The sequence below is a fragment of the Heloderma suspectum genome, chromosome 1, assembly GCF_057233095.1.
Source record: "Heloderma suspectum isolate Gila_16-S chromosome 1, 16-S_ref, whole genome shotgun sequence".
Classification (NCBI taxonomy): domain Eukaryota; kingdom Metazoa; phylum Chordata; class Lepidosauria; order Squamata; family Helodermatidae; genus Heloderma; species Heloderma suspectum.
The window spans coordinates 286802784-286909979 of NC_139458.1; the positions used below are offsets into that span (position 1 = coordinate 286802784).

At 43.7% G+C, this 107196-nt stretch overlaps 3 protein-coding genes, 1 long non-coding RNA gene and 1 pseudogene across 11 annotated transcripts in view; all 5 read right to left on the minus strand.

Moving 5' to 3' along the window:
- Positions 1-21315: 21315 nt before the first annotated feature.
- LOC146359186 (glutathione S-transferase-like) lies at positions 21316-30237 on the minus strand. Of its 2 annotated transcripts, none has more exons than XM_084826813.1 (7): positions 30179-30237; positions 28020-28126; positions 27125-27176; positions 26516-26648; positions 24743-24884; positions 22743-22874; positions 21316-21679 (listed from the first exon to the last, which is right to left on the minus strand). In XM_084826813.1, the coding sequence occupies exons 2-7, from the start codon at positions 28104-28106 to the stop codon at positions 21560-21562; spliced, it is 666 nt and encodes a 221-aa protein (XP_084682939.1). In that variant the 5' UTR covers positions 28107-28126; positions 30179-30237; the 3' UTR covers positions 21316-21559. The 2 variants fall into 2 exon arrangements, with proteins under 2 accessions (XP_084682939.1, XP_084682938.1); XM_084826812.1 differs by lacking the exon at positions 30179-30237 and adding an exon at positions 29146-29186.
- A 3893-nt stretch (positions 30238-34130) lies between these two features.
- LOC146359187 (glutathione S-transferase A4-like) lies at positions 34131-48643 on the minus strand. Of its 2 annotated transcripts, XM_084826811.1 has the most exons (8): positions 48575-48643; positions 48325-48445; positions 43414-43520; positions 43079-43130; positions 39890-40022; positions 37403-37544; positions 34797-34928; positions 34131-34459 (listed from the first exon to the last, which is right to left on the minus strand). In XM_084826811.1, exons 3-8 carry the CDS (start codon positions 43498-43500, stop codon positions 34334-34336), a joined length of 672 nt encoding a protein of 223 aa, XP_084682937.1. In that variant the 5' UTR covers positions 43501-43520; positions 48325-48445; positions 48575-48643; the 3' UTR covers positions 34131-34333. The 2 variants fall into 2 exon arrangements, with proteins under 2 accessions (XP_084682937.1, XP_084682936.1); XM_084826810.1 differs by lacking the exon at positions 48325-48445.
- A 5077-nt stretch (positions 48644-53720) lies between these two features.
- LOC146359188 (uncharacterized) lies at positions 53721-59836 on the minus strand. The gene is made up of 4 exons (XR_014786588.1): positions 59467-59836; positions 57648-58095; positions 54486-54613; positions 53721-53901 (listed from the first exon to the last, which is right to left on the minus strand). It is a non-coding gene; the product is annotated as an uncharacterized LOC146359188 (long non-coding RNA).
- Positions 59837-65685: 5849 nt separating this feature from the next.
- On the minus strand, positions 65686-81532 carry LOC146359189 (glutathione S-transferase A4-like; annotated as a pseudogene).
- Positions 81533-92187: 10655 nt separating this feature from the next.
- Positions 92188-107196, minus strand: part of LOC146359190 (glutathione S-transferase 3-like) — a 25526-nt gene continuing 10517 nt past the window's right edge. For 3 of the 6 annotated variants that reach the window (XM_084826816.1, XM_084826818.1, XM_084826817.1), the window contains 6 exons: positions 102138-102189; positions 99251-99383; positions 98179-98320; positions 95888-96019; positions 93554-93597; positions 92194-93088 (listed from right to left, as the gene is read on the minus strand). In XM_084826816.1, the coding sequence (XP_084682942.1) occupies positions 92896-93088; positions 93554-93597; positions 95888-96019; positions 98179-98320; positions 99251-99383; positions 102138-102189 (696 nt within the window). In that variant the 3' untranslated portion in view covers positions 92194-92895. Of the gene's footprint in view, positions 93089-93553; positions 93598-95887; positions 96020-98178; positions 98321-99250; positions 99384-102137; positions 102190-107196 lie in introns of all 6 variants that reach the window. The other 3 variants (XM_084826819.1, XM_084826821.1, XM_084826820.1) reach the window with 1 other exon arrangement.

Below are 107196 nucleotides of genomic sequence, written 5' to 3' on the forward strand. Positions count from 1 at the left end.
AAATGTTCATAAATAAAAACTCAGTGTAGTATATTCTGATAATAAATACGTAAGGTTTTTTTAAAAAATGAACTGTGCTCACCGCCTTGTTTGTGGGTGTTCTTTTTAAAATGAAATCCTCCGTCTCCGTTTACTTTCAGCCAAAACACTTCCTCTTCCTAGGGGCTTCCCAAAAGAATGCTATCTTAGGTGTGCCTGAGCGATAAACTATTTGTTTAAAGCAACGCTGTTTTAAAGAAAGAACGAACCTTTTAAAATGACCATTCTGCTCCAGGATATGGGGGCAGCACAGGTAGGACACTTTCTTTCTGTGAACTTCCCTAAGCTACCTTCCAAACCAGTATCCGTTTCAAAGCTGCTCCCATTTCTCAGCACTGGAAATTACCTAGTAAGATGGGAAAGAAGAAGCCTCACTGCCCAGGCGTATGCATGCTTACTCAGGAGAAAGCCCCCCCCCCCCGTGGTCAATGGGACTAATTTCTCTCAAATATGTCTACATAGGTTGGTGGCATCAAGGCACATTGTTTCTCCTTGAAACCTCTCTAGCTGCATAGGTTATTGCCAACTACGATCATCACCTTTAGTTCTGGCAGAAAACCAGCAGTGAAAACTGTCCTCTGGCACTGACAGAGCAAGGATGGGAAAAATGTCACCTATTCATTCATTCATTCATCCATCCATTCCATTTCTATACTGCCCAATAGCCGAAGCTCCCTGACAGTTCCCAAAAAATAAAACCACAAAGTACACCATAAAACAATATAAAATATGAAAGCTTAAATCTACATTATAAAGGTACAACCAGAATAAAACCTAGCAGCAATGCAGAGATTTAAAATACAGATTTAAAACAGCAGAGCTAATGGACTAGAGTACTAAAATGCTGGGAAAAGAAAAGGTCTTTACCTGGCAGCAAATGGAGTACAACATAGGCACCAGCTGAATCTCTTTAGGGAGATCATTCCACAGCCAGGTGCCACAGCAGAAAAGACCCTCTTGCTGGTAGCCACGTGCCTCACTTTCTTTGGCAGGGGCTTCCATAGAAGGTCCCCTGAGGATGATCTTAGGGTCCGGGCAGGCACATATGGGAGGAGGCAATCTTTCAGATAATGTGGCCCCAAGCCGTTAAGGGCTTTGAATGTTAATACCAGCACCTTGAATCAGGCCCAGACATGGGCTCTCCTCACATCTGAGTTTTTAGGGTTAGGATCATTCTTCTTTAATCACGGCTTTTCATGGGAGCTTTAGATGATGCCACTGCTCTCCTGCTGCTATCTCACAACTTTCCTTCCCTCTTCCTGTGTTATCTGAGAACAGGGAAAACCTGGCATTTTCTGTGCTTGCGACTGAATCATCATTTCCCCCCTGTGTATTTCCCCATTAGCGTTTTGTCCTGCTTTGTGTGGGTGTGTGCTAGGGAGTGTTGAATAACGTTGTCAAGACAACAAATTGGTGGGAAGTGGGGGCAGGTCACTTACTGCGCTTCCAGTGACCGTTTCTGCCCCTTTCCCATCCCACTACGGGCTCCAGCACCACTCCCTCTCTCAAGGAGGAATTTAGAACCTCCTGGACCCCACTATGTAAATTCGGTACTGTTTAACCTTGGAACTTGCACCAAATGGGTCCGAAGCACCCCAGTGGGTAACCAGGCTAATCCCAACAGGTAAACATCACCACAGAACATCACTACAGACAAGATTGTAACTTGAAACCATATTTATGGTTTTATTGCTGAAAATTCAGGAGAAAGACAAAACAAAGAAGATAGCATGGTGGTTATATGAGTGTTAGAAATTCTCTCTCCAATTACAGGGAAAGAGAATGCAACAAAACCAGAAGATAAATCAAAAGAATTGCAATTGCCAAAGCTGCTACTATGAACTTGGCCAATAAGATAGTGGCTTGAGCTTGTAACATTGTTATCACTCCTCTTTCCAACTTACTCCTGTTTACTACTTGCAGTTCAAAGCTAAACGAAAACAATTCAACCCATGTGTTAACCTTCCCGTGGCCTCCTCCTGCTTCTTACTTGAATACAAAACTTATGCTGAAGCATTACTAAGTTCCTCTAGACATAGGAAGAGTAGAGGAAGGAGTTGGAGGGAACAGAAAACTCAAGACTTGGGAATAATTCCACTTGTCACCTCTGAAGATGGGATTCCTAATACCCTCCTCAGATATAACCTCCAAGTCTCAAGCTTAGAAAACACTCCAGTCCCATGCTCAGAAAACACTCGAAGTTTGGGAAAAGTTCCAAACTCAGAAATCATTCAAAGTCCCAAACTCAGAAATCATTCTAAGTGCCAAAGTCTAAGAGTCTAAAGAAGTCCATAGTTACCTAAGTCCGTGGGTCTGGTGGCACGGGAAAAAGAGGGAAGTGGAGCAGCAGCAGGAACAAAAAAACACCACAGGAGCTCCCATTCTCTGGGCTTTTATACCTCTACTCTGGTCAAAGGTGGGGCCCAAGGAACAATGAGACAATCAGCCTCCAATAGAAAATGGGGTGCACGTGGTTAGAGCATTTGCTCACCAATCAGAAACCAGGTGTCCCATCTATCTCCCATAATTTCATGTGTCTGGGGAATGTGTCTGGCACCATTACAAACAGGCTACTTTGAAATGTCCCAACATATGACCCAAAGTCTACCATCTGGGCATGCTATCTTGATTGACGAATTTCTCTTTGGTATATCTTCCTTGAACTCCCACTCATCTTTGGCCATTTTTGGTCATATCCGCCCAAACGCCTCCTCCTAGTTGTCACTCGTGCTCAGGGCTACACTTCCCCGCCCAACTAGCATCGAGTAGGGACATTCTCTTATCAGCAGGTGTACACCACAGGAAGTCAAAACAGTACTTTCCCTCCTCTCAGTAGGAATCTGAGCATGCTCAGTTCTGCTGTTCATCTCATTTAGACACTCTGCCAGCACATCGTGGCCTTCAGCAAGCTCTGTGAAGCCACTTGTAAAGACAGCTGCATTTTCCCCCCTTCTTCAAAGACAGTCCTGAAAAATCTGAGTCTCAGTTAGTGAAATAACATCATTTAGTATAGAATCAACTTCATGGTCTTCTCACCCAGGGGTCAAGAGTCTGGAATATAAAGCTGGTTATGAGTCTGGGGTCTTCTAGGGGCTTTTCTTGTAGGCCTCTCCCAGATTAAATCAGCCATTTTTATTCTTTGTTAAGCCTTTTCAGTACCAGATTAACAGTCCCCCACTTGATATTCTGATTATCCAGATATTTCAATATCTGATAAGCACAAATATCACTTCACTGCAAACTACATTAGTCACTGACGTACCACTATTGACCAGAACAAGGAACAAAAGTAATTCTACTCTATTATCTACTCTGTTTGTCTTACTGTGTTTGAACCTAATCAGCTATATGGACTTTGGCAATTTCTTCAATTGCTCTGGTGCGCATGAATAGCTGATTAACCCTTTTGTTAACCCAGTAAAAGACAACAGCTACAAACAGAATTTGCAAAAAGAGCACAACTATGATAGGATGGAACATCAGCTGAAGGAAAGCTGTGGCTTTAGGTGAATAGCCCATAAAAACATCCCACCAATGACTAACTGTCAAGGTTTGTCCTTGTTTACTTAAGGCTTGTAACTGTCCATTGTTATGCCAAAACTTAATATGTCCTGATTGGAGTCTAGATCTCAGTTCTTGCATGGCATCAGTAACCATTTTCTCCATTCTTATCAAATTTTCCAATCCAGTCCAGTTTAATCCCATATCAATATTCCATGTTGGAAATTCCTCATGATATATCATCTGGCGTCTTTCATAGGCTGAAATCCTGAAAACTTGATCACACACAGTAACTTCAGTAACATTACATCTACAACTTTCAGTTGGCCCATAATCTGCAGTGGAAGTTCCCCAATATACTTCTGGGCACATAGTTACCACACACATGCAACCTTGTCCAATATCATACACACAAGTGTCATTACGGGCTCATTTTTGCCATTCACACACTGCAGAACTATTGTTTGCATTACAACCTTCTTCAGACCATGTAAATGTTGGACAAACTCACTGATTCCTTTTCCATTGGTCACAATGTCCTTCTAATCTGACTAACATATTATTTTTAGTAATCCATTTTGCTACAAAGTGGGGTTCCCACATGGAATTACCTACAATTCTGAGAATTGTTACTGTAGGTAAAACCCATTGTTCTTGGGGTGCTGGTTCAACAATCATACGCATTTGCAATGTTCCCCTTAAGTAGTGCTTATTCCAATCAAATGAATCAATTTTATACCACCCAAGCTTTCTGCTGTCCCATAACTATGTATTATCCCAGAACTCCTCAGGAAGTAAACTATTCCCCAAAAGACTTACAGCTTGTTCAACCTTTTGAATTGCATATAATTGTATTGTAGCACATGCCAAAGCTATCCCGGTTTCATTCTCCAATCTTAGAACCTGTGACAGTGAAAAATTCATATGCTGTCCTAGCAATTGCCATGCATGCCATTGTACCTGAACTGTTTTTTCCATTTCATCCTGCAAGATTCCAAAGTTACGTGTTAATGGAGTCTGATATCTTCCAAGTATCTATCCCAATTGTGATAATTTGTTAGCCGTAACTTCAATATGATATGAATTTAGGATACCTGCCCCAGTTCCCATACCTCCCAGAATAGTGCCTAATAAATCCCGTTTCCTTCTGTGGTGAATCTTGTTTGTAGCTTGATTTCACCATCCCTTAAATATAGGATCAGCTGAATGTTTGCACTGTGGGTGGATTCTAGTTACATTCACATTATGGAAATACAATAATACAGTGTCTTGGGAGATTCTAGGGGCTTCCAAAATTCTTTGTTTTAACTCTGTTTTGTTAAACTGGGCTATATGAGGAACATGTTTAAATATAGGAGACACTGGAGCCTTCAAATAAAAATATGTCCACATATACAGTACACAAAGTGAAAGATTGCAAGTCATGTCTTTACCTTCTACTTTTACCTGAAAATTATCTTTCCCATGAGTGATTGTTGTCCATGTTAAGCTATTATTAACTCACTGTTGTTCAATAGGACTTGTACTGGTCCATTTTTCCAAGGCCTTGTTCCACATTTGTACTGTGAAACCTAATGTGGATGGTAAGCGTAGACTACATGTATACATAATGAATTGGAATGTTATATTACTTTTCTCTCCATTTATGATATGTTTATCACCATCTTTTGTCTACCATATGCATCCCACTGGATCTGATATCTGCACAGTCATTATAGGACTTCGTGTTGTATTGTGGCTATTTACCCACTTCCAGGTCATGTCAGTGTGCTTCACTAATATCAAGATAAGCCATGTGTTCTGGTGCTTACATACATCATCTTTTTGATGTTCCAAAGATGGGTTACATGTCATAATCATAATCAGGCTCAAGATCTGCAGGAGCAAGAATATTACTCAAAAGAACACAACATACAAGCTGCCATACATTCTTTTGCAAGCTCTGGAACTCCATGATTAAACACAGACTCTTCACGAATAATTTTTTTACATCAAAATGTAGATACCTGCAGCAAAAGATAAGGGGAAAACAAGGGAGGGACAACAAAATATGGGTCTTTACGGACCTCAGTTCTCATACTCACTCTCATTATTAAATAGCCCATGGAAAGATGTCACCCTCATTCACTTCCTCATCTTCAGGAGCTATCAAGTCCCAAAGCAGGCAATCCATGTCCAGTGTATAGTATTCAACATATTTAATGGAAGGGTCTGTCTTGGTGTTTCACCACGTTGTTGCATAATCTCCCTATATTTGCAATGGTATCCCTCAAACTATTACAGTGGGAACATTCATTCCATCCTTACTTATCCCAATAAAGCCCTATAGGTCCTTTCCATGCGGTTTCTATCACCTCACCCAAATGTGGTCCAGCCTCTTCTTTAAGGGGTTCTAACCCACTGGTACCACTTATTTTTAATACCTTAACAACAGCTGCTGAAGCAGCCATTTCTTAAAGAGTAGGTATGGTACATTGGGGACCATCTGTCAGACATAATTGACCATCTATCTGTGCGCATCTTCTCATTTGTATCTGGAACATTTGATATCTCAATAACCCTGTCTTTAATACTCGGAAAACCTGATGTGACTGTGGTGTTCTTCTCCATTTTCTATGGCCTCTACGTGGGGGCCCAAAAATGAATTTCCGTCTTCCTGGTTCATACCAAAAGATGACATTATCACTGTGTAAGCCATGGTGACATCCCAGCACTAGGCCCCACCGAGTCCTCAAAGTAGTGATGCAGGTCACAGGCTTTCCTTTACCATAGTTACTCCATGAACAGAATGCATGGAGATTCGAAAACCTGATACTCCCAGAGGGTTGTTTTGACATTGTACCCAGGAATATTCAATCATATATGAATAACCCTTAAGCCCTATTTCTTCCCATGTCCTGGGACGGGATTGCTCAGGCTGCTGCAAATAATACCGACATAAGGAAGAAAGGGTCCTTGCACTGTTTGGTGGGATTCCTAAATACTCTTCCACCTGTTGATGGCTTGATATGTGTTCCCTTGAATCATGTATCACCTGCACATCATGTGCTATTTGGGTCTCCATGCTTTTGGGTCTCCCTAGGAATAAATAATTTTATCTGATCAGAATGCCTCCAGACCTTGCCTTCTGGAGTCTTGATCAGCACAGATATAGGGTTGGCCACACACTTAATTTGGAATGGCCCTATCCATTTTGGCCTCAATTTTTTCCCATGGACGAATCTCTTAAGCATCACTAAATCCCCCTCTCACCATTTATACCGCACATCTCCAATCTGATCATCCCTTTTCCTTTGTTTATTTTCTTCCTACCAGGTAGTCTGCAATGTTTGTACTACCTCTGCCATCCATCTCTCCCTTCTAACCCACTCCGGATAATACAATTCCAGGGTGTATAGAAATTCAGGTGTCCGCATAGCCCATCCTGTCATCAGTTCAAAGGGGGTATACAGAGTACCTGTCAATCTCAAAGCCCTTAGGGTCATTAAAATCATAGGGAGATGCTCATCCCATTCTCTACCTTCCCCAATAAGTTGCTTTGTTAATGCTTCCTTGATTGTTTTGTTGCATCTCTCTACCTGCCCTGCACTTTGTGGGTGATATGGAATATGCCACTTTTGTTGAATGCCCATTAAAATCATCAATGCCTTCATTACCTGTCCCACAAATGCTGGCCTGTTACCACTATCAGTAACTAAAGGTATACCCCATTTACTTATAACCTGTTCCCAAAGCATCCTGGCTGTAGTTAGAGCAGTACAGTCCTTAGTAGCAATTGCCTCCACCCACCGAGAAAATGAATCTACAATCACCAGTACATATTGCTTCCCGCTGCTTGTTTTCCTTAAAGGTCCAATATGATCCAACTGTACTTTAATCCATGGTCCTGAACTATCTGGTTGATGTCTCCTCACCTTCTCAGGTTGTGTCTTAGGGTTCACCTGGGCTCATACCACACATCCTTTACACCATGTTTCTATTTGGGTTCTCATGCGAGGCCACCATGCCATGGCTTTTACTTGGTTCAGTGTTCCAGCCCCTCCAAAATGACCTTTCTCATGCACATACTTAATCAACTGTTCTCTATATGTTTTTGGAGGGAACCACCTGACCTGACCTGCCTGTCTAGCTACCATTAAGTTATGTTCTATTCCTATATCCCATATGCCACCTACCCCCTGTTGGTTCGTTCCTATCAAGATCAACTCATCTGGAGTATACTGATCCCTTCCAGTCCCAGCCTGGGATCGTGTAATCACCATAATCTGTTGTTCAGAAGCCCTCTTTGCTTCTTTATCAACTAAATCATTATAATACGATTCTATGGTGGTTTTCTTTCCATGTGCTAGAGTATGAGTGACAAAGGTAGGGGCTTTCCTTTGTCTACACAGTAAAATGACTTTAGACCATACATCCCAATATGCAATATCATGCTGTCCTTCTTCCCAAACAGGTGCCCAAATAAGCAAACCCTGTACTGTCCACATGGAATCAGAACAAATAACTATCCCTACATGAGGCAATGTGTTCTGAAGAGCCATCAGGATTGCAGATACCTCACAGCCCTGGGCAGACATTCCCATCAACCGCTGCTGTAGGACTTGTTGAGGATATATACAAATAGCAGCTGCTCCACATATCCGTTGCCCCTGGACTACATGTGCTGAGCCATCCATAAACCAAAGAAAGTCACCTTGCAACACATGGTCCAATAAGGGGCCTGCTTCCTGTACTGGCAATGATCCTTTCCTTTGATCTGGCACAGGACATATATGTGAAGTCCCCTTTATTACCAAGGTGTATGGCAACATCATCTCTCTCTTTCCTGGTGCCACCACAACTTTCCGATTCTGCAATAACAATGTCCATTTTGCCAGTCTATAATCACTCACATGCATGTCATTAGTATTTCCTTGGATTATCATTCTTGTGGGGTTATAGGTGGTCAAAACAATCACAGTGGTTTGACCGATTATATATTTCCATTTCTTCAAAGCCCAAACCACAGCAAGAATCTCTTTTTCACGTACACTAAAAGGCATCTCAGTCCTGCCCAGTTGTCGTGAGGCATATGCAATGGGAACCTTTTTTTCCCAACCTTTCCTGCAACAATACAGCTCCTATACTACCTGGGTGCTGTGCAATACCTACATAAAAGGCTCTACCAGCTTCTGGATAAGCTAAAGCAGGTGCCTGCAATACAGCTTGTTTTAATTGAACAAAGGCCTTCTGGCACTCGGGAGTCTAATCCCAATCCCTATTATTTATTTATTTTATTTAACAACTACTCTCCCAGTCCCATTCAAAACACTTTAAATCATCTCCACTGGCATCCAACGCAGGTCCTCCAACAATGGAGCAAATTGTCTTTTGTGCCCGTAAAGCTCCCTTCAGCTTATCTGAGCCATGCATGAAGCATGATTCTCCTCACACCTCTGGGCACTCTGCTGTTTCCTCAACTGCTGTGTCACAACCTTAATGGCACTTTCTAGGTCTGCATTCCTCGAATGCTTCTAGTTGCACTTCCAGCTGATTACAGCTAGATCCCAACAGGTCTACCTGTTCCCTCAGTCTCTCTTTCTCTGTGACTAAGCTCAAGTTCTAAATTACTGCTTGCTTTAATTCCCTCTCAAAACATTCACACTTTCTCATAGTCCCCTGCCTTGCTTATCAAAGCTAGCCTCGCCTGATCTCATTCCTCAGTTACCTGTGCCAATCCAATAGTCATAAGCCAAAAACATGCATTCAGTTCCTTCATACTACCTGGCTTCACCTTTTCCTCCTCCACATACTGGTCAAGCAACTTACTCACAGTATCCTCTTCAAACAGTACAGGAAGGGGGGCTTTCCCCCAATGGTTAGATCCTGTATGTTCACAAATATGTACCAATTTGGACTTCACTGCTATTGGAAGCTTCTTTTTACCAATTAAGATATCAGTCAGAGGGACTTTAGAGTCCTTCCCCATATTCTCTGGTGTCAATTTCTTAGCATGAAACAACCTTTTCAATAAACACACTAGACATTCCCTCTGCGTTTGATGTGATAAGCCATGAAGGGCAAGGGTCAAGCAGACAGGTGGTTGACCAGACTTGGCCAAGCATCTTGTCTGCATTCTTGGCCCTCAATAACCGCTAGTCAGTGGCTAGATGGCCATAGGATTCATTGGTTTCTGGGAACCGACCTCAGAGCCCATTCTCCGAGGTCAGTTCCCTGAGAACCCCCCCCCCGCTGCCTCACAGGCAGCTTGGGATGGCCCCGCACTCCATGCTTGGAAGAGGAGCATGGAGAGGTGAAAACAGGGCATTATGGGGGGCATTCCAGGGCGGGGAAGGCAGAAATGCTGGTACGACACATCCTATGTGTCACTTCCTCCGCTCCGCCTTCCCGTGGCTAGACAGCCAAAATTGGCTGTCTAGCTGCAAATGCAGGGCGGCTGAAGTATGGAGGGGATGATCCCCTCTGTGCTTCTCCTGCCCTGCATTGGATAGGTGGTAGCCTCTGAGTTTGGAGGTGGCCACCTATCCCCATAGGATTGCGCCCTTCGGCTACAATCCAGTACCTGGAAGGAAGTCCCCATTGAATGTAATTAACTTTCCTTCCAAGTCTTTTCTGACATGTATTGGGCTGTGCAGTAAAGCCCACAATCAAAAGAGTTCCAAATAGGGATGTTAGAGAATTCCACCACGGATCCCAGGGGGGCTGAATTCCAGTGAATTCGGCCCCCTGGAATCCGTGGCGAAACAAAGCCCCCCACCCCTCCACCCCGCGAAAGCCCCGTGAAACAGAGCCTACCTGGCTGCGGCTGCGGCTGCAGTGGCTCCGGCTGCTGCCGGGCTGGTGCGGACGCAAATGGCGTCCTGAGTAGGGGATTCCATTTGTGTCCCTGCTTTAGCCGTGATAGGTTACGTAAATATTTATATAGCCTATCACGGGCTACCATAGGGACGCAAATGGCGTCCCCTACTCAGGACGCCATTTGCGTCCGCACCAGCCTGGCAGCAGCTGGAGGCCCCGCTGCGGGTTGGCCCGGCCGGCGGCTCCGTGGCCTGGCCACAGAGCAGAGCCAGCTGGGCAGGATTCCGGGGGGGAGGAACGGATCGCCTCCCCCCCCATCGAGGATTCTGGGGAGAGGAACGGATCGCCTCCCCCCACCTGCAGAACCCGGCAGAGCCAGGTAAGCGAGGTTTCGTACACCCCTAGTTCCAAAGTACAGGGGTGATTCAGTAGACATTGTTTACTTGGACTTCCAATAGGCCTTTGACAAAGTCAGAACTTCGCAAACGTAGCGGCCATAGGATAAGAGGAGGGATCCTCCTACCGGTCAGTAACTGGTTAAACAGAAAACAAAGAGTAGGAATGAATACTCATTTCTCACAATGGGGAGATATAAACAATGGGGTTCCCCAAGGAACTGTATTAGGACTGGTACTTTTTAATTTGTTCATAACTTCTTAGAAATGAATAGTTACGGGTTAGCATTGAGGTGGCTAGGTTTGCTGCTTATACCAAATTATTTAGGATGGTTAAAACAAAATGGCATTGCAAAGAGCTCCAAAAGGATTTCTCCAAACTGGGTGAATGGGCATCAAAATGGCAAATGCGGTTCAATGTGAGCAAGTGTAAAGTGATGTGTGTTGGGGCAAAAAATCCCAACTTAAATATAAGCTGATGGCATCCATGCTGGTTGTGATTGACCAAGAAAGACATGTGGGATTCTGGTGGATAGCTTGACGAAAATGTCAATCCAGTGTGCAGCTGCTGTGAAAAAGGCAAAATCCATATTGGGCACAATTAAAGCTTTTCTACATGGGGCATTTGTTGTGCACTCATCCGTCCCTACTCATGGTTGCTTACAGTTTCTTTAGACAAGGTTGTGATCCTCCAGTTTCACTTTTGTCTGTAAACAAAAACTTTTTGTGAGTTTTTTAGAGCAGGGAAAATTGGGTATTATTTATGATGGTGAAAGAAAGCCTGATTTTCTCTTGTGTATTTGCATCAGTCTGCTATTGAGCTAGTGTGGTGTAGTGGTTAGAGAGTTGGAATGGGAGTCAGTTGATCCGGGTTCTAGTCCCCCCTCGGCCATGGAAGCTCACTAGGTGACTTTGGGCCAGTCACAGACTCTCAGCCCTACCTACTTCACTGGGTTGTTGTTGTGAGGATAAAATGGAGAGGAGAATTATGTACACTGCCTTGGGTTGCTTAAGGAGGAAAAAAGTGGGATATAAATGTAATAAATAAATAAATAAACATCTCAGTGCCACCTAGAGTTTATGTAGCAGAAAAGCAGGAAAGGAAATGCTCTTTGTGTAGAGCTCAGATCTCAGTTCTGTGATGATACCTAAAGTAGATGCAGCAGATTAACAGCCTTGTGTAGAAAAGCCTTAGAAAAGGAACTGAAAATAAAACTGCCAATATCATAAAGCCCTTATGCAAATCTGTGCTGTGACTACACTTAGAAAACTGTACAGTTTTGGTCACCACAGCTCAAAAAAGATATTATATTGCTGGAAAAGGTGCATAAAAGGGAATCTTATAGAAGTAACAGGTTCAAAGTTTATTGTACTAGCCAAAGGCCATGACAAATACATCAAAGAAAAAGAATATACAGAAGTACAAAAATTCAACATTATGAAATAATACAGATGAATTTTGAGTTACCATGGGCAAACTCAGCTTTAACTTAACATTCTGAATCTCCAAAGCAGTTTATGGCAATTTTGTCTAATTCTCTCCTTCTAATATTTTTTGCTGCCAAGGCAAAGAGAGCCACATTTATGTGTCTCTATCCTCATAGGATTGCACCCTTAATATTGAAAGAAACAGAACAGATCAAAGGAAGTGCATCTTCACACAGAGCATAGTCAAGCTATGGAACTTGCTACCACAAGATGTAGTGATAGCTGACAACTTGGACAGCTTTAAAAGGGGTATTAGCCAAAGGCCGTATTAGCCTAATTCACAGAGGATAAGGCTAGCAATGGATACTAGTCATGATGGCTATATTACTTCCAATATCAGAGGCAGTACACCAGTTGCTGGGGAACATGAGTGTGTGGGTGTGTGTGTGTGGGGGTGCCATTGTGCATGTATCCTGCTTGTGGGCTTCCAAGACTCATTGGCTACTGAATGCTGGTTTAGATAGGAGTTTGGTCTGATCCAGCATGGCTCTTCTTATGTTCTTATATGTTCTTCTGTGCAATAAGCAAAGCATCTAACAGTGCTTGTCTACTCCAAAATAAGGCACGCTGAGTTCAAGGGCACTTACTCCCAATGTGAGATTAGGATTGCAGCCTGAGGAGATGATCCATAGAAAATAGCATTTTTCCTATTGATGTTACAATAAACCCACATTTTGGTAGGTTTACACTGGCATGATGACAAAGGTTTATTTAGTATGTTACATTCCTGCAAATAAATGACTTATCACGTAGACGGAACTGTCACGGTTTAAAGTGGTCTCCAGATACAAATTATCCCCATCTCTTTCCAAAATCAATAGCAAAGTCTGCATTTGTTCAACTGTTAAATGTTAACCCAGCTGTTAAAAGCTGCTTAGTCATAGTCCCTCTGTCTTCAATGCCAGAGAAATTGCAGCTTCAGCCAGCCTCCCACCTCTCTGGACTAATATACCTATATGATACAAGCATTCCAAGCGTATGTTTGGTCCAAAGTGAGATAAGGATCAGCTCTTTTCACAGGCAAGTTCTCTGCAGCATCAGGGCAGAGAGCAAGCAGTGAAACCGTGGGTCTCCTGAGAGATTCAAGTATCTCTCGCTCGCTCTCGCTCTCTGCAAAGCAGTGCAGGGTGTGTGTGTGTGTGTGTGTGTGGCTTTGTTGCTGTCAGCTGTTTACATGGGGGTCGCCATCTTCTTCGTCCTCCCCAGCCAGCTCCACACTTGATTTGAGCCTTTTCTAGCCTGGCCAAGAAAACTCTCCTCCCAGCCCAGGTCAACAGGCAGACATGCAGGAGGAGGGCAAGGGCAATTGTGATTTTCCTGCTTCACCCAAAGGCTTCTTTCCAGGCTGTGATTATAGCAGAACTGCACATTTACACACAGCCATTAAAGCAGGTTTACATTTAAACACTGGTGTGTGTATATTGCAGGATAAAGATCCAAAACGGCTGGATGTGCATTGGGGGTTGACAGTGTCATGTAAATGACCTGCAAACTTCCGTGAGTGACCAATCACAAGCTCATGATAAATGCCTTGTGTAAAGACAGCCATGGACTGCAGTGAGAGGGAAGGCGGGGGACAAGTGAGCATTCAGTTTCTCATTTGGAAGTCTTAAAAAGGGCCTGTTGGTCAGTAGAGTGTTCTGTTGGAGAGTTGTTGTAAGAATGAAATGGGACTGACCAAGGCCCTCGGTTTTATTTTATTCTTTGTAGCCTGCTGGCAAGCCTAATGCAACAGAGGCTACTGCCTGCCCGACACTTTTTAATGTTCTGGATTGGCTGTGGAGGGGGCAGATCTGAGGCCAGATTTAACCCAGGGGTCTCCAGTTACTGAATCCGTAAGTACAGTCGGTAGTGGTATATTTCAGCATGACTTTTGCAATACGTTAATCATTTAACTAGAACATCAATAGATGGAGTTTGAACCACTTGATAGCGGCAGGTCTTGCATTTAGGGTTGCCAGCTTTTGAACCTGCCAGTATAGCGGTGCCTTTAACAGCAACCTGATGTGCAGCCCTTAGTCAATGGTAGTGCTTGTCTCTGTGCTCTGAAAAGCATCACCAGCTGATTTCTGCAAATCAAGCTGCTGCTTTTGGACAGTGTGCACTGCGCAAAGCCAGGGACTCAACCGGTGCTGGGAGAAGCAGCCACTCCTCCCAGCACTGGTAGAGTCATATGACACCCCCATGGGGACAGTGCATACTGCATGAAGCCAAGGACTTGGTCGATGCTGGGAGGAGTGGCCCAGCACCACCTCCATGGGGACAGCAAACACTGCCCGAAGCCAGGGACCCCAGGGCCAGCGGAGTCCCTTTCTCCATGCTGAGAGAGACACAGAACTCTTTGCCTCTCTCAGCAAGGAGAAAAGCAAATGGAAGGGGGGGGGGTGGATGTCATCAGTAGGCGTGCCCAGTGACCTCATCCAGCCCACAGAGGCCCAGTGGGTGGCAAATCCCCCCCCCAAATATTTCTCTCCCCTGCAGTAAATCTTTCAGTAAGAAAATCTGGAGGAAATATTTCATTTTTGAATGATTTTTGTAAAAGAGGCGATAGATAGATAGATAGATAGATAGATAGATAGATAGATAGATAGATAGATGCAGATAAACTAATTAGAGGGAACACATTCTACTCCCACAGATTTATGTTTTGGCCAGAACTATCCATTTGGTAAGATTAACCTTTTACATGAAAGCTAAGATGTTTTGTATAATTGTTAAGATAGGAAAGAAGAAGCCTCACTGCCCAGGCGTATGCATGCCTACGCATAAGTAAGCCCGCCCACCCCTGTGGTCGACAGGACTAATTTTTCTCAAATAGGTGTACATAGGCTGACAGCCTCAAGGCACGTTCTTGCTCTTTGAAACTTCTCTATCCACAGAGATTATTGCCAATTAGGATCATCACCTTTACTTCTGGTGGAAAATCAGCAGCAAAAGCTGTCCTCCAACATTGACAGAGCAATCACCTGTTGAATTTTTGGCTGCAGTGCAGCTATAGTGCAGGAGTCCTTTCAGAAAAAGGACACCCCTAAACCTCACCTTCTTCATCTTTAGTTAATAATGTAAGCTTGTGTTGAAGCAACCACAGGCTTTTTCTTGCAGTTCTTGGCTAATAAATGATTCAAATCAATTATCCATGTAGCTTGTCTTACTTATTTGATGCCTCTGATGTATAACAAATCCCAGAATGGTGGATCTTATTTATTTCATCCATCCATTTCTCTGCTCCTTTTTTCCCCAGCCACTTTTCATATACCTGGAAGACAGGCACTCTAGTGATTTTGCTTCCACATTTACAGTTACTTGCCAACCACTCAATTCACCTGTCTGCCTGCTTTCTGGACTTCCTTGAAGCTTTCAAGCCATGTCTTTACCAAGACTTCTGCTTCCAGATTCTCTGTGGGTGTAAGATTGGCCCCTTCACACGTTTTTTTTCCCCCAGGGCTTTTTCTTTCTCTGCCTTTCTAAATGTTCCATTATGCAACCACTAGGTAGTGCTGTGGTGTAGTGGAATTGCACAACTACACAAGAGTTCTATGGCATTATAGAAGCCATTCGGAAAAAATACCAAACTTTCCCTGTTAAGAAAAAAAACTGTGATAATGGTCAAAAAGCACTGGAGAGGCCCTGGAGGAGGAGGATGTCACATAAAGGACCACAAACTACTGTGAATGAGCAATCATGAGCGCACAATAAAAGCCTCATGTAGAAAGGCTCTCTGCTTGAGAAATTCCTCTTTCTGCTTTCTTTCTCAATTAGTTTTCATCCTTCTTACATCACTTTGGTCTTTTCAGATTTTACTTTTCTACTCTCTAAAATCCTTCTTCACCTGTGTCTATACTGCGAGCAAGCAAAATGCAAAGAACGGCACACTACCAAGTTATACAATCTTTTTCACTCTCTTTTTTTCAGCCAGCACTTATGCAGCAGTAAAACACACTCTGCTGTCATTTTCTTCCAAACTTCGTGTTAATTCGCACCCACCGGATTAATATTTCAGCTTTCATTTCTTGTCTGTTCACTTTGTTCCTTTCCATATCCTACCAGGCTACTTATCAGAGGCAGTATGCCTATTGTTGGGAACCAGTTGTTGGGAAACATGGACTGGAGGGTGTTGTTGCATTCATGTCCTCCCTGTGCATTTCCCGTGGGCAGCTGGTTGATCGCTGTGTGAACAGAATGCTGAACTAGATGGACTTTGGTCTGATCCATCACGGGTCTTCTTATGTTTTTACTTTCTAAAATCCCCCATTATCTCCTTTCCCCCATCTCTACTGCAAGTAAAGGGCATTTGAATTATGTTCGATGTGTATTCAACTGCATAAAAATACAAATGGGCATGTTTGCTTAACTACCTCATTTTAAACTACTTCCAGATGGCAGAGTGTCTAAATAAACTCACCATGTATTTTACTACTTAACTCTAGATCTGACTCCAGTTCAAGGGTCTAAGTAAAGAACATTCCCTGGGGACTCTCCCACTGGAAAGTTCAACTCCTGTGGCTGAGCAAATTAAGCCAGTTTTGTCTGACCAGTCCACAAATATGTGAAATCTGCCTCTTTCACCCAGCCTAGTACAGGGAGGGGAGGAGGAAATCTCTTCAGTGTCAGTGGTCAGCGTAGCCTTCTCACATTCCAGAGGCATGGCTGTGCTATTCTGTTACACAGTAAAAGCAAAGAGAGCGTCATGGCACCTGAAATTACTACTTGATTTGTTGTGGCATAATCTTTTGTGGGCTAGTGCCCACTTCATCAGAAGCATTTAGTGTTATCCTCAGTTGGCAAGTAGATAGATAGATGGATGGAGTCAGGTAGACAGAATTATACACACACACACACACACACACACACACACACACACTGTAGGGTGGCCAGGTATCCTACTTTACCGAGTACAGTCCTTTGTTTAAAGGACTGTCAGAGAAGGGTCCTCTATTTGAATGGTGTCCGCTATTTAAAGGGCTGTCTGGTGCAAGTCTTGGTGAAAGATAAAGAACCTTAGGACAGGAGAGCAGGGGCCTTGAATTTACCCATCAACACTATCTGGACTAGGGATGTCAGAGAATTTCTCCACGAATCTCCGGGAGGCCGAATACCAACGCATTCGGCCCCCCGAAATTGGTGGAGAAACAGTCCGCCCCCCCCCCCCCCGGGATGGGACTTACCTTCAGCGAATGTCCCTGGCGGCGGCGGCTCCTGGCAGCGGTGAGGCGGCGGCGGCCGGTCTTCTGACCGGCTGCCGCCGCTGCCATTTCCAAGTAAAAAAAAAAACAAACAAACGTGATAGGCTACGTAAAGATTTATGGAGCCTATCACAGCTAGATTTTCAAAAAACACCGTGATAGGCTACGTAAATGTTTACGTAGCCTATCACGGCTGACTTTGGGGGGGGGGAAGCGCGTATGCAAATGGCGGCGCCCATGGGCGCCGCCATTTGCATTCCTTATTTTGGCACGGGTAGTCTACGTAAATATTTACATAGACTACCCGTGCCAAAATAAGGAACGCAAATGGCGGCTCCCATGGGCACCGCCATTTGCATCCCGGCAGGAGATGAGGTTCGCGGCCGGAGAGGCGGGGCACTCCCCCCCGGCCAGAATTTCGGCGGGGAGGGATGGGGCGCCTCCCCCCTGGCCAGAATTTTGGCGGGGAGGGACGGGGCGCCTCCCCCCCGCCCAGAATTTCGGGGGGAGAAACGGAGCGCCTCCCCCCCACCGCAAACCAAGCTTCGGGATCAGGTAAGTGACTTTTGTCCATCCCTAATCTGGACATCAGATTTAGCTGGCATACAGGATCTATTGAAATTACAGTCATTATGTCTAAATTTGTATATATCCATATAAGTTTGCACATGCAAGATTTATGCAAACCAGTATCCTCCTCTGTCCTCTTTTTTGGGTGATGTGTAACTGGCCAACCTATACACTATTGGTACAGAGAGAGAAAATGTAAACTGTGTGGCCAGAAGGTCGTGAAATGCTGTTTGCATTTGGCACAAACTGTACCTCTTGTATTTGTTTATGATTTTTTCCCTCTATGCCTGTGCGTGTGCGTGTGTATGTGCGTGTGTATGTGTGTGTGTGTGTGTGTAGACCCCTATTCAGGCATTTGTGGCGGTGTTAGCTTAACATTCAAGGGTGGAAAGTGAAGATGAGAGCACTAGCTCCATCACCAGCCTCCATCACCAACATTGTAGCCCTACACAAGCTGGAGGGTGCCTGTCTGCAGTGGCAGGCTCTCCTAATTATTAGGCTTCCTGTGTGACTTGGAGCCCTGGTTTTCCAGCGTTCCAACTCATGTGGGGCCCCTATGTGAGCATAGAAGGCTCCCTACTGCAGACACAAACTCTTTAACTTAGGGATGCAGAGCCTCTTTCATCCCGAGGGCTGAATTCCATTTTGGAGATACTCTCAGGGGTCACATTCCAGTGGAGGACCAGGCCAAAGGGGGGGAGGGACCAAAAGACCAGCATAATTTACTTAAACCTCTTACTGCCAGTAATTAGCTTTAGGCTTAAGGATTTGGCCCCCAGGCCTGAGAACCTACAACCCTGCTCTAACATGTGGAGGGTGACGAGGACAGTGACGAAGGGGTTGGTGGAGGTGACATGGTCTTCTTCCTCAAGTATTAGGTAAACACTGCCTCAATCACCCAAATCGGGCTTATATATAACTGCCAACTACAGATGACACTTCATGCAGCTGATGAAATCGGATTTAGTCCATGCAAATGTATTGCACAATACATCTGTTAGTCTGTAAGCAGGGCCGGCTCCAGGTTTTTGTGAGTCCCTGGGCAAGACACCCTCTATGGGCCCCCTCCCTCAGTGAGGCTACCTTCTCACCACCATTGTCACCAGCTGCTATTGCTCCTCCTCCTTTTCCTCATCACTGCTGCCACTTGCTTGCTTGATAGGCAGAGTGGCAGTGAGCAAGTTGGCAGTGGCATCTACTGCTCCTCCTTGTCACCATCACCATTGTTGTCTGCGCCAGAGCACAAGGCAGGTGAACAAGCTGGTTGCATGGAGAGGAGAAAGTCCAGGGATCTCTTGTCAGTGGTCCCCTGCTGAGGTGTGGGCCCTTGACAGGTGCCCAACAATGCCTACCTTTGACGCTAGTCCTGTTTTTAAGGTGCCACTGCACTGGTATGCAAATAGTTGTCCTCTTGTTTTTGAAATTCATGAATGGCCACCTTATACCCACTTAGAGACACCCTGCCTACTTTGAGGGCAGGTTGCCAATTCCATAGAAAAGATCCATTTGATTAGCCATGCCCAAATGGTTGGGTTGGGTCACTTTTTGTGCACAGGGTAATGATTATCCCCCCCCCCACAGTTTGCCATATAATCATATTATATTTGATATTAAAGGCCCGTGATCGCCTGGATGTAAGCAAGCACAAGCCTTTCAGAGAAGACTTTACCACATGCTGATGTTCTTATTGTCTATAATCAAAGTTTACTTGAGAATACTGTTTGCTCAAGCTATTTAGTTTTCTATCAACTTTCTGTGAATGTATTTTCTGTCACCTTGGCATGCCTGAGCAGAACCTTGGAGCAGTTAAGATTACCCAGACTCCTCCCTCTTTTGTTAAGGAGATTAGTTTTAACAAAGGCTAAGGAAAGGTCAAGAGCCTCCTTCAAGAAGAGGGCATGTTTTACTTCTACCACCTCCTCCCCTCTTTGGGCATGAGGATCCTCAAGGTGTGCGTCTGAGAAGAAGCTGGCCATTTGGGGGGGGGAAGGCTGAGTTAGGGGGTTGTGTCTTGAGCTCTGTAACAGCATTTCGAGGGGCTGGCTTTCTCCCTAGAGATCTGATGTGAGAAACAGTAAACCTTGGGGCATCTGTTGTGGCATTAATGCTGTAAAGCTCCACCTTAAGCTCAACCTATATAATTGTAAATAACCTAAATAACACTAACCTTGTTCCAAGGAAACCAAACCTTGAATGAATGCTGGAACCCCTGAAATTTCACCATTCAGAAAACTGGGGTGCACATAGCATTATTCAAATTCTTCTTGCAAAAGCTGTGGCAATACAGAAACCAAAAAGCTTTCTTGTGATTGTGCTTCAACCAAAAGAAGTGTTTTAGGACAATATTAAATGGGACAGTTACCATGAAACCATTCCTTCCCTTGTTGAAGTAGTGAGGAGGACCCTTCTAGCATATATTCAAGTTGTATGGGTAGCATCTGAGGGCACATGAGGTAGCTACTTTGCTGATGCTAAGCAAGCAGGGTCTTGTCAGTGCCTGGATGGGAGACTTCCTGGGAACCTCATCTATGCCACCTTAAGTTTCTTCATGGAACTAAGGCAGGAAATACATACAGTAAAGGAATAAAATGTGGATAGATATTTCCAGCCTCTTAACTTCCTGGCATGGGAAGCTCAGGTGTCTCCTTCTTTGTTGTCCTTCCAGTGGCAGGCAAAGACACTTTTATTCAGCCAGGCCTTTGGCATGCAAGCTGCCTTGTTGCTGAAGGTTTCTTTTAACTTGGTGGGTAATATGTATTTAAGTTGAATTGTTTTTCACTGACTCCTATGAATGCATCTATGTAACTTTAATATATAACCTGAAAACTGACATACTAAAAATCAGGATACGAACAAACACAAAAATGTGTCAAATTCATTCACTGTTTCTCATCTGCAATGAGTTGATTTAATTAAGCCTGACAGAGCTTTATCTGAACCACCACAAGATTATGTCTGTGTGGTTGTCTGTGTGGTTGTCTGCATATGTCATAGGTATCTTTTCACTGGGTTGGGTACAGATGTAGCCATACTTAAATTAGACCCATTGAAATCAGGAGAATTTAAGCTAGTCATGACTAACTTGAGTCTACTCTGAGTATGATTAAACCTGGATCCAACTGATAAGGAAATACTCATAGGTGGCTGTGTCAGGATCTTAGACTGTGAAAATGTGACATTTCCTGGCAGGGAGTACATTAATAGACTTGACTTTGCTTGCCTCTAACCTAGTGGGACCACAATGGCTTTTCCCATCACCTCCATGCAGGTCACCACCAGGAAGTAGTGTTTGTCAACGTGGTCATGGTAGGTCAGACGTATTACACACAAGCCAAATAAATACTGAATGAAAATACAAGTGCTGTAGAACGTTTTATTTCATTTTAGTCGAGTGGCACACAGTATTGTCACCATTTCCTCATCAGAAACCTCTTCATTTGACTTCCCATTGTGCTTATGTCAATTTATTCTGGAACTTGTGCCTGAATGGCTGTTGTAGTCCCTTACAAGAATTTAAAATAAATGCCCTGTCTCAGTTTTGCCTATAACTATGATAATGCATTAGCCATGATCGTCAGCTGCAATTCAGTGGAAAACTTTCATTGCTGCTGCTATAGTTTCCTCATCAGGTGGTGGTTTTCTCTGACTACCAGGCTGCAGAAATTTTTTAATTGTAGGGATGTTGCTTATTCTTGCTTTAAATGCCTAAAAAGATAAATGGAAAGACATTGTAAAACAGGAATGGAGTACTTTTAGCGCAAGAAAAAATGGCATCCTTGAACACTCTTTTGTCATCTGAACAATGCAAGGATATGACAACAATGGTCAATAATGAAACTGCTTGTGAAAAAAATATATACCTAAAACCGATTTAAAGAATGCTTCCATGAAAATGGAGGTCACCATGTGAACCCCACTGCAAGCTTGTAACCATAAGTACGTAACATGCCGTTTATTTATTAATTATTTATGTCTATACTGTCCAATAGCCAGAGCTCTCAGTTAATTCACGAATGCCTTATCCATGAATCCAGGCCTCATACGCACTTTAGCTATTGTGCATTAGTCCTTCAGGTCACCATTCAGCGACAACGGTGTGATATCCAGACATAGGGCAGTATCCAACAGTGTCATTCCACAAACTCAAATAGCCCTGGAGGAGCTCCGCCGAACCTTTGTGCTGCACAACTGGTTGCTTGTTACACTTGCATAACCCATTGTCCAAATGGTTGTGCAACTGCTTGCACAAAAGGTTGCACATGAGTAATGTACAACCAGTTCTGCAACCATGTTTGTGCAAGCATAACTTTAGTTGGATTCTCCTCTTGTGCATAGTTTGGAAACTAGTTCCGCTTGTAGAATACCATTTGCACTAGTGGAATGACACAGTTGGATACTGCCCACAAATGTGATAGCTGGGCCATAGATAACGGATTTAGAAGGTGCACAATTTCTTGCACAATGTCACATAACGTGTCCCACTATCTCCCACTAAAATTCAGCAGAAAACCACTGCAAGCTAAATTTGGCCTTTCTGAGGCTCTGTAGTGGTTTGCTACCGAACTTTGGTGGCAAACTGCCAATTCTTTTGCCTCCACCATGCTGCCAAATTCACCAGTGGGGCCCCCACAAGAGGACAGGAGTGCATGCAGCCCCATGTTGCCCACCCATGATCTAGCAGCTAATGAGAACTTGCTGGATCCAGTGAGCTTTAGCATCACTGTGCTGTCTTTTCATGTTGGAGGACTTACCAAGAGTACTTGCTTACCTTTAGAAGAGGGAATTTAGAAAGAATATCAGCCTTCAACTCTTCTGACATTAAAATGGTTTCAAGCAATTGAACATCTGCTCTGCTGAGCTGGTTTCCAACCAGAAAGTCTTGTCCGTGATCTTTGAGGACCTAAGAGCAGAACATACAAAATTGAGGAGATGTATTTAGAGCACTTCCAAAAGTCATCCACCTGAAGAACAGTGCATCACTACATGGGGACGATTTGTATTAGTGTTGATGCAGGAATTCAGACATGAGTTTGAGAAGCTATTTCTCAATTTTCAACATAATGAAAATGCAACGCTATGCCAAGGGAGTGGTCCAGAACCGGGAAGATCAGAGATCTAAACTGCGCAGGGAGCTTCCACAAGGAGAGCAAACTCCCTCCTGCAGATGTTCACCAGCACAATCAGGGCCAGCATCAAGATTAGGTATGGTGGGCACTTGCCCAGAGGCCACACCCCAGCAGAGGCCCACTGACAAGAACCCTCTGGAGTTGTTCCTCTTCTTCATCCTTGCAACCTGCTTGTTCACCTGCCTCTCACTCTGGCCCAGACAATGGTGGCGGCGACGAGGAGCAGCAGCAGATGCCACCGCCTACTTGCTCACCGGCTCTCTGCCTATCAAACAGGAAGCAGGGGGTATCAATGATGAGAAACAAGAGAAGCAATAGCAGCTGTTGACAACAGCACTGAGAAGGTGGACTCACCGAGGAAGGGGGCCCATTGAGGGTCTCTTGCGCAAGGGCCCCCAAACCCTAGAGCCAACACTGGGCACTGTGAAGGAACAGAGGGGGCTGGCCAAAGAGCTCAACCTTACTACCCCTTCACGTGATGGTACTCTTGAGTGTGTGTGTGGGGGTGCCAAATAGGGCTCTTGCATAGCACCATTGTGCCTTTCAAAGGTTATTTTTGGATCAAACAGATACTAGGATGAGTTTACTGCAAATCATATGCATTGCTGTGAAAAGGTTGAAAGTATTAGTTCATTAAATATTGCAACAGTAAGCAAGGAGGTCAATGTTCTCCTTGTCCACAGCATTTTGGAGCTACTGTTCTCGCTGATATTGTAGCCTTTCCCGATAAGGAAACCCCCAGAACAAAATGTATGCTACCCAAGGCCAGTCAGGATATTTTGGCATCTTGGGTAAAAAATCGAACAAGCACTTCTCCCCACCCTGGCAGAAAAAATACAATAGTAAATCAGCTTTCTCTTGCAGTGGGCATTTCTGCTGTGTCTCTGCATTGCGAGAGTTGAAACACGCCAATGGAGAAAGACAGAAGAATTACTCTCCCTCTGAGGAGGGTTGCTTCTCTGCATGCTTCACTTGCTCATCTTCTTTCAGTCAAAAGGGGATGCTAAGATCATGGGCTTTTGAGGAAACCTGATCGGTGTCATTCTTGCTCCTAGGGGTCCTCCACAACAGGCTTTTATCCTGTGATTGAAATTGCTTCTTCACGGAAGCTTGCAGGCTCTTTACATGACACAGTGATCATCCCAGGCTTCTCCTGCACTAAATGCCCTTTGTTCCATTTTTAAATAGATCTCAGATAATGACCTATCAAATTACCCCGTTGTGTCCCACTTCAGTTCCCTCCATCAAAAGAGTTAAAGTGGCAAGAAGATAATGGAAGACTCAGCTACCGGGGAGAAGGAGGGGGAGAAGGGGTAGGGGAAAAGGAAGTGTGTGTAACGTGAGTCAGTTGTGATCCTGCATTTAAAACAGAAGCAGAAAGCCCCATTTTAAATACAGGATTTTCAGCTGGTGTAGAGATCAGCTGAAAAGGTTTTAATTGAAGAGCAGAGTGCTACTTTGGTTTTATTTCAGGAAAAGGGGTGCTCTAGCTATCAGCCCTTAGGAAAGCACAGGATTAAAGGAAATGATTTCTGATCGATCAAAGAGTCTTACTGACAGTTACAAATTGCCAACTGTAGTTGAGCATACACATCCCTTGTCTAATCACGGCAGTAAGTGCAGATCCCTTTTTGCCTCATACCTTTTCGAAGACTGGGAAATATCTGGTTGTGGCTTTTTCAAGGATTGTTGCCAACTCCTTCTCCTTTGCGTCAGCTGGTTTGAAGGGCAGCCCCATGATGAGCTCATTCAGATCCATTGTACTTTCACAATACATATCAATGCTGAAAAGAAGAGAATGGTCTCATGACTCATAGCCAGTTAGCATGTAGCACATATTGAGACCTGGGCACTATACAGGAGTGTTTCCTTTTGTGCTACATAAGCTCTAAGTGGCACTCTGGTATAGCGGAATAGTGCAAGTACACAAGCGAAAAAATGATTTCTTCCACTTTCACAATTCAATGCCACATTTTTCCTTCTCTAAAAAAATTTGCCAAAAGTGCTGGTTAGAGACAGAAGTGAAACCGGAGGGTCACAACACGGTCTAAAAACCCGCATAAAGAACTGTGAGTGGGGAATGATGTGTGCGCAATGCCTCATGTAGAAAAGCACTCAAAGCGTTGAAAGCATTTCACATACATGTATGACATACAGAATCATTACAACAACCCTGTAAAGTAGATCACCATGGGATAAATCCAACATTGTGCAAGCGGACTTCTGCTTGTGCAGCAAGATTTCCCCGACCTCCTCCCCCTTGCAGCCTCTCACATGCCCACAAATCTGCTCCAGAGGGTTCCCCAGCCCTCTGGATTTGGGACCATACAGATTTTGGGGGTGTAAGGAGAAGGGGAAAATCCATTCTGCCAGGTTTCTGTGCTGCTGGCAGACAGTTAATGTTGGACACTACCCCATTAGCTGTTGTCCTTCTGTTAAAGATCATTCAGAGTTCAATCATGAAAATTAGTCACACATATCTAGAGTGGGCCATAATTGCTAGCTGCAAGTAGTCCTGAGCTGTGCAGGGCTTTCCAGATGAATGTTCCTTTCCTGGAAGATTTCGCTAGTCTTTGCTAGTGCTTTATCCTTGCTAGCTTCAGCAGCAAATGATATCCATTCCAAAATAATGGAACGTGGAGAAGCCATCCCTTAATATCTCACAAGCCAGTGTGCACTAGCTCTGTACATTTGAAAATGAAATGAATTTAAGACAAAGAAAAATAAAACAATTGGGAAGGGGGAATTGTATTGTAGTGTCATAGGCAACATATGATAAATGTGCATGAAATGTGAGACACCCCTGCAGAAAAACAGGTACAGTAATCCTGTCACTGGGAAAGGACAATTTTTCTTGGAAACAGCCATTTCTCCCATAATGGAGATGTTTCCTGGGACAACATCATTTGACTGATTCCCAGAAGTAACACATTGGCAAGAAAGATCCTTATCCTCATGGATATGCATACAACAAAAATCCTACATATGTCTACTCAGAAGTGGAGTTCAGTGGGGCTTACTCCCAGGTAAGTGTGTATAAGATTGCAGCCTTATTTGCTATGCTCTCTTTTCAATGAAACATAACCTCGAAAGAAAAAACAACTATATTAAAAAAGCAAGTAGGAGAAGCAAAAGAAAACCTTGGAAAAGGAGCATTAAACTCCAGTGACTCAGGATTAAATGAGTGAAGGCCATGGGCTATATAGAAACCACACTGATTTCTAAAGAACCAGTCTACATGAACTTTATCGTGATTAAATATTGCTCCACCCTGAACTTATTTGTCCTAGCTAGCAATGAGCTGAACTATGCTGACTCATAGCAGATCATATGATAAACTGCAGATTTCTTCTCGTATCTTGTATAGTAATCAGAAATATGCATTTAGTCACCAGACTTAGAAATGTTACAGTACAATGCTCTCTGCTTGGAGTCCTTCCCGTAGAGATTATATTTTGCTGCAATGTAGTTGAGAATAGCTCGGCTCTGCACCATCTTCATTCCATCAATCTCCACCATGGGCACTTGCTGAAAGAGTAGGTATCCATCTTGTGAAAAGAAGATGAAAAGAAAGGTGACAAATCAATTTATTTACCTTCCCAATTTCCATGATCAGGAATTTGAGGGAACACTGCACAAGGCATGCTTTAGATCCTTTCTTGTACACGGTGGTTTTAAGCTTTTTCCTCAGATCCAAAGACAAGGGGCATTTTTGCAGAAATGTAATACATGTGTATGGTGAATACACTGGAAGAATGTATTCCTGTATTATTTAAATTTGAAATTTGAAACTATGTCTGCTCCACAGCTAAAAAAAACACTTGCCCTAGGAAATACAGTGTTGAGTGTCATAGGTATAAGGATTCTGTGTACAACTGGGAAATTGCCTTCTCTTTCAAAGCATACAGAATAACTAAATGACAACTGTGCATTCACAGAATAAATAAATATAATTCTGAATCCTATATACATATACTCACAATCCCCAAAACAGACATCTAAAACATTCAGGTGTCATACTCACCCTTCCTTAACTTTTCCAGCTCTTCTTTTGATTGAATGAATTGTTCTTCAAACTAGCAAACAAAAGAGGCAAAAGAGGTCAAGGATCTCATGAGAAAACATGATGACAAGCCCCTAATTAATCTCCCTTCTCATGTGGGACTCTTGAGAAAATGTGCTACAAAGAGCAAGAGGTGGTGCATGTGTTCGGTAACATGTCGACCAATCTGAAAATAAAATTCCACTGCAAATTCCCCATAATCAAATGTTCAGGGGAAAAGTGATATAAAATACAGTTTTGTGTCTCAGAACTAAGGTAGAAAACAGTTTGTGTCCTAATTAAGTATATTTCCCTCCTCCCTCAGTCAAGGCTGGCCGGATTATTTTGGCACCTAAGGCAGAAAATCCGACAAGTGCATCTTCCTGTAAGTAAACATACAAATCCCCCCCCCCCAGTTATATCCCTCCTTTCCTCCAAGGAGCTCAAGGCAACGTACATCGTTCTCCCTCCTCCATTTCATCTTTGCACCCTGTGAGGTAGGTTAGGCTGAGAGATGATGACTGGCCAAGGTCACCCAATGCAATGAACTTCATGGCTGAGTGGGGATTTGAATCTGGGTCTCCCTTGTCCTAGTCCAATACTCTGACCAATACACCACACTGGCTCTCATTAAATAACTATCAATTTGCTGCCCTTTCCTAACAGCCAAAATCAGCTGCCTGAGGCGGCTGCTTTGCTCTGCCTAATGGGCGGCCCAGCCCCTGAAGCAGGGGTGTAATGAAAAGTGGACACATTGGTGTGAACTTATAACCTTCCAAACGTGAGGTATGGGAATTATCCACACATCAAAATAAGCCACAGCCTCAAATGGATTTTCAGATAAATATGATTGATTATAAACATTTTGAAGACAAACCTCAACCCCAGCTGTAGCAAAAAGCCACCTGATGGTTTCCATTCGGCCTCTTGCATTGAAGTATATAAGCTTTGGTTTCCCAGCCATGTTTCCAAGTGTTTGAATACCTGTTATGATAAGTACAGATCATTTTTCAGAGAAACAAGGTGTAGGAAAGCCACGACAAGCAGAGCAGGACTATCTTTCAAAATGCTCCTTTGTTATTTGATATTAAGGGCTGCTTGCTTGTTTTTTTTAAACCCACACACCTCCATTTCATAATCACAAGTCATGAGCAGATATGGCATTTAGTGCACAGATAATGTAGTAAGCAAAGAATAAAAATACAGGAATATTTAGTCCCATTTGATGTCCACGGCCCTTGTTCACAGAGCAGCAAAATAGTGTTTCTTCCCCACCGCTCATCAGATGCTTCTTCTCTCTTGACATTATTTCTGATTACCTCATAAAGATGCTCTCTTCTGTCAACCAATTTGTCCAGATCTCTACTATCTGCAAAGTTCCAGTTTAGTACAAATCAATAGACATGCCTGCTCCCTGAAACCAAAACTTTCAGATGTTTTCCTTGCCTCTTTCCAGCCTTTGTTTTATCTCTGCTTCACTGGGCCAAAACAAAAATTACTTTAAATGTGTATCTAGCAGCTATGTCTTTTTTCCATTTTTACTCAAGCATAGGTGCAAGACCCCCTCCAGATCAGGAACCTAGAGTGGTGGGAGTAGACTTTAAAGATTTTACACTACAATAAAAATGAAAACAAAAAAAAGCTGCTAGACACACATTTTAAGTAATGTCTGTTTTAGCCCACAGGGAGCAGCTGGTTATCACTTATTTCATTCATTCATTCTATTTCTATACTGCCCTATAACCAAAGCTCTCTGGGGGATTCACAAAAATTAAAAAAACATTAAAATACATGAAGTATAATTTGTTATATTTCTATCCTTTTCCTATATTTCTATCCTTTTCTTCCAAGGTCGCATACATAATCCTCCTCTCCATTTTATCCTCACAACAACCCTGTGAGGTAGGTTAGGCTGAGAGTCAGTGACTGGCCAAAGTCACCCAGGGAGCTTCGTGGTTGAGTGGGGATTTAAACCCTGGTCTCTCTGGACCTTGAACACTAACCTGCTGGAACTCCTGAACGAGAGCGAGTTCTTCTCCAGCATAAGACTGAACTTGTGCGGCCTCAAGTTATAAAACCATGAGGCTCCGCCTTTGCAGAGGAGAGAACAGCCCATCTGGAGGAGAAACTCTCTATAGCAAGGCGGGGGGGACTGCTCTGCTCTGCTTTTGTGTGGGTGCCTTTTCACCCACCGCGCAGCTGACTCAGGCTGACCACAGCGAGGAAGGCTCTCTCCCGGCCGTGCCATGATGCAACTCACTGTGGCAGAAGTCTGTGCAGCTGCGTTTGGGGCAAGCATCCACCTTCATGTTTTTGGTGTAATCAACTCGATACATCCCCTTGCATCAGCGGGCAGGTGACAGCTGCAGCAGCTGGAGCATATGGGCAAAGGCCTAATACACAGAACTGCCCTATTGGGAGCACCCACCTTCGAGGTGAGGGGTTCCGGTGGGTAGATCGCTTGGATTCTTTATTTTTAGCCCGCCTTTCTGCCCAGAAATGGTGCTCAAGGCAGCTAACAATAAAATCCGGATTAAAAACAGAACCTTAATTAAAACATAACATCAAGACAGATACATTAAGAGCGCCAGCCCCAATGAAAGGAATAAACTGCCCCAGCCAATTAAAAACCCCTTTCGCTGCTTCCGCAAGTTTCTATGCCAAAGACCTGCCTGAATAAAAACGTCCTTGCCTGCGGCGACACGGGCCGAACTAGCATCCCCCGGCGGTGCAAAACCTAATTTACTGTGGCATGCAAAATTGCAGGTTCTGGTTTGGGTCCGGGAGGGCTAAGGACGAGCAAAGGGCTGGATGCTCCCGGCTAACCAGGGTCAGCCCTGGTTAGTGCTTGGATGGGGCTCTGCCTGGGAATCAGGCTTCCTGCACTGAGCAGGGGTTGGACTCGATGGTCTTGGAAGCCCCTCCCAACCTTATGAGGCTACGTCTAAACTAGACAGTACTTTTCTCATGAAGCTGCTAAGGTACACCCTGAGCGGCGAGGACCGTCTGCTTGCACTAGCCCGTGATTGTGCTCACCTTAGATCTTGCTCGCTCTCCGGACGGTTCCCCGCGTTGCTTTCGTTGTTGGGTTGTGCGGCGGCGCCCGACTTCCGCGGCTGCTCTGTAAAGACCGTGGAGGCTTTGTGTGGCGGGGGGGGGGGGGCGCTCCTGACGCGAAAGAGCAGCCCGCGTACTTATTCCAGCTGCCCCATCCCCAACACGCCGGCAAAACAAGGGTCTACAGAGACATTGCTCGCCGGCAAACTCTTACATGATAATGCAAAAGAAATGGCAAGTAGAAGTAGTAAGACCCCAGCTATCCCCCTCCAACACACACACACACACACACACACACACAGTCATCCTCCAACACACACACACACACACAGTCACACACACGCACACACACTTAGGGCGCCGTTTGATGCATATTTAGACAGAAAAAAGTCCTACAACAGCTGGCTGAGGAATGCTGAGAGTTGCAGGACTTTTTTTTCTGTCTAAATATACATCAAATTGTGCCTTTAGTTTGAATTCTTTGTTCTCTGAATAATTTCAACATTATTGCATGAAACCTAGGAAGAAAACTGACATCACAGGAATATTGGGGCACCTTATATCATCTCATTTGTAAGACACCTAGATGCCTTTCTCAGAAAAAGACTCAAATTTAATAATAATAATAATCTCATACTGTGCTGTGTAAATTGCATAAGTATTTATTACATAAATACTTACATCTGAGTAGACATATATGATTCTAACAAAATTATGTATAGATCATAGAACAGTAGGGTTGGAAGGGGCCTGTAAGACCACCAGGTCCAACCCCCTGTTCAATGCAGGAATCTAAGTCAAAGCATCCCTGACAGATGGCTGTCCAGCCTCATCTTGAATGCCTCCAGTGTGGGAGAGCCCACCACCTCCCTACGTAACTGGTTCCATTGTCGTATTGCTCTAACAGTCAGGAAGTTTTTCCTGATGTTCAGCCGGAATCTGGCTTCCTGTCACTTGAGCCCATTATTCCGTGTCCTGCACTCCGGGATGATCGAGAAGAGATCCTGGCCTTCCTCTCTGGAACCTGAAGAGCACTATCATATCTCCCCTCAGTCTTCTCTTCTCAAGGCTAAACATGCCCAGTTCTTTCAGTCTCTCCTCACAGGGCTTTGTTTCCAGTCCCCTGAGCATCTTCGTTGCCCTCCTCTGAACCCTGTCCAGTTTGTCTGCATCGTTCCTAAAGTGTGGTGCCCAGAACTGGACACAGTACTCCAGATGAGGCCTAGCCAGTGCTGAGTAGAGGGGAACTAGTACTTCCCAGGATTTGGAAGCTATACTTTTATTAATGAAGTCCAAAATAGCATTTGCCTCTTTTGCAGCCACATCACATTGTTGGCTCATATTCAGCTTGTGATCTACAACAATTCCAAGATCCTTCTCACTTGTAGCATTGTTGAGCCAAATACCCCCATCTTGTAACTGTGCACTTGGTTTCTTTTTCCTAGGTGCAGAACTTGGCATTTATCCCTATTAAATTTCATTCTGTTGTTTTCAGCCCAGCGTTCCAACCTATCAAGATCACTTTGAATTTTGTTTCTGTCTTCCAGGGTATTAACTATCCCACTCAATTCTGTGTCATCTACAAATCTGATAAGCATTCCCTGCACCTCCTCATCCAAGTTGTTAATAAAAATGTTGAAGAACATTGGGCCCAGGAGTGAGCCCTGCAGATAAGCAACTATTATTTATTTGAAGTGGTCTTGGTTGGTCTGCCTACTTTTTAGTTTCCTCAAACTTGTACAGTTTGTATCAGCTTCCCCTTCCTGGTGCTCTCCAGATGCTTTGCACTACAGCCCCCGGTATTCCTGACCATTGGCCATGCTTTCTAGGGCTGATGGGAGTTGAAGTACAAAACATCTGGAGGGCACCACATCGGGGAAGGCTGTTTTACATACTACAGCATAAGAAGTTATTAAGTTGTCACTTATATTCTAATGTTTTCACACACACACACACACACACACATCATGTTTCATTTAAGAATGTAGTGTTTATTCACACAACAAGGTATTCAAAGTGTGTATGTGTCGGGGTGGGCGGGGCGTACGGGCATGTAGGAGCAAGTATCTTAACTTATTTCCTGGGCAGAGAATGTAAGTGTTTTCCAGAGAGCAAGGTCTCTGTGGAGCTTTTTTTGTCTGCGTGTTGGGAATAGGGGTCGGAAAATAAGTATGTACCTAGGTAGGTGTTTTGCGTTACTGTAGCACACAGAGTTCAAAGGAGAAATGGGAATTGAAGAAAACTCACACCTTTTCCTTGCCCCTTTTACCAATTAACTCCATAATGCAAGACATTTTGCAATAATGTTGGCTGTCTTCAAAAATAACTATTTCACAGTTGAATGGGAAACCTTTTGCCTTTCAGAAAACAAAAAAACAAAACAAAAAATAGATCAAAAGCATACACAAACAAGGAAGATCACATGCCTTCAAATAATCAGATGGATTATACTCCTGAACATGCAAGTGAATATTGGTATCTACACGTGAAGAGCAGTGGTTCTAATGCTGCAGTTTAGGGACTGTATCCCCACAATGAGTGGTGTTTTTCCAGAACAACATCTACTTTTGCCTTTTGTGCGAGTGACTTTTCACCTATAGCACAGCCAGGTTTCAAGTTCTCACGCATATGGTGTGATGCAACTCAGTCTAGCAGAAGTCCGTGCAGCTGTATTTAGGGCAAATGTTTCTGGCATAATCAACCCATAAATCTCCTTGTATCAGTGGGCAGATGACGGCTGCAGGTGTACCCCCAAGTGGTGCGGGCCGTCTGTTTGCCATAGCCAGCGATTGTCCTCACCTCTTGCTACTGAAGCACGCATCTTTCGAAGAATCATGTAGTGGGAGATGCATGTGGCTCAGGGAAAAAGCATTTTGTGTAGTGGGCCCTTGTGGACTTACCTGGCTGTGGCAGCAGGCACTAGTAGACATAGCATTGCTCTGAGCAGCAGTGGGGATCTAGAAGCCATTTTCATTTCCCACGGAGCAGCGCTACGTCGGGATCATTGCAGGAAATTAAAACTGCAGCTAGACTAAGCTGCTCAGCACGGCTCAGAATACTGGGAATGGGGGAAAAAGGGCTTCCCGGGACAAGCATCAGCTGTGGGACCTGCTGGGGTCCCAGCACCTGCCCAAGGATGCCAGATGCTGGTGCCAGTCAGCCCCGGCCACTTGTGTGTAACAGCCCCAACTGTCTTGCTTAAGCTGCTACAAAAGCAGCTTTGTATCACAACTGGTAGCACCAAACACCGAGCAACTTAAATTAATGTACTGAGAAGTTTGGAGGATAGAGGTAGTTAAGAAAGAAGAACCTAGCAAGGCTTGTATGATGACATTGTAAAAATGGACTGCTCTTGTTTGACTATGTTTGCTCTGGTTTCACAGCAGGTGAAGATATCCTGTTCCTGAAGCTGGGGCGAGGCTTCCAGTTCCAATGTAACTGGAGGGATTTTTATCCTTACGGAAAGTGGTAGGAGCTGCACAATTAGAACTAAAATAGGTGTTTGTTTGAATCGTTCTTTCCACATGCATTCACCATTGCGCAGAGAGGACTCCATGCTTTGCATGCATGCAGGTGGCCACATGTTCAACCCATGGGTTGAATCCAATACTGCCTATCTGCCATCAGAACAGATTTTCCACTCCCATGCCCCCCTACGTTTCTCCAGTTGGGGGGGGCAGGCAAGGGGCTGCAGAAAGCAAGGGGAAGTCTGCACAGCATTGAATTTCACCCCATGATATCTCCAGTTAAATTATCTCAGCACAGCTGGAAAGACCTTGGCCCGAGTCCTTGAAGCACTGCCGCCAATTAGAGCTGACAGCACTGGGCTAGATGAACCAAGAACTCGGGTTCCCTCGCCCTGTTCAAAAAGTATAAAGGAATGAATAAGCTTGCCATTTTGCAAAAGAAAAGGCAACATACTTTGTTTTGTTGTTGTTGTTTTACTTTATATGGAATATTTTAATGCAAGAACTTAATGCCCTTTAAAACAATGTAACGCCAAAAAAAGAGCAATGTTTGCTCAACATTCTACATTGTTGTTGATTTTAATCCAGGGAGGGAATCATTTCATTTCATTTCATTGCCTACTGATTTGCAATATTTGCATTCTGGCAAGCAGCCTTGATACTATTCTTAATCAGCCTTGAAAACTTTCAGCACAGTTGCTACATATGCATCGTCAGGAGGTGGTTTCCTTTGGCTTCCAGGTTGCAGGAACTTCTTAATGGTGGGAAGGTTGCTCGTTGTTGCTTTGAAAGCCTACGGCATAATAATAAGGAGGAGGAAGGGGAGGATAATGATAATAAACAGAATTGTTTCTTGAGTCTAGACTAAAGTCCTTTTAAATAATCTTTTAAAATACAATTTAAAGAACTGCTTAGAAAGGAACTGCTCCAAAATAAACCAGCCACCAAAAGGTGAGACTTTTTTTGTCATGTAAAAGATTAGCTATCTTGTGTTATCTGTAGGGTGTGGTTGTCACTTCCCCATAGCTGTATCCAATTCTATGAATCTGAGTGGTTTAATGCCTAAGCCTGAACCAGCACAAATATAATGGGAGTGGGAGTCTGCACCATGCAGCCCACTAACAAATTACCTGTAGTTGAGGGAATGGTGCAAGCACATCATTGTTTTTCTCCTCTACCATTAAAATGGCTTCAAGCAGTTGTACATCTGCCCAGCTGAAGTGATTGCCAACAAGAAACTCTTGCCCATGCTGTTTCAGAGCCTAAAAAATTAAGAAGAATGCTATTTATCTGGGTAAAAATAGATATTGACTAAATTCTTAGAAAGCGGGCAGATTCTTCTCTTCTCATAACCTGCTAGCTACATTTCTCTTAGGGTACAATCCTATGCATGTTTAGATAGAAAGTCCTACAAGACCCAGTTGTAGGACTTTTTTCTGTCTAAACATGCATAGGATTGTGCTATTAATGGTTTATTGGTTTATATTGGCCAGCTAGGGCATTCCCTATATGAAGAGAATATATCCATACACATCAAACGTTGAAAACTGGAGAATGAAATATAGAAAGCAGCAAGAGAAGAAGTCAGTCTCCTTGGACATCCCGTCTCTGGAATGATAGTCATGTCAGTGTTACTTAAACAAAAGAAATTTAAAGATCAGTTGGACAAGCAACTTAACAACTGGATTTTATTACAAATGCTGAAAGGCCAAACACCCAAAGCCTGGCCCAATGAGCTTCTGCCAACACTGTCTTCCTAGAACAGGGGTAGGCAACATGGTGCCTGTGGGCACCAATGTGCCCCCCAGACGCCATCCTTGGAGCCCATTGAGGTGCCTTGCTCCTCCCAGTTTTTATTTTAAAATATTTTTGTATTTTCATACTGGCAGCTGGGATGGCTTCAAAGCGAAGTGGGAGCCTCTAGCTGCTGCCGTCGCAATTTCCCATGAATGCCTCTGGGAAGGTGACTTGTCCTTTGTGACTAGCCAGGCCCACCCACAGCAGCCATTTTATGGTTGTGCCCAGGACAGTTTCTCAAATTTCCAAATGTGTCCATGGGTGCCAAAGGGTACCTATACCTGTCCTAGAGTGTAGCTATCAGGAATGATTTCTCTGAGGAGGCATTTCAGTGCAAATTTTAGTGTGACTAAGAAATGTTGGTAAACTGCCTTCAAAGTAAACTATTAGCAAAATGCCTGTCATCATGATGGGTGGGATACGTGTGGGCAAGATATGCGAAACCCTCTGGGGTGGCGTGCTCATCTGACTCGCTGGTCCCCAGTCAATGAGACCAAGCCAAGCCACCTAGTGTCAGTGTGGTATATGATAGGTTTTGCCCTTATCCAGTTGCAGCTCTTTAGTTTTCCTTATAGGGATTGACTTGTGTGAGAAAAAGTAAAGAATTGCCCTTGGGAATAGATCTGTTCCCTGCTACTGGTGGAGACTGCAGATGGTGACAACCAAGCCTTCTCCTATCTGCACAGCCCCATCTCTTCATCTGCATAGCCTCATCCCAAGTCCTGTTTCTTGGCCACACAGTCCTGTGATGGAACATTGGCAACATCTTTTTATATGGACAAGTAGGACTTGCCAGAAAATGTTGCCATGTAGAGTGCTTCTGTTCAGTGTTCCAGTCAGTCAGCTGTGTCCTCCTCCAGGATACTCCATTCCATTCCCACTGGCTTTCCATTTTCCCTCCAACATTCAGTCATCCATCTGAGGCCACTGCAAACATTTGGTCCTCATTGTGCTGTTTTTGACATCTCTCCTTCCCCTTAGGATTTTCCCCCTAAAGATTTTGTGCACTTCTGCAAACCTTGGGGTTCTCCTGGGCATGCTGAGACTGCCCTTATGAGTGTGGGTGGTGTCACCTGGGCTACATAAATACTGGTACTAGAAGAATTGAAATCACTATTAGTATAAAGGGAGGGGCAGATGGATATATGATGTTGTGTTTAGTAGAATGGCCATAGATTTGTGGTCAATGTTTAGAAGCCCTTCCTGCTCAGATCTGAATTCCTGAAAGGACAGATTTAATACCTTCCCCTGGATCTATGTAGCCTCCATCCCCAGCTACTCAACACTTATATCTAGTGATGATGTTCAAAAACAGTCCATCTTCAATTTGATAACAAAGTTAGAAAAGCCACCACAGGAGAATTTTGCGGTGGAGGGTGAGGGTATGATGACTGTTGAGTGGAATGCCCTGCCCAGGCAGAGGCATGGCAAGATAATATCCTGTCTCACTCTATACGTCAGAAGAGTTTCAGGACACTGTAAAACCCACCTGGTGTTTTTAGGGCACAATCCAGGGAGCCTGGTGGCTCCAATGTCAGTGGGGCTGTGAATACACTTGGGGTTTCAGTTAGAACCACTCAGAACTCTAAAGAAGCTAGCCAAGGTAGCCCCAAAATGGGCTCAGCACCTTGGATAGCTCCTTCAGAGTTCTGGCTGGTTCTAACTGAAACCCAGAGCAGATTCACACAGACATCAGAGCCAGCATTCTGCATTGACAATCCTATGCAGGTTTAGACAGAAAAAAGCCCTACAACTCCCAGCGTGCCCCACTGAGGCACACTGGGAGTTGTAGGACTTTTTTCTGTCTAAACATGCATAGGATTGCACCCTTAAGGAGCTAATAAAAACATTCCTCCCGATTAGATATCTATTCTAAGGCCTGTGCCATTTGTCCAAAGTAATGTGTACTTGATAATAGAAGGTATAATTGGCAACATACCTTTTCAAAGACCGGAAAATACCTGGTTGTGGCCTTCTCGATGATTGAAGCAAGCTGCTTTTCCTTTTGCTCAGGTGGAGAGAATGGATACATCAGTATCATTCCCATCAGGTCCATTGTTCCTTCCACATAAATGTCAATTCTGTGTGGATGAAACGTCACCTTTTAAATGGAAACTTATTAAGAATGCATGTATTTTCTTAAAGAGAAAGGATACATTTGAACATACATTAAATTAAGCTTAGCTGAAATTAGTCCTTAAACAACAAGAGGAAGGCCTACAGCTCATAATAGACAGTGGGCTTCTTCACACAGAGCTTTTATCCTGCTTTTGAGATTGCTCAGTCAACGGAGGTTTGGGAGCCGTTTAGATGACATTGTCAACCTCCAGGGCATCTCCCACACTAAATGACCTTTATTCCGTTTTTTTAAAGATTGGAGATAATGAGCTATCTAATTACCGTGCTCGAGTTCCCTCGTAAAAAAAGGAGATGCTGGTGTAGGCTGGTGTAGAGATGCTCAGAGATAATGCGTAAGGGAACCAGGTCTTTCTAATTCCTTTTCCAGTATCTTGAAGGAATCTTATATCTTGTTCCCTGCTAAAGCACCAGCTTTTATCATTGCCCTTTGGTTTATTATCCATTGAACTTTTCAGTATTTGGTGCAAATGACAAGTCTCTTATCATCTGTTCAATCGACATTAATGTCATTGCTTCTGTGGTGTTCTATCCTCACCAGAGTAACATGACTATGCCTCATGGCTGGGGCAGCTGCTACTACAACAATACCTGATGGCCGCTCCTGCACTGGCACTAAAAGTGGGCACAAGAATGCCAGCTGTGCCCTCACTCTGGTCTTCAGAGCAAATGTTTAGGAATATCTGTTCTACACACACACACACACACACACACACACACCTTTGCTATGCCACAGAAATGACTAAGACTCTTCCTTCCCCCTTCACATCTAATTCTGTTCTTCATGAATATACAGCAAAACCAAACTGTTCCAGTTCTGCTTAGATGTAGTCTCTTGTATGGTACTGCACAGAACTGGCACTGAAGAGGAGTATCTGTGCTTTCATTTTACCAGGGTAGAATTTGTACATGAGATGCCCAAGAGAGTTATCAGTAGTCACTGGTACACTAGAGCTGGGGTCTCCAACATGGTGCCCATGGCTACCAGTATACCCACAGATGCCTCTCTTGGCACTCACCTCTCCTGATTTTTATTTTATTTCTTAAGATTCTTTTTAATTAAAAATGATTTTTTAAAACTGGGACGCAGGCCTGTTGCAAAGTGAAGGGCTGCCCTCCAGCATCATCTTCATTTCATTTTGGCAGAGGGGATTGTGTCTTGGAGCTCAGCCCCCACCTCTGCCTTGTACTTAGGTTCATGGGCAACTTACTTTTCTTTTAGTCTCACTAGTTTGCCATCTGGGAAATAAATATTTTCCGACCAGCCCTGCCTACTATGGTAGCCATTTTATGAATGGGCAAGCCCACCCCATGGTAGCTATTTTGTGAGAAGTTTGCGGGTCCTTTGCATGATGTTGTAAACCTCAAGGACATCTCCTGAGGTTTTTCCCAGTTATCCCGCCTTAAGAAAGAGTGGACATAAGCTGGAATATAAAGATAACCCGCCATGTCTGCAGAGTGTAATGCCAGCGTATTGCAATAATTCTGCCACTAGATGGTGCTGTTCCATTGGAAAACATAGAAAGCCTCCACAAGGCTGCTGAGAAAGGGCATTTTCAATTCCAAGTCATGTTTAAAGGAGCCCATCCTAATCGCGCCACAGAAACGGAAATAAAATGCTTTGGTAGGACTGTGGGATTTCCCCTTAATGTAGAGACACTCTCTCTCAAAATTCCAGATGTGAATTTCAGATGTGAATGTGAACACCAGCCCAAAAAGGTTGGGGATCCCCACGCTAGAGAATCAGGCAGGCACTAGTAAACACTGATATTGGCAATGGCAAAAATGCAGTTAGCGTGACTGTATAGTTTGGCCAAGAGACAGAACTGAACATTTCTAGGTGGAATTAGTTGATCCTGAGAGCACACCCTTAGCAGTGGGGGAACTGCACAAATAACTTCCAATGTGCCCTACTTATATTTACTACAAATATTACAAGGACATCACAAGCATCCAGCCTGTCTCATCCAAAGGAAGGCAAACCTGTTAATTCTACTGCCAGTAAAAGTGGATAAGGTTGCCCACTTAAAAGTCAGGAGCACATAACAACAGGATGCTAATGAGTGACATAGGATGAGCAATAACATTCACATGCATATACTAGGGATTTTAGGACTATTTTTGACATCAAACTAGAAGCCAGAATGTTCTAGGATCTCTGTAACAGGCAGCTGCTTCTCTTTCATAGTCAAGGTATATTTGGGTGCATGTGTGAATGAATGCTATAGCACTATAACAGAGTCTTCTAATAGAGGTCTCAAGTATAGTAAAAAGAATCATGATACAGTACTGTGCTCTTTCTTTCAGGTCCTTCCCATGGAGATTATATTTCCCTGCTATGTAGTTAAGAATGGCCTTGGTCTGGACTAACTTCAGTCCATCCATCTCCACTAATGGGACTTGATCAAACAGCAAGTAGCCATCTTTAGGAAAGAGAAGCAAAACATAAAGTTACTGATCAGTCGTATGCCATGATATGATAGTTTGTGAGATAAAGGAAATATGGCCAGATTCAGCCATAGTTAAGCACTTCTAAGTTAGCAACTGGCCTTACCTTCTGCCAAAAGGCAACTAGGCAAGTAGCCTGAATAGCAAATCTACTATCATTAAAATTCAAAATGAATTTTAAGCCGTGCACCTCATGTCTTACAAATAGACTGGAAACACTTCAAGAGTCAGGGGAGAGTTGAGTTGCTTCTTTTCTTATGAAGAATTATGGTAGTGTTTTCAATGTCCACCGCTGTTTTACAGTGCTTATATTATTAATCTTTATTCCCCTCAAATAAATAGGAAACTGTTGCTGATGCAGCCAGAAATTTGCTCAAAACCACCCAATGGCTGCATTCACACATAAGGATATGCCAGGATTTCTGGCTTATCCTTGCATACTGTGAACAAGCAGCATGTTGGTGTACACAGCCCATTTGCTCCTGTGTTGCTCCTCTCTTCATGCAAGTGGGTAAAACTAGGGTTTGTTGTTGGCTTATGAATCTTATCTTGTTAGGGACCAACAAACCAGGATTCCCTGTTTGGACGTCATGATAACTATCCCTTCCTGGCTAGTTTTACCTGCTCATGCAAAGGGAGAAGCAAAGCAAAAGTGACCAGGCTGGGAGCTCTTTCACAGTAAGCCAGGATAAGCCAGGAATTGTGGGTTATCATTATGTTCGAGTGGGACTATTCATTAATTCACTAATTAAGCCATTAATTCGTAGAATCTGAGCCAAACATATAATTCATGGAATGAGCTCTAATGCCTTTCCTACCTCTCCCGGATGGCTTTTTCTTAAGATCATAAAACAATGATTTTCCTGAAGCAATCCATGAAGCTGAAGTCAGCAGAAACAGGAGCATCCCCTACCATTACTGCTTAGCATTTCATTCTCTGTTTCTCTCACTAGTATCAGCAACCTCTTGTGGTCCCAAGTAGGAAGGGGTCAGAAGGACTGCCCAGAAGAATCAGAAAATGTTGCTAAGCAAAATGTCAGGCATTGTTTTAAATATGACTCATAACCCCAGCCTCCCATCAGGTTTACAGCAGCATTCTTAGAATCAACCACACCTTTTAATGTATACAAATTTGTACAAGCTCAGGCTGTTTGAATAACACAGGGCCTGGAGCCATCTTATAATCTGCCATGCACCAATTATGTCAAGCAAAATATATTGAAGTAATATTGTTCAAGAAAGGTGTGTTATAATGGTGTAATCCACAGCCCATTTACTCAAATAAAGTGGCTTTAGAGTAACAGCTTGTCGATTGTGGCCTTGGTCTAGAGCAGGGGTAGGCAACATGGTGCAGATGGATGCAGTGTAGCCCCAGGCACCATCCTTGGTGCCCACCAAGGCACCCTACACCTCCCAATTCTTATTTAAAATATTAGTATTTCCTTACTGGCAGCTGGGATCCCTTCAGAGTGAAGTGGGAGCCTCTAGCAGCTGCCATCTTCAGGAATGCCTCTGGGAAGGTGACTTGTCCTTTGTGACTCGCCATGCCCACCTGTGGCAGCCATTTTATGGGTGTGCCCAGGACAGTTTCTCCAATTTCCAACTAAGCCTATGGGTCCCAAAAGTTGCACACCCCTGGTCTAGAGCAGGGGTGCACAACCTTTTCAGCCCCAAGGGCCACATGTGGTGTCTGCTAGGGTGCCGGGGGCTGCACAGGCGCACCCTCGCACATACATGCGCACATACACGCATTCACATATTCACACACTCCTATACATGATGCATGTATCCACTCAATCACACACACACTCATGCACAGACATATTTAAAGCCCACCCACCCTGGCCTGATCACTCTTTTCCCACCATTATCAGTGGCCAAAAAGCAGTGATCCAGGCATTGTTGGGGTAGTCAGGAGATGACGCAGCAGCTCCTCCCCGCCGCAGCCCCCCTGAGCCGACCGTTGCTTTACTGCTGCTGCTAGTGTTCTTAGCAAGAGGCGCTGTTGAGCATTTCTTGCTCTATGCGCATGCATGGATGTTTTTTGTATGACGCGGAAGGCTGAAGGAAGGCAGGATAAAACATGTTCAAAACAAAGTAACAAGTAAATTGTACTTGTTTGTACAATTTACTTGTTACTTTGTTTTGAACATGTTTTACATTTTTTTGAACATGTTTTGAACATGTTTTACATGTTTTTTGAACATGTACACTCCTTCTGATATAGTTTTTACATTCACATTTTAGCCGTGGAATGTTTATTTTTTTAAAAAGTGTCTTTTGTGACATATGTGAGTATGCCCTTGGGTGGTAATAAATTATACTTTTTTCTCAGATAGTGGGTTTGAAAGAGGCTCTGCATGCAGAGTTATCGCACTTTAACCTGTAGTAAAAATGCTCTGCAGATTTCCATGATGTCAAAAACCCAAAAAACCTTTTTGACCAAAGGCAGCAGTGAGGCAAAAGAAATGTGCATGCACACTGTGAGGAGTGACACCTTCCCTCAAACCACTTTCAGCTCTCTTAAAAACTGTCTATATCCAGCCTAAGAGTTCAGTCGTGTGTATCTAACTGAAGTACAAATAGTGACTGTGTGGGGCCAGGCCGTCACCTCTGTGCATCCCTCTCTATGAAATATCTGTTGGAAAAGCTCTCGTGCACCCTATTCCCGAGGTGCTCAGAATACGGAAAATAAGCCCTGTCAGATGCAAGGGAGCAGCATGCAGCAATCGTTTTAGCTGCCCACATACCTTCACAGAAACCTGAAGACATCATGTTAAATATATTTTAAAAACTGACTCAATTGAGAGGTGTGAGGAATATGTCATCTGGAAAAGCAGTCAAATCCCACTAATCTGTTCAAGAATAACCTTGTAGATAATTTACACGTTTTACTAAATCTAAGCAAACAGCAACATGTAGAAAAGCTATTTATAAGTTGGATTTGTACTTGTTCTCACGAGGGTTTAACTACAATTATGTGAAAACTGATCTTAGCTATATGATACAGTGCTGATCAAAACTAGTTCACCTTTTATTAATTTCAAATACTGTTCTCTTGTTTCCAAAAATGCTTCTTCAAACTGGAAAAAAACAAAAGATGACAAGTTATTTTTATTCCTATATTTTATTTATTTATTACATTTCTGTACCGCCCAATAGCCAAAGCTCTCTGGGCGGTTATGCATGTTCCTTTCATTGCCTAGGTTTATTGCATGGATAATAGTGTAGATGCATGGTTAAGAACATGAGCTGTGGGTTGTGAAATCTCCAGTTCAAAGCTCAGGGTAATCAAGAACACTTATTTGATAACCAATCTGGTGCCATTTGATTTCTAAAACAAATTAAAAAGAAAAAGCAGCAAACCTCAACTCCAGCTGCTGCTAACAACCACCGTATGGATTCCATTCGTCCTCTGCCTTTAAAGTAAGTAAGTTTGGGTTTCCCAGACATATTTCCAAGTTGATGGTTTCCTGATAAAGATATTGCAGTGGAGAAAAAATAATAATGTAATATAAACCACCATTAAACAAATTAAATTGATTTTGCTAAACAGTTTGATTGAATGAGGAAAAACTCCAATAAATAAAAATGGAGAATATAGCAAGAGAGCTAGCAGGCTGCACGTTCTTCTTGTTGCAATATCCTTCTGGGATGGGCAACTAGTGGTGCTCCAGATGTTTTAGCCTACAACGATCCCTCACCGTTAGCTATGCTGGCTAGGGCTGATGGGAGTTGTAGGCTAAAACAGCTGGACGGCCACAAGTTGCTCATCCCTGAGTAGGACTGCCAGATTTCGAAAGACTGCAATCCCAGGAACACCAGGATAAGCTAGACTGGCCATATATGAATTGTCAAAAAAGAGGAAATGCGCCCGCCAAAAAGAGGACAAAAGAAGACAGTTATGTGCATAAAATTAGCATATACTAATGCATATGTATAGATGCAAATTTAGAATTAATTATTATAATTTGAATAAAAATACACTATATTTCTCCATAGTGGAGAAGGCTGTGACCAGGTGACCTGTGTGCCTGGCTGTTCAGTCTGCTTGTTGATGGGCAACAGTTCTTTTAGCTGGGATTGGACAGGGTAGCCCTTCAGTTAGAGGACACCTTCAAACAGAGGACTGTCCTCTGTAAAAGAAATGTCCAGACATGTGCCTAGCCTCTACCTGGCCTCGGACGCTTACCTCCTTCCTTGTTTCTCTGGCACTGCCATGAGGAGTTGGAAGCTTTTGCTTCCATCTGATTTATTAATGACAGTTTGCTGCATTGTCCAAATCTAACAAACTATGGTTAAACTAAACTATGGTTTGTTTGAAAGAAGCCATGCCACAGAATGATAACTGATTAAAAAAGCCTGGTATGCCAGCAAATATATAGAACCTGCTAGAATTCTATGGATTAGGCCTTAACAGCTATTCTATAATGGATAATGTTGGGCCACCATAATCCTAGGCCAAGTTCAGACATGATGATCTCAGGCTGATAAACTATTTTTTATTGTAACCTTCCCCTATCTGATGCCCTCCAGATGTTTTGACTACAACTCCCAGCATCTCTGACCATTGGCCATACTGGCTGGGGCTGATGGGGGTTGCAATCCAAAACATCTGGAGGGCACATGTTGGGGAAGCCTTGAGAGTGAGGTTGTGGGCCTCCTCACCCCTCTCCTCTTCTCCTCACACACCCAGCTTCACCACTTGTATTCTGCCTTATTAAAATAGTTTCCTGTGACGTCTGAACTGGGAAACTGTGGTTTAAAGACTGCCTATAAGCATGATTTGAAACCAGGATGGTTGTTTGCCTGAGACTGTTATGTTTGAGCCAGGCCATCATGCTCTTAATGGCAATGCCTAATACAAAGTGAGATCCTGGCTTGGAGAGCAAAAAGAGCAGCAGTGTGGGAAGTATTATAAACTAAGCAACCAGATACTGATTCAGTCACAGGTATTAGTAGCCAAAGGGTGGATGAAAACTTGATCTAAACCCAATGCCAAGATTTACATTGTCCTCAGAATTGGAGGGATTAGATGCTGCTATGAGTTCATCAGTCTGTAAACATATCACAGCCCAGAAGTTCTGGGCAGTGCTTATTTTAAGACTGGAGATAAATCCACCACATATTGAATGTAGTTGTAAGAGACAAACAAAATGAAGAGATCTCCTGTAGGACAAAATTGTGTCTTTGAATTCACATCTTGAAGTTCTGTCAAATATTATATATATATGTATGTATGTATGTATGTATGTATGTATATATATTTAAGGTCTTCGTTTCCTTTTACCTAGCAAGATAGATAAGCTTTTCAACAGAGGAGCATCAGGATTGGGGATGGGTGATCCCCACATCACACTTCCAGTGATAGTTTTAAAAGGGTGCAATGTGCAATGTGCTGTTAACAGTGGTGTTCAATGTATCAAAGCAACATAAAGCAGGTATTTAATTAGGCAAACAGGCGCAGTTTGGATCTTGTATGAGACATAAATGCAGTGCATGCTACTAACTCTTACACAGAAATGAGAAGATGAGCAGCAGAGCTCTATGAGTACAGCTTTGCTTTTGGAGTCCGTTTTCTGTGGTTAAACAGTAGTAGCTTCTCAATATCAAAACAGGAAACTGATGCCATCTGTGCTTCGCTTCTACATACCGAACTACATGCAGTACATATTGTGCAATCTACATTGCACTGAATCACATGGTAAGGGCCCATTGATTGAAATGATTCCACGTTACAACCGCAGCGGGTAACTGCAGAATATTTACTACCTACTGGAAGAGCTACTTTGTGAATGTGTACACAATCAAGAAGAAAAAAATTGCCATCAACCTGGCATTTAGTGTAGAATCCTAAGAAGTCAAGTCCATTTTGAGATACAGTGTTTACATGAAAGGTTGGCTCTATACCCTAACTTTTAAATGATTTGAATCTGAATTATTTTATCGAAAATGCACAAGTAATTTGAGATTGGCAGCTGAAGGCAGTGGAATGTTACAGTGGGCCTTCTTTTGTATTTTATCAGGGAAAGAAAAGTCAGGATGAGATTCTCAGCAAGGGCTCAAGCCTGCTCTTGGATATAGCCATGACTAACTGCAAAGCAGCAGCATTTGTAAAGAGCACTTGTGCCTAGTTTTTAATATTTCATAATGGGCTGGATCCAGGCATACAGAGTGGCCGCATTGGAATCAATGAGGCTTATGTTATTCATGACTAACTTGAGTCCTAATGATTTAAATGGATCAGCTCTACGTATGACTAAATCTGGATCCAGCCCAATAACTACTGTAGTGACATTATTAGCAAAGGTCAAACGGTCGTCTTATTTATTTATTTATTTATTTATTGTATATCCTGCTTTTCCATCAAAAATGGCGCTCAAGGCAGATTTGTGCCTTTGACATGTGTACCTAATATACCCATTTCAATGTTTTTAAGCATAGGCTGCAATCCTATACACATTTATTTGGGAGTAAATCCCATTGAACCCAGTAGAACTTACTTATGAATAAACATGTATAGCATTGCACTGTCCATGTATAGAACCAGCAAGCTGTCCAAGTACAGGAAGCTGCCTGATGCCAGAAAAGGCTGTCTACCTTATCTGGTATAGGGGTGGGAAAATCATGCAATTTTTTAGTTCAACTAAATTCTTAGAAAATCACTTCAAAGCTCATTTCAGTTCACTTTTGTTTTCAGTCTGTTTACTGGCATGTTTGAATAGGAAAAGTGCACATTTCTGTGCATATTTTTAAAAACTGTGTGTATTTTCCCTCCCATTAACTAAAGCATGAAAATGCATAATTTTTGAAAAGTGTGTGTTTCAAAGTGCTTTAAAAATGCATGTTTTGAATGCAATCACAAGTTCAGGAATTTGCAAATATTTTGGGAGAACGTGTGCTTCCATTTGTGATGGGGGTTGGAAGCTGAGTAAATCAAGTGATCTGCAAACTGAAACAAAATGATGGTACATCCCTAACCCAGTATTGTCTATCTTGACTGACAGTAGCTTTCCAGGGCGTTCTCAATCAAAATAAGCTTCTTTATTTCCCTTTACCTATTTAGGCACTCCTGAGGAATATTCACACAGAGTCTGAAATATGGGTGCAATCCCACCTGCTCTCCCTAAATGGTGCTCCTAGCCTCCGCTTTGCTATTTGGTATGTGCGCTAAAGGCAGATGTCACTTGCAAATGTTCATATTTTCATGCAAAATGTTACTCCTCAAAAGGGACCACTCAGATATGTTGTCCACCTCGAATCACTTGTACTGTCTGATAGGCTATCACTTTAAATGCACACGTTCCACTTTTGTATCATCTCAACACACACTACAGTGGTTAGAATACACAGAAAATCATCTGTTTCTTCCTTTATAGTGCGAGACATTTTAAGTGTTTTTAAACCATAATACTGGGAGAAAGCCCCCCCCCTTTTGATGAGTTGTACAAACAGCCAATCAACAGATGGCACTGAATACATAAACAGGCCCAGAATTTAGGGCGTTTTGTAGCAAATAAAAATGAGGCAGGTGCGGAGTAATATTGACACTGTGAGCTAGATGGAAAAGCCAACTTTTTTGAATATTTACAGCACGATCCCATGCATGCTTACTTGGGCGTCAATCCCATTATGCTCTGTCATGCTTACTTCCAGGAAAGTATGCCTACAGTGTTAGTCCTACTTAGGGTAGACCCATTGAAAGGAATCAGACTTAAGTTAGACTACCATTCAGTGCAATCCTATATATGTCTACTCAGAAGTAAGTCCCATTGACTTCAAAGGTACATAGTGCTAGAAAAGTGTGCTTAAGGACCGCAGTCTTAGGCTGCACCCATATGCCTACTTATCTGGGCGCATGCCCTATTGAACTCAGTGACACTTATTCCTGCCTAGAAACGCAAGGGATTGCACTGTTGGTCTTTGCTTACTCCCCTGCAAAAGGGATTGTGATACATTCCTCACCAGCATTTTTTCATCCATGACATTCTTCAATTAGATAACCCCAACAACAGCAAATAAAATTATGTACCATACAGAAAACCAGATTAAATCCCACCCCACTTTCTCACAGTAGAAGAGAAGGTCCTTTGATCTGGTGCTGCAGTCCAAAGCAAAGAACGCCAGTCTAAACTCCACTTCATGCGAAACACATAGCAAGCCACTTCTGGCTTACTAATGAACTGTACTTCTGCCCTCCCGCTTTCCTCCCCGCCACCCCGCTTGGTGCTTTCACTATGCCCTGGCTCAGGAACTGCATGCCTTATTCCCACTCACCTGGTTTTAATAGATTAAAATGTAATTATATAAATGTAACTATTTAATAGATTAAAATTTAATTATTATATCTCTCTGTTCTCCGGTCAAAGTCTGCAAGCAAACCACAAGGACTGTAAACCTGCAAGCAAAATAAAATATGTTTCTGTTGCTGCCAACAGTTTTATTAATATTTAACCCAGTAACCCCTCAGGAGCGAATTTAAAACAGCTTAAAGTTGAAAGTGTTGCTTAGCTTCATATTTACTCACCTCCTGGCTCCTGCAAACACAGGTGCTGATTTCTTTCAGCACTAGGAAAGTCTCCCTTCAAAGTTCTGCAAAGCAGGAAGCTGCACTTACTCTGGGGAAGTCTCCTCCTACTGTCTCGCCCTCCAAGAAAAAAAGGAATCTGCCTGCTTCAGTGAACGTCACAAAAGGGTTTTTTTAAAATGTTTTTTCCCATATGGCATTTATTGTTTTTTAAATGTAGTTTCCCCATAAAATACACTCAAAACAGGATTAATAAAACAGCTTAGGCTGATATACCAACAACTATCCCATGTGGCCCCTTCATGGATCACTGCCTTGTTGTGGCAAAAGGGCTTGCGTAACTCAGTGAAGCCATAAGCTATGCCGTGCAGGGCCACCCAAGACGGACAGGTCATGGTGGAGAGTTCTGACAAAATGTGGTCCACTGGAGAAGGAAATGGCAACCAACTCCAGTATTCCTGCCAAAAAAAACCCATGGAACGTATCACAAGGCTAAAAGAGATGACGCCGGAAGATGAGCCCCTCAGGCCGGAAGGTGTCCAATATACTACTGGGGAAGAGCAGAGGGAATTTCCAAGTAGCGCCAGAAATAGTGAAGCGGCTGGGCCAAAGCCAAAAGGACACTCAGCTGTGGATGTGTCTGGTGGTGAAAAGAAAATCCGATGCTGTAAAGAACAATATTGTTTAGGAACCTGGAATGTCAGATCAATGAATCAAGGTAAGCTGGAGGTGGTCAAACCTCCAATAGAGATGGCAAGATTGAACATCGACATCTTGGGAATCAGTGAACTAAAATGGACAAGCATGGGCGAATTTAATTCAGGTGACCATTATATCTACTACTGTGGGCAAGAATCCCTTAGAAGAAATGGAGTAGCACTCATAGTCAACAAAAGGGTGGGAAAAGCAGTACTCGGGTACAATCTCAAAAACGACAGAATGATCTCAGTCCGAATCCAAGGCAAACCATTCAACATCACAGTAATTCAAGTCTATGCCCCAACCGCTGATGCCGAAGAAGCTGAGGTTGATTGGTTCTATGAAGACCTACAACACCTTCTAGAACTAACACACAAAAAAGATGTCTTCTTCATCATAGGGGATTGGAATGCTAAAGTAGGAAGTCAAGAAATCACCAGGATAACAGGCAAGCATGGCCTTGGTGCACAAAATGAAGGAGGACAAAGGCTAACAGAGTTTTGCCAAGAGAACATGCTGATCATAGCAAACACTCTTTTCCAACAGCACAAGAGACGACTCTACACATGGACATCACCAGATGGTCAGTATCGAAAACAGATTGATTATGTACTTTGCAGCCAAAGATGGAGAAGCTCTATACAGTCAGTAAAAACAAGACCTGGAGCTGGCTCTGGCTCTGGCTCAGATCATGAGCTTCTTATCACAAAATTCCGGCTTAAATTGAAGAATGTAGGGAAAACCACTAAACCATTCAGGTATGACCTAAATCATATCCCTTATGAATATACAGTGGAGGTGAGCAATAGATTTCAGGGATTAGACCTGATAGACAGAGTGCCTGAGGAACTATGGACGGAGGTCCGTAACATTGTTCAGGAGGCAGCAACTCAATCCATCCCAAAGAAAAAGAAATGCAAGAAAGCAAAGTGGCTGTCTGAGGAGGCTTTACAAGTAGCTGAGGAAAGAAGGGAAGCGAAAAGCAAGGGAGAAAGGGGAAGATATATCCAACTGAATGCAGAGTTCCAGAGAATAGCAAGGAGAGGCAAGAAGGCCTTCTTAAATGAACAATGCAAAGAAATCGAGGAAAACAATAGAATGGGAAAGACTAGAGATCTCTTCAAGAAAATCGGAGATCTCAAGGGAACATTTTATGTAAAGACAGGCATGATCAAGGACAAAGAAGGCAGGGACCTAACAGAAGCAGATGAGATTAAGAAGAGGTGGAAATAATACACAGAAGAACTATACAGGAAAGATCTGAATGTCCCTGATAGCCATGATAGTGCAGTCACTGAACTTGAGCCGGACATCCTAGAGGGTGAAGTCAAGTGGGCCTTAGGAAGCATTACTAACAACAAAGCTGGTGGAGATAACAGTTTTCCAGCTGAGCTATTTAAAATCCTAAAAGATGATGCTGTTAAAGTGCTGCACTCAATATGACAACAAATTTGGAACACTCAGCAATGGCCACAAGACTGGAAAAGGTCAGTTTACATTCCAATTCCAAAGAAGGACAATGCCAAAGAGTGTTCAAACTACCGTACAATTGTGCTCATTTCACATGAAATTTCAGTATGTGAACCGAGAACTACTGGAAGTACAAGCTGGGTTTTGAAGAGGCAGAGGAACTAGAGATCAAATCACCAACATTCGCTGGATCATGGAGAAAGCAAGAGAATTCCAGAAAAAACATCTATTTCTGCTTCATTGACAACACTAAAGCCTTGGATTGTGTGGATCACAACAAACTGTGGCAAATTCTGAAAGAGATGGGCATACCAGACCACCTTACCTGTCTCCTGAGAAACCTGTACGAGGGTCAAGAAGCAACAGTAAGAACCGGACATGGAACAACCAATTGGTTCAAAATTAGGAAAGGAGTACAACAAGGCTGTATATTGTCACCCTGCTTATTTAATTTATATGCAGAGTACATCTTGAGAAACGCCGGGTTGGATGAATCACAGGTCGGAATTAAGATTGCCAGGAAAATTATCAACAACCTCAGATACACAAACGATACCACCCTAAAGGCAGAAAGCGAAGAGGGTCTAAAGAGCCTCTTGTTGAGAGTGCAAAAGCTGGTTTGAAACTCAACATTAAAAAAACGAAGATCATGGCATCTGGCCCCATCACTTCCTGGCATATAGAAGGGGAAGAAATGGAAGCAGTGACAGATTTTATTTTCTTAGGCTCCAAGATCACCGCAGACGGTGACTGTAGCCATGAAATTAAAAGACGCTTGCTCCTTGGGAGGAAAGGTATGGCAAACCTAGACAGCATAGTAAGAAGCAGAGACATCACCTTGCCGACAAAGGTTTGTATAATCACAGCTATGGTTTTCCCAGTAGTAATGTATGGCTGTGAGAGCTGGACTATAAGGAAGGCTGAGCGCCGAAGAATCAATGCTTTCGAACTGTGGTGCTGGAGAAGACTCTTACGAGTCCCCTGGACTGCACGGAGGTCAAATCAGTAAATCCTAAAGGCAATCAACCCTGAGTGCTCATTGGAAGGACAGATACTGAAGCTGAAGCTCAAATATTTTGGCCACCTAATGCGAAGAGAAAACTCTCTGGAAAAGACCCTGATGCTGGGAAAGACTGAAGGCAAAAGGAGAAGGGGACAGCAGAGGATGAGATGGCTAGATAGCATCACCGATGCAATGAATATGGACTTGAGCACACTCTGGGAGAGAGCGCAGGACAGGAAGGCCTGGCGTGCTATGGTCCATGGGGTCACGAAGGGTCAGACACGACTGAACGACTGAACAACAACAACAACAAATCCCATCTGGACAGAGTTAGCCTGGCTGCAGTTATCCACACCCTAGTAACCTCCCGTTTGGATTACTGCAATGTGTTATATATAGGGATGCCTTTGAAAACAGTCTGGAAACTTCAGCTGGGCTAGATTGAGCTTGGTTTCTCACCAAGGAGGCCGTTGGGACTTCCTCCTCCTGATTATTTTATCTCTTGACTTCTATTGCACCTTTTATTGTGCGTGGCAACTGAGAGGAGAAATTAAAAGGGGGAAGAAACCGCACTGTGAGATGCTTTCAATCTAAATTAGACTGAAAGTAGGACTCTGAAAGCAGTAGCTTGATGACAGACTGAGAGGGAGGTGGCTGGATTTGGGAAGGCAGCAACAGGAAACAATGCAAAAGGGATGCTGGTCTCTGTTAAGGTTGGCATAATCTGAAAAGCAGTTCATGTTTTGCAGTAACAAAAGAGAAAAGATAGACTAGTCCTCTAAGTGTAAGCAGAACAATAATGGAAAGTTGCTATGGAGAAACTCAAAGTTTAGTTGTCCTCAGGGAAGAGTAAGGGTCCCTAATTATTGCTCTCTACATTGTCAAACTGGATTTATAAGCGCTGCTGGAATATAGAATTATGATGCAGCTCCCTAGCTCTCTCTTTCTCTCCTAGGTCACCAGCTGCACCTGGAAGACAGCCTCTAAAGATGACCTCAGTTCATAGGCAAGTTGTTATGGGAACAGATGTCCTTCAGACACCTGTGTCCTAAGCCATATCGGTCTTCCTGTTTCCTGGATATCATTTGGAGGTGTACTAAGTGAGGTCTATATGGGGCTGCATCATCTGAAAGCGTTCCTTGTGCAACAGGTCTGCATTCAGGCTTCTGAAGACTGTGCAAAGCATGGTGACCTCCATGAGTCCATAACAGGAATCCTTTGGATTACCCGATAACCCAGGTTAAGATTTTAAACTTTAACGTCTATGGACTGCTGCAGCCAAAGTTAACTCCCACATGCTAAAATGAACAGAAAAGAACAGGCCAGTCTGCAAGGACGATTCATGCAGTGCAAACCTGAGTTCAACCATCTGGTCAACTGAATTAAGCACCACCATCACGCTCTTTCCCCTCCCTCCCAGTCCCTTTCCTTGTGTCTCCTGTCTGTTTAGATTGTGAGCCTGAGGGCAGGGACTATCTGATTGCTGATTTTTGTAAGCCACTCTGGGAGTCTTTTGACTGAAGAGTGGGATATAAATGCTTTGAATAAATAAATCTACAGTAGTGCTTTTTATGGTTACTGAAGTGCACTGATAACTGTTGGGGCAAATTAGGCATTCCGTTTACCACTTTTCTAGTGTTGTTTCCCACTTTTTATTCCATATTATCCAAAACACTGCAACAGATGTCACTGTGTGTACTGCAAGGTATAACTGCGCAGGAGGGCTATGGCATCACCATGGTGGGAGCGTATTGATATGACATGAGCTGTAGATCTGGCCCTGGTCTAAAACTGGGCAGTGAGATTGTTAATGGGGACTGGCCAATATGACCATATTAAGCCAGTGCTTTAGGATCTGCACTGGCTGCCAGTCCATTTCCAGACCAAATTCAAAGTGCTGGTGTTGCACAAAATGCTAGTTTTGCCCCCTGGAGGCTAGTCCAATTTGCCCCAAAGAGGAGAGTCAACTTCAGGCTGGGTCCAACTCGATTTTATTGTTCGCAAACAGTTCGACAAAGGAGCTCACACTCAAAAGCAGAGTTGACCCTGGGCAACCCCCGCGCTACAGTTTTATCACTTAGCTTGCATTCCTCAGCCAGCGTGTTACTTTTGATTGGTTGCCAGCAGTTTGCCTGTCTACCTTATCTTAGGGTTACTGTCCACTAGGGATGTACGAAAGTCACTTACCTGGTCTCGCAGCTTGCTTCGCGGTGGGGGGGAGGTGCTTCGCTGCTCCCCCCGAAGTTCAGGCTGGGGGCGGGAGGCTTCCCGCCTCGCCTGGCCGAAATTCAGGCCGGGGGGGAGGCTTCCCGCCTCGCCCGGCTGAAATTCAGGCCGGGGAGAAGCCTGAATTCCCCGGCCGCGAACTTCAAAAGAAAAAGAAAAAAAAAACGCCCCTGTAATAGGCTACGTAACGATTAACGTAGCCTATCACGGCTAGATCTGCAAAGTCAGCCATGATAGGCTACATTAATCGTCACGTAGCCTATCACGGGTGACTTTGAAAAAAAAAAAAAAAGCGTGTATGCAAATGGCGGCCCCCATAGGGAGCCGCCATTCGCGTTCCTTATTTGGTCCCTGTAGACTACATAAAGATTTACGTAGACTACGGCGAAAATAAGGGCAACGCAAATAGCGTTGGGATGGGGGAAAATTTCTCCCCGAACAACCTTCGGAGGACTGAATGTGTTGGCACTCAGCCCCCTGAAGTTTCGGGGAGAAATTCTCCCCCATCCCTACTGTCCGCTCATTCCAGGAATGAGCAGCTCTTACAATACTACGTGCTGCTTAAGACACATACAATGGCTTTTAGGTTACATTTTTACTACAATTCCCCCCTCAAAAGGCTTTTCTCAAATTTATACTCTCTTTGGTCCAGCGGTGGACTACGCACTTAAAGGCGCAAACTATTATCGCTGTGGCATTGACGGTTTTCTCTAAACAGCAAGTGAGGCCTAGGACACCTTTGTTCTAGCTACTAGAATGTTGACAACAAAAACACATTTTTTTTGAACTTTTGGAACTCAATTTTGTTCCATTCATCAGGAACCCTTGAAACGAGAGTGCCCTCTTTCTGTAGAGCTACCCGAGTTTTTCTAATTAAGGCAGGCAACAAAGTAAATTTTCTGACAGTTGATGGGTGTTTGTAATATACAGCAAAATTATCTCTATTCTGCTTAAACATAAGCTCAACATGCCTCTTAAACTGTTCTTTGTTGTTGTTTTACTTGAGTGGGGAGTGTTGAGGCAACTAAACTTAAGAAGGAGAGAATAATGCGCATGAGTAAGAGTTAGGAGAAAGCTCTCTCATGAACAAATACTTGAGTCCCTCCAGGGGTTCATTATTCCAACGGCTGCCTTCAGGTGGGTCAGCTTCCGGTGTGACCCTCTCTGGTGCAGGTGATGCCTTTATTGTGTGATGAATCCACTTCTTCCCTTTAGCAACTTTTATAGCAATGGGAGTGGTTAGTAGGATCTGAAGCGGACCCTTCCGCTTCTCGGTAGGTAGTTCATTTTTCTAGGACTGGATTAGCACCCAATCACCAGGATTGAGATTATACACTGGAGCGTCTAAAGTCCAGGATTGGTGAGGTTTCACAAACCTGTGAAAACAAAACAGACTGCAAGGCAGTAACATAATCTTGAATCTTAAAACTCTTACTTCTAAATTTACATTTAAGCTGTCAGCCATAGGTAATATCCAAGGTGGGCGCTTATATAACATTTAAAGGGTGTTAATTTAATCCTTCCCTTGGGGGTGCACCGTACTCGAGTCAAGGTGATTGGCAAGGCCTGTGGCCTTTCAACTTAATTTTTAAACAAATTCTAGTGAGCATTGTCTTTAAGGTGCGGTTCATCTTCTCAACTTGACTTGTGGATTGAGGTTTCCAAGGGGGGTGTAGCTTCTAGTTAGTTTGTTATGCCTGGGCCACTACTTGCATCACTCGTCCAATGAAATGGGGCCCCTGATTTGATTCACTCTCTTTAGGTAACAAGAGCCTAGGGATTACTTTTTAACAGGATCTTGGCTACTGTCTGTGCGGTGCAGTCAATTGGTTTTATCATTACTAGCAGGTACCCATAGCCATGAGTCTGGGGCAACTCTGAAAAGTCAATTTGAAATCTCTGAAAAGGATAGTAAGCCCATGGATGACTTTTCATTTGAGCTGGGGGCTCAAACATTTTTGAATCATTTTTGAGGCACAAAGGGCAGTTAACCACTGCTCTCAGGTTGGGGTGTTAAAGGGGGATGATCCCTTTATTAGCTAACCATAATTTTTGTACTTCTCAATGAGCGGCTTCAAGCCTGCACAGGTGGCTTTCTTCAGAGGATACTGCCTCACGCACACAGGGCTCTCCCTTTTTAAAGAAGATTTTAGCTTGCAGTTTTATTAACAAGTCCCGCCCCAAGAGGGCAACCGGGCATGCAGATGAAACTACAAAGGCATGTTCCAGTATGTTATTTCCAGTCTTCGTGAGGAGGGGCTTACACACGGGCAATTTAGTTTTTTTCTCTTTAATTCCTTTTACAGTTACATGCTTTCCACTTTCTCTCGCCGGGGGAGGGCTTCACAGGGATCATAGAAAATGTGGCTCCAGTATCTACTAGGGCCTCACAGTCCTTGCCACCAACCCTTACTTTTACCTTGGGATTCTCCAGAGCGTTTGTTCGTAGGGTGGTGGCCTTTCAGCTAGACTCCCCCCCAGCCCCGGAGAACCCTGCCCGCGTTTGGCAGCCTTCAGGGTGAGTCTCTTTTCTCTTTCAACTCTGGACAATCTTTCTTCCAATGTCTCTTCTCTCGGCAATATGCACATTTATTGAGGCCCGGTTGGCCCTTCCCTTTTTCGCCCCCCACCTCTGGTCGCTTTTGTGCTCTCAAGCCACGGTTTATATTTCCGCCCATGGTGGCTGCCAGCATTGCCTTTTCCTTTTTTCAGGAATGGCACTCTTTTCATGTGCACCATAGCTACTTCCTTTGGCTTTATCAAAGCATCTAAAAATTTCATGATCTGGGGTCTGATACGGCTAAAGCAGGTGGTGATATTAAAGCTTGCTTCAATTTAAGAAAAGCCTTTTTAAATTTTAATTGTCCACTTCTAGTGGGTAATATTTTTGTCAAAGCTTCATACGGGGGCTTTGCCCCTTTTTATGGCTGCTATAGCCCCCCTCTTGTAACAGGCACACTTATCTTTTGGCTTGCCTGTTCTGCAGGTCATATTTCAAACTCTCTGTGCCATGCACCAGCTTTAACTCTTTGTCTTCTCTGCAAGTTGGGCTGTTTGCCATTGCTTCGACAGAAACTCACTTGCTTAGACCTTCTTACTAATTTCAACGACACACATTTGGGATAAGCTGTCTTTCTTCTTTAAGCCTTTTTGTCTGCTACTTTCTTCCGCCTTCTTTTATACTTTTTTCATATCATTAAAATCTAACACCATGACTGGAAAACATTTGTTTTGTATCGTAGGGCATGGTGGAGCAGATCTAACAATTATACTGCTCCTCTAACTGCATGGTCAGGGCCCATCAAAATCAAGGGAAGGGCATTCTCATACATGCAAAGAGTTCCAAGCCACCATTTTTGCATCGGCAACTCCATACTGCATGAGTTTTGGCAGAGTGTCAGGTTTGCCTTTGAGCAAATGGAATGTCAGAACAGTTCAGATTTTGAGAAAGAGCTGGAACACGTGGGGCAGGAACTTTCTCAGGCTTCAGAAACACAGCTGGGCTTAGAGGTATCACAGGAGAGTGGGGGGGATCTTTCCCTCTCACCTCTTAAGTTAAGAGAATTTGCTGCCCCCCTTTTTAAAGGGAAACTAACTTTCGTAGTTTCTCTTTGAACTTTTTGAAGGCTGTTTCCTTTGCAGTCTGTGAATCTCTAGTAATTTGTATCTGTATGCTTCATTAGGGTAAATGAAATCAAAGCCTTGGAAATCATAGAATCATAGAATAGTAGGGTTGGAAGGGGCTTACAAGGCCATCAAGTCTAACCCCGTGCTCACTGCAGGAATCCAAGTCAGAGCATCCCTGACAGATGGCTGTCCAGCCTCGTCTTGAACGCCTCCAGTGTGGGAGAGCCCACCACCTCCCTAGGTAGTGGGTTCCATTGTCATATTGCTTTAACAGTTAGGACGTTTCTCCTGATGTTCAGCCGGAATCCAGCTTCCTGTGACTTGAGCCCATTATTCCGGGTTGCACTCTGGGATGATCGAGAAGAGATCCTGGCCTTCTTCTCTGTGACGACCTTCCAAGTACTTGAAGAGCGCTATCCTATCTCCCCTCAGTCTTCTCTTCTCAAGACTAAATATACCCAGTTATTTCAGTCAAATGCAGCTTTTTATCTGAGTGCTGAAATCACAAATCAAACTGTACACTGAGCTGATCACAAACAAACACACAATCTACAACAACGGGAGTTTAAGGCTATGACAAGCCTCACAGTACTTTTTAAGGCAAGTCTTTAACTGTCCAAAGTTCTAGCCCATGTGCAGAGTGCCTCTAACAAAGAAGGCTTTGGGCCATAAAGAAGGGATGTTTTTAACAAAAGCTCTCTGTCTCTTCATCAGTTCGAATGGGGAAGGTGTAACCTTACACCTCTTCTAGATTCCTCCACAGATAAGAACAGAGCAGTGCTGCTCAGCTTTCCAGCTGTGATGCTTTTCTTGTTTTTTTACAAATCTCACTCTTTTGTCAGGTCCTCACACATACCTTCCAGCCTCTCTGCTTGCTAAGGCTAAACCAGCCGTGGTGAGGGGGGGTTAAATAACTCCCCCTTGGCTCTGCTCTGAGCAGGCTGACAGAGATAAGCTTACACAGACCCTGATATTTTAAGAACTTGCTCTGTCTTTGTTTCTTGATTTTGCCACAGTCTTTAAGACTTCAGACAAATCTCTTTCTTCAGAAGTTGCAACTTTTTCAACTGCTTTTGCTTCTTCTAACAAACTTGGATACGGTGGCAGACAAACTGTCTCTGGAGGGTCCCCTCCCTCCCCCAGCAACCTCTCCTCCCAACCTAACAGACCGAATAAGATGGGGGGGGAGCTCAGGACACCTTGGGCAGGGTCTCCCAATCTTCAAGCTCCTTCCGTGGGGCTTGAATCAGGGAGGACAGGGGCTTTGGGCTTTACCTCGGAGCATACCATCATGACTTTACAATATTGAACTTTATATTCAACCTTTTCTCGCCTTCAGTGGATTTTGGTCTGCGCTTATCCAAATGCCGATAACCTCACTTTCCCTGAGGCAAATCTATCTCACTACTTGATTCAGACAGCACCCGGGGTCTCTTGCCCCTGCGGTCCTTTGCTAGTAACACATTTACACATCTGTAACTAAGGGGGATTCTTTCCGCACCAATTCAACCAACAATCAATATAGGCGAATTGATCCCATTGCCCATTATTCACCACATTTTTATATACAGCATTTACAAGATTTACATCAAAGGATCCTATGTCTGGCCAACTAATTCCAAATGCTGGCCAGTCCAGTTGGCAAAAGAAGGTCAATTTACCCTTGGCCATCTTAATTCTAAAATCTCTTTGGAACTTCCTAAAGTTCTTGAGCATGCATTCCAGTGGGGTTGCAGAGTTTTCTTAACGGGAGCTACCCGACCCCATTGTGCCTACCTCTATTCAAAACCATACACGGAGCCTGACAAACCTCAGAGGCTCCAAAGGCAACTCAAACAGAAAGACACAAGGGAAATCAAATACTTACTCTGCCCAGCACCCTGGTGCCGCCTCTTCGGACCCGTTCAGCCTGGTTGACTCAATCAATGGAGTCCACGCCTTTAACCTCCTGGGTGTCCCGACCCCCATTCTCTTGTGCCGTGGCAGACCTCAAAGGCAGTCCGGCGCACCCCACAGGCACCTTCGCCGGTTCTGTCGTTTGACCCCAGGGTGGTCCAAGGGACTCCTGCTGACTCGCCAGATTGTTGCACAAAATGCTAGTTTCGCCCCCTGGAGGCTAGTCCAATCTGCCCCAAAGAGGAGAGTCAACTTCAGGCTGGGTCCAACTCGATTTTATTGTTTGCAAACAGTTTGACAAAGGAGCTCACGCTCAAAAGCAGAGTCGACCCTGGGCAACCCCCGCGCTACAGTTTTATCACTTAGCTTGCATTCCTCAGCCAGCGTGTTACTTTTGATTGGTTGCCAGTGGTTTGCCTGGCTACCTTATCTTAGGGTTACTGTCCGCTCATTCCAGGCATGAGCAGCTCTTACAATACTACGTGCTGCTTAAGACACATACAATGGCTTTTAGGTTACATTTTTACTACACTGGTATTAACTTAGTGAAGCCCAAAACGGCTTGGGGCCTGGTCACCTGAAGGATTATCTCCTTCCATATAAACCTGCACATTTTCATGGGTTCATAGAATCATAGAATACAAGGGTTGGAAGGGGCCTTCAAGGCCATCGAGTCCAACCCCCTGCTCAGTGCAGGAATCCAATTCAGAGCATCCCTGACAGGTGGCTGTCCAGCCTCATCTCGAATGCCTCCAGTGTGGGGGAGCCCGCCACCACCTTAGGTAATTGGTTCCATTGTCATATTGCTCTAACAGTCAGGAAGTTTCTCCTGATGTTCAACCGGAATCTGGCTTCCTGTCACTTGAGCCCATCATTCCGTGTCCTGCAGTCTGGGATGATCGAGAAGAGATCCTGGCCTTCCTCTCTGGGACAACCTTGCAAGTACTCAAAGAGCACTATCCTATCTCCCCTCAGTCTTCTCTTCTCAAGGCTAAACATGCCCAGTTCTTTCAGTCTCTCCTCATAGGGCTTTGTTTCCAGTCCCCTGATCATCTTCGTTGCCCTCCTCTGAACCCTCTCCAGCTTGTCTGCATCCTTCTTAAAGTGTGGTGCCCAGAACTGGACACAGTACTCCAGATGAGGCCTCACCAGTGCTGAGTAGAGGGGAACTAGTAGTTTATTATATAATTGCAGTCATTTCTTGATGATATAAAGCTGCAATCCTATACACACTTCTAGTGCCGGCTCCAGGCTTCTGCGGGCCCTTGGGCGAAACACTCTCACTGGGCCCCCTCCCTCAGCGAGTCCACCTTCTCAGCACCATTGTCACCAGCTGCTACTGCTCCTCCTCTTTCTCATCATTGCTGCCACTTGCTTGCTTGACAGGCAGAGAGCCAGTGAGCAAGCAGGCCGTGGCATCTCCTGCTCCTCACCATCACAGTTGTCTGGGCCATAGCAAGAGGCAGGTGAACAAACAGGTTGCAATGGTGAAGAGGAGGAGCAACTCCAGGGGACTCTTATCAGTGGGTCCCTGCTGAGGTCTGGGTCCTTGGCAGTTGCCTAACCATGCCTATCATGGGTGCCATCCCTGCACACTTCCATGAGAGCATGTCTCCTTGAGCTCAACAGGATTCACATCTGAGCAGACATGTATAGGACTGCACTGTTGCACCAGCTTCATGGAATCCCAGCTTGTTTCCAAGTCCAATTCTAAGTGCTGCTTACCACTTTTTAAACGCCATAGGTGTCTTGAGACAAAGTGAATGGGAAAGGACTGCCTCTTCCCAAATGATCTGGCACCATCCATTCAGATACCCCTGCTCGGTTCCCGCCACTGGCAAAAGGGTGGCCATGTGTAGGGCACTCATGTGTCCAAAAAGCCAGATGAGGCTTTTTATCATGCTATCACCCGGCCTCATTCATGGAATTTATCCGGGGGTTCAGATGGCATCCATCCATAACCTTCCCATGTCTTCTCACCACTTCTGGCAGCATTTTTCTTAACACAAAAAAGCCATTAAGGGGGAAAAGATGGAATAGCTGCAAAGTGCCTTCTAATGGGTAGCATGAAGGGCCCTCCAGCTGGAAGCACCTCTATTTGAGAGGGTCCTCTGTATGAAGGGCTGCCCTGTTCATATCCAGTTTAAAGATTCAGAACTCTAAGAAGGGAGCATTCAGCAAGCACCTGGGCAGCAGACTGAGCGGCCACACTGGCCACCTGGGCTGAATCTACACATAGCAGTTATACCGTTATAACTATTGGTGCCCATTGGTGTCATGTGTACCAATAGTTATGATAACGGTATAACTGCTATGTGTAGATTTAGCCCTGCTTACAGTATTCTCCACTAGGGCGAGTTGTACTATATTTCTACTTAAATAGTTGTTGTTTATTCGGTCAGTCGCTTCCGACTCTTCATGACTTCATGGACCAGCCCATGCTAGAGCTTCCTGTCGACCGTCGCCACCCCCAGCTCCCCCAAGGTCGAGTCCGTCACCTCCAGAACACCATCATCCATCTTGCCCTTGGTCGGCCCCTCTTCCTTTGGCCTTCCACTTTCCCTAGCATCAGCATCTTCTCCAGGGTATCCTGTCTTCTCGTTATGTGGCCAAAGTACTTCAGTTTTGCCTTTAATATTCCCTCAGGTGAGCAGTCTGGCTTGATTTCCTGGAGTATGGACTGGTTTGATCTTCTTGCAGTCCAAGGCACTCTCAGAATTTTCCTCCAGCACCACAGTTCAAAAGCATCTATCTTCCTTCGCTCAGCCTTCCTTACGGTCCAGCTCTCGCAGCCATAGGTTACTACAGGGAATACCATTGCTTTAACTATGTTAAACTTTGTTGTCAGTGTGATGTCTCTGCTCTTAACTATTTTATCAAGATTTGCCATTGCTGTCCACCCAAGAAGTAAACGTCTTCTGATTTCCTGGCTGCAGTCAGTGTCTGCAGTAAACTTTGCGCCTAGAAAGACAAAGTCTGTCACTGCCTCCATGTTTTCTCCCTCTATTTGCCAGTTATCAATCGAGCTGGTTGCCATAATCTTGGTTTTTTTTTAGGTTTAACTGCAACTCAGCTTTTGCACTTTCTTCTTTCACCTTCGTCATGAGGTTCCTCAGCTCCTCCTCGCTTTCAGCCATCAAAGTGGTATCATCTGCATATCTGAGATTGTTAATGTTTCTTCCAGCGATTTTAACTCCAGCCTTGGCTTCATCAAGCCCAGCACGTTGCATGATGTGTTCTGCGTACAGGTTGAATAGGTAGGGTGAGAGTATACAACCCTGCCGTACTCCTTTCCCAATCCTAAACCAGTCCGTTGATCCGTGGTCTGTTCTTACCGTTGCTACTTGGTCATTATACAGATTCCTCAGGAGGCAGACAAGATGACTTAGTATCCCCATACCACCAAGAACTTGCCACAATTTGTTATGATCCACACAGTCAAAGGCGTTAGAACAGTCAATAAAACAGAAATAGATGTTTTTCTGAAACTCCCTGGCTTTCTCCATTATCCAGCGGATATTGGCAATTTGGTCTCTAGTTCCTCTGCCTTTTCTAAACCCAGCTTGTACATCTGGCAATTCTCGTTCCAGGAATTGCTGGAGTCTACTTGCAAGAACTTGAGCGTTACCTTACTGGCATGTGAAATAAGTGCCACTGTTCGATAGTTTGAACATTCTTTGGTGCTTCCCTTTTTTGGTATGGGGATATAAGTTGATTTTTTCCAATCTGTTGGCTATTCTTGTGTTTTCCAAATTTGCTGGCATATGGCATGCATCACCTTGACGGCATCATCTTGCAAGATTTTAAACAGCTCAGCTGGGATACCGTCATCTCCTGCTGCCTTGTTATTGGCAATGCTTCTTAAGGCCCATTCGACCTCACTCTTCAGGATGTCTGGCTCTAGCTCACTGACCACACCATCAAATCTATCCCCAATATTATTATCCTTCCTATACAGATCTTCCATATATTCTTGCCACCTTTTCTTGATCTCTTCTGCTTCTCTTAGGTCCTTGCCATCTTTGTTTTTGATCATACCCATTTTTGCCTGGAATTTACCTCCGATGTCTCTAATTTTCTGGAACAGGTCTCTTGTCCTTCCTATTCTGTTATCTTCTTCCACTTCCGCGTATTGCTTGTTTAAAAATAATTCCTTATCTCTTCTGGCTAACCTCTGGAATTTTGCATTTAATTGGGCATATCTCCCCCTATCACCGTTACCTTTTGCTTTCCTTCTTTCTTGGGCTGCTTCCAGTGTCTCAGCAGACAGCCATCTTGCCTTCTTGGTTTTCTTTTTCTTTGGGACGTTTTTTGTTGCCGCCTCCTGAACAATGTTGCGAACTTCTGTCCGTAGTACTTCCGGGACCCTATCTACTAAATCTAGTCCCTTAAATCTATTCTTCACCTCCACTGCATATTCATGAGGAATATTAGTGAGCTCATATCTAACTGATCTGTGGGTCTTCCCTATTCTCTTTAGTCTGATTCTAAATTGTGCAATAAGAAGTTCGTGATCTGAACTACAATCAGCTCCAAGTCTTGTTTTTATCGACTGCATAGATGTCTGCCACCTTTGGCTACAAAGGATGTAGTCAATCTGATTTCAGTGTTGACCGTCTGGAGAAGTCCATGTATAAAGTCGTCTCTTAGGTTGTTGGAAGAGGGTGTTTTTGTTATGCACAGTGAGTTGTCTTGGCAAAATTCTATCAGCCTATGTCCTGCTTCATTTTGTTCTCCCAGACCATGCTTGCCTGTAATTCCAGGTGTCGTTTGACTACCCACCTTAGCATTCCAGTCTCCTATAATGAAAATAACATATTTTTATGGCATACTATCCAGTAGGTGCTGCAGATCCTCATAGAACTGATCTGCTTCTGCTTTTTCAGCATCTGTGGTTGGGGCATATATTTGGATCACTGTGATGTTAAATGGCTTACCCTGAATTCGAATTGAGATCATTCTGTCATTTTTTGGATTGTATCCAAGCACTGCTTTAGCCACTTTATTATTAATTATGAATGCTACTCCATTTCTTCTGTGGTCCTCTTGTCCACAGTAGTAGATCTGGTGGTCATTTGATGTGAAGTGGCCCATTCCACTCCATTTCAGTACGCTGACACCCAAAATGTCTATATTTAATCTTGACATCTCCCCAATAACCACATCCAATTTGCCCTGGCTCATAGATCTTACATTCCAGGTTCCTGTGGTGTGTTGATCTTTAGAACATCGGATTCGTCATTCACCACCAGCACCATCGGCTGCTAGCCGTCCTTTCGGCTTTGAGCTAGCTGCGTCATCACATCTGGGGCTAGTTGAACTTATCCTCTGTTCCTCCCCAGTAGCATTTTGACCATTTTCCGACCTGGGAGTCCCATCTTCCAATGGTATACTGACATATCTCTGGTTGTACTGATCCATTTAGTTTTCATGGCAAGAATACTGGGGTGGGTTGCCGTTTCCTTCCCCAGGGATCGTATTTAGTCTGACCTCTCTGCCATGACCTTCCTGTCTTGGGTGACCCTTCACGGTTTAGCTCATGATGTCATTGAGGTGCTCAAGCTCCAGCACCACGACAAAGTAACGATCTCCTTTGCTGAAGACTTAAATAGTAGTAATTACTTTTCAGTTTGCACCGACACACATCAATTAGCATGTGCACATTTTAACCACATCTGTATCTTTTTATGTCCTTTTTGCATGGTGTGTTTCCTCTTTTTTGACAAACTGTAAATGGCCACTTTAGTTATGTTGTCAGTACTCTGGACAGTGTTCTCTCCGTGGCAGCTGGGCTTTGGAAATCCTTGCCTCAAAAGGTCCCCTAAAAACAGTACTGTTTCATTGGAGCTTTAACTGGAGTAAGCAGATGTTTCTATTCCCTGTTATACTCATGCTTATGTTTCCCTCAGCTGCGTGATTTTGTAATTTTGGGTGTTATTACAGTACTTTTATAGTGCTTTAAAAAAATGGAATTGAATCTGTTATCATATTGTTGTCAGCTGCCTTGAAATTTATTTGGAGTAGAAAGCAAGGGAAGGGATAAACGTTTAGAACAAAGTAAGTGTTTATTATTAATAGTATATTGTGGAATGCTACATTCCATCAATGCTAAAGGGCATTTAAACAGACACAGGTAAGGACAGCCCATTTGCAGACAGGGTTTTAACACTGCACAACATGCTCCCGGTTTTTATTTCCTATTGAAAACTCGATTTACTGTTGCTACAAATTTTTCATCAGGTGGAGGCTTCCTTTGGCTGCCAGGCTGCAGGAACATCTTAACTGTGGGAACTTCACACATTCTTGCTTTAAAAGCCTAAAATGGGAAATGTTACAAAGCGTTCACAGCGAGAAAGTTAAGTCTACAACCAAAACATGAAACTTAAAAGTTACAAAGCTAAATGGATTCTAAATCGGGGTAGATGTCATGGCTGTATCCTGAGCAATGTAGGATGGAATCCAATGTCTCTCTCTCTTCTCCTCATTTGCAGCCTGCAAAAAAATCTTCTCTGAAGGGTCTCCTGACCCCCTGGAGAAGAGTTTGAGGGTGTGTAGGGGGCTACAGAATGGAGGCAGACTTGCTCCACTCCCAGTTTTGCTGAAAGAAGCAGTTCTGTCAGCAAAACTACATCACTGGATTTCACCCATGGGGTGTGTGTGCGTGTGTGTGTGTGAGAGAGAGAGGTTTTTTGATTGCAGTCCCAGCCACCACTTGTCTGTTCGTAAGAGCCTCATCATACGAGGCTTTTTATTTCGCAATTTACCGGGGCTTCTGTTTCCACATTCTAAGCAAGAGAAAAATCAGCTCTTTACACAGGCAAGTTCTCTGCAGTCTCGGGGCAGAGAGCGAGCCGTGAATCAGTGGGTCTCCCAAGGGATTCAAGTCTCTCTCCCTCTGCGCAAAGCAGCACAGGTATGTGTGTATCTTCATTGTTGTCAGCTTTTACATGGGGGGGGGCACCGTCATCTTCTTCCTCCCCGGCCAGCTCCGCACTCACTTTGAGCCTCCCCTAACCTGGCCAAGAAAACTATCCTTCCAACCCAGGTCAACTGGGGGGCGGGGAGGCGGGGGGAAGAAGGGCAATTGTGATTTTCCAGCTAGCCCAATGGCTTCTTTGTCCCAGGCTGTGGTTATAGCAGAACCACACATTTACACACTGCCATTAAATCGGTTTACATTTAAATAGTAGATTATCTCCGAGGGGGTGGGGGGGTGCGGGATAAGGATAAAAAACAGCTGGATGTGCTCAGGAGGTTGACAGCATCATGTAAATGACCTGCAAACATTCTTGAGTGACTAATGATGAGTGCACGATAAATGCCTCGTGTAAAGACAGCCTGAGTTTTCTGGAGGGAAACCATCATGGTAAAACCAGTGTAGACAATACCTAACTAATTCACATCCCCACAATAACCCTGAGCAAACTCACTGCTGATCTAACTGGGAATTCCAGAATTAGGATATGGGTTCCCTTCACAGTTAATTTTTCTTCTTTTTCCATAGTAAAAAAAAACATTAAGGCTTCATAGATATTTTGAGGTACAAGGAAGACATCCTGGGAAATTATTCCCTCAGGAATACAGGAGCTTTATTCCCCTTGGTGGTTTAAAGGGGTGAGTTAATGGGTTCTGAAGGCCAAGCTACAGAGCAGATGTGTGTAAAATCAGACATATGAGACTATGATTAGGAGTGGGGCAATGGCGAGAAGGGCTGTTTCACCTCTGGGTATTTTTCTGCACGAAAAGGCCCATAGGGAACATGGAATAGGCACTTCTGAACAGAACATCAGCCAGAGGTGAAGGGGCTAAGCAACTGCTTCAGCCCTCTACTGTTCTTCTGCTCCCAGTCACATCCTCCCATGGCTGATTTTCATTCTAAAAACACAACAACATCAAGAAACTGTAACACCTGCGCCTTTGTTCACCATCAGCTTGTAAGGCAGCGATCTTAAGAGACAAAGATATGGGTTTAGAATAGTTTGCTGCAGATGTTGTGGCTTTCAATGCAATCTTAAGCTGGAAATTCTAGCTTTCAGTAGAGAGCTTTTGTGCTTGCTAAACATGCTTCCCTGTTCTCAGAGGTGTCACCTTCTCACTGGCAGTATTCGAGAAATTTTGACAACAGGACTTCTAATCACCGCTGCTGAAGGTTTATTTGAAGGGTGGGGACCCTTTTTCAGTCCGAGGATTGAATTCCAATCTGGAAAAGTCTTGGGGGCCATACTCCATTTATGGAGGGGGGGGCAAAGACAGAGTGGGCAGCAAAGACAGAGTTGACCAGGATAAAATACTATTCTTACTGATTTTATACCTACTCACAAGTAGGCAGAGCAAGCATCTGAATGTTTACTCAGAAGTAAGTAGGGCTGAATCACTCCACAACTTTCTCCCTAGGCCCTGCCTCCTATCTTTGGCAGGGAAAAGCTGTTATCTCCAGTTAGTACTTGATGAGAAAGGACAGCTTTCCCCTGCTGAGCACTGAGAAAGGGAGCCATTTCAGTGCTCAGCAAGGAAAAGTGTTTATATCCTATCAGCTGCTGATTGGAGATAAGATAATTTTCCTGCTGGGACTGGGAGACAGGGCAGGGCCTGAGGAAGACGGTGGCAGGCCAGATTGGCAATAATATAAACCAGGCACAGGAACCCTATGGCACATGCATTGTTATTCAGCTAACTCTTTTACATGAAGTAAAGGAAACTAAGAGAGAATAGCAGACTCCTTCTCTTCTGCCATTAATATGGTCTCAGTCAGTTGGACATCAGCCCAGGTCAGCTGGTTGCCAAGAAGAAAATGTTGCCCATTGTCTTTTAAAACCTATGGAATAAAAGTGTATCACTTGCAAACAGATCCAATTATTTATTCATTCATTTCCTTACTACATATATTGTCCTCTTTTCTGCTAAAGCCCTCAAGGATGTTTACAGTTTAAAATAATGGCTTAGCATTAAAGAGACATGATACAAAATAAAAACAAATGGGGAAGGAAGAAGAAAATAAGCAAATGTAGGTACAGATTATTTTGTGCCATTACATAATATATTTTTGTGACAACTACATGGAATAGTCATTACAGAGATCAATTCTGGGAGGGGAAGGGTCAAATGACAGCTTGCCCCACCAAGTTGATACAGGGAGGGTAAGTATATCTTTAAAGTATTCTAATGGCATATAACTACTGTAGCCTATGCTAAATGCAACATGCATTCACTCAAAACAAGTTTTCAGCCCTCTCTGAAGCAAAGTTATTCATTCATTTTAAAAAATGCATATGCTGCCTTTCAGGATACAACCCTCCAAATGTGGCTTACATAAAAACCATAATACACAATGTATCCATTAAACCACAATATAACCAGCAGCAGTTAAAGCAATGCAGAGCACCACATATTAAAAAGCCACTTGAAATAGGAAAAAGTTTTTTCAGGGTCTGTTTAAAACCCAGTAGAGTGGGGAGCAATACGTATCTCCCTGGAGAGGGAATTCCACATGCAAGGGGCCATTACCAAAAAGGCCTTATCTCTTGTACCTGTCATTCTAATAGATCTCAATGGCAGACCCATATACAGGGTCTCTGAGGCTAGTTTTAAGGACTGGGCAGGTTTATATAGATGCAGGTGGTCCTGCAAATAACCTTTAAAGGTTATTGCCAGCACTTTAAACTGGGCCCAGAAACAAATAGGCAGCCACTGAAAATAGTACAGTGTAGGTGTTAAATGCTCCCACCACTTGGCCCACCAGCATCTGAGCACCTGCGTTCTGTGCCGGGAAAAGTTTCCAAACCAACCATCCTTCTCCCCACAAAATGAACTGTTCTGCCTCTAACTAAGTACCTGTTTGGTCAATCGCCGGTCCATGTGAAAATGCTACTGTCCAGTGCCAAAAGCACCACTGTGCATAGCCTTTTCTTCCCAATATACTTTGAGATAAGGGAGCATGGTGTCTGCTGGTTGCATTCCTTCTCGCTTTGTGGCTCATTCAATAATTAAGCTAAGATTCTTTTCCTGTTGTTCTGGAGGTAACTTGTGATGAACCCTGATCATTCCCATCAGGTCTCTTGTTCCTTCCACATATACATCAACCCCAAATAACCTACTTAAACTTAATATGACCAGCTCAATAAGTAGTTAATTGGTCACACATTAGGGAATACCTTAGTAATATACACAACCCTAGCTGCTTTCTTCTCTGTAGTCCAGGGGTCAACAACATACAGGCCCCAGTGCCCTCCTCACTGAGGCCCTCACTGCCCCTTGCCGACACCCAAATCCAGCGAAGTGCTAAAAGGGTCAAAAAGAGCTTGCAACCCAGCTAATTTTGAACCTTTTGACATTAGTTTGTAGCTCACAACAGAAACAATGTGCATGGCCATTTAGGGGTTCACCACACAACCCTTTTTATTTTGCAATTTATCAGGTCTTCTGTTTCCGCATTCTAAGCAAGATAAAGATCAGCTCTTTACACAGGGAAGTTCTCTGCAGCCTTCGGGGCAGAGAATGAGTGGTGAATCAGTAGGTCTCCTGAGGGATTCAAGTATCGCTTGCGGGCGTGTGTGTGTGTGTGTGGGGGCTTTGTTGCTGTCAGCTTTTTATGGGGGGGCGCCACCCCCGCCACCATCATCTCCTCCACTGCCAGTTCCATGCTCACTTTGAGCCTCTTCTAGCCCAGCCAAGAAAACTCTCCTCCCAGCCCAGATCAACAGGCAGACACACGGGGTGTGTGTGTGTGTGTGTGTGTGTGTGTGTAATTGTGATTTTCCTGCTCCGTCTGATGACTTCTGCCAACGATGGAACTACACATTTACACACAGCCATTAAAATGGATTTATATTTAAATAGTGGATTATCTCAAGGTGTTGTTGTTTTGCAGGATAAAGATCAAAAACAGCTGGATGTGCCTTGGAGGTTGATGACATCATGTAACTGACTCACAAACCGCTGTGACTGACCACTCTGTCTGGAGTGCACTATAAATGCCTCATGAGACAGCCTTAAAGGGGGCTCACCATCCTACCATTAAGTCCAAGGTCTAAAATTACCTAGCTGCACCACTGCTTTTTCAGAAGTAGGATCCCATTTCTGCAGTATCCTGCTCAGTGCTGATTAACTACTACATTATTCCTAGATAGAGCCCTAATTGCTTTATTAGGTCTATTTGGACAGAAATGTTCTACATCTGCATGTAAAATGGATATGAATACAATTACAGTGCTCTCTCCTTCAGTGCTTTGCAGCCAAATAGTTGAGAATGGCTCAGGTTTGCACTAGCCTCATCCCATCAGTTTCAACCATAGGCACTTGCTGAAAGAGCAGAGATCCATCTGTGGAAAAAGAAACAGCATGTCAAACCTCTCAAGTGGCTGCACCACATTCCATACACTGGACAGAGGGAGCATTTTTAAAAAGAAGCTTCATGGGCTAAACCTCCTATTTGGAGATAATATTTGTAGCACTGCTTCTAATGGCAGAAACAGAATCAATGCATGTGAGTGCTGGTTCAATGTCCCCTGCCCCTTACATATAAGCACGTAAGGAGGAGGAGCAGGTATATATATCCATCAGTTCATGCTAAAAGTACTGTGTTGCAGCTGAAGTTTTAAAAGTTGTGATGAATCGGAGCTTGAAAAAAATGGGGTGACAGAGAAACTGGGGCCGTGTTTCCATGACAGCGGAAGGAGAAACTATTGGAGGAGTACCAGATTTTTTTTTTTTAAAGGAATCGGCTTTGCTGTGAGCAGGGTTCCATCCATGAGCAGATTCTCTGGACCAGTAAAAATCACTTCACAGAACATACTTCTGTGTGTGTGTGTGTGTGTGGAGTGAATGTCATCTGACTGGCAGGGGCTGCTCAACCAGTAAGAGAGGCTTCCCATCTCCCTCCCCCTCTTTCTCCTTTCCCCTGAAAGTCCAGATGCACCTGCATTTCAGGAGCAAGCCTCATTGAGCACAATGGGAGTTGCTTCTGAGTAGACACACACATGCTTGTGCTGGGAAAGTGAGAGAGGGAGGGGGAACACAAAGAGGAAACCAGTCTCCATTTTAACCCACAGGATCTCATTGACCACAATGGGAGCTACTTCTGAGGAGACAGTAATGGGTTCATTGTGGGAAAGAGTGCAGTAAACACAAAGGGAGAAACCAGCCCCCATTGTAACCCACAGGATATCTATACCGAAGCTGTGAAGTACTTAATTCCTAAGGCAATGACTCGGAGCCTTGAGATCCCACTTAATCACACTTAAGGAATTGTGTTTTAAAATGTGCCATTTCAATTGAGGGGGAATCTCTGTAAGTTCTGATGTGGGCATTCAAAGGCAAGCCTCATTCAGCACAATGGCAGTTACTTCTGAAGAGACACTACTGGGGTTGTTGTGGGAAAGTGATGGAAACCACCCCCCATTTTAACCCACAGGATCTCTACAAGGGAGCTGTGGTTACTTCCTAAAGCAATGAATTGGAGCCTCGAGATTGTGGTTAATTGCACTTAAGGAATTGGGCTTCAAAATGTGCATGTCATTTGTGGGGGCTTCTCTGTTATTTCTGTGGTCATTCAGAGGGCAAGCCTCATTCACCACAATGAGAGGGAACACCCCTTGACTGGGGTCACAGTGAAAGGCTCACCCCTGGGCAGGGCCAGCATACCCAAGGTCAGTGCAGGGGTTGGGGCACACAGCAACTATACCGGGGAGAACCCGACAAAGAAAGGAATCGGACTTTAAGCAGTGTCAGGAAATCCGGTTTTTCCCTGATAAGCTTTGGGGTGGCTGCTGGATGGCCACAACTGTCAGGGTGGAGACCGAGCCGATAGAGCTCCAGAGCAGTTCTGATTCTGAGGAGGATCATCAATCCGTGAGAGAGGAGCCAGCTCATCCCCACAGGCACAGCAGCTGGCAGAGATTCCTCCTGCCGGCATTCCTGAGATAGATAGTGATCCTAGCAGTGAGAAAGTGTGGGAGGGGGGCTTGCTGGATGCTCGAGGCAGACACAAAGAGCGACGAGTGATGGAGGGCACGGAAAGGAGACATAGCGCCCATTTGGCGCGCACGCAGCAGCCACATCCCGTGGATCCAAGGGAAAGAGGGAGGATCTCTCCCTAGCCCATAAGTTCAGGGTCTTCACGTGACTCTCCTTCAAACGGGGATCAACTGCCTACTCGGCGCAAAGGCCACTCTGCTGTACCTTGCTTAGTCACTGGTAAATAGCATCTGAAAGAGTCATTAAGTTGGAAAAGGATTAAAGCCTTGAAAAGAATCCTTTCGTCTGTGTCTTGTGTTGGCTCTACTGAAAGAGGCCGCTAGGGCGCTCCTGACAACAACGTCATGTATCCCTAACAACCTCAACATGTGGCCAGCTCAGAGTAAATCGCTGGTGGAGACACCCCCCAGGACAGTTCGGAATGCCTGAGCAAATGGTATCAGTAGCGGAGAAAATGGCTTGAGATCAGGACTGCACTAAGAATGCATCTGGTGCTCCCTTGTGGCTGAGAAGGGAAGCTTCACTGGGAAGGTAAAACTGTTGGTCTGCCTGCAAGGGTTTGCTCAGCCATTTCAATTGAGGAGGCAGATCTTCATGCTGAGAAAGAGTCTCCTTTGCCCTGCTGCAATGAATCCAACAGGAGAACTCGCAACAAAAGTCTGTATGCCACTCTTAATCTGTTGCCTTACCTCTGAGTAAGTTTTCATATTGCTCTCGTGTTTCCAACAATTCTTCTTCCAACTGAAAAGGGACAGGAATATCATGAGTTGTGTGTGTGTTTTTAAACTCCAAAACAAAGAGTACTGAGGCATCTAGACGACTAATAAAATTAGTATGGCATAAACTTTTACATGCCAGAGCCTACACCCTCAACAATCTACCCCCTTAAGGGGGTAGATTTATGTATCCTAAGAGCAGAGAGAAGAAAACCTTTATTATTTTTTTTCTTAAAAAAGGGGACCAAAGTTCCAGCAACAGAAGAGCTAGCAGTACTATACAGAGCACAGACGGATTAATATGTATCAGGAATGTTGAACACGTAAAGATATTTGATTGATATGGGGTTTTAATTCATGTGAAGGGCAGCGTGGTCTTTTTCTGGGTCCTGGAACACCAAATTGTTCCTTGCTCCGTACTGTTTTTATTGTAATTGGAATTGTTTTTAATGCAGAAGGTGTCCAATATATTACTGAGGAAGAGCAAAGGGTATTTCCAAGTAGCGCCAGAAAGAGTGAAGTGGCTGGGCCAAAGCCGAAAAGACACTCAGCTGTGGATGTGTCTGGTGGTGAAAAGAAAATCCGATGCTGTAAAGAACAATATTGTTTAGGAACCTGGAATGTAAGATCAATGAATCAAGGTAAGGTGGACATGGTCAAACATGAGATGGCAAGATTGAACATTGACATCTTGGGAATCAGCGAACTCAAATGGACAGGCATGGGCGAATTTAATTCAGGTGACCATTATATCTACTACTGTGGGCAAGAATCCCTTAGAAGAAATGGAGTAGCACTCATACTCAATCAAAGGGTGGGAAAAGCAGTACTGGGGTACAATCTCAAAAACGATAGAATGATCTCAGTACGAATCCAAGGCAAACCATTCAACATCACAGTAATTCAAGTCTATGCCCCAACCACTGAGGCCGAAGAAGCTGAGGTTGATAAGTTCTATGAAGACCTACAACACCTTCTAGAACTAACACCAAAAAAAGATGTCCTCTTCATCATAGGGGATTGGAATGCTAAAGTAGGAAGTCAAGACATAACCGGGATAACAGGCAAGCATGGCCTTGGTGTACAAAATGAAGCAGGACAAAGGCTAATAGAGTTTTGCCAAGAGAACACGATCATCATAGCAAACACTCTTTTCCAACAGCACAAGAGACGACTCTACACATGGACATCACCAGATGGTCAATATCGAAATCAGATTGATTATGTCCTTTGCAGCCAAAGATGGAGAAGCTCTATACAGTCAGTAAAAACAAGACCTGGAGCTGACTGTGGCTCAGATCATGAGCTTCTTATTGCAAAATTTCGGCTTAAATTGAAGAATGTAGGGAAAACCACTAAACCATTCAGGTATGACCTAAATCATATCCCTTATGAATATACAGTGGAGGTGAGGAATAGATTTCAGGGATTAGACCTGATAGACAGAGTGCCTGAGGAACTGTGGACGGAGGTCTGTAACATTGTTCAGGAGGCAGCAACTCAATCCATCCCAAAGAAAAAGAAATGCAAGAAAGCAAAGTGGCTGCTGATGAGGCTTTACAAGTAGCTGAGGAAAGAAGGGAAGTGAAAAGCAAGGGAGAAAGGGGAAGATATATCCAACTGAATGCAGAGTTCCAGAGAATAGCAAGGAGAGGCAAGAAGGCCTTCTTCAATGAACAATGCAAAGAAATCGAGGAAAACAATAGAATGGGAAAGACTAGAGATCTTTTCAAGAAAATCAGATATCTCAAGGGAACGTTTTGTGCAAAGATGGGCATGATAAAGGACAAAGAAGGCAGGGACCTAACAGAAGCAGATGAGATTAAGAAGAGGTGGAAAGAATACACATAAGAACTATATAGGAAAGATCTTCATGTCCCTGATAGCCATGATAGTGCGGTCACTGAACTTGAGCCAGACATCCTCGCGAGTGAAGTCAAGTGGGCCTTAGGAAGCATTACTAACTACAAAGCTGGTGGAGACGACAGTATTCCAGCTGCTCTATTTAAAATCCTAAAAGATGATGCTGTTAAAGTGCTGCACTCAATATGCCAACAAATTTCGAACACTCAGCAGTGGCCACAAGACTGGAAAAGGTCAGTTAGTTTACATTCCAATTCCAAAGAAGGGCAATGCCAAAGAGTGTTCAAACTGCCGTACAATTGCGCTCATTTCACATGCCAGCAAGGTTATGCTCAAAATCCTACAAGCTAGGCTTCAGCAGTATGTGAACGGAGAACTACCGGAAGTGCAAGCTGGGTTCCGAAGAGGCAGAGGAACTAGGATCAAATCGCCAACATTTGCTGGATCATAGAGAAAGCAAGAGAATTCCAGAAAAATGTCTATTTCTGCTTCATTGACTACGCTAAAGCCTTTGATTGTATGGCAATCACAATCAAACAAACTGTGGCAAATTCTTTAAAGAGATGGGAGTACCAGACCACCTTACCTGTCTCCTGAGAAACCTGTACGAGGGTCAAGAAGCAACAGTAAGAACCGGACATGGAACAACCGATTGGTTCAAAATTGGGAAAGGAGTACGACAAGGCTGTATATTGTCGCCCTGCTTATTTAACTTATATGCAGATTACATCATGAGAAACGCCGGGTTGGATGAATCACAGGTCAGAATTAAGATTGCGGGGAGAATTATCAACAACCTCAGATACGCAGACGATACCACCCTAATGGCAGAAAGCGAAGAGGACCTAAAGAGCCTCTTGTTGAGGGTGAAAGTGGAGAGTGCAAAAGCTGGTTTGAAACACAACATTAAAAAAACTAAGATTATGGCATCTGGCCCCGTCACTTCCTGGCATATAGAAGGGGAAGAAATGGAAACAGTGACAGATTTTACTTTCTTGGGCTCCAAGATCACTGCAGATGGTGACTGTAGGCATGAAATTAAAAGACGCTTGCTCCTTGGGAGGAAAGCTATGGCAAACCTAGACAGCATAGGAAGAAGCAGAGACATCACCTTGCCGACAAAGGTCCGCATAATCAAAGCTATGGTTTTCCCAGTAGTAATGTATGGCTGTGAGAGCTGGACTCTAAGGAAGGCTGAGCGCCGAAGGATCAATGCTTTCGAACTGTGGTGCTGGAGAAGATTCTTACGAGTCCCCTGGACTGCAAGGAGGTCAGATCAGTCAATCCTAAAGGAAATCAACCCTGAGTGCTCATTGGAAGGATAGGTACTGAAGCTGAAGCTCAAATATTTTGGCCACCAAATGTGAAGAGAAAAGTTACTGGAAAAGACCCTGATGCTGGGAAAGATTGAAGGCAAAAGGAAAAGGGGACAGCAGAGGATGAGATGGCTAGATAGCACCACCAATGCAATGAATATGAACTTGAGCACACTCCGGGAGAGAGCAGAGGACAGGAAGGCCTGGCATGCTATGGTCCATGGGGTGACGAAGAGTCGGACATGACTTAACGACTGAACAACAACAACAACATATAAATCACAAATAAATAAAAATAAAATATTACTCCATTAAGGGAGCAATCCTATGGCCGCTACACAGTGGCTAGACAGCCATAAGATTTCTGGTTTTCCAGGAACCAACCTCGGAGCCTGTGCTCCAAGGTTGGTTCCTGGAAAACTGACCTCTCCCCACTTCCATGCTGCTAATTCCATGCTCTGCGCTCACAAGAGGAACACAGAGCGGCTGAAAAGGAGTGTTTCCGGAGGGTGTTCCAGGGTGGCGAGGGTGGAAATGCCAGTACAACACATCCAATGTGTCGTACAGCAGCCTCCTCCCCTGCTGCGCCTTCCTGCAGCTAGACAGCTACAATCGGTTGTCTAGCCGAAAATGCAGGGCAGGAGAAGCGCGGAGGGAATGATCCCTCCGTGCTTCTCCTGCCCTGCACTGGATAGGCGGTCGCCTCCAAGTTCAGAGGCGGCTGCCTATCTGAATAGGATTGAACCCTAAGGGCTAGTCAGCGGCTAGATAGCCATAGGATAGTTCTGTTCCCTGAGAACCGACCTCCACCCCCTCCTGCGCTGCCTTGTAGGCAGTGCTGAACGGCCTCGCGCTCCGTGCTTGGAAGAGGAACGCAGAGCAGCAAAAATGGGGTGTTGCTGGGGACGTGTCAGGGCAGGGAACTCATCCTATGTGTTGTCCAGCTGCTCTTCCCGCTCTCCGAGGTCCCACAGCAAGACAGCCGAGATCAGCTGTCTAGCCACAAATGCACGGTGTCTGAAGCATGGAGGGGACAATCTCCTCTGCGTTGGATAGGCAGCCGCCCCCGAGTTCAGAGGCGGCTGCCTATCCCAATAGGATTGTGCCCCAAGTGGTGATACTTTAGAATAAGGAATAGGATACATTTTACTCATCAAATAGTAAGAGACTGTACAGTTACCATACTGTGCATGGGTAGTGCTTAAGCTTTACATCTTATATCCTGTTCACATGCTGGCTTAAGTGGCATGTGGTTACAGAGCATGTGGGCAATGCTTGCCCCTGGGTATGTGCATCATGTGATCTGCTCTAACCATGTAGGCAGAATGCATAGATATTACCAGAACTGTAGTTGTGTAAATCAGGACTTAGAGTGCAATCGTATTGAGATAGACAGTGGCCGACTTCCCCTGAAGTCAGAGGTCACCGCCTATCCAATGCAGGGCAGCTGAAGCACGGAGGAGCGGATTCCTTCCATGCTCTGGCTTCCCTGCCGTTTTCCTTAGACATCTAATTTCGGGTGTCTAAGCCTGGCTTCAGGGAGGTGGAAGGAACGGGGCTGGAGACCACATAGGGAGCTGTCTAAAACAGCTTCTGTGGTCTCCTCCCCTTCCTGTCCCCCTTTCACCCTGTCTGTGCTCCGTGTTACGAGCACAGAGAGGCAGGGAGGGGCAGCCACCACAGTTCTTTCTGCCCTGGCTATGAAGGGGAGGGGGCAGGGAGCACGCTTTCCTGGCTATGAGCTTGGAGCTGGGAAACAAAAAAAATCCTATCTCAGATGCTGTCTAGGGGACATAGGACTGCTCTCTCCAGCATGTTTTTAAGAAGGTTTGTTTTTTGTTGTTGCTGCTGCTGCATTCCTTGTATGAGTTATAAAACAGATTCTTCTTTTTTAAGCAAATCATTTCTGCTTTAATATAATTTTAGCCTTAAGAACATAAGAAGAGCCATGCTGGATCAGACCAAGGGTTCAGCATTCTGTTCACACAGTGGCCAAACAGCTGTCAGCCAGGAACCCACAAGCAGGGCATGAGCTCAACAGCACCTTCCCACCCATGTTCCCCAGCAACTGGTGTACCTAGGCTCACTGCCTCTGGTACTGGAGGTAGCACACAGCCATCAGGACTAGTAGCCATTGATAGCCTTTTCCTCCAGGAATTTGTCCAATCCCCTTTTTAAGCCATCCAAATTGGTGGCCATCACTACTTCCTGTGGTAGCGAATTCCATAGTTCAACTATGCATTGTGTAAAGAAGTACTTCCTTTTATTTGTCCTGAATCTCCCACACATCAGCTTCATGCGATGACCTTGGGTTGTAGTATTGTGAGAGAAGGCGAAAAATGTCTCCCTATCCACATTCTCCACACCGTGCATAATTTTGTACACCTCTATCTTGTCTCCCCTTACCCTCCTTCACTCCAAGCTAAACCTGTTGTAACCTTTTCTCACAGGGGAGATGCTTGAGGCCCTTGATCATTTTAGTTGTCCTTTTCTGCACATTTTCCAGTTCTACAATATCTTTTTTTAGGTGTAGTGGCCAGAACTGTGGCCACACCACAGATTTGTATAGGGGCAGTATTGGCAGTTTTATTCCTTTTCTAATTATGCCTAACATGGAGTTTACCTTTTTTACAGTGGCTGCACACTGGGTTGACATCTTCATTGAGCTGTCCACCACAGCCCCAAGATCTTTTTCTTGGCCAGTCACTGCTGGCTCAGATCCCATCAGGCTATACTTGAAGTTGGGATTTTTTTGCACCAGCATGCATCACTTTACACTACATTTGCCATTTAGCTGACCATTTCCCCAGTTTGGAAAGATCCTTTTGACCCTCCTCAGAATCCCTTTTTGTTTTAACCACCCTATATAATTTGGTGTCATCGGCACACTTGGCCACTTCACTGCTCATTCCTAATTCCAGATCATTTATGAACAGGTTGAGAAGCATTGGTCCTAATAGAGATCCCAGTGGGACCCCACTGTTTACTTCCCTCCATTGGGAGAATTTACCATTTATTCCTATTCTCTGCTTTCTGTTCTTTAACCAGTTACTTCTCCATAAGAGTACCTGTCCTCTGATTCCATGACTGCTAAGTTTGTTCAGGAGTCTTTGGTGAGGGACTTTGTCAAAAGCCTTTTGGAAGTCCAAGTAAACAATGTCTACTGGATCACCCCTGTCTACAGGTTTACTGACACTCTCAAAGAATTCTAAAAGGTCAGTGAGACAGGACTTACCTTTGCAGAAGCTGCATTGATTCTTTTTCAGCAGGACTTGTCCTTCTGTATGCTTACTAATTTTATCTTTAATAATGCCTTCAACCAATTTACCTGGAACAGACATTAAGTGAACAGCCCTGTAATTTCCCAGATCCCCCCAGATCCCTTTTTGAAAATTGGTGTTACATTGGCCATCTTCCAGTCCTCTGGTATAGAGGCTGATCTTAGGGACATGTTGCATATTTTGGTTAGAAGATCAGCAATTTCATATTTGAGTTCTTTGAGAACTCTAGGATGGATACCATCTGGGCCTGGTGATTTATTTGCTTTCAATTTATCAATAAGGTTGGGAACTTCATCTTTTGTCATCACTAATTTGTCTCAGTTCCTCAGACTCCCTTCCTGAAAACATCAGTTCAGGCACAGGTATCTGTCCTATGTCTTCTGCAGTGAAGGCGAATGAGAAGAATTCATTTAGCTTCTCTTCTCTGCAGTCTCCAGAATGAATTCTTCTTATTCATGTGTGGCAACTTCACTTACCATTTTAAATATGAAAATGAATGCATGCACCAGTGAAGTCTAAACTATAGCAGTGTTTGTGCTGAGTGAAGGTAGCTTTGATACACATATTCCATGTCAGTGTGTGCAGTTTTTAGGATGCATGAGGCCTGGTATCCTGCATATTTCAAGCTTAGACTTCACATGCTTCTGAAGCCATGTGGGAGCCAGTTCTCTGTAGTGGCAATACCAGGCAGCCATGATGTGTTTATGTGAGAATATTGCAGCTCCATGTCTATGGTTGTGCATTCAGATTGATACTGAACATGCACAGTGGGCTTGTCTACACAGAGGCTTTTTATCCTGCATCTTTACCAGGGCTTCTGCTTCCATATCCTTTGCAGGATTAAGATTGCCCCTTTTCACGCACTTCTGCTTCCCCCCACCATGGAGATTTCCTTTATCTGCATGCTCTATATGTTTCATTATACAGTCACTAGATGGCATTGTGTTACACCACCACTCCCTCTTTTCATCGAGAAATTCAACTCACTATATTTAAATAGCTCATTATCCATGATCTTAAGGGGAAAAAAGTGGGATAAAGGTCAGAAAGCATGGAGATGCCCTGGAGGTTGATGATGTCATGTAAAGGACCTGCAAATTTTCATGAGTAACTAATCTCAATTGCAGGATAAAAGCCCTGTGTGGGGAAGCCCATTATATGCAGGTTTCCTAGCACAGTGGTTACTTTAGGGTAGAGCCATCTTGGATAAGCCAGTGTGTGTCACCTTTAACTATTGTTCTAGAACAGAGGTAGGCAACCTTTTTGAGCCCATGAGCACATTTGGCAATTTGAGATACTGTTGTGGGCACCACCACAAAATGGCTGCCATGGGAGTTATGGCTAGTTACAAAGGCTAATCACCATGTAGCACTCAGAAGGGCTTCCAGTTCAGCCAGTGTGATTTCCAGGTGGGCCTAAGGCCAGCACTTCTCCTTAGAAGTTGAATACTAAAGATGGGAATGCAGCCTGTGGGGTGTGACATTCTGCCTGAAGAATAAGAACCTTGCTGCTGCCTTGGTTATGTTTTCCTTGGTTTAAAAATAAAACTGTGGCATGACCAAAAGGAAATGTGCATGTGGCCTTGGGGGAGAATTCAGGGTCTCACTTGTACTGTTGTGAGACTGAGGACATTAATACACCTGAACTTTCCCCCTCCCTGTCTGAAATGCATAGTCTCCTGCCTGTTGATCTGGACGTAATTGTGTTGCACTTGTGAAAATGACACATCTCCTGTGACAATCTCAGCATAACTTCAAGCAAGCAAACTGAAGAATTCCTTTTGGGACAACAACGGCACAAACCTCAGCACCGGTGGCTGCTAACAGCCAACGAATAGATTCCATTCTCCCTCTTCCATCGAAGTAATATAGTTTTGGTTTCCCAGCCATGGCAGTTCAACGCTGGGTATTTTGAAAAATAGGCTAAAGATATTAAGTTGTTTTGGGGAAGGCTGAAAGCCATATGAATACTATATTCTGCACATGTACCTTTTTCAGTATGCATTTCCATTTTGGGAACTACGTAAAGGTGCTGTATTTATTACTTAGATATTTATTTACAAGTATTTACACCCTGCCTCTTCATGCACTTAACGTGGCTTATGATAAATATGAAGTCACAAAACAAACAAACCTAAAAACCATAGCATAATAGCAATTAGAAAAAAGTCAACAGCTGAAAGAAAATCTTTTCAGCAGCCAGTTGCTCAGGCACCAATAATTCTCCAGGCTTTTTGACAGCTAAAAGATTGATATTGCAACATTGGAAGAATAAATGCTCAGCCCCTATAATGTAAAGGATTGAGGACCTAAGAACACTTCCAACATTTGAGCAAGTGGTATATAAACACCACTTGTGAATGGATAATTATATGGATATTTGGTCCACTTTTGTTGAAGTTTATGTGTATAATTCTTAGAAAGCTGTATTTTCATATTACACACACACACTTCATATGCGTGCATTGAAACTGATATCTTCAAATTTATGCAGCCACAATTTTTTCCTTTTCCTCTTTTTTGTTTTGTTGAAATTTCACAATAAAAAATAATTTAAAAAAGAAATCTACCAATAAGAAAGTACAGGGTGGCAGGAAAGCTATAAATCCTACAGCAGCTCATATCTGTAGCCAAATACAGTGCTAATCCAGCTGTTTTTACATTGCCCTTTAAAGGCCGGGGAGACAGATGTATCTTATAGATGAACTTTCCCTAGGAGCTTTTTCGGTGTGTCCAGCCAGTTGTGCCCTTTCACACGTACCTAAAGGAAAGTTAATATGTAACGTCAGGTGCTAAATGAATATGCACTAAAAAAATACGTTAAGCCACAAAGGCACTTAAGATCCACTGAAATCAAGGGGACTTCTTGTGGCCTTCCAAATGCTATTGGACTGCAACTCCCATCAGCCCCAGGCAGCACGGTCATTGCTCAAGTATGATGGGAGTTGCAGGGGCCACAGGTTCCCCACCTCTGACGTGAATGTTGAAATAATATTACAAGTGTGTATAGGAGCATTTGATACAGCTTAACCCCACCCAAAGTGGGAGTTAGCCAATAAGACAACACTGGGAAGCCTGTGGGGCTCCAGATATTGTTGGACTGCAAGTCCCATCATCCCTGGCCATCAGCTATCTGGGCTGGGGCTGGAGTCGAACAATATATGAGGGATACAGTTTCCCCACCCCTGTGGTAAGCAAACAATGTAGTCCTTTGGTTTGCGTCTTTCTGTCTTAGCTTTGCCACTTTTTTTTCCTATCATAGCTCATGTGCCGGGCAAGGAAAATTCAGAAGGGAAAGTTTTTCCCAAACATGGAGGAGATGCTGATGACAGAGAAAGCTGCATTTCTGTAGTCAAAGCACAGCACAGAAAAACTGGCAAGTCAACCCTTTCCCTCTGCCCCTCACATGCAAAGACATACACAGGCACTTCGTTTTACAAGGGAACTTATTCTTCCCCCTCACCTCCTGCATTGTACCCTTCAAACAGTAAATAAATAATTTGGACAGACATAAACTTCTGTAACTAACCTTCTCTGAGCCTTTGGTCTGGCCCCCAGGCAGTTCTTCCTTGCTTTATGAGAAACTGCCTGAAATGATTAACTCCAGGAACCCCTGCCACAGAGGTGATTTCCCCCATTCATGCAACATACATAATATTTCTTCCTCTGCTGATGTGAATCTAAAGCTGTTTTCACACATGGTGGATAAACTAGGGTTTGCTTCCTGCACCTGTAAAACCTACAGTGGCTAGACCGTGCTTCAGTTTTAATATGGCCCTTTTGTGCTTTCTGCCCTGGATCGACAGTATTCTCACATGTCCACAAAGACTGAGGAAAGAGACCAAAAATGACTTTTGGTCAGTGCTGGCCCTCCCAAGAGGCAGCGTAAATCCCCTGGCTCAGGCAGCAGAGTGGGAGGAGTGGCAAATCATGTGCTCTCCCTGCCAGTAGGGCCTCTCACTAGAGAGTCCTGCCATCTGTTTTCCCATAGTGGCATTTGCTACAGTGGGAGAATGTCATGGTTGTGTGGGGTGTGTGCGCAGGACATCCTCAGATTTCACCCTGACAGTCAGATCTGTGTCAGTTAATTTGAGGAGTTAGTGTGTGGCAAATTCCAGAGTGGTAGCCATGTTAATGTGTTCTAGGAAATCAAGAAGAAAGTCCTATGACTCTTTAATTTAGAGTAACCACCTTGTTAAAATGGTGCCCTAGGCTGTTATAGGTCAGCTTCTCTGCCAAATTGGCTCTGAGCCATGACAGCTGATGCTACAATAAAATTGTTGATTAGGTTGCAGTCCTGTTTTAATAGTTATCAAGCACATAAGGGAGAAATATCCTAATAAATATGATAAAATATTGTTGTTAAGGTACAGGTCAGTGCATGGACAGGGGGAGGGAGATCTCCAGACAAAGAAAGTGTCATACACAGAAGTGTCTTCAGAGGAGTCCTTGTTGACCATTTTGCCACCAACCGAATGGCACCATATAACATCACAGAGGCAGGCCTGGAATATCCTCTCCCATGCAGCTTGGGGGGCGGGAAATGTAGTGAGTTTTGAAGGCCTTACTTGGTTACACAAGCTTTCCCTGACTTGCAGCTGATCATAATGCTGCTCCGTTTTATTGCTTTGTTGTTTTTCTTCTTCTTTTTGGTAAGTTGTAACTTTTTATTATTATATTGTATTGTATATGTATGGCTATTTTTAGTGTTTTTGTATGTAAACTGTCTTATAGATTTTCTTATATTAAATGGATATAAATATTATTTATAAATAATAGAAATATTATTAATAAATAAATTTTAAAATGCAGAGCATATAATTGCATGCCATATATTCTGTTGCATGTGCAAATACTTGGACGCTGCAACTGGACATAGTTCTTGATGCGTATATATTGGGTAGTATCCAACAGAGCACTGTGTTCCCGCCAATTCCGTTCTGCAGGTGAGACCCACTGCTTGTGCAACAGAGATTTACCGCTTCTGGGAGCAACTGGAAACAAGCAGAAACATTTGTTTCTGAAACAGGGCAGGTCAGTGGAGCTTGCATAAATAAGGGAGCCCTGCCAACCTGTCCTGATCCAGAAATGAGCATTTCCACTTGTTTCAAGGCTTCCTACAGGAAGCGTTAAATCTCTGTTGCACGAGTGGTGGGTCCCGCTTGGCAACAGTATCGGTGGGAGGGACTGCTTGCACAATGGCTGCATTAGATACTGCCCGTCATGTGTGAATGTGACAAATGTTGCATGTAAGTGTGCTGATCACTGCACATACACACGTATTTCAGGCCTTTTCCTACGCAGAATCAGTTTGCTTGTAGGAAAGTGTGATGTGTGAGGCACACCCCCAGAAGAAAAGACACCCTCCCCCCTGAGGCTCTGCCCATTGACATGGCACAAAACTCTTCAGGTGCCACCCACTGACCAATGAAAACACAGTAGTGGTTCTGTCCACTTTCCCACTCTAAGCTCCATCAACTGACCAGCTATTTTTTCTTTTAAAAATGACATGTTGACAAGCAATGGCTGTTGACTTCAGTGAGATTAACTTAGTCTAATGAAGGAACTAACCCTTTTCTTTGGTTTCGTCTATTAAATCTACATTGTCATCCATCTCCTCCAATGCAGAGCATTGTGCTCATAAGTGGCAATGTATAAACAATACATTTGTACTGCGCTTGCATTTATACTGTGCATGAGCTCCAAATAAGCATGAGAAAAATCACACCATGAAAACTTCTTGGAAAAGTAATTTACAAAACCAACTTGCCTGCAATTCAAAGTTCCTCTTGAAAAGCTTCTTCCCCAAATGTTTGCATTGATGCCTTTTAATCAGACATTTTAGAATACAAGGCAATAACCAATAGAGGGCAGCAAGCAACTGTACTTGAAGCATCTAATAATAAATCAAGCTATTAAACTCAAGGGCTTTCCCTTTGGTAACCACAATTATTTTTCTCTGTTTGAGAGACCTTCTGAAATTTAACATAAACTAGGAACATAGGAAACTGCCTTATTCTGAGTCAATCCATTGGTCCAACTAGCTCAGTACTGTCAATGCTGCCTGGCAACAGGTCTCCATGGTTTCAGGCAGGTTTCTTTAGCCCTGTCTGATCAGAAATTTAGCTTTCAAAAATAGTCTTGCTAGCAAGATCTCTTCAGGAAATCCACACTTCTTTAGTAATTTGTGAATGAATGAATGAATGAATGAATGAGCAAACCAAAATTCTGGGTAGAAGACTATCAATTGCAGCCATATCTCTGAAGCCCCAGATATATACTGGCAATCAATCTCATGTCCTCCTGTAAGATCATACAGTTGGATCCAAATGTAGTCAGAGTAGACCCATTGAAATTAAAAGCCCCATTGAGAAGCATGACTAAGTCTCGATCCAGCACATAAACCTAATTTTAGTCACTCAACTGAAATCTGATCCAGTCTAAAAATAGATGCTGATGCATTGCTTGGAAGAAATAAGATTCTTAAAAAAGCTATTCTGAATTGCTTCTATGGTTAGGAGTTTTCCACAGCTACTCCATGCTTGGGCTGAGAAATAATTTGTGCTTCAAAAATTTGTAAAGCGGTGACAGCATCCACAATTACAATGTATATACTATGGGTAGGCGTGTGTTTGCAAGTCTGGCATTTTCCCCAACAACAAAATATTTTCAATTGAGGGAGAAATGCGACAATCCTGCAAGAACATGTTACCTTAAAGAAAGTTGTATGGGTCCCCTACAACAACTGAAGCAACATCTGTTGCTTTTATTTGGCAGAAAAGTGAATATTTTAAAAGGCCTAATTCCCTGGCCAAGTAACAGATAGTAATATTAATAGAAATGTAATCTCCCTACAGGTTTGCTTACATTGGATTTGCTCTTGAACATGAACCCTTGCCTCCCACTGTTCAATGCATGATCCATCAGTAGCAAGCTCATGCATGCTTACCTATTGTTCTTGCAGAACAGCAGCATTTTTCTTTTTAAAACAAGCCTGCCCACTTAGGACAGAAATACTGTGCTTCATCAGTACAGGAAAGCGTATCTCCCCCTACACCCAACAGCCATTCTGTCTCCACCCCCATGGGAAGAGTGGGAATGAATGAATCTGTCAGTTTGGATCTCTTTCAGTTTTTCATTTTTCCATTCTGAAATTCAATTTGTCTGAACTTTGAGAATTTCTCCAAATCTTAAGTTCAGTTTGCCCCAAACTTGATTTTTTTATAAACGTTTGCATGAAAATTCATAAGCATTTTTGTGCACATTTCTCTAATACATGCATTTTTGTGCGCAATTTTGCATAATATTCATAATTTTTGAAAGCAATCATCCTAAAAGAATGTGTTTTTCAAAGCTGTTTTCTGTAACATCTGCATTTTTGCTTGGAGAATTCAATTGCAAAATTTGGGGAAGTGAAAATTTTGAAGGATAACTTGAGTTTTGGTTCACATATTGGTTTGAAAGTGCAAAATTAGGTAAATTCACATTAAAATGCAAACTGAACCAATTTCTCCCCCATCCCTAGGGAGGCGGTATTTAAAGATCAGAACCACATGTAAGTGCTTAATTTCAAGCATTCAGGGAAGCCCCATTCTTTAATCTTACTACATTTTTATCAAGCTCTTCCTCCGAAGAGTTCAGGAAGACATATGTGATTCCATCCTCGCCCCCATTCTGGTTTAAGCTGAAATATAAAAGGAGCCCTGCTTGATCGAGTCCAGCATCTTGTTTCTCCATGTTTAAGCAGACGTCTCTTGGAAGCCCACAAGGACGGCATGAGGGCAATAGCTCTCTCCTGCTGTCATTTCCCAGTAACTGGAATTCAGAGGGAGACTACCTCTGAACCTGGAGGTAATATATAGCCACCATAACCCGTATTCCATTAATAATCCTGTTCTTCAGTAATTTGTCTAATCTCCTTCTAAAGCCAAGTTGGTGGCCATCACAACATAATGTGGTAGCAAATTCCATAGTTTAATTCTGAGCTGTTTGAAGTACTTTCTTTTGTCTGTCCTGTATCTTCCACCATTCAGTTTCATTGGGTGACCCCAAGTTCTAGTATTGTAAAGTAGGGATTATAAAAGTTCTAGTATTAGAAAAGCATTCTCCCTATCTACTTTCTCCACACAATGCATAATTATATGCACTCCTGTCATATCCCTCCTTCCTCATATTTTTTCTAAACTAAGGAGTTCCAAATGTTGTAAGTAACCTTTCCTCATAGGGGAATTGCTCCACCCCGCACCCACGCCAATTATTTTGGTTGTCCATTTCAGCACCTTTCTGTGGTATGGTAACCGAACTGTGCACAACATTCCAAGTATGGTCACAACATAGATTTGTATAAAGGCATTATAATATTGGCAGTTTTGCATTTTTATCTCTTTCCTGCTTCTTGTTCTTTAACCAGCTAGTGATCCATATGAGGACCTGTTCTCTTTGCAGTCATGGGTTTGCTCAGGAACCTTTGGACTTTGTCAAACAGTTGGATGTCCAAATATACTGTGTCTACCAGATCACCCCTATCCACACACTTGTTGACACTCTTGAAGATGATGACTGGTTTAAGGTCACCTATTGAGTTTAATAGCCAAGTGGGGATTTGAAACTCTAAGGTGTAAGGACAAGTTGTGGTTGCACAGTGGTAATGAAGAGATATACTTGTTTATGCAAAGAGGTACTTTTTTGTTTCTGTTTCATACAGTCAGGGCCAGAAATATTGGAACAAGGATCACTGTTTTGGCAGTTGGCCTCTGTACACCACCACATTGAAGTTGAAAGGAAACACACCCAGATGGGAGGACTTTCAGCTGTAATTCAAGGGGTTTGACATAAGTGGGGCACTAACCATTCAGGAAGTACAGCCAGTGGCATGCACACACACCCATCGTTGGTGGCTCATAAGTAATGGAACAAACCAACATCATTTCAAACTTAAGGATCGCCTTTAATACAGGGATGAAAATCCTTTGCAGTCAATGACTGCCTGAAGTCTAGAACCCATAGACATGACCAAATGCTGAGTGTCCTCCCTCGAGATGCTTTGCCAGGCCTTTACTGCAGCTACCTTCAGCTGCTGCTTGTTTGTGGGTCTTTCTGCCTTCAGTCTGGTCTTCAGTAAGTGAAAAGCATGCTCTATTGGGTTGAGATCAGGTGAGTGACTTGGCCACTGAAGAACACCCCACTTCTTTGCCTTGAGAAACTCTTGGGTAGCTTTTGCTGTATGTTTTGGGTCATTATCCATCTGCAATATGAAGTGGCGTCCTATCAGTTTGGCAGCATTCGGCTGAATCTGAGCAGAAAGTATAGCCCTGTACACTTCAGAATTCATCCTGCTGCTTTTATCAGCAGTCGGGTCATCAATAAACACCAGTGACCCGGTTCCATTGGCAGCCATGCATGCCCATGCCATAACACTGCCTCCAACATGTTTGACAGATGATGTGGTATGCTTTGGATCATGAGCTGTTCCTTTCCTTCTCCATACTTTTCTCTTCCCATCATTCTGGTACAAGGTAATCTTGGTTTCATCAGTCCAAAGAATCTTATTCCAGAACTGGGCAGGCTTTCTTGGGTGTTTGCTGGCAAAGGCTAATCTGGCCTGTCTGTTCTTGAGCGTTACCAGTGGTTTGCACCTTGTTGTGAAGCCTCTGTATTTACATTCATAAAGCCGTTTCTTGACTGTAGATGTTGACAATGACATGCCTACCTCCGCAAGAACGTTCTTGACCTGGCTAGATGTTGTGAAAGGGTTCCTCTTCACCATGAGCAGAATTCTTAGGGAAGGGGGAGAATTTCTCCCTGAAATTTCGGGGGGCCGAGTGCCAATGTATTCGGCCCCCCGAAGTAGTTTCGGGGAGAAATTCTCCGCCCCCCCCGCCCCCCCTGGGATGGGACTTACCTTTCCCGAATGTCGCTCCCAGTGGCTGGTCGCAGCGGCGGTTCGGCAGGGCTTCGACAGGGGCAGGGGCAGCAGCCGGTCTTTCGACCAGCTGCCGCCGCCACCATTCCAAGAAAAGTAAAAAAAAAAAAAAACGCCCCCGTGATAGGCTACATGACGATTAACGTAGCCTATCACGGCTAGATTTGCAAAGTCAGCCGTGATAGGCTACGTAAATCGTCACGTAGCCTATCACGGGTGACTTTAAAAAAAGCGCGTACGGCTAATGGCGGCCCACATAGAGAGCCGCCAATCGCATTCCTTATTTGGTCGCTGTAGTCTACGTAAAGATTTACGTAGACTACAGCGACCAAATAAGGAACGCGAATGGCGGCTCCCTCTGGGGACCGTCATTTGCGTACGCTTTTTTTTTTTAAGTCACCCGTGATAGGCTACGTGACGATTTACGTAGCCTGTCACAGCTGACTTTGCAGATCTAGCTGTGATAGGCTACGTAAATCGTCACGTAGCCTATCACGGGGGCGTTTTTTTTTTTTTTTACTTTTTATTTTGCGGCCGGGCGAGGCGAGGCGCCTCCTCCCCGGCCTCAATTTTGGCCGGGCGAGGCGGGAAGCCTCCCCCCCGGCCTGAATTTCGGGGGGAGCAGCGAAGCGCCTCCCCCCTACCGCAAAGCAAGCTGCGAGACCAGGTAAGCGACTTTCGTGCACCCCTAGCGGTCATCCCCTTTAGTTGTCTTCCGTGGGCTTCCAGGCCTTTTGCTGTTGCTGAGCTTGCCAGTGAAATCCTTCTTTTTCAGGATGTTCCAAACTGTTGTGTTGGCCTCTCGCAATGTTTTTGCAATCTCTGATGGGTTTGTTTCCTCAGCCTAATGATGGCCTCCTTCACTTGCATGGACACCTCTTTGGACCTCATGTTGGGAGTTCCAGTGAACAGCTACCAAATGCAAATGTAACACTCAGAACCACCTCCAGGCCTTTTATCTGCTTGATTGGTCATGGGGTACCCAGGAAACAGGCCACACCTGGCCATGCAGCTGCTTGTCAGCCATTCGTTCCATTACTTATGAGCCACCAACGATGGGTGTGTGTGCAGGCCACTGGCTGTCCTTCCTGAATGGGTAGTGCCCCACTTTTGTCTCACCCCTTGAATTACAGCTGAAAGTCCTGACTTCACTCCCATTTGGTTGTGTTTCCTTTCAATGTGGTGGTGTGCGGAGGCCAACTGCCAAAACAGTGATCCTTGTTCCAATATTTCTGGCCCTGACTGTATATTCCAGGACTTAATCCTGGTACTGAATACATATTCCAGAGCTAAATGTTATGAATCCTTAACATTTCAGTTAACATTCCAGTACTTGGATTACACCTTACCCACCATGCACTTACTTGTGCATGCACACACATGCACACCCAAGGGAGCGTTAGCTAGAAAAAGTTACAAGATTATCATTTCTGGGCCTTCAGTGTTTGGCACACTAAAAAAAAGGGTAGAAACTTAACTTCAAAAAAATTTCCAGCTCTAGACCCAGAAAGGGGCCAGTTCAAGGTTTATACTGCAATCCTATACCTACTTACCTGGGAGTGAGCCTTGCTGAAATCATACTTATTTTAAGACAACATGCACAAGATTACACTTAGATACCTCAGGTCTGTACATTTGATAGTGTCTACTAGTTTCCAGATATTACAATTTCACAATGATGCTTTGTTAGGCATTTGGTAAAGCGTGCAGTTCCCCCTTAATAATATGCTCAGTTTTGCAGAATCCTGGACTGCAATATGTGTTGAGACCAGCAGCTTTGACTTTATTTACAAAAAAATATATTGTTCAGTCCCAGAGTGTATTTTGAGTTATTAGTGTGCTAGGAACCAAACCAACCTTACCCTTTTTGTAAAGGGGTACATTCTTGCTGTGCTACAACTATTTATTTTATTTATTTATTTATTGCATTTATACCCCGCCTTTCTCCCTCTCGCAAGGAACTCAAGGCGGCTTACATTATCCTCCTCCTCACCGTTGTATCCTCACAACAACAACCCTGTGAGGTAGGTTGGGCTGAGAGTCTGTGACTGGCCCAAAGTCACCCAGTGAGCTTCCATGGCCAAGTGGGGACTAGAACCCGGATCTCCCGGCTCCCAGTCCGTCACTCTCACCACTACACTACACTGGCTTTTCCAGAACTAAACATGGTTCTGGAAAAGGGAGCTCTACCCAAGTCTTCCCCAACTGGCACCCTCCAGAAGTGTTGCACTGTTACTCCCATAATCCCTAGCCAGCATGACCATTGCAGTCCAATACATCTGGAAGACGCCAGGTTGGGGAAAGGCTTCCCTATCCTTTAACTTGTGAACAGTGATACTCCTGGCAAACGTTGTGCATTTGCTGTCTCCACGGCTTACAATGTAAATACTCGACTGTACAATTGGCTATTTCAGTAGGAATTCTTGAATTATAAAGCCTTGAGTGCCTTTTTTTGGTATATAGGTGAAGTACAAATCAAAGAAATAAAGCTAACTGAATTGCATTAAAAGATGAGTATTCTGAAAAACAACACAAGCAGCTTTTTTAAAAAGCCTGTAGAAGCTGCTTAAAATTAAGGATCCTGCTTAAATCAAGAATGAAAGTGCACTGTAGACAATAAGGTAAACAAATGTTTCTTTGTGCAAGAATAAGAGTAGTTTATTATGAACAGGTTGGCCAGGCTGCAGAAGCAATAGGACAGAGAGTATATGATCAGTAGTACTATGTAACTGAACATCACCAATCAAATTTAGGTTTAGTGAGATTATAGAACATAAACATTCCAGGAGACAGATAAAATATAAAGCCTCACAGCTACTCCTAAGCATATTTTGATTTCATAGGAATTTGCAAACAAATGTCACTTCTGAGGTCTTCCTACATTTTTTGAAGCCTTTACCATACGAGTTTACAAATACCAGCAAGGAAGGGTCTGAAACTGAACCTTTCAAACACATGCACATTTTTTGCCAGTTCTACAGCAAACCCCTTCTGTTGGCAGAACATACTGCTAGGTAGAGAAGTATTATCCAATCTTCTCACCTAATAGTTTATTTAATTTGACTAGCTGAAGCAAAATATTGAAGCAACATGATACACAAGTACTCTTTAAAATATGACTGTCTTCTAAAGTGCAGGAAGGTCCATCGACACATCTGATTATAGTCAAGTCCTTGTCTATGGTGCTCCCCGCTTTGCTGCGAACTACCACTAGCATCTACATGAGAAGCCTGCTTTAGCAGCCCATTCACCTATCAAGTATCACACAGCAGTCTCGCCTCTAATGCAACGGCATGGGTTTCATAAGGAGTGCCTGTCACAGCCATCATCATTAGGCACGAAGAGTTGTAATTCTGAAGAGGTCAACAGAACTACTTATCGCTAGCCGCTCTAACTTCATGATACATCTGGAGAACCCTTCGCACAGTCTCCACATATTTGTCATCAGGCATGGGTTTCCTCTGGCTTCCCGGTTCCAGAAACTTCTTAATTGTGGGAATGTCACTGGTCCTTGCTTTAAATGCCTAAAAGGGGTGGGGAGGAGGAAGAACACAGACATCGTAGCTCAAAAATGGAAAACTGGAATGACAACCAAAGTAGTGCCCACCACCTTTGATGCACCTGCTAGAGCCAGCTCTTGCCTCTAAAAGCTTATGGCACAAGAAGCCAGCCAGACTCTATACTGCACAGCACTCTCTGCTACCGCTGTGTCAGTCATTCGAGGGACAACAAGTTTCTAACCAGCACACAGTTCATATTTTCTCTGGTTTGAATAAAGAAAGTGGCCTGAGGCAGCATGGGCATCAAGGTATCTTCTGTCAATTGCAACTGCTGTGAATGGGCCTTATGCTTAGTTTGTGCTAGAAGTGTGCGTATATACTCAAAGAGGGGTGGGGTGAAAAAGGTCCCCTTCATCCTATCTATATGGCACCCATGCTTCAACCTTCAAAGCCAGATTAGCAGAGGGCAAATACAGGCAAGCAACTCACCAAGTGGTAAGGTTTTCCAGTCCATCATGAATTTGCTTGGCCATCTGTACCAACAAAAGCATGGCAAGATAGTTTTTTTAGCACACAGTGAATGTATGCTGAAGGCTGATTGTCTTTTCAAGTGATAAGGCTTTCCCACATTAACCACTTGGCAAATTGGTCATCTGTATTAGCAATCCATGCCAAGAGACAGAGTGGAGAAGGTATTCCCAAGCTAGTTAGAGTTGCCTTGCCTCTTTCAGATTTTAAATTCATGAATTCATATTTCTATTCCAAGTATTGATATATTATGAAAGTTGGTCATAAGGATTGGGGGTTTGCTTTATTAGTGGGGGTGGGGGAGGCAACAAACACAGAATATAGAGCCCAGCCAAGGGTCATCTGTATTACCACCCATGTAAGAAGTGGACAAAGTTCCATGCATTAACCATGTGGCAAGTTGGACATCTGTGTTCACACAGAATATTGGGTGATGCCCATTAACAGCATTATAGTGGAGAAGCTGTCTTTATTTGGATTGCACTGTTATCCTGTTTCTTTTGTTTTCCTCAGACTTTGAAACTCCAGTTTTATTGGCCTGTGAATAAAGAATATAGAAATATCCACTAGTGGATAAGCATCCAATGCTGGAGCGTACATTTTTGTTAAATAGGATGTAGGTAGCAGCTCAAGTTTGCAAAACAATTTGTCTGCCATACCTAAAAACACATCTATCACCTTGCTCCAGTCATAGCAATTCAGACTTGGGGGGTGTCTCCATGAGCGATTTACTGTGAGTTTGCTGCATTTGGAGGTTGTTTGGGGCACATGACGTCACGGCCATCCTGCAGCCACCCTGGAGTTTTGCACCGGAAAAGCGGTTTTTCTGAGGCTACTTTTAGTCCGATTGTTTTCCTTCATTCGTCTTGTCTGCACTTCTGTTGCAGTATGCACCAACCTTCTGCATTTACTTTGGCATGATAGCCCTGCCCAGGGGTGTGTCTTTCACCTGGCCATGACCTCACTGACCTCGGTCAAGGCGTGTTTCCCAGTGTTTTCCCTGCCTGTGTTTCCCCAATGTTTCCGCCATTTCGCGGCTGGCTATTCAGGAGTCCTGAGCTACCTCAGGGTATTTACTTCACCTTGCTTACCACTAAACTCTGGTGGCCACCCCCGCAAAGCATAGGCGTGTTCCAGGCAGCCTCTAACATTTTTAAACAAGTAAAGCCAAAAGTGCAACGTTGAAATAGAGCATTAGCGCTACATTGTGAACTTGAAGTAAGCACTCCAGGTTCACCAACCACAGCCACCTGTGGACTGTAAACTGTATCAATCTTGAACGTTTAAAGTCATTCCTGCGTTAGGGGCTAAGGTTTACACTGCTAAGAAAGCTGTGAGGTGAGGAATACATATACTTGGCCAGATTGTAGTGCCCGAGGTAGCTACTGGGGAATCCACAATTGCACATTTAAAAGATATCCCTATCACACTATAGGGAAATAGTGCATTTGTGTAGCAATACCTATACCCTCTATGCACTATCGCACTATAGTGCTATAGTGAAATAACACTATAGCAAAATAGCGCATTTGTACAGGACTACCTATATCTGCTATTACAGTTTTAAGGGAAAGTAATAAAAAAAATTGGGGGGAATCAGGCATAGGTTGGGGAGGCAGGCGCTAACACATACTGGCCAGAGAAAGCAGAAAGGGTGGAACAAGGCGAGAGTGGGAGGGAACAGGCTAAGTGACGATGTGGATGAGGCTCGACCTGGTAGCCACCCAAACAATTCGCGGTAAACTACCATGTGACCTACCGAGAGCCCCAGGCTAGCTTTGGGATAATCCAGGTTTTTGACCCCTGTGCGTCCCCAGACAGAGCAGATTCCACTCCAGTAAAAACCATGGCAAAGCGGAGACTGAACTAAACCCATCGCCATGGAGATCCCCCCTTGGTCCAATAGAAACCAGCTCTTTTATCAGCTGTAACTGATTAGCTAGTAACTGAAAGGAAGCCATCAAGAACAAAAGGACTTCTCAAGGTATCACCAATTCAATATTTAGAGGAAAAGGTCTATAGGCATAACTCTGGCAGCAATCCCACACACAATTACCTAGGAGAATGTCCCACTGTATTAAATGTGGCTTACGTTTAAGTAGACATGCACAGTATCGCACTGCTGATATTATTAAATTGGAAATTTAGCTAGACCTATTATCTGTAATACACAATTTTCTAGAATACTTTTCTATAGAAATCCATTTGTTTTCCTCTCTGGAACAGATGGGAAAGAAGCCTTTAAAAAGGAAGGAACATCATAACTAGTATTACATTTATTTATTTTTTCCACACCTGCAATTGCGGGAACTCAGTCAGAACAGTGGAGGACTTTTCCTCCACCATCAAAATAGTTTCAAGCAAATGTATGTCTGCTCTGCTGAACTTGTTGCCCACAAGGAAGTCTTGTCCATGATCCTTCAGTACCTGTAACATATGAATGTTAGTCCAACTATAAGAAAAGCCGCTGTAATTTCTGAGGTTTCAGTGCTGAGATCTCCCAATATGAACGCTGCTTTGGGGCCATGTCACCCAACATAAAAGCCCAATATAGTGTCCTACTATAGAAAAGGGCAAGGTTACTTGCTTCACATGTGAAGACATAAATGCTGACAAAGTAGTTTAACTACCAACTATTATTATAAGAGAGCACCATGCCAGTAATCTCTGAACACAGGACAAGAAAACAGTGATGCAGGAAAAAGCAAAGACCTTTTCCATTTATGTTAGATCTTGTCTACCCATCTAGCAGAGTGAGGTCAGAATGAGATGGCAGACTTCTCAAGTGGTAGAGTAGAGCATCATACTTCAAACTGAAGGTGTTGGTTAACATTCCAAAATGTGACCATCTAAAATGCACCCTGCAAGTAAGAAACTAGCACACTGAGGAGAAGGCAGAAGCGGCTGAATAAAGCAGGCTGAATCCAGAAAGTGAAGAGTTTGACCAACTTTAATGAATCATAGATAGCCACTTGACTAAATAGTCAAAACTACAGAACAGCGGAGCAAATCAGGTCAGATTTTTAAATTTATTTATTTACTATTTATTTAAAACATTTGTATCCTGCCCTATGTTATTAAGATCTCAGGGCAGTGTACAGATAAAATCAATTTAAACAGTATAACACAATAAATAATTTAAACAGCTAAAAACATATTAAACCATTAAACAAGCTAATACCAATTAAAATCTAAAACAATAAAACAGTTAAAACAGTGTGCTACTTTAGGGAATGAATTTTGCCCTCAAAGGTAAAGAGGCTGAAATCACCACTACTAGAGAACATACTGAATATGCTAGTCTTTTTATACATACTTTAAACAAAGGCTAAAAGGAAATGTATTTGGCTCCACCTCTCTGCTAGGCAACATCCCTTCACCCCCTGTAACCCCTGTTTGCACCCAAGGCTCTATGATACACCCAGAACAGTTCATTAGCTCTGTACCCAAAATTACTCTTGTTATTATACCTACTAATTGCTTTAAAATTTTGAGGACAAATTAACCCTTAGCTTGCACTGTCTCTTTGGTATGGTACCCTACTGTTGCTATTCCTGCAAAAGATTCTGTCCCAGCCTCTGTTGTGCTCGTTTCTTCCTTTCAGGAGTTTTGCACGTGAGGAAGCATAAAAAAACTATGATCTCTAACCTGCAATTAAAAGTGTCCATTTCATTCTGCTGACCATGTCGGTCAGGTCTTAGTTTTGCTACAAAGAGACTGTGTAAACACAAACCCAATGCATATGAATGCCCTTCATCAGTCACCACAGTTATGCCATGACAGACAACCTGGACTGTTATGGGTAAGAAGGAGGCCAACAGGGTACATTAAGCATGCTGTAAACGCCTTAGAAGGTGGGTAGAGTTCATAAGATCAATGCACAATACATTCAAGGATTTGGGGCCCCATTTTAGCAGAAAGAGCTGCAAGGTGTGCAAGAGATTTGTGGCATGGGAGTGCACACACACAAAGCACACACACCCTCCCTTACAGGAACAGTACTTGGAACTTTGCATTACTCACTGGGCAGGACTTTGTTGAAACATGGGTGCTAAGTCAGAAGAGAATAGAGGGGAAGACGTTTCAGGTAGAAGACACTGAATGCTTCTTCCCATGTGATGTAGGAATCCTCCCACCTGTCACTGTCAAAGCCAACCACCATTTAAAATAAGACAAGGCAGAAACACCAGTTCCAAGAAACAGGCTGTATACCAAGGTTTCCAGAACCTGCTTACTTCAGAGCACATACATTTGAATGAAAACATAAATGGAAATTTGCTACAATTACATGATCATCATCAGGTCTGCCTTTTTCCTACCATGGTATGATTCTATTCAATGGCCCTTTTCTGGTCGTGGAGCTCAGTCCTTCCTAGAAGACTGTACAAGATCACTTCATGAGCATTTGAGATGTATACTCATAGTAGGAGGCAGCAGCCAGACACATATACAAATCTTTTAAAACACCAACTTGTCTTCCACATGGTATGTTTTAAACATAAACACAGTTTAAAAACGTCACTTGTGAAGCAGTCCATAACATGAGTCTTTTTCAGTATCTAAAAGGATATATTACAAACACATACCTTTTCATAGACAGGAAAGTATCTTTTTGCTGCTTTCTCAATTATTAGAGCAAGTTGTTTCTCCTTATCCTCAGGTGATAAGAAAGGGAACAGCAAAATTAATCCATTTAGGTCCATTGTTCCTTCCACATACATGTCAATTCTAAGGAGACATAGGTAAACACACACAAACACATACCAGTAAGGTCTTAGTAATGACATTATTAGTCAGTATATATAATCATACAACAGTGGAAGCTCATCATTTTTGAGCTATGGGCTGGTATGCACAAGATCACCAAGTGCTCTGTTTGGCAGCATGCTACGTTGCCGACAGTTTGCTGGTGGGCAATTCTCCATGCTGTTGCAAACGGTCAGAAAGAGGACAAGAAGGTCTGCAGAAGTTGGGGTTGGAGAACTACTTCAACTTAGTCTGTGATCGGAGGTAACATCAGGGATTCTGCTGCAAACAGTGCTCGCATGCAGAGGAATTCTCACTGTTATCTCCCATCACAAAATCCAGGAAGGCTCAGGATGGATGGGAAACTTCCACATGGTGGATTAGGCCAGTGGGCCAGAGGTTGCCCTCCTGTGCTCTGTACCCTCCTTCCATGCCTGCATGGGAAACACACACACTGCATTTTGAACAGTTCAACCTATTTTATTTTGATCAAAGGGATGCTCCTATCTCCATGTGGCTACAGAATAGATTGGGGTAGACAAAAGGGAGATCTAGATCTACTGGTAGATCTCTGGGTGATCTACAGCAGATCACCAAGGATTTCTGACTCTCAATTGTACTGCTGAAATGAAGTTAAGGATAACCAGGAGGGGATTTTAATGTGGATGGACTACAAGCTCCATTCAGCTCTGGTACTCAAATTCTTGGTCTTGGAATTCCTTAATTCTAAGTGTATGTCTTTTGCACCAGGTCTCAATGGATCTCAAGGTTCTAGAAAAATCCTCAAGGTTCCCATTTGCATGAAGTCTTCCCATCCCTGGTGTACATCATAGCCTAAGTCACAAGAGTCAAAGGCAGGCATGATAGACAGGACCCTAACTTTAGGCTAGCTAAATGTATCTGTTACAGTACAGGGCTCTCTCCTCCAAGTCCTTCCCATAGAGGTTGTGTTTTGCTGCGATGTAGCTGAGAATGGCTCGTGTCTGCACCATCTTCATCCCATCAATTTCTACCATGGGCAGTTGCTGAAATAGGAGGGATCCATCTTTTGAGAAAACAAAAATGGGTGGAAGTCAATTTTTTTTGTCTAGAAATAAATTTCTGCCCTGGAATTGTAAAGCAATATAATCCTATACTATCTTATCAGTGTTCAAGACAGCTGCTGGAACGCAGCTATGAGGAAATAGTTCACGACATAAGCGAGAAGTCTATAAGCAGATGCATAAAGCAAAAACAAAATATACTTTTACCTTAGACAAACAAGAAAGGATTTTTGCAAGCTTAATGCTACCTAGCAACACTATTTGCAGGTGAGCTAAACAGTGGCATCCAGTCAACTACAATGGCATTAAGAAACTTTTGAAGAGAACTAGTTATCCTCCTTCCTCATACATTCACTCATGGTCTTTTCCCAGGTTAAAGAAAAGGTGTGTCCCTGGGTTTCTGCAGTGTTACCAACTGTGGAGCAGTTGAGATATAGTGTCCCCAATCCCCTAAATCACAGAAGAGGTATGCTGTGGGATTGCACACTCTCCCAAACTCAGATTCAATTAGTTCCTTCCTGTTTGGTGTAAATCATAGTTTATTAAATCAAATTGGCAAGCTCTGTTTTGTGCTTGTCATCCAAACCAGAAATGCAAGCTATGTTTTGATCCTGGTTTGAAGGATGAACAGCTAGTGCCATGCAGTGGACATAATCTAGTATTCAGTGTGGAATACTGCCAGTCCATGTCTGGGCCTGATTCAAAATGCTGGTATTACCATTCAAAGCCCTAAACAGCTCGGGGACAGGTTACCTGAAGGATCACCTCCTCCCATATGTACCTTCCCAGACCCTAAGATCATCTTCAGGGGTCCTTCTCTGTGAGCCCGTCAAAGGAAGTGAGGTGGGTGGCTACCAGGAAGAGGGCCTCTTCTGCTGTGTCACCCTGGCTGTAGAATGAGCTCCCTAGAGAGGTTCACCTGGCACCTATGTTGTACTCCTTTTTGTGCCAGGTGAAGACCTCTCATTTTCCCAGCATTTTAGCACTGTAGTCTTTTAGTGCTGCTGTTTTAAATCTATATTTTACATCTCTGCATTGCTGCTTTTATTCTGGTTGTATTTTATTCTGGTTGTAGTTTTAAGCTTTTATATTTTATATTGTTTTATGCTGTACTTTGTGGTTTTAATTTTTGTGAACCGCCCAGAGAGCTTTAGCTATTGGGTGGTATAAAAATGAAATAAATAAATAAACAAAAATCCAAACCTGTAAAATATGTCATAAACAAAACCCATGTCCCCACCAGTGTAGTTGCATTATTCCCTATACTATAGTGCCACATAGCGGTTACGTAGTGTTAAGTACAGAAAGGCAGAGAATTTCACGTAGAGCTCCAATCTTAATTCTGCAACATAACTGGAAGTAGGAACACCCCACTCTTCTCCACTCCCATCTTTTCCCTTGTGTGCCTTATCTTTTTAGTTAGAAAGCCTGAGGGCAAGGCCTGCATCCCATTTTTAATTATGTACCTTGCCTGCCACCAACACTATATGGGTGAAAGATATCAAATGGCACAACACATCTCCCAAACGGGCAAGTGTAATTCATCCCAACAAAACTACAACTTTCTAATGCAGCTCTGAGGCAAACTGGGCTTAAGCCAGAGTTCCCTTTGAGGATGGCATCAGGCAGTTATCTAAGCAAGAGTGACTGCTTATTTGGTCAGTCTTTCTTTTTCATTTCAAGAGCTATTCAACAGGAAATAACGAAGTTGTGGCCTTTCCATCAATAGGTGCACACATGAGACACAGTGGAGACTCAAGATGGTCAAGATGAATACCAATTTAAAAAATCATATGTGGCCTGAAGTTACTGTGTGAAGTATTCCCCCTCCATGCAGCCAGCGAGTCATCTGCAGAATTAAGCTTTGTGTACAGCACTTCACATAATCCATGAAGTAGCATTTAGACAGATAAAAGCTTAACCCTGGGTAGCACGTGCAGATAGCAATGATTGGCTGGCCACAGAATCAGCACATGCCCAGCTCAGAGCTCAACCAACTGTTACCGTACCCTCGATGAACACCTTTTCAGCAACTCGGGGGCGGGGTTGTGAACAAAGGCCAATCTGCAAACCAAATGTGCAGTGAAGCACAGTGATACCACCATCAGTGTCCATGGATACACAGATAGGCTGTTCAATAGTCTAGGCTCCTTGCCTTAGTTGCTGCAGTGCTGGATCACAGTCATTGGCTTAGATCCTTAGCTTTTGTCAGTGGAATTCCACTGATGGGATGCTCCCACTGGTAGAAGGGTGTGGTGAGGCACTTGTCAATCATTTCCTCGGCGGTCCCGTGCGCCCTTCAAAAAGATTGGGGGGCCCCTCTGGAACAGCATGGGTAGTGATGCTGTGGGTTGCCAGTGAGAGCCTCCTCTGGGTCAGAGTGCCTTCCCATTCATGGAGGGGCAACTCAGGATTCAAGCCATTCACATCACTACTACTTCATGGTGTTCACAGGGATATGCTGTATCAGCTTTCCCCAATTTTGTGGCCTCCAGATGTTTTATCTCACAACTCCCAGTGGGCATGCTGGCTGGGTCTGATGGGAGTTGAAGTCCAAAACATCTGGAGGGCACCAAGTTGGAGAAGGCTATGCTAGGTAGAAGTATGAAGTAATCAGCTGTTTACACATGTATCTCTGCTTGAAATACAAGGCAGCTATTCTCCATTGCTCAAGGACCCTGCCTTCACTTTGCTCCAAAGAAACAATTCTGTTCAATTTGTCTGGACAAATATTTGCCGTTTAATCACAGCGTTACCTTGAAGCAGCTTCTCAAATTGCTCTCTTGTCTCCAAAAATTCCTCTTCAAACTACAAGACAGAAAAGTATAAAAGGAATTGTTCCAGAATTCTATAACCCAAGTCATGATTGAATGCGATCCAAGAATAGGCACCCTTGAGGTTATCGCCTTAAAAAGCCACATCTGCGCAACAAGTATTTCAAAATGCAACTGAACTATTTCTTATCAAGGTTTGTGCATTTCCAGTAGTGAATCAAATTTCCACAGCTAGTGAAATGCAAGTAAAGAGTGGCCAATTTCTTCACTTCTGATGAGATTTTCCTTTCCTCCTATACCACATTTTGATACCAAGTGAATTTTTTAGCTGAATCATACCAAACAAAGGTAGGGGGGAGAAACAAGAAACAAAAATCACATTTCATTTATGGTCACTGAAGTGCCTTGAAATCTATGTTTTTTCCCTGCTGAGCAACAAAGTATTTTTGAGATTCAGGTTTTGGATTATTTATTTATTAGATTTATTAGCCGCCCATCTGGCTGGCTACCCAGCCACTCTAGGCGGCGTACAATACAAATAACATGAAATACAACAAATTTACATAATCAACTGAACAAAACAACATTAGTCTAAAAAAACAAACAAACCCCTAACCCACCCCAAATGCCCGCCTGAACAGCCAGGTTTTCAAAGCCCGGTAGAAGCTCATCAAAGATTAGCAGTCTGAAAGCCAAACTGATACACAGGGAGGAGTTGATAGCAAAACAGGCATGCTCCAAGGAAAAAAAAGAGGCCAATCTTCATATTAACTTAGTACACGTCTAACATGGCGCCACTTATTATTTTAGTTTTTAAAATTCTGTCCTGCCATCCTGGCCCAATGAAGCCTCTCAAAGCAGCTTGCAATAAGAATATTAAGGGCGCAATCCTATGGCCGCTAGATAGCAGCTAGACGACCATAGGATTAGTCGGTTACTGGGAACCAACCTCAGAGCCTGCGCTCTGAGGTCAGTTCGCGGAGAACCGCCTCCCTGCCCCCTCCCCAACAGCACAGAACGTCCCCAGGCTCCATGCTCGTAAGAGCAGCACGGAGCAGGGCAAAAGGGGGCGTTCCTGGGGTGGGGAGTGCAGAAGTGCCAGTATGATGCTTCCTATGCATCATCGCCTCCCCTCCCCACTCTGTAGTGCCATGGCTAGACAGCCGAAATCGGCCATCTAGCCACAAATGCAGTATTTGATAGGCAGTCACCTCCAAGTTCGGAGGCGGCTGCCTATCCCGCTAGGTTGTCTGGGTTGGGAGTTGGAGGCAGTGCACTGCAGGGGCTCCGCTCCTACTTGGATGGCTGATTCCAGAAGGTGGTGCTGGGGGATTACTGCTCTGTGCCATGGCAATTGTGCCATGGGGTCCCACAGATCTCTATTTTATCCCCTATGCTGTTTAACATCTACATGAAACCGCTGGGGGAGGTTATCCGGAGGTGTGGGCTGACGTGCTATCAATATGCGGATGACACCCAGCTGTACCTCTCTTTCTCATCAAACCCAGGTGAGGCAGTGACTGTTCTGAATCAGTGCCTGGGCACGGTAATGGACTGGATGAGGGCCAATAAACTGAAACTCAATCCAGACAAGATGGAGGTACTGTTAGTGGGTGGTTCGTCTGCCTGGCTAGGTGATATTTAACCTGTTCTGGAGGGGGTTGCACTCCCCCTAAAGGATCAGGTTCGTAGTTTGGGGTGCTCTTGGATCTAGAACTGTCACTTGAGGCACAGGTGAACTCAGTGGCACGGAGCACCTTTTATCAGCTTACACTGGTATACCACCTATGCCTTTATCTGGACAGAGATAGCCTAGCTACAGTGAAACATACTCTGATTTATTTATTTATTTATTTATTTAATTTATTAATCGCCCATCTGACTGGTCACCCAGCCACTTCTCGTCTGGATTACTGCAAAGTGTTATATGTGAGGCTGCCTCTGAAAACGGTCCGGAAACTTCAGCTGATCCAAAATAGGGCAGCAAGATTGTTAACAGTGACTGGCCAGCGAGCTCATATTACACCAGTACTTTTTCAGCTGCATTGGGTGCCAGTCCATTTCTGGTCCTGATTCAAAGTGCTGGTATTAACATTTAAAGCCCTTAACGGCTTGGGGCCAGGTTATCTGAAGGATCGCCTCCTCCCATATGTGCCTGCCTGGACATTAAGATCATCCTCAGCGGCCCTTCTTCATGAGCCCCTGCCAAAGGAAGTGAGGTGGGTGGCTACTAGGAGGAGGGCTTTTTCTGCTGTGGCACCCCAGCTGTGGAATGAGCTCCCTAGTGAGGTTCGCCTGGCCCGTACATTGTATTCTTTTCGGTGCCAGGTAAGACCTTTTTATTTTCCCAGGCATTTTAGCATTTTAGCTTTCTAGACTTTTAGCTTTGCTGTTTTACATCTGTATTTTAAATTCCTGCACTGCTGCTAGGTTTTATTGTGGTTGTATTGTTATATTGTGGTTTTAATGTTCTATATATTTTAAACTGTTTTATTGTGTGCCGTTTGGTTTTAATTTTTGTGAACCGCCCAGAGAGCTTCGGCTATTGGGCGGTATAGAAATAAATAAATAAATAAATAGGATTGCTCCCTCCATTAAAAAACAATTAAATTCACACACAGCATCTCTTGTCTCCTCTCCAATCCCCAACACTTTTGTATAGTTCATAAGCTTTCAGTAGATTTCTCAAAAATCAAGTTGTTTTTAAAAAATGTTTCTAGTTCTTATGGGCTTAGGCATAAATCGTAAAATATTTCCTGTTGGGTGATCAGTGCCAAACAAGTAGCCCACACCTGAAGCAGCATAGCCACTGTACTACTGAATTCAAATGCCTGTGTAATCTCAGAATAAGCAGTGATATAAAATAAAAATAACCATAATATAGTACATTGCACAGGCACAGTGCTGCTTTCGCCAACTCTCCTCAGCAACAATTCTGTACGGTGGGTTGGATAAAGGGAGGGAAATAAAATATTCACAATATACTAACGGGGACAGAGAGAGGGGCAACCACTCATGGCCAGCTGGTGGTCTACAGGCTGTATCCAGATCCAGGATAAATTGATCTCCCCCCACAAGAACTCTGCCATATTTTCCATCATGTTACAGTAAAAAGTTGCCCGCCAGCTTAACTCATACAGAAAACACATTTTCAAGTTATAAGAAATCCAGACACTCCTATCCACATACCACGGTTTACTCTCTTTTGACAAAGAGGTTACATTTCTTGATGCCCTGAACGACTATGCCCTAGAATAGTTGGTCATGGAACCGACCAGAGGGAAGGTGACCCTGGATTTAATCCCAAGTGGTGTTGCCCAGGACTTAGTGCGAAATGGGCTGGATGTGCCTGATCTCATTGGATCTTGGAAGCTAAGCAGGGTCAGCCCTGTTTAGTACTTGGATGGGAGACCGCCTGGGAATCAGGCTTCCTGCATTGAGCAGGGGGTTGGACTTGATGGTCTTGTTGGGCCCCTTCCAACCCTATGATTCTATGTCTATGTCAATGTAGTTGAACCAATTGGAAACAGTGACCACAGTGCTATCAGATTTAATATATATTTGAGTGAAAAATTTCCCAGGAAGTCCAGCGCAGTCACATTTGACTACAAAAGAGGAAACTTCTCTAAAATGATAGAATTGGTGAAAAGGAAGTTGAAAGGGGGAGTCAAGTGAGTTAATCCCTCCAAAATGCTTGGAGGTTGGTCAAAACTACAGTAATAGAAGCTCAGCTAAAAAGTATACCACAGGAAATGTAGCACCAAGTCCAAGAGGTTGCCGACATAGCTAATGAGCAATGTTAAGGGATATATTAGAGAAAAGAGAGCTTCCATCAGCAAATGGAAGTCTTGCCCAAGTGAGGAAAACAAAAGGGAGCACAAAGGAGATACAAGCAGACAATAAGGGATGCAAAAAAAGCATTTTGAAGAGCATATCACTAACAATATCAAGTCCAACAATAAATAATTCTTTAAATATATCAGAAGCAGAAAACCGGCTACGGAGACAGCTGTGCTGTTGGATGACAATGGAACTTAAGGAGTACTAAAGGAGGAGGAGGAGATTGCAGAGAAGCTAAATGAATTCTTCTCATTCGCCTTCACTGCAGAAGATATAGGACAGATACCTGTGCCTGAACTGATGTTTTCAGGAAGGGAGTCTGAGGAACTGAGGCAAATAGTGATAATAGATGAAGTTCTCAACCTTACTGATAAAACTGAAAGCAAATAAATCACCAGGCCCAGATGGTATCCATCCTAGAGTTCTCAAAGAACTCAAATATGAAAATGCTGATCTTCTAACCAAAATATGCAACATGTGACATGTCCCTAAGATCGGCCTCTATACCAGAGGACTAAATTGGTTGAAGGCATTAAAGATAAAATTAGTAAGCATATAGAAGGACAAGTCCTGCTGAAAAAGAATCAACTAACCTTTTAGAGTTCTTTGAGAGTGTCACTAGACAAGCAGACAGGGGTGATCCTGTAGACATTGTCTGTTTGGACTTCCAAAAGGCATTTGACAAAGTCCCTCACCAAAGACTCCTGAGCAAACTTAGCAGTCATGGAATAAGAGGACAGGCCCTGTTATGGAGCAATAACTGGTTAAAGAACAGAATAGGAATAAATGGTAAATTCTCCCAATGGAGGGAAGTAAATAGTGGGGTCCCACTGGGATCTCAATTAGGATCAATGCTTCTCAACCTGTTCATAAATGATCTGGAATTAGGAGTGAGCAGTGAAGTGGCCAAGTGTGCCGATGACACCAAATTATATAGGGTGGTTAAAACAAAGGATTCCGAGGAGCGTCAAAAGGGTCTCTCCAAACTGGGAAAATGGGCAGCTAAATGGCAAATGCAGTTCAATGTAATCAAGTGAAAAGTGATGCACCTTGGGGCAAAACACCCCAATTTCAAGTATAACCTGATGGGATCTGAGCTAGCGGTGACCAACTAAGAAAGCCATCTTGGGGTTGTGGTGGACAGCTCAATGAAAATGTCAACCCTATGTGCAGCTGCTGTGAAAAAGGTAAACTCCATGTT

Coding starts and splice junctions, on each gene's coding strand:
- LOC146359186 (XM_084826813.1), bottom strand. CDS start 28,106: ATGGCTGGGAAACCAAAGCTTATATACTTCAATGCAAGAGGCCGAATG. Junction 27,177..28,019: donor TTGCTACAGCTGGGGTTGAG/GTTTGTCTTCAA, acceptor TTTGTTTGCTAG/TTTGAAGAACAATTCATTCA. Junction 24,885..26,515: donor GACTCCAAGCAGAGAGCATT/GTACTGTAACAT, acceptor TCTTCTTTTCAG/CATTGATATGTATTGTGAAA.
- LOC146359187 (XM_084826810.1), bottom strand. CDS start 43,500: ATGTCTGGGAAACCCAAACTTACTTACTTTAAAGGCAGAGGACGAATG. Junction 43,131..43,413: donor TAGCAGCAGCTGGAGTTGAG/GTTTGCTGCTTT, acceptor GTTTTTTTCCAG/TTTGAAGAAGCATTTTTGGA. Junction 34,929..37,402: donor ATTTTCCGGTCTTTGAAAAG/GTATGTTGCCAA, acceptor TTAATTTTTTAG/GCTCTGAAACAGCATGGGCA.